A 144179-nucleotide genomic window follows, 5' to 3' on the forward strand; every position below is an offset into this window, starting at 1 on the left:
CCGACCTGATTGCAAAGCTGCTTTCTTAGCAAATGGAGAAAACCATGCTGCACTGCAGGTGGGCAGATGTAACATGTGCTTGTGTCTGTGTGGTGTTGTGTGTCCTACTGTATATGGCCTCCTCTGCTGATCTCTCTGCATTGGCCAGGTGGGGGGGGGGGATTAACCAGTACACAGAGTAGCTGAGTGTGGGGTAGAACAGCGAGGGTGTCTCTGCCTGCTGTTAGATTACAAAACATAATGGAGGAATAACCGAGCTACAACTGGGAGCGGAGGACATGTCAGGTTGCTGCACAGTTACCGCCTGGACTCTCTATGCCACTGACTCCTTTCCTGCTATTTTATACATATGTTTGTAATATTCACTACACAAAACACAGCCTGTGGACATCCCCACCCTGACATTGCCTCTCTCTCTCTCTCTCTTCACATCTCTCTCCTACAGGTCCTGCTGAGCATCCCACTGTCGCATTTCGCCTCATCTCTCTCCATGTCACCAGCAGCCTCACTCCTAGCCCTGGGCAGCAGCGGTAAGTCCTCAGATATTAGATATTCAAGTTGGAATAAGCAGCCAAAATTACACCTCCAACCCCCCCCCCCCCCTGTTGCTTCTGCCCGCCTCCCCATCACCTCCGCTCTGTCAATCATGCGCCGGAGCTCCCCAGACCACGGGGATGTTCGGGGGGACTCTGGAGTGCTCAGGAGTTCAGGCTCTCGAGCCGCCACGAACATCCTCAAGTCTGCCGCCTGTGGTCACTGCTGTGACTGGCGGCGGTGGCAGGGGAGCTCATCCGGAGCGAAGGTGAGGCGGGGGCTCCTACGTTCTGTGGTAGATTTTACTGTGGCAGGACAAATTTGCCCTGGTAGGTTTGTCCTGCCACAGCATAACCCACCACTCAAGGGGTTAATGTCTCTTCTAATGGATTCTAATGACAATGTAATTGCACAATAGATATGTTTTTGTCCCCATTAATTATTTGTCTAAAATAATTAATTAACACTGCTCCTCAGTGTTGTGTGCACCCGTGGCCACTAGATGGCGCCCATCAGAACAAGTCCAGTGCTGCTCCGTTCGGTCATTTTGACGCACGCCGATAACTATTTACTAGTTTATAATCAGATCAAATGTCGTCAGTGAGCAATTATTTTAGAAATCTCACAATATATTATAGTAAGGTCATTATAAGGGGGGTATTCCATGTGTAGGTCATGACCCTGTCCCGTTCTCGGTCAGCTCGACTGAGAACATGCAGGTGGGATTCAATGGGGAGGGAGAAGGGGGCGTGGCCGGGAAGTGACGAGCTGCAGCCGACAGCTTGTGAAGTCGGGCTCGTTCTGCCGAGAAGCCCTGCTCAATGCTGTCTGGAAAGACAGCATTGAATAGGGCCCGGCGACCATCTCCCCCATGGGCGATTGAAGACCCCCCTAAGACTTAATACAGGTTGCAGCAGGATGTTACCTGGACATTGAGGCTAATTCAGTCCTGATCGCACGATAGTGAATTTGCAGAGGCCAGCGTTCAGTTACGCAGCTGCCCCTCTCGAGGGAAATCCCGACATGCAAATTAACCATGGAATGATTGTTACACTGGGCACCGTGGCTCAGAGTAGCCGGGGACTTACTCAGCGGCTGCGATGGAGAAAGGGATATCCGGCCTGGCGCTGGCGTCGCACACCCTCCCCTAGCCGGTTACCGCCCACAGACTCCTATTTCCTGTCAATCACCTTGCGAACGGCTTGCGAATATATAAATGAGCAGGATTTGATTGCAGCGCGGCCGCGGGCATGCGTACTACGGGCTGTACGTATGGGCAGTCTGTCACTGATTAGGTTCTTCAGGGGTTTATAAGCTGCTGTGTATTTGGGACGGGTGATGAAGGGGCGATACAGTCTGATGCTGCCTATAATTATACACGATTATCCTTATACGTCTAACATCAGCCAGCGCCATCACATAAGCCATTCAATGGATTACTTCCATTCTACACCTTTGGAGAGTGGTACCTTCATTTATAGTAAGGAAATTATCCAGGACATTCACCATCTACTAATAATTGCAAATTACAATTGATTAATAAAGTGGCTCCAAAAAAGTGGCTCACCTTTCCCGTTTCGTGCTCAAAATCCCCTAGTGTGTATGGGCGGGCTATGAGCTGTGAGACTGATAATCGCTGAAAATCCCCCCTGAAAATCGATGGTCTTGTGTGAAAATCACTCAATGTGTATGCACGAAGTGTTTTATTGGCCAAAAACTTTCATGGGCAAAAACGCCCAGTGTGTGTACGCACCTTCATGATGACATCACCCAGTGTGTGTGTACGCACCTTCAGGATGACATCACCCAGTGTGTGTGTACGCACCTTCAGGATGACATCACCCAGTGTGTGTGCGCACCTTCATGATGACATCACCCAGTGTGTGTACGCACCTTCAGGATGACATCACCCAGTGTGTGTGCGCACCTTCAGGATGACATCACCCAGTGTGTGTGCGCACCTTCAGGATGACATCACCCAGTGTGTGTGCGCACCTTCAGGATGACATCACCCAGTGTGTGTGCGCACCTTCAGGATGACATCACCCAGTGTGTGTACGCACCTTCAGGATGACATCACCCAGTGTGTGTGTACGCACCTTCAGGATGACATCACCCAGTGTGTGTGTGTACGCACCTTCAGGATGACATCACCCAGTGTGTGTACGCACCTTCAGGATGACATCACCCAATGTGTGTACGAACCTTCAGGATGACGTCACCCAGTGTGTGTACGCACCTTCAGGATGACATCACCCAGTGTGTGTGTGCGCACCTTCAGGATGACATCACCCAGTGTGTGTGTACGCACCTTCAGGATGACATCACCCAGTGTGTATACGCACCTTCAGGATGACATCACCCAGTGTGTGTGTGCGCACCTTCAGGATGACATCACCCAGTATCTGTACGCACCTTCAGGATGACCTCATCCAGTGTGTGTGTACGCACCTTCAGGATGACATCACCCAGTGTGTGTACGCACCTTCAGGATGACATCACCCAGTGTGTGTGTGTACGCACCTTCAGGATGACATCACCCAGTGTGTGTGTGTACGCACCTTCAGGATGACATCACCCAGTGTGTGTGTGTACGCACCTTCAGGATGACATCACCCAGTGTGTGTGTGTACGCACCTTCAGGATGACATCACCCAGTGTGTGTGTGTGTATACGCACCTTCAGGATGACATCACCCAGTGTGTGTGTGTGTGTGTGTACGCACCTTCAGGATGACATCACCCAGTGTGTGTGTGTGTACGCACCTTCAGGATGACATCACCCAGTGTGTGTGTGTACGCACCTTCAGGATGACTTCACCCAGTGTGTGTGTACGCACCTTCAGGATGACATCACCCAGTGTGTGTGTGTACGCACCTTCAGGATGACATTACCCAGTGTGTGTGTGTGTATGCACCTTCAGGATGACATCACCCAGTGTGTGTACGCACCTTCAGGATGACATCACCCAGTGTGTGTGTGCGCACCTTCAGGATGACATCACCCAGTGTGTGTGTGCGCACCTTCAGGATGACATCACCCAGTGTGTGTGTGCGCACCTTCAGGATGACATCACCCAGTATGTATACGCACCTTCAGGATGACCTCATACAGTATGTGTGCACGAACCTTCAGGATGACATCACCCAGTGTGTGTGTACGCACCTTCAGGATGACATCACCCAGTGTGTGTGTACGCACCTTCAGGATGACATCACCCAGTGTGTGTGTGTACGCACCTTCAGGATGACATCACCCAGTGTGTGTGTGTACGCACCTTCAGGATGACATCACCCAGTGTGTGTGTGTACGCACCTTCAGGATGACATCACCCAGTGTGTGTGTGTACGCACCTTCAGGATGACATCACCCAGTGTGTGTGTGTACGCACCTTCAGGATGACATCACCCAGTGTGTGTGTGTACGCACCTTCAGGATGACATCACCCAGTGTGTGTGTGTGTGTGTATACGCACCTTCAGGATGACATCACCCAGTGTGTGTGTGTGTACGCACCTTCAGGATGACATCACCCAGTGTGTGTGTGTGTACGCACCTTTAGGATGACATCACCCAGTGTGTGTGTGTACGCACCTTCAGGATGACTTCACCCAGTGTGTGTGTACGCACCTTCAGGATGACATCACCCAGTGTGTGTGTGTACGCACCTTCAGGATGACATTACCCAGTGTGTGTGTGTATGCACCTTCAGGATGACATCACCCAGTGTGTGTGTGCGCACCTTCAGGATGACATCACCCAGTGTGTGTGTGCGCACCTTCAGGATGACATCACCCAGTGTGTGTGTGCGCACCTTCAGGATGACATCACCCAGTATGTATACGCACCTTCAGGATGACCTCATACAGTATGTGTGCACGCACCTTCAGGATGACATCACCCAGTGTGTGTGTACGCACCTTCAGGATGACATCACCCAGTGTGTGTGTACGCACCTTCAGGATGACATCACCCAGTGTGTGTGTGTACGCACCTTCAGGATGACATCACCCAGTGTGTGTGTACGCACCTTTAGGATGACATCACCCAGTGTGTGTGTACGCACCTTCAGGATGACATCACCCAGTGTGTGTGTGTGTACGCACCTTCAGGATGACATCACCCAGTGTGTGTGTGTACGCACCTTCAGGATGACATCACCCAGTGTGTGTGTGTGTACGCACCTTCAGGATGACATCACCCAGTGTGTGTGTGTACGCACCTTCAGGATGACATCACCCAGTGTGTGTGTGTACGCACCTTCAGGATGACATCACCCAGTGTGTGTACGCACCTTCAGGATGACATATAAACACAATTTACTCCATTTAATATTTTGTTTCTAAATTTCTCAATTACAAAATTCTGGGAACCACTGGATTAAAATGTGCATATAACCTAAATGTTGTATTGTGTAAATCCTAATTTCTAGCAAATTTTTTTTATAAGAATCCATCTAATTAAAACGATTTATTTATTAATGTACTATAGGAATACGGTTTCTTTAATTTGTTTACACAATATTTCGCTTTTTATGCTCCTTGGTTTCCCCGCCATGGTAACCTGCGTTACTTCTCCACAGAGCGACTCCTGCGCGTCATTGACTCGTCCACGGGCACACAACAAGACTTTTCAGCTCACGACGACTGCGTACATCTCTGCCGAGTATCTCCTTCAGGCAACCTTCTCTTCACCGCGTCCTATAACCAAGTGCTTGTCTGGGACATACAGAATTCATAATGCACCGTGTAACTCTGGGGGTCCTGTAGCTAATCCCACCACTGTCCGGACAGTCGCCCCAATTACTGCTCTCCAATACTAGGAGCTAGATAAGAAAGTGCCTTTTGTATATACACCGTGTAAATATTTGTTACCTTTGCCATAATGTAAGTTTTTATTAGAATTTTTTAATTTAAATAAAAAAACTAAAACGGTATAACGCAGGGGGGTTATGGGTCGACATTGTGAAGGTCTACATACATTAAATCGACAATGGGAAAGTAGACAAAGAATATCGACATGACGCCATATCAATGTACCTCGTCCCCTGGCATGAGTCACTGCCCTCGCCATGCTTCGGGCGCGGTGACTCGTTTCTCTGGGCACACTATTATATTCTCCCTCTATGCCCTAGTGGGTGTAGGGTATGAAATAGCTCAAATAAACTTGAAAAACCTCATGTTGACCTTTTGACTGCCGACCTTCCCATTGTTGACCTAATGCTTGTGTTGACCTTTAGTTGTCGACATAATGTATGTCGACCTAGCAATTGTATTCCCGCAGGAGCTACTGGAAGCTGCTTTTATGTTTTGTACATTTTTTTTTTTATTTTGTTTAGTGATGTTTTTATTGCATTTTTGATAAATATTTGAACAGATGGATTTTTCACGTTTTTCTTCTCAGTAAGTTTTGGCGTTTGCGCGCTGTGCGTTACTATTGTGTGTAAGACGCCGATCGCTACTGGCGTTCCAGGTTTGTGTGAAGGTTCCAGGTTTGTGTGAAGGTTCATATAGTGATAAAGGGGTTAGACAAATGCTTAGAAGAACAAGTATCCAGGGATATAACCATTAATTATAATGCACAGATGGAGCTCATCTCAGTATTTCTGGGAATCGCCGGCGGAGAGACGCTCAATCCGACAGGGACGCGTGAGCGTCTCACACGTACGCGCGTCCCCTGCATTTGGTGGTGGGCGGCAGAATCCCAGCCCGTCTCCGCTTCAGAGAGACAGGCAGGGTTAGGGGGAGCTGGGGGCAGCTGAAGTGGGCGTCGGAGGGCTCCGTCGGAATGGGGTCTCGTGCGCACCCCCCCCCCCCCCCCTTTCCGGTGGATGGCGGGGGCTGGCATTTGGCAAGTGAGAAGTGCTCTATCTGTTCTTATTCCTTTCTGGTCTAATATACAATTTTGGGTATCGGTATATAGATAGTGAATTCATTTGGGTCTATTTTAAAATTCTATTCAACATTAAATCTAATCTGTGCAGAGCAGTAATTCAAGAATAGGTTGAATTTGATGGACTAATGTATTTTTTCAACCTCATCAACCATGTTTCTAGTCCAAAGGTGTCTTAATAATAATTAATAATAATTTCTGTACAGATGGAGCCACTCTCAGCCAGCCCACCATATTGTAGTTTCTCGCTCGCTCATCCCATTGCTATGTGGCGGGGTGTACCCCGGAGCAGGCTTCGTGTAGGATGCTGGTGCAGAGCGCTGGTAATCGGCCCGCTGAATGGTCGCGAAAGATGCGCGCTCGCATGTCCTATACCTGGCGGACGGTGCACCTGGTGCATAGCAATTGTCACTCCAGGTTCGCGTCTAAACCTTCGTGAGTGCGAATCATCACGGTATTGGGCGCACTTTACGGCGGGCTGAATTTTTTTAAAAGCGCTCGCACCTCCATGGGGGTGCATGCAATTTTAAGAAAATTTGGCCCAGCGAAGGGTGCCAGATCGGCATAATTCGGGTGCCGTTTTTAGCGTTTAAACGGCACCTCGCACCCTTCGGACCTAATAGGATCGACCCCATAATCTTGTAGTGTGTATGAGCCTTTAGACGCCTTATCAGTCCATGTTTTCAGGATATGCATGCTTAAGCACAGGTGACTTCATTAGTACCCCAACCAGTTTGATTATACCATCTGTGTACAAGCCTTAAGAATCAAGATTGGGAAACCCTGGTTAAAGAGGGTGTGGTATGTTTCACCGACAGTTGGGATCCCGACAGTCATTATCCCGGGATCCCGACTGGCCAGTCTCAGACAGCGGGCACGGGCTATGCTTGCCACCTATTCTATTCTCTCTCTATGGGGGTCGTGGACCCCCACGAGGGAAAATAGCCGACGGCCGTCTGTGTTTTAACAGTCGGGATCCCGACGTCGGGTTAATGACTGTCTGGACCCCGTCCAGCACCCGGTTAAAGAAAGGATCTGGCTTCCTCCGCATCACCGCACCTATGCCCAGGCCCGTAGAACGCCCCCTCGCTGGATGTGGATCACTCCTTTAGATATACAGTACGTGTCCATGACACAAGCATTGCATTGGAAGTTTTGTTAATTCTTTTTAATGCACTTAAGAAGCCTTCAGTCTCCACCTTGCTTCAGAATGCTATACCAGTCCTGTCTATGGAAAACGCAGGCGTGCCCAGGCATTGGAAGGGAAAACGCAGGCGTGCCCAGGCATTGGAAGGGAAAACGCAGGCGTGCCCAGGCATTGGGAGGGAAAACGCAGGCGTGCCCAGGCATTGGGAGGGAAAACGCAGGCGTGCCCTGGCATTGGAAGGGAAAACGCAGGCGTGCCCAGGCATTGGAAGGGAAAATGCAGGCGTGCCCAGGCATTGGAAGGGAAAACGCAGGCGTGCCCAGGCATTGGAAGGGAAGTCATGTGACATCAGCTCCGGCCCTGTTCAGCCTGATTCTATCGCAGTCACCAAGTAACTCCTGGGCTACACACAGAAAACAACAAATGAACACTGCGTCTTGGGAATAAATACAGATAAATCTGTAATTAATGCAAAATTTGGTACTTGTTTAGTTTCACGGCGGCCGATATATCAGATGCGATCCGATGCAATTTTTTTGCCTGTTCATAACTCCACTATCCACTATGCATGGAGTTGATTTTATATAGTGTGGCGAGCGCAGTAATCCGCGGGGCTCGGTGGCTTGCTGCGCTCGCCACACTATATAATATCAACTCCTTGCGTAGTGGATAACAGGAATTTTGGTCTTACCTGTTAATTCTGTTTTTCTGAAGCCATGGTGAATCACTGGTACCATGGGATATTGTAGGTCCTCCAGACCGGGCACCAAGGAGTTAAACTTCTGAGAGTGCAGCTGGGATGATCTCCTTAATACCCTGCCCTGCCCCCAGGCTAATCAGTTTACTTACTACCAAAGCCCAAGGAACAGGAAAAGGCGAAGCCGACCCACACACACATACACACACACCCCAATACCAGAGTCTTGAAGAAACAAGACCAAGATACACTCAAACACAGCAGATAAGAGCGAAGGGTGGGTGCCCAGTTATCCACCATGACTTCAGAAAAACAGAATTAACAGGTAAGACAAAAATTCCTGTTTTTTCCTTCAGCCTATGGTGGACCACTGGTACCATGGGACGTACTAAAGCAGTCCCTCAAGGGTGGGAACGTTCCCTAACTGCACTGAGGACTCCTCTACCAAATGCTGCATCAGCAGTGGCGAAGGAGTCAAACCTGTAAAAACGGATAAACGTATGTAGAGAAGACCCGGTAGCTGCACTGCAAATCTGCTCAGCAGAAGCACCCTGGCCCGCCGCCCAGGACGCTGCTACTCAGCGAGTAGAATGGGATCTAACAGAGACCGGAACTGGCTTACCCGAGAAAAGATAGGCTTGATGAATGGGCGTTCTGATCCATCGTGGAATGGACTGTTTAGAGCCTTGGTTCTCCGAACATAAAGGCGTAATGCACACACAACATCTAAAGTAACAACATCCAAATCATCGGTAGAAGAACCAGAATGAAAAAAAGCCGGGACAACAATCTCCTGATTCAAATGAAAACTGGATACTACTTTAGGAAGATAGTCCAAACGAGTACGGAGTACCGCCGGGTCTTCGTGGAAAACTGCAAAAGGTGTCTTAACTGATAAAGCACCTATGTCCGAAACCCTCCGAGCCGAAGCCATGGCCAGGAGAAAAACCGTCTTCCACGTCAACCAAAGCAAAAGCGGCCTCCGCCAAAGGCTCAAACGGAGCCTTCTGTAAAGCCTTGAGAACAATAATCAAATCTCAAGGGTGAACTGGAGGAAACATAAGGAGGCTGCAAGTGTAAAACACCCTGCAGGAAAGTCTTAAGAAGACTGAGTAATCCTCTTTTGAAATAAAACAGACAAGGCGGATACCTGGACCTTTAAGGATGCCAGACGCAATCCTGTATCCAGTCCCTCTTGTAAAAAGTCAATAACCTTGACAAAAAATATTGCCTAGGCAAATGACGCGTTAAACACCACGCAAAATAAGTCCGCCACACCCTGTGGTAAACGCTAACTGTAGACGGTTTACAAGCAGAAATCATAGTATAAATAATTTGGTCTGAAAAACCTCTACCCTTTATGACCGACCGCTCAACCGCCATGCCATCAAATTCAGACGGGAAAGGTCTGGGTGAAGACAAAGACCTTGCTGTAGAGGTAGACGCCACGGGGGTGCACTGGAGAGATCCTTGAGATCTGCGAACCACGCTCGCTTCGGCCAGTTGGGTGCAACCAGAATGGCTATTACCCTTTCCACCTGAATCTTTTGAAGAACCCACTGAAGCAGGGCAATCGGAGGAAAGAGATACACTGTTTGAAATGGCCACGGAACCGCCAGTGCGCCTATTAGAAATGCATCGGGTCTCTTGTGGATGCTCCGTAACAAAGAACCTTGTGGTTTAGCTGTGAGGCAAACAGGTCGATCTGAGGCCAAACCCACCGCACCACCAACTGGTGAAATACCTCTGAATGGAGGGAAGGCACATGCAAGGTGAATGGAGACGGTCCTTAGATATAGGAACATCCGCACTAAGTCCTGAACAGACTCTCTGTTGTCCTGGGGAGGAAAACCTGTTGCGACGAGGTATCCAGAAGGGTACCCAGGATAATCATGTGCTGGGAGGGAATCATGCTGGACTTACGCCAGTTGATGAACCATCCGTATCCCTGTAAAATTGTTACTGTCAGATTGACATGTTCCTGAAGACTGGCCTGAGAGTTTGCCATTTGAGAATATCGTCTAGTTACTGTACGTCAGGATTCAAATCCCTTGCAGTAGCAAGTGGGCTGTTATCACTGCCATCTCCCTTGTGATCACACAAATTGCAATGAAGTGACCAAAAAGGCAAGACTCGGAACTGGAAGAGATTTCTCTGAACAGTGCATCTGAGAAATTTGTCAATCGAGTGACTGTGGACCTATACATTGTCTATCTGTTATACCGTAGCCCTTGCTGTTGTCATAGTGGGAGGAGTTTCAGAGTCCCCCTGTGATTAGTGTCCACCAGCCTCTGCAGTGACGCTCTCTCTGTAGCTGGATATATGGTCCTCTCACCCAGTCTTCAGAGGACGGTGACCATACGGCACTGTCACACTATCCAATTACAACTGTTGCCCTGAGCCAAAGGGATCTGGATTATAAATCGATGCTGTATAGGTCGAATTGACAAAAGGTGGACGTGCACGCGGTCAACTTTGACAATTGTTTTCTAATTTTTCATACGTTTCCATCTACGTGGACTTGGAAAGGTAAAGAGTTCTGGACACTACTCTAAAAAGGGGGGCCGCATGTTCACTTGACATTGGCCCCAAACAAACCCAAACCTTTTCCACGTCGTTCTTTTTGTCAAATTTGACAGGAAGCAGGTAAGTTGTTACTTCGGTGATCATTAGCGTTTGTGTATTTCACAACTTGGCTTAAGTACAAATCTAAGCTTTTTGTGTTGGTGTAGGAGAATGGGTGTTACCGGGGCCTGAGGAAGGTAGACGTGTAGGAGAATGGGTGTTACTGGTGCCTGAGGAAGGTAGACATGTTGGAGAATGGGTGTTACCGGTGCCTGAGGAAGGTAGACGTGTAGGAGAATGGGTGTTACCAGGGCCTGAGGAAGGTAGACGTGTAGGAGAATAGGTGTTACTGGTGGCTGAGGAAGGTAGACGTGTAGGAAAATGGGTGTTACCGGTGCCTGAGGAAGGTAGACGTGTAGGAGAATGGGTGTTACCGGTGGCCGAGGAAGGTAGACGTGTAGGAGAATGGGTGTTACCGGTGGCCGAGGAAGGTAGACGTGTAGGAGAATGGGTGTTACCGGTGGCTGAGGAAGGTAGATGTTTAGGAGAATGGGTGTTACCGGTGCCTATGGAAGGTAGACGTGTAGGAGAATGGGTGTTACTGGTGCCTGAGGAAGGTAGACGTGTAGGAGAATGGGTGTTACCGGTTACCGAGAAAGGTAGACGTAAAGGATAATGGGTGTTACCGGTGCCTGAGGAAGGTAGACATGTAGGAGAATGGGTGTTACCGGTGCCTGAGGAAGGTAGACGTGTAGGAGAATGGGTGTTACCGGTGCCTGAGGAAGGTAGATGTGTAGGGGAATGGATGCTATCGGTGCCTGGGGAAGGTAGACGTGTAGGAGAATGGGTGTTACCGGTGCCTGAGGAAGGTAGATGTGTAGGAGAATGGGTGTTACCGGTGGCTGAGGAAGGTAGACGTGTAGGAGAATGGGTGTAACCGGTGCCTGAGGAAGGTAGATGTGTAGGAGAATGGGTGTTACAGGTGCCTGAGGAAGGTAGATGTGTAGAAGAATGGGTGTAACCGGTGCCTGAGGAAGGTAGATGTGTAGGAGAATGGGTGTTACCGGTGCCTGAGGAAGGTAGATGTGTAGGAGAATGGGTGTTACCGGTGCCTGAGGAAGGTAGACGTGTAGGAGAATGGGTGTTACCGGTGCCTGAGGAAGGTAGACGTGTAGGAGAATGGGTGTTACTGGTGCCTGAGGAAGGTAGACGTGTAGGAGAATGGGTGTAACCGGTGCCTTAGGAAGGTAGATGTGTAGGAGAATGGGTGTTACCGATGCCTGAGGAAGGTAAACATGTAGGAGAATGGGTGTTACCGGTGCCTGAGGAAGGTAGACGTGTAGGAGAATGGGTGTTACCGGTGCCTGAGGAAGGTAGATGTGTAGGAGAATGGGTGTTACCGGTGGCTGAGGAAGGTAGACGTGTAGGAGAATGGGTGTAACCGGTGCCTGAGGAAGGTAGATGTGTAGGAGAATGGGTGTTACTGGTGCCTGAGGAAGGTAGATGTGTAGGAGAATGGGTGTAACCGGTGCCTTAGGAAGGTAGACGTGTAGGAGAATGGGTGTTACCGATGCCTGAGGAAGGTAAACATGTAGGAGAATGGGTGTTACCGGTGCCTGAGGAAGGTAGACGTGTAGGAGAATGGGTGTAACCGGTGCCTGAGGAAGGTAGATGTGTAGGAGAATGGGTGTTACCGTGGCTGAGGAAGGTAGATGTGTAGGAGAATGGGTGTTACCGGTGCCTGAGGAAGGTAGATGTGTAGGAGAATGGGTGTTACCGGTGCCTGAGGAAGGTAGATGTGTAGGAGAATGGGTGTTACTGGTGCCTGAGGAAGGTAGACGTGTAGGAGAATGGGTGTAACCGGTGCCTGAGGAAGGTAGACGTGTAGGAGAATAGGTGTTACCGGTGCCTGAGGAAGGTAGATGTGTAGGAGAATGGGTGTTACCGGTGCCTGAGGAAGGTAGATGTGTGGGAGAATGGGTGTTACCGGTGGCTGAGGAAGGTAGATGTGTGGGAGAATGGGTGTTACCGGTGCCTGAGGAAGGTAGACGTGTAGGAGAATGGGTGTAACCGGTGCCTGAGGAAGGTAGACGTGTAGGAGAATAGGTGTTACCGGTGCCTGGGGAAGGTAGACGTGTAGGAGAATGGGTGTTACCGGTGCCTGAGGAAGGTAGACGTGTAGGAGAATGGGTGTAACCGGTGCCTGAGGAAGGTAGATGTGTAGGAGAATGGATGTTACCGGCGCCTGAGGAAGGTAGATGTGTAGGAGAATGGGTGTTACCGGTGCCTGAGGAAGGTAGATGTGTAGGAGAATGGGTGTTACCGGTGGCTGAGGAAGCTAGATGTGTAGTAAAATGGGTGTTACCGGTGCCTGAGGAAGGTAGACGTGTAGGAGAATGGGTGTAACCGGTGCCTGAGGAAGGTAGATGTGTAGGAGAATGGGTGTTACCGGTGCCTGAGGAAGGTAAACATGTAGGAGAATGGGTGTTACTGGTGCCTGAGGAAGGTAGATGTGTAGGAGAATGGGTGTTACTGGTGGCTGAGGAAGGTAGACCTGATAAGTGTGTAACAGTCTTTGCTCTTCCACTGCAGAACACGAGGGTCCGGTGAGCTGCGTGTGCATCAGTCCAGAAGGTCTGCGCGTCCTATCCTGCACTAGAAGCGGAGAGCTGGGGGTTCTGGATGTGCCCTCCCGGGGTTACCAGACTCTAATGCGCTCACATACAGACTCTCTTCTAGCCTTCTCCACCCACCCATCTCAGCCTCAGCTGGCCACTGTGTCCAAGGACAACACGATCCGAATCTGGGACCTATGTTCTCTGCAGCAGGTAATGTGGCACCACGCACAGGTCTCTTATGTTGTGTCGCAGGCTTCTGTATAAACATTGACTCTTAGCAAGAAGTGTACCCGATCGGCTAACAGGCCTGTGCAACAATGATGCCAATCTCACCAACTTGTACCCTTGTGGTGAGGTTATATGTAACTTCTGAAGCTGACATCATTGCTGTGTAACGTGATCCCTGTGATCTCACAGCCAGCAGAGGTTCTCATTGCTGAGCTCCCCATGTGTAATAATGTGACATCCCTATAAATCAGCATCTAGTGTCCATAACCTGCGTGACAATGGCTCACAAAATATTAAACCGTCTGCAGCATGATTCAGTGCTCATTGGTGGGTCCCATCCCACAGTCCAGCAGCAGCGGTGGGTGCACCGTTGCGTTCTGCAGCGCAGGCTGAGCAGTACCAGGCAGGAGCTGTCCTGTCCCCTATTGCAGGTGTTAGCAGGGCTCCTGGGACAGAGCTGAGTAACTGTGCAGCAGCAGAGGGTGCGTTACAAAGCTCCATTGGAAGAGCAGGGATCCCACTGTGAACCAGCAGGTGCCCCTCTAGGAGCCCGGAGGCAGGAGTCTCCATTCCCTCTGGGAGTTACACCCCTGGTGTGACTTCTGAAGCTTGGTTAATGGGCCAGGGATGTGGCTGGGCCTTAAGGCTGAGCTTACAGTAAATCTGTTTGGGACTCTGCTGCTGTAATATCTGGTTGCTAGATCTACAGTGTCTAGATAGACAGTCAATAGGTCTACCATAAAAGGTCGACATGAATTAAAAATCCCTGTCGGCATAGGAGGAGAATAGTATAGCGAGCCCAGTGAGCATACGCATTACGCTACGTGGGGTCCATGCCGACATTCACAACAATTAAAAAAAAAACCAACTCATGTCGATCTTTTTATGTGTCTACTTTTTTCATGTTGACCTATTGAATGTCAACCTTTTGAGGTCGACCTATTCTCTGTCTATCTAGACACTGTCTGTAGTGATCCCTGCAGGATTACAGGTGTTGCACTCCCTGACGCTCGGCGGCCGGGGGGGGTGCACAGCAGGTGCACACGGCGCCTCCGCCCGGCTCAGCCGAGCATCCGGCGCTCACTTCTGCCCGGCGTGGGCGCAGCACTGACGTCCCTGACGCTCGGCGGCCGGGGGCGGGTGCACAGGAGATGCACACGCCCACTTCTGCCCGGCGGGGTGACGTCACCTCCGCCCGGCGCGGGCGTCAATCTATCAGCTCCCGGCGTTCCCCTGCAGCCACCCAGCGGTTGCCTGGTAACAGGGGACGCCGGGAGTCTCGCGCTTGGCCTCCTGAGTAATTAGAAGCCGGGGGCTGGTCCCAGCAGGGACATCCCATTGGCGGCAGTATCCCTTTTAAGGGCTGCCCACAGGCAAGATGGCGCCGGTTATAGCTTTCTCACTGCTATCCTGGTCGCTTCGCCTGCTTCCTACCCAGTGTCTGGTTGGTCTCAGTCCTGGTGCATCCCTGCCACTGTTCGCCCAGCTACCCCTCCTGGGGTCACGTGAGTGCTCCCATTGGAGCATTATTCTTTATCTTTTTCATTGTGGGCAGATTGCCTATTGTCTTTCAGTTTAATTCTCTGGCTGCACAGCCATTTCCTTATTTAGGATTAGGTCCACATGTTCTTGGACCACCCTTGCTGGTCTTCGTTAGCAGCGGGGCTCATTCTATATTCGCTTCTTTTTTTTCTGTTATTAGGCAGGGCTGTTTTCCTGCTATTTTCCTCTGACGTTTTGGGGAACCCTTTTTGGGTATTGTTTTGCATGGTGGTGATTCCCCGGGTATCTCCCTTGTGTCTGCGACTGGGTCGCGTCCCCGTCCTTGGCCAGGTGCCGGCAGTCAGGATGTGTTTTGTCAGTTAGGCCCTGTAGTTAGAGGTACCTTTTGCGTTACCTCTGACGATCGCTGGCCACTTGTCCCAACATAAGACCTGGCTGCAGCGGGCATAACTCGCTCCTTCGGACGCGGCGGCCACAGGTGAACACTAGCTCTCGCAGTGGCCAGTCATCTGCCAGAGGAACCCAACAGAGAGTGTAGGGTTCGCTGTGGCCGTCCTGACCGGCGGTCCCGGCTACGGGCTCACGCCTGACGTTCTACACCCAGCCTTCCAGTTTAACAACAGGTGGGCACGGCGCTGGGGGATAGGGGGCCCCGGGCTGGGCCCAATGACATCACTAATGTGGGCAGGCCCTCCTGCTAACTTCTCTATTGGGGCATTCCTCGCCAACACGGCCTCACCCTGCCAACACGGCCTCACCCTGCTAACACCGCCTCACCCTGCCAACACAGCCTCACCCTGCCAACACCGCCTCACCCTGCCAACACCGCCTCACCCTGCCAACACCGCCTCACCCTGCCAACACAGCCGAGATTGAACACTATTGCATACCCTTCCCCATAGTTGTTGTTCTAGCTATCCACTCATTTAATAATAGGCAAAACCGGTGTTAGTGGCTGCCAATCAGTGTGACCATAAATCATTTGTTTTGGTCATTGCCATGTGCCTGGAGGCACCCCAGGGTGCCTAGGAACAGATTGGGTACAACTGCACTAAGTGACACACCAAGCACAGGCATGCAATGGCTACGTATAGGGCAGGCAGGATAGGTACCGAGACCTGGGGTGGCGTGAATGTATTTTCCTGCAGAAACACTGTCTGGATGTTGTCAAATCCTGTTTTAGTGCATTGTTCAATGTTAGTGGAGATAAGTGTCATTGTTTTGTTGTATGTAGAGACCTTGTGCTTGTAATAGTGGAGCGGATTATGGGCCTGATTCAGCTTCATTTGTACTTTTGGGGTGCCCTCCCCACAATGCAATAGCAGAAATGTAGCAAATACATCGCTATAATGCGAGTGCTGTGCCAGGTAGCGAAGCACTTGCATAATACCTGTAGCCCCAAATAGCGATTTAAAAATAAAATGTTTGCACATCTGCGCTCACTACTGATCTAGGTCCTATATGAGAGGGCACAGCCACACTATTGGTTATATAATCCAGCCCTAATAAATAGGCCAAACTTTTACCTCCATCTATTTTACTTTCCTAAAGCTAGAATTGCAATCCCATTCCTGTTCTCCTGTGTGTGACTGGGCTTGTTGCATTGTCTGACTTCCCTTCTGCATCTCCGTTTGCCTGATCTCCTGCACCACTGCTCAGCCATGAAGGTTGCAGTATGCAGCGGGCTACAGTACATTTTCTTATAGAAGCCGTATTAGATCAGCTTGCACAATGCAGGGGAAAGTAGAATACGCTTTTCATGTTGCTCTTTGAGTGTCGTGCACTTACCTTTAATTTTAGAGTTTCCCAATAAAGCGATCTTCTTCCCGCTAATTGTGTTTGTGTATTATATACCGGGACTTCCATCAATTACATGTAGGTAGAAGCCAATTCGTAAAGTATGCGGTCATCAGTTTGTGGTGTTGTTGTTAACGACCCGCATGTATTACTTGGTGTGTATGCTGCCTATTGTCTAGTGTGTACGCACTATATTGTTAATGGTGCGCGCTCCCGCAGGTTGTTAGTGACCCCAATGTCCTCTATCCATGCAGCTCAATCCTGGCTCTATGGCAGGAATGGCCAAACTATGGCCTCCAGCTGTAGTGAAACTACACATACCAGCATGCCTTGCCATAGTTGTAGCGGTCCCTAATAGCAAAGCTATGGAGGGACTTGTAGTTTCACAACAGCTGGAGGGCCATAGTTTGGACATGCCTGCTCTATGGTCAGTAACCGTATACTCCTGGATGTGGCCACTGAAGTTACCTTAGAAGATTTAATTTTTTGTTTCTCCAAGATATCGTTTGTCAGTGAGTTCATGGGAATCATGAGCGACACTATCGCTGGAATATTGTCTAGTGTGTACCCAGCATTAGACTTCTTAAAAAAAATATTGCGTTGGTCCATGGTGGCTGTGCCACTACCAATTCTTACAGAACTGGTAACCCCATCGCCAAGGGGCCACGCCCGATAGCCATGCAATAACAGCCACGGGTGGGGAGGGGGAAAGGGGAAGGGGAGGGGAGGGGTGTGGGTGTCTTTGTCTCAGGTTCCCAAGCCTGTATGTGGGTCTCTTTGTCTTCGGTTCCCAAGCCTGTATGTGGGTCTCTTTGTCTTCGGTTCCCAAGCCTGTATTTGGGTCTCTTTTTGGTTCCCAAGCCTGTATGTGGGTCTCTTTGTCTTTGGTTCCCAAGCCTGTATGTGGGTCTCTTTGTCTTCGGTTCCCAAGCCTGTGTGTGGGTCTCTTTGTCTTCGGTTCCCAAGCCTGTATGTGGGTCTCTTTGTCTTCGGTTCCCAAGCCTGTATGTGGGTCTCTTTGTCTTCGGTTCCCAAGCCTGTATGTGGGTCTCTTTGTCTTTGGTTCCCAAGCCTGTATGTGGGTCTCTTTGTCTTCGGTTCCCAAGCCTGTATGTGGGTCTCTTTTTGGTTCCCAAGCCATTATGTGGGTCTCCTGGTCTTTGGTTGCCAAGCCTGTATGTGGGTCTCTTTGTCTTCGGTTCCCAAGCCTGTATGTGGGTCTCTTTGTCTTCGGTTCCCAAGCCTGTATGTGGGTCTCTTTTTGGTTCCCAAGCCTGTATGTGGGTCTCTTTTTGGTTCCCAAGCCATTATGTGGGTCTCCTGGTCTTTGGTTGCCAAGCCTGTATGTGGGTCTCTTTGTCTTCGGTTCCTAAGCCTGTATGTGGGTCTCTTTGTCTTCGGTTCCCAAGCCTGTATGTGGGTCTCTTTTTGGTTCCCAAGCCTGTATGTGGGTCTCTTTGTCTTCGGTTCCCAAGCCTGTATGTGGGTCTCTTTGTCTTCGGTTCCCAAGCCTGTATGTGGGTCTCTTTGTCTTTGGTTCCCAAGCCTGTATGTGGGTCTCTTTTTGGTTCCCAAGCCAGAGCTGTACTGTCTTAAACTGATTGTATAAGCAGCTCTCCACCTTCAGCTTTAAGATCCTCCAAGATCTGGATGAAATATTTTGGATCCATATGGAAGCGGAGCATTTTTGCACTCATTAGGTTGAGAATAGAGAGGACACGGTTCCAGAAGGCTTCCCTCGAGCTGTCAATTACGAAATTGCTCATTGGGCAGTTTAGTTCACTGCCCATGTATGAATATGAGATGTACAGACAGGTTGACAGTGTTTCCATTAGTTCCCGCTTGGTGTCCAGCTCTGATGCAATCACTTCACGGCAGAGCATGTACAGAAACATTAAATTGGCCGGTGTGAGGAAGCCAAAGGGCTGCCAGGTTCCAGTGAGAGATTTGTCTACAGACACCATCCATTCAGCAATGCGTATTGGTGACACCCGCTGCTTGCACCTGCGACAGAGGAACACCGAAAGACAGGCCAGCAGCTCGCCGGTAGATGCCTGCACCTTCTTGCATTCTGGTGGTGATAACTCTTGCTTTTCTTCAGCAGGCTCACAGTCAGGCTTCTTGCATTCTGGTGGTGATAACTCTTGCTTTTCTTCAGCAGGCTCACAGTCAGGCTTCTTGCATTCTGGTGGTGATAACTCTTGCTTTTCTTCTGCAGGCTCACAGACAGGCTTCTTGGCAATAGTATCTTGTGAGTCCTGTGTGTAGATTGATAAGTCAACACAGGAGATGGAATTCTTTAGGCTCTCATTGACAAGATGGGTAACATCAACCTGGCCATTTATGCGCAGCCTTCTTTTAGTCATAAATCGCCTCATTCGGCCGAAGAGCGGCTGTCTCTTGGCAGATCTTCCTATCTCACTGTTCTCGATAGCCGTGGGCTTGGCCCCACTTGATGTGTCTTCACCAGGGGTGCTTGCCTTGCGGCAGCATGGGAATGTCAAGCAATTCCACATTCTTATTCAGTGTGCTGTTCTTTATAGCACTGATTGTGGTCTGTGGTGGCTCTGATTGCTGAATATACTCCAATAATAAGGGTCTGTTTCCAGCACGTTGTATATGATGCTTCCTGGTTCAGTCCAAGGCAGCAAATGAGTCCAGCGGATTGTAGCCAGAGGTGTTCTCTGCTTACACTGGGCATTGTGACATCACATGCTGATTGTGACATCACAGGCTGATTGTTATGTGTTATTTATGCCACTGATGATATCTAGGTAATTTCAAACAGTGATTAAAATTGGTGCAATATAGAATGTATTATCACCCTATTTAGAGCCCTATAAGGAAGATAATCCTTTTAAATGATAGAAAATTAGATTGGACATTTGAATAATCTGAGATATAATTAGTTGAAATTCACCAAATAAAAAAAACTATTTCCCGTCAGCATACCTTCCAACATGACCCATTTCAGGAGGGACAAAATGCTCTTTTCCTGGACTTCCTTGCCAGCTGCAGATGTGCAGCTGCAGCACGGTCCAAAATTCTATAGGGGAGCTAGATCAACTGTCACTCCAAACACTGACTACAGCCAGGGACTCACTGACAGTTGGTGTGCCACCCCTCTTGGCACTTTGGGCTGTGCTGTGGCTGCAACTGTCGCTGGCTAGGAAGTCTAGATACAGAGCATTTTGTACCTCCTGGAATGGGTCATTTTGGGAGGTATGCGTCAGTAATGGACCCAGCCTTCTCCTCCTATTTATTTAGAATTGTTTCCCCTTTTATTATGAGATAGCAGCAGATCATTCATGTCTGTGGATGAAACGCTGAGATAATAGCGACTCAATGGCTATTTCCACTGGCATTGTAGTAACAGAAACTGAAGGTGCACTGACTGAGTATTGGGTGTTTGGCGGACACATGTGTGCTTATGGACAGCGCCTGTGTGCTTATAGACAGCGCCCGTGTGCTTATGGACAGCGCCCGTGTGCTTATGGACAGCGCCCGTGTGCTTATGGACAGCGCCTGTGTGCTTATGGACAGCGCCTGTGTGCTTATGGACAGCGCCCGTGTGCTTATGGACAGCGCCCGTGTGCTTATGGACAGCGCCCGTGTGCTTATGGACAGCGCCCGTGTGCTTATGGGCAGCGCCCGTGTGCTTATGGACAGCGCCTGTGTGCTTATGGACAGCGCCCGTGTGCTTATGGGCAGCGCCCGTGTGCTTATGGGCAGCGCCCGTGTGCTTATGGGCAGCGCCTGTGTGCTTATAGACAGCGCCTGTGTGCTTATGGACAGCGCCCGTGTGCTTATGGGCAGCGCCCGTGTGCTTATGGACAGCGCCTGTGTGCTTATGGACAGCGCCCGTGTGCTTATGGGCAGCGCCCGTGTGCTTATGGGCAGCGCCCGTGTGCTTATGGGCCGCGCCCGTGTGCTTATGGGCCGCGCCTGTTTTCTCATATAATATAGTATTAGTAATAACTGACTGTAGGTAATTGTACAGTGGGTCACATGACTGTATCTTTCTAATGCCAAATACACCAATTCAGTTGCTACAGTGCCTTGCAAAAGTGTTCACGCCCCTGGAATTTTTTTTTTATATTTTTGTTGCTTCACAACCTGGAATTAAAATTGATTGTGTGACGGTTTGTATCATTGCGCTCACAGAACAAGCCGGCAACTTTGTAGATGGTATTTGTGAAAAGCCCATGTGGTCCTAGACACTGCCCATCTTATGCTTGTGTCAACCTTCCATCCATGACCTTTAGTGGTGGACCCAATGTATGTTGCCCTAATATTGTGGTGCTAGTAAAATGTGCTGTTACACTGAAAGAAAGCAGGTTCTCCACCCAAATAGCACAATCCTATTGGTTATAGTGACAATGCCCTGGAGAAAGCGTTCTACCCCTTGGTCCATTGTCTCTGATAAAAGGTTTCTCTTATGTATCCGCAAAGTGTACAATTTATTCTCTGCTCTTGTGTGTGTTTGCAGCTGTATGACTTCACAGCCAATGAGGAGACTCCGTGCACTGTGACCTTTCACCCTGCCCGGCAGGCCCTGGCCTGCGGCTTCAGCAGCGGGGTGGTGAGATACTTTGATGTGACGACTACCACTATGCAGCAGGAACACAAGTAAGTGCGGCTTTCTCACTCCTAGCCGGTTTTCTGGCCGGGGTGTAGCTGTGCTGGATGGAAGAGACAACGGGGTGGATGTAAGAAGGCTCGTTATGGGGGGGGAAGCGGTATCCGCACCATTATGTGCACTGATACTGCTTCTATCCCATGTATGAAGAAGTGTGGCCCCCTGGTACAATGGGCCCCATTCAGGTTGGCTTGGTAAGCTGCAAACTTGCGAGCTTGCATACAGCTCGGCGACTATGTAAGTCACCGAATCCATCCGCAAATGGGGCGGCACATGCGCATAATAGACCATGCACAAGCGCGGTCCCCAGAGCACCGGGACGGGGCCGAACTCGCACAATTGGGAGTAGACCAGAATCATCCCCAATATTTGTCCTATGTTTAATAGAAATGTACTTTCCCGAAAAGACCCCGTATTGTCACTGGTGCTCAGCGGGAGACCCTTCATTACATCCTGTAGCAGAGCAGATGACGGGCGGCTGTCAGTCACTCCCATCATGACAGTATTTTCTATTGATCTGTTTGTACACCAGGCAGCACCGAGGTGCCATTACTGGCCTTCTCTTCTCTCCTGATGGCGGGCTGATGTACAGTGCCTGCACTGCGGGATCTCTGGCTCTCTACAGCATCGGACACCAGGAACAGCATGTTCTGCGGGTGCTTGGTGAGTGATGACATCATACCTAGATGGATGCTCACATATTACACAGCGCAATACATGTGACCCGCCCCAGTGCTGTGAAGCCGGAATCCTTCTTGATCATCCAAATGCTTCTCTTCACCCCTCTCCTTCACGTACCCTATATCCCCTGTTCCCTTCTCTTCTGTCAGGCCGCAAAGGTCTAAACGCTGTCTAATGCGCAGGTAACGTGGTGTACAAGAACTCCGAGCAGGGGCCCCAGTCTCTGTCGCTGAGCATGGACGGATGTCTCCTGGCGTTCGTTGGACCTATCGAGTACACTGTGACTGTCATGCACGGCCGGTCATTAGATGAGGTACTTCTAGAACATTGGCCTTAAGCCCAGTTTAGTGTCTGCCCTCTGACCCCGGTACACCTCGTCCTCCTCTTCTGTAGCAGGAGCTCTCTTGGAAGAGCCGGTTCTCTCTGCCTCCTCGTCACGCGTTGTTCTTGTTCCTTCAGCTCCTGCGCATTGATGTCAGCATCCTGGATCTAGGCAGCACTAAGCTGGACTGTGCCCTGAGCCTTGCATTCAGCCCGCTTCGCCCCTATCACTTGCTGGTCTCCACTTCCGGCAACAAGATCTTGTGGCTGGATCCTAAGACCGGACGTCTCACCAGAGAGGTGAGGGTTCTAGACCATAAAACACCAGATTTAGCACTTTGGTCTACATAAACACTGCAGCAGGTTACGCGTTTCGCCAGGAGACCAATGGTAAATGATCGTAATAAATACACATTTACATTTTGGATATCTCAGAAGCAGCAGACTCAGGTGGTACATCTGTCTATCCGCATGTCAGTGTTGGGTAAATAAAGAACCAGATTTACAGGTGTTTGGTAAAACCGTTGTTGTTGTGGTGATGTCCCACATGTAGGTGACACCTCTGATCTTCCTGAGGTGACACAAGTACATAAACAGCACTGCTACACCCTGGCAGTGAGTGACGACAACCGCTTCCTGCTGACTGCTGGGGACCGAATTATCAAAGTCTGGAACTATAGTCTGGCTGGAATCACCCGCCCACAGGTAACGTGACCAAATAACGCTGTCTGGTTTCTCCTCTTTGTGGTGTCATTCTGTGGTTGCTATGGTTTATCGTCCTCCCATGATGCATCTGTGCATTCACGTCCCTGTATCTTGGCTTCTCCCCCCTTTCAGGTGTTCATCGGACACTCGGAACCTGTGCAGCAAGCGGACTTCTCCCCAGATCAGCAGAGTGTGATCACTGCTGGAGACGCCATTTTTATTTGGGACTTCGAAGCGGCCTCCGATGTTCCAGTTAGAAGGTAATATTTTTTTTATTTATGTGCTCCTTTTATTTTGTATGTGTGTTTTTGGTAACTTTTAATTGTTATTAGCCTGCTAGTTTTTCTTTACTTATATACTAAAAGACAATTTTTATTTTATTTGACTAGCTTCATCCCTGGTGGAGGTTCAACGTTTGCCCGCCAGTTGAGTGTAAATGGTCCTTTACCCTCTGCCATCCATTCCAGTACTGGTAAGTGGATCAGTAGAGTGGTCATTACTGGCTGCAGGTGATTTGGCCGCACCCCATGAACCTAATCTGGTTCTCCCTATCAATGTTGATATTTATATAGCCAAAGAACAATAAGTGAAATGTGCAGTTTACGTACTCATTCCGTAACTCTGCTTACCCTTTATTCCTAGCTACGTGCGAACAAAGCGTAGCGGACCTTTACCGTGTATTGTACACGCTAGAATCACTGCAGTAATAGGAGATCCCTTAGCAGCACTTAGTCTCTAATCTGCGAATACCTTTTAAGGACAATGTCCGTAATATACGCTATCGCTAGATGCGAATAATAGAAGAGACCACGATATAACAAATGCGGAGATAGATTCTCCAATATAGTGTATTTAGTCCCTAGCGGACAAAAGGGGGTTACAGAAAGAAGAAATACAGGATAACACGTGATACAATGTCCTTAACAATACTAATACAAGTCAAATACTACTAGGGGAAAGATGAACAATTACAGAATACAATCATAACCAGCCACGTTACACAGAAGAGGAATACAAATGTTACCGTCATGAAACTATGCGCAGCGCAGTCCCGTCGGAGCTCGCTATATTCAAATAGAACTATAGCCCGGGTTAATGGTGAGGGGATACTCAGCAGATTCCAAAGAGAGAGAGCGAGCCAGCTCAGGGATGGCTATCTTATAGGGTCCAGGAAGGGGGGGTCAAAGGCCCTTATGATTGGTCAAGGTATTACATCTGGCTTGGAAAAGTGCAGGGGGGGGGAGGGTACTTTGGTGTCCTTTTGTTTGCTGGCATTGTCGTCGGGGGTCGTAAACAGCAACAGGAACTTGTTACAAATGCATTCCTTTGTCTCACACAGGACACATGATAAAAGTACATATAATAGGTATTTTGTCCGTAATTATCAGACCATAGGACTTGCGAATATTTGGCTGCGACCGGAATGCTGCGCACGGGACACTGAACATAAAGATACCAAACATGTACAGAAACAATCGTGTATTTCTAATTAAACTATGTGTAGTGCACTAATCCTTTAATTAACTATATTTTATTTGGTGTAAGTATGGTATTATGAATTTATGTGTAATAGTATGGCTGCGCTTCTGGTCCACTTTGTCACACAGACTCGGGTATGTATACTTTATTTGCGCAACTCTGCGAACCAAAATGGCGGCCATACTATCCTAAAATGGCGTGTGTGCAACTCGACTTTAACAGTCCACCCTTTGACAGTAAATACAAAACTGTCACAGTACAAAAAAAATATTTCCTAAAACACAGAAATTCATAATCCTAACAATAATTTTGGGATCCTTGAATTTTACATAGAAGGGGAGTAAACCATCTGCGCCTGGCCAATCCAGGATTATGGATAAATGAGGGGCCACATTTATCGAACAATCTACTCAGGGTGACGAAGGATAATATACAATTTTTTTTTTTTATAAAAATAAAAACAGGGGAGGTTACACTATATACAATTGTTTTTCAGATATGGCATCCTTTGGTAGGCATTGTTTGTGACAACAGACCCTTGAATTCTTTGTTGTCTCTCTTTTTGGTATACTTTTAAGTATGCTGGTATTATTACTATCAAACATCCGGTCCTGGGTAACGTGTCAAGCTTAGAGATTCTATCTTGACCTAAACTGGGACGGGTAACACACTCTCAGAACTCTGTATCTTCTGCCCAATACCTGGCAGCAGTGCGAAAGCAGTATCCTTGACTTTGGGGATAAGAACGGATAGTGGGGAGAAAGACAAACATAGGACCCAAAATAATGGAGAAAAACTGAGAAAGGAAAAAAAAAACTTGTTAGTGATCCTTCCAACCTGTTACCAGTGGGGTGTGTCACAGTCCTTTTTGTAGCTTGTACAGGTTGCTTGACCTTAGCTGCTCTTAAGTCCTCCCGAAATGGTGCCTCTAGCAATTTCTTTCTTTCGCTCTTGAATGTAAGGACCTTCTGGGTTTCTGGTCTTCTGGCAGTAGGACGAACGTACCCGAATCTCTCTCTCTGCGACTTTGTTATTGAGGTAGTGCTGGTCAACAAGACTTGGGGTGGTTCCTTTCAAAGGTCTATCAAGCAACCTGTATATGGCAAAGCATGGGAAACAACAACATCTCCTGGTTCATGGTTATGACAGTTCACAACAGGTGTCAACATAGTCCTTTTGCTGCAGTTTTCCAGGTGTGGATACATCATTTGCATTATATTTGAAACATGGGTCAGTTCGTGGTGTGGTCTAGGATCTTCTTGTGGGATTACCATAACGTGCGGCTGCCCGCCAAGCAATGTTTCGATGGGGACAACTGAGGTGGAGTTCTGAGAGTGTTTCTACTACTACAAAAAGAGGTTGTGGGGTGTACCATCAGTCCCTAGAGGTTTACACATGACTTAAAACCTTTCATATACACTTGCGTACTCAGGGGTGCTTCTGGGCTACCATATCTATACACACAAACATCAACACATATATATAAAAAAAATATAAGTAAATAAAATAACTAAGACGCTTCTTGAGTGGACTGTACAAAGTCGATTTGTATTACCTGCAGAGGATCCTGCTGGAGGAGGGATGTGGAGATGGCTCTGTGGGAACAGCCGTTCCAGTATCTTTCCCCAGACAAGTAAGGCATGACCCTGTCGTCTTACCTGTCTGTGGGCACACCAGTAATTTCGGACTAATTCCACATACCTCCCCTGCCAAGGCAAGTCAGGCCATAGGCTATCTCTGCCCTGACAGTTTGGCATGTTCTCAGAGTCACTGGTGTTCCTTGTCCATCTTTCTATTCCTGTCCACATCCCTCCGGCTTCCAGACTGCTTTCTCCTGCAGGGGACACAAATCTTGCATTTCTATGTGAATACACTGACATTTACAGGGGGAACACAAACATTATCCGCAGAGCGCATGGCTCACCCAGCTGCCTTGCCAGCATGTTCATTATCAAGTGACACTGAATCCTTATCGAAGGTGTGGGCTTTACACTTGATAACAGCCACTCTGTCCGGCAGCTGTGTGGCTGTCAGGAATCTTTTGAACTTACAACGCTTGCGCCACTGGAGTGCCAGCTACTGAAACAAACATCTCTGAGGCGCCATAGGGCCCAAAATCTTCTGCATTACCCCAACAAACGTACTTGGAGTCGGCATAAATATTGGCTGTTTTTTTTTTCCTCTCAGCCCACAGCACTACTAATGAGGCTGCTGTTGCTGAGTGAGACGTCCAAGGGGTCCAGCCTCTACTATGCCTTCTCCATCTATTACGGTATAGCCAGTGTACAATTTTCCCAACTCAGTGTTGTGGAAAGAACGAGGGAGAAAAAAATAAAATAAAATGAATTTCCTCTTCCAATAGGTTGTTACCACCCTTTGGGGGCATGCTGCAAAGGTCTGATTCAAACATGTCATGCAATCATAATCGTCTCGGCTCCCACTAACTTCCACCAGTCCAGCAACCTCAGCATCAACCCCCTACCCTTTGTGCCTTGAAGGGCACACCTGGTAAGAGTGTTGCTGGGTTTACAATATTACCCATGTTACTGGTAACATTTATAAAATTCATCAATGCAAGTTCCCATTTAGTGAACTTTGCTGGTGAATATTTTTCTCATGTTTAGGCAGAATTTTAGGAGTGTCCAGACTATATGAGGAGCATAACCAGTTAAAACACACCCCAACACCACATTCTCAGTCTTGTTTACCGGTAGTGCTATGGCAACTACACTGTGTAGACAAGTAGGAAGTGTTCGAGTAACTGGGTTTAATTGTACACTGCAGTACGACATTGGTCAGGCTGGCATCACCAGGTTTCTTACGTCACTATATCTGTCGCACACTCAGCAGATGTCTAGTATTTCAAATCACATGGTCTCTTGTGTCAGTCATACCCAGGGCAAATGCTGTAATCAGACCTGTTTCTCATTCTTTACTATCCACATCTGTCTGTGAGGACATGGGTTTTGTGATTGCACCTATTCATATGTAAATGCGTTTTACAACCCTTTTCATTCTCTGTTGAAGGGGAATGCTTTGTGCACTTCTTGGACTGCTTTTCACAAGATGGTGGCTGTGGTTGCCCTGGGTAACGTAAGGAGAAATGCTTAAAGTTACTGGGACTTTGTTCAAAATTTACTGAAAAATATTGTGACTACTCTCTTGTCCACTCGTGTTGCTTTATGGGGTACTGCATATTCATAATAGGTATTTCTCTGCTGGGTGTGCGACAGATTTTTTTGAACTACATTGTACAGGCACCCTGATGGCTGATTACAATGTTAAATGCACCCACACACCCGATTTTTAATTGTACACCCACCCTGATTGGTAATTACATACCCTCCAGCATGGCCCATTCCATTAGGTACAAAATGCTCTGTTTCTGGACTTCCTTACCAGTGGCAGTTGCAAAGGTGGGGCTGCAACACAGTACAATATTCAAAAAGGGGAGCCACATTTAATGCCACTCCAAACATCACTTTCCTGAACTCACTGACAGTTGATGTGACCCCCTCTTTGAATTTTGTACTGTGCTGGAGTCCAACCTCTGTAACTGCCACTGGCAGGAAAGTCCAGGAACAGAGCATTTTGTACCTATTGGAATGCAGTGACGTGCGGTGAGGTTAGGGTCAGGTGAGGCAGGCGCTATTTGGGACATTGACCGTGGCAGAAAGGAAAGTAACATTGGGGGTTGGGGCCCGGGGAGAGTGACAGTGGGGGATGGGAGGGGATTGATACCGGGGAGAGTGATAGTGGGGGATGGGAGGAGTGACATTTGGGAAAGTGACAGCAGGGAATGGGGGAGAGTGGCAGTGGGGGGTGGGGGAGAGTGACAGCTGGGAGAATGACAGTGGGGGAGGGGGGAGAGTGACAGTTGGAAGAGTGACAGCTGGGGATGGGGGAGAATGACAGTGGGGAGAGTGACAGTGGGGGTCATAGGGCTGAAGCATTACTTTTGAAACAGTACTTTTGAAGGCTACCTGGGCTCCAGCAGCATTTGTGGAGGGAGGTCAGCCATGCCACCCGATGGAGGGGATACAGCCGGCCCAGGCTGCAGCGGCAGGAGGAGGGAGGGAAGCCAAGCCTCCCGGCGGGGTCCAGCGATACAGCCGCCGCACCATGAGAATGAAGAGTGCTGGCTGCGACGGCTGGAGGCGAGAGGCCCAGTGTTATAAGTGCCGCGGCTGCGGGAGGAGGAGGGACAGAAGCCAAGTCTCCCGGCGGGGTCCAGCGTTACAGCCGCCGCACCATGAGCATGAAGAGTGCTGGCTGCGGCGGCTGGAGGAGAGAGGCCCAGGACACGCGGCTACCGCCGCAGTGTGATGAGAGCCGCGGCTGCGGGAGGAGGAGGGAGGTGAACCAGGTCACCCCTACATACCCGCTCCTCCTGCTCTCAGCGACACTGCAGGCAACACAGCTCCTCCTGGAGCGTGTCCTGCAGAAGTTCCCTGGCCGTCCTCAGCTCCCAGCACTGCGGGCATTGGTGAGCGTCCAGGCTCTGCTGCTTCTGCCCCAGCAGCAACTCGCTCTCCTGGGCTAGCTTGGACTGCCATTAGTGGGTCCAGCAGCCTCTGTCCCTGTCCCGTGTGACAGTGGATCAGTCTGTCAGTGTGTGACAGACTGATCCGCTGTCCTATCACATCTGTCTCAGTGACAGGGGCGTGCTTTGATGTGGGTTGAAGGCACGTCCCTGTCCCTGTCCCTGATGCAGATGTGTAGGTGCCGCTTCCCTGTTGATTTTTAATGGGCTTTTCAGCCTCTTCTGGTGCCCACAACTTATACCCGCCCCCCGCTGCTGACAGTTTTCAACTGTCAGTGAGAGGCACAGCTCCCGCTTCCTCTCACACCAGAAATTATATTAAAAAAAATATGAAGAAGATATTTCTAACACAGTATGTGTGTTATATATATCATCTATGTATTCATTTATTTTTTGTGATTTATGACAGGTCAGGCTCTGCCTCCCCTGCCTCCCCTGACTGCACGTCCCTGATGGAATGGGTCATGGAGGGTATGTAATTATTATGTCAAATGGCCCCCATTGTTAACGCCACCCCACTATCAACGCCAACCCGAAGCATGGCAAGCGCAGCGGTACGTGTTCTCTGACCTTTTCATACCCCCACTATCCACATCAGCGTGGAGTTAATTTTAGATAGTGTGGCGAGCGCATGCAGAATACATGTAAAATAATCCGCGTGCGCTCGCCACTCTTTGAGCTCTATATAAAATCAACTCCACGCCGAAGTGGATAGTGGGGGTATAAAAAAGTCGGAAGACGCGTAGCGCGGCCCCACGCAGGCTCACTGCGCTCGCCACGCTTCGGGTTGGCGTTGATACTGGGGTGGCGTTAACAATGGGGGGGCATTTCACATAGTAATTACCCATCAGGGTGGGTGTACAATTAAAATCAGGTCTGGTGGGGCATTTAGCATAGTAATCAGCCATCAGGGTGGCTGTACAATGGGAAATCGGGTGTAATCAGGTCGCATCGCACCGATTTCATAGACCCGATGCCATAAGATTAAATAGGTGGCGCCGTGCTAGGAAACAAGTACCTTGTTTTTTTTTTAATACATATTTTTAAACCTCAAAACCTAAATTTAACGATGCGCTGTTACTTATGGGCCAGTGCTCTGGACAGGGGCTGGCTCCTATTTTCTCCCATTATAGTCAATTGGCATTCTTTTTCAGCAGACCAGAGTCATGTCATTCCACTGTCATTCCTTTTAGTATGTCCCATCAGCGGGCACATGATACCCCTTCTCCCCCTCATAACGACTCGTCATACATCTGCCCCCATGAGGCGAAGCAGGAAGTATTATAGCGGCGCGATAAGCGCTGCTATAATACATCTGCCCCACGCTGTGCAACTGTGCTGTGCATGCAATGCATGCCATCCATGCTGCTGTACACCAGGTCCAGGTACTACCACCTAACCAGCTCCGCCCCTCCCTGCCGTCGCTATGGTAACCTCAAGCTTATCGCAGAGCGGAAGGGACGTGAGGTTGGCTGAGAGAACGCCGGAAGCGGAAGGAGCTGTCGCTGGCGGCTCCTGCAGCTACACACGGAAGTCGGTGTTGGCGGCACCAGCGCCAAGAAGTAGGACGTGAGGAATCTGATCCTCCTCCTGGGGGAGGGTGAGAGGGGTCGAAGGGGGAGGTGGGGGCGGCATGTCACTGGCATTTTTTCTTACAGTGCAGGTTATGAGAATCATCCTGCCTGCCTGCAGGAAAATATGGGGGGTCTCCCTGCCTGTAGGACAGTATGGGAATCACTTGGCGATGCCTGCTTGTGGGGCAATATATGTCACATGTATTGTAAGAGGTGGTCACTGCCAGCAGAATCTTGCCCTGTACCTGTGTGGCACAGGGTGTCACACCCTTCCAGGGTGATCTACCACTTTACATGTCCTGATTAATGACACCAAAATGTATATGTACAGTACAATGTCACAAGCCTTTAGTTGTACCATACAGGTGTGTTGCACAACTGATATATCGGTTTGTGTCTATATGAAAATAACACAAATGTACCGTTTGGCGTTTACAATGTGATCTCTGCTCAGGGTTATTATTAGAGATAAATATTGCTGCGCGAGGACATCTCTGTTATGCCATTAGCAGCCAATAACGTGTAACTGGAATGAGAACCAAATGTGATTGGTTGCTCTGTCTTAAGGCCTCCATACACTTATCCGATTTGGGCTGATTTTGCCCGATTCCGACAGATCAGGCCGAGAAATCGGCCCAAATGGGATGTGTTTGACACCTCATCTGACCCGATGTGCGGTCCTGTGCGCATTGGGTCGGACCCTACAGATTGAACCTGCTGCAGGTTCAATCTATCGCATGGGACCCATCAGTGGCACATCGCGGCTGCTTTTTAGCACCCGCGATGTATGTGGCCCGATTCTGAGGTACCGCTGGCACACAACTTTCAGCGTGTCCTACCTCTGCAGCGTGTGGTGGGTGCTGAGCTGCAGTGGCCGGTGAGGAGCAATGGGGCGGGCAGTGGCACGTATTCAATTTTTTTTTTAAAGTGTCAAATGACTAGCCATCCTCTGATTGGCTGAGAGCTCTCAGCCAATCGGAGGCCGGACAGTCATTTGACACTTTTTAAAACTAATACCCGCCGCTGCCTGGCGTGCCTGTCTTGCTGACCACCGCCGTCCCCACTGTCCTCACCGCAAGCTGCAGCTCCTCACCCGCCACTTGCTCCACACCGCCCGCTGCAGCTCCCCGGTTACAAGTGATAAATCACACGCGATTTATCACATGTAAAAAATTGCACATCAAGTGCCAAATCGTATGTGAGCCTTCCGGGGAGCTGTCGGGCGGCTCGCAGGAGAATTGGGTCCGACTTGTCCAGCCTAATGTATGGGGGCCCTTAGAATGCTGCATTTTTCCTGTTCATAAATAATAAAAACCTAAATGTGTGTTTATTACACAGAGACATGAGAGAGCACAGGCAAGGCATTGTGGGTCGTGCACAGATAAGTTGATGCATAGACCTACAGTACAGTATATATTAGAGCAGGCCTGCTCAACCTGTGGCTTTCCAGCTCTTATGAAATGTCATATCCCAGCATGCATTGCCAAAGGTTTAGCATTCCATAATAGCAAAACTGTTGCAAGGCATGCTTGAACTTGTAGTTTCACAACATCTGGATAGCCAGAGGTTGGCCAAGCATGCGTTAGAGTATAATCTCCAGTTATGACAATTAGGAATTAAAGGGCATCTCACGTAGCCACAGGACAGTGGAAGACACTGCTTTACAGAGATAGACATGCATATAAATATACTTATCCAGACATCACTAGATGCATATGAGTGAGTATTTGTCTTTAGTTGTATGCACACAACCTGGGCGCACAAACACACTATTCCCAGCAATTAATCTCTACATCAGGCCCATAGTGAGATACTCAGGTCGGAAGGGGACGATACTGTCATCATGTCGACATGCTAAAGTTCCAAATACATAGTAATAGTAAATATCTTAATGCCATCACAATTAAAATATTGGCACCCTCACATACACACGTCTCCTTTGTAATGTCACATACCAATCCCGTCATCTTTTCTGTTGCAGAACTCCATTATTAATAATGTGATCTCACTTTCTTCTTGCAGCCCAAGTAGGGAAGACCTCTCTTATAATGGCTCAGGTGGGAGAGGAGTTCGCAGATGAGGTATGTGGACGGGGTGTATGGGATAAAACCTTGGCTTTCGCAGAGGATTCTGGGAAATGCCGAGCAGTCTCAGACATCTTTTCTATAGCAGACCAACACTTTTTTACTGTACACGTTTACCCTGTACCAGACCGTGCATCTCCTGTAACCCGCTTGTTCTGTACATGGTTACCCTGTACCAGACCGTGCATCTCCTGTAAGCCGCTTGTTCTGTACACGGTGACCCTGTACCAGACCGTGTATCTCCTGTAAGCCGCTTGTTCTGTACACGGTGACCCTGTACCAGACCGTGTATCTCCTGTAAGCCGCTTGTTCTGTACATGGTTACCCTGTACCAGACCGTGTATCTCCTGTAAGCCGCTTGTTCTGTACATGGTTACCCTGTACCAGACCGTGCATCTCCTGTAAGCCGCTTGTTCTGTACACGGTGACCCTGTACCAGACCGTGCATCTCCTCTAAGCTGCTTGTTCTGTACACGGTGACCCTGTACTAGACCGTGTATCTCCTGTAACCTGCTTGTTCTGTACACGGTGACCCTGTACCAGACCGTGCATCTCCTGTAAGCCGCTTGTTCTGTACACGGTGACCCTGTACCAGACCGTGCATCTCCTGTAAGGTGCTTGTTCTGTACACATTGACCCTGTACCAGACCGTGCATCACCTGTAAGCTACTTGTTCTGTACAATGTTACCCTGTACCAGACTGTGCATCTCCTGTAAGCTGCTTGTTCTGTACACGGTGACCCTGTACCAGACCGTGCATCTTCTGTAAGCCGCTTGTTCTGTACACTGTGACCCTGTACCAGACGGTGCATCTCCTGTAAGCCGCTTGTTCTGTACACGGTGACCCTGTACCAGACCGTGCATCTCCTGTAAGCCGCTTGTTCTGTACACGGTGACCCTGTACCAGACCGTGCATCTCCTGTATGCCGCTTGTTCTGTACACGGTGACCCTGTACCAGACCGTGCATCTCCTGTAACCCGCTTGTTCTGTACATGGTTACCCTGTACCAGACCGTGCATCTCCTGTAAGCCGCTTGTTCTGTACACGGTGACCCTGTACCAGACCGTGCATCTCCTGTAACCCGCTTGTTCTGTACATGGTTACCCTGTACCAGACCGTGTATCTCCTGTAAGCCGCTTGTTCTGTACATGGTTACCCTGTACCAGACCATGTATCTCCTGTAAGCCGCTTGTTCTGTACACAGTGACCCTGTACCGGACCACGCATCTCCTGTAAGCTGCTTGTTCTGTACACAGTGACCCTGTACCGGACCGCGCATCTCCTGTAAGCCGCTTGTTCTGTACACGGTGACCCTGTACCAGACCGTGCATCTCCTGTAAGCCGCTTGTACATTTATTTCCCCACATCCTGTTAGTCACACTGTACTTTGCAGGGACGCACTGATGCCATTGAGCTCAGTAAATAGCTGATTCTACTTTGGCTTGCGCTAAGTGTTGTATTTTCAAATCAAACTTATATCGGCCTGCAGTTTTGCCATGCGGCCTGCGTTTCATAAATGTTTCTCTCACATTTCCTAGGTAACAGCCAGTGTGGCGCAGATCACTATACCCACCGACGTGACACTAGAACGAGTGCCCACCCACACAGTGGACTTTTCAGGTTGTTACCTTTTTTTTTTTTCTTTGTTTAGAAAGATGATAACCAGTACACCACTGTACAACTAGTAATGCAGCTGCTTGCAGAACATGGCCATCGATGGCGATTCTGCACCCAGCCACCAATAGTCATAAACTATGTGATGGATAACCATCAATCGTTTTAGCTATCGAGGGTTATCCATTATCTTTGACTGAATGGCCCGAGGGCCAATCAAAATTTTGGGGCGGGGCTTCAGGGTATCGGTGGGAAGAGCTATGCTCAGTGTCCCGACAATTTGAAGAAAAAAAAACCCATCTGGTTCTCCCACATCAATGGCAAAAGTATTCAACATCGGCCATAAACCATTGATGATTTCAAATCATCAATGGTCGATGGCCATCCCTAACCAGGACCATTCTTACACGCACTAATAGCTACCTCCCAGTCACTGCCCAGGAAAGCCCATCAGCCGCCTTTACAAAACTGTCTGTATCGATCGCAGCAGCGTCTCGGTGCAAGCACCATGCAACTCATGCACCGCAGTGTTTTTCTGACCTTTCCCGCATGCACGGCTCAGCTGCATGAACATGGGAATTGCGTGTGGATGGAGGGCTACACTATATCTGTGCGGGTAGGTGATCGGTGCCTTTCACGTGTTTACGGCAGAGTTTGCATTTTATATCTGAATTGAAAAGGCTTAAAACCGATTTCTTTAGATATTCATCTATATACAAACCTCAGTGGATTATCCCAGAAGGGAACTTGGACACACCTGCCTGCGTCATTGGGAGTGGGAACGAGCACTGGTGCCGGTGAGAGACGCTTCCACTATACGCACACCATCCCGATCAGAGACTTCCAAATGCCAGCCAGAGTTCGGAGCGGGTGAGAGACGCCACAGCCTTCCCAATTTCCATCATATCCGGACCTGCGACAATCCCTGGCAAGCTCCAGCCGGAGCTGGGAGCACGTCGCGGGTGAGAGACATGACAGCCCCCGTACTTACCGTCCATCCCCGAGTCTCCAGGGAGGCGGCTTTTATACAGGATTCCCCAGTCTGACACCGCCAGTAGAGTGAGCTCTGAATTTTCACTCCATACAAATTACTATCACGGCAAGGGTCCATGTATATATTTTCCTTCAACTGGGAACAACTCAAATATTCTTAAAAAAGTCATAAAAAAGTAGACTGGTTTTATTGCCGTTTATGTGATTTAATTAACGGCAGTACATTATTATTTTTATTATTTTTTGATAATTGTATATTATATGCATTTGTTATTATGTGCAATTTATTCTAATTAAGGTGGCCACCTATTTTACTGTTATTTGACCGTTGAAATAACATTTTGTTATATATAAAAAATATAAGTTTGGTGATTGTGAATTCAGCCTTAAGGTGTGTACACACGGGGCGATATGATTGCTGGCGATATATTGATATATCGCCAGCAATCATATTGCTCAGTGTCTCCTTTTCATCAGCGATGAAAAGGAGACACTGCTACAGTCACGGGGTGGGAGAGAGAGAGACCTGCTGTCACTTGGAAGGGAGGAGAGAGCCCTTCTGCTGCTGATCTCCCTGGCGCAGGAGCATTAGGGAGTTCACACGGAAGCGCGCAGCTGGCGATTTATCGCCAGCAGCTCTCTGTATCACTGGCAATATGGTCGCTCAGCGACCATATTGCCAGCGATTTCATCCAATATCACCCCCATGTGTACACACCTTAAGGTACATTGAGACAATTAGCGCAGTGTTTCCTAAAAAATTCTCTACATTTGTCTGTGATTTTGAGTGACTAATTGTGAAGCAAATTTAGACTAATTAGATGTGTATACACTGAAACATCATAGAAACCTGCAGCTCCCTCTCTATTTTTGAATTATTTAAAAAAAACTATACATAAAGCTATAGTGTGTGTGTGTGTGTATGTGGGGGCGGGGGGTCCGCAAATCACGGGTGGCTGCGAATCGCAGGAGGGTGCTGGGGTTTGCAAATCGCGGGAGGGGGGGTGGGGGGCGTGAATCGCGGGAGGGGGGGGAATCGCGGGAGGGGGGTGGGGGGCGTGAATCGCGGGGGGGTGCCCGCAAATCGCGGGGGGGGGGGGGTCCGCAGGGGTGCCTGTCAATTAACATACAACTAGGGGCTGGTGGCCAAAGATGGAGATGAGTATGCGGACAATGATGGTCACTGAGTATGGGAGAGCTGTGAGTGACATGTGAAGAGAAGAGGGCATTGACAACAGGAGGGAGGGAAGAGGGCCCTGCTCGGAGGAGCTTACAATCTAGTAGTGACTCAGACTTACAGTAATTACATATAAGCATATTTATTCCAGTATGAATTTCTCAGTGTTGCTTACACCATCCATGGTACTTCTCTTCCCTGTGTTATATCCATTTAAAGCCATGTGTTGCACCTGCTACTCGGCTCCAGGCTTAATTATATGAAGTCTTTGATGCAAACAGGAGTAAATCCACTAGCAGGTGCTACAGTATTTTAGCATACAGTAGATTCACTCTACAGCTACTATGTAGTATTCAAAATGAATACAATTATATATAATATAGTGTGTGTGTGTGCGCGCGTGCAGCATCCTGTATATTTGTGGTGACAGTAATTGTCTGTGATAGATGCTTTCCCTTGCGTATTATGTTACCTGGAGTCATGTTCTCTCTTTCTATAGAAGTGGAACAGACGGGGGATGAGCTCAGGGACCAGATTGCAAAGGTGAGTTTAGGTGACTGAGCCCCCCCAACCCCCTCCCCCCCCCCCCCCCCCCCCCCCTGCAGTGGGGCAGTACCGCCCACACATGACCAAGCTGTGCCCTGGGCCAGAGCACCCTGCAGTGTAAGTGGCCGCATTGGGTGATATCCGGGCACAGGCAGCATGGTAGGATCTCCGGTCTCACTGGTCGGGAGAAGAAATCACACAGGTTGATTTACTAACATTTTTGACTAATATACATTGAATTTTATTACAATAATGTTTCAGTATCGGGTTGATGTTTTGGCTGTAAGCTACAATATGGGACCGGTCTTGTGTCATAGTGGTAACTACCAGCAGCCCATCTAATACAGTCTGGTTGGACCTCGGTTTAGCATCAGGGTTATTACAGTAACTTCTCTTTCTTTCCCCAGGCGAATGTGGCCTGTATTGTGTACAACGTCTCAGATTTGTCTACTATAGAGAAGGTGAGATGCGCCTATATGGAGCTGCTCAAGTCCGTGTTGTGTATGCTAGCGCCTGGCCGCTGTGTCTAGGATGGAGGCGTAGTGCCTGGCCGCTGTGCCTGGGATGGGCGCATAGTCCATGTCCGCTATGCCTGGGATGGGCGCGTAGCGCTGGCCACTGTGCCTGGGATGGACGTGTAGCGCTGGCCGCTGTGCCTGGGATGGACGTGTAGCGCTGGCCGCTGTGCCTGGGATGGACGTGTAGCGCTGGCCGCTGTGCCTGGGGTGGACGTGTAGCGCTGGCCGCTGTGCCTGGGGTGGACGTGTAGCGCTGGCCGCTGTGCCTGGGATGGACGTGTAGCGCTGGCTGCTGTGCCTGGGATGGACGTGTAGCGCTGGCCGCTGTGCCTGGGATGGACGTGTAGTGCCGGCCGCTGTGCCTGGGATGGACGTGTAGTGCCGGCCGCTGTGCCTGGGATGGACGTGTAGTGCTGGCCGCTGTGCCTGGGATGGACGTGTAGTGCTGGCCGCTGTGCCTGGGATGGACGTGTAGTGCTGGCCGCTGTGCCTGGGATGGACGTGTAGTGCTGCCCGCTGTGCCTGGGATGGACGTGTAGCGCTGGCCGCTGTGCCTGGGATGGACGTGTAGCGCCGGCCGCTGTGCCTGGGATGGACGTGTAGCGCTGGCCGCTGTGCCTGGGATGGACGTGTAGCGCTGGCCGCTGTGCCTGGGATGGACGTGTAGTGCTGGCCGCTGTGCCTGGGATGGACGTGTAGTGCTGGCCGCTGTGCCTGGGATGGACGTGTAGTGCCGGCCGCTGTGCCTGGGATGGACGTGTAGTGCCGGCCGCTGTGCCTGGGATGGACGTGTAGTGCCGGCCGCTGTGCCTGGGATGGACGTGTAGTGCCGGCCGCTGTGCCTGGGATGGACGTGTAGTGCCGGCCGCTGTGCCTGGGATGGACGTGTAGTGCTGCCCGCTGTGCCTGGGATGGACGTGTAGTGCCGGCCGCTGTGCCTGGGATGGACGTGTAGTGCCGGCCGCTGTGCCTGGGATGGACGTGTAGTGCCGGCCGCTGTGCCTGGGATGGACGTGTAGTGCCGGCCGCTGTGCCTGGGATGGACGCGTAGCTCCTGGCCGCTGTGCCTGGGATGGACGTGTAGTGCTGTGCCTGGGATGGACGTGTAGTGCCGGCCGCTGTGCCTGGGATGGACGTGTAGTGCCGGCCGCTGTGCCTGGGATGTAATTTATTTAAACTGGATGAACATCTTTATCGAACCTTACCTTCTATGTTACTACAGTATGTAAGGCGGTCACCTGCAGCATTACAGGATTCCCAGGAATAAGAACCAAAGGGGATTTAGAGGGGAGTTACTGGATGCAGAATAGGAATTGCCCATTTATTTATTCATTGCTTGAGCCTTGATACTAATAAATAATCTGTTCTCTTTCTGGATCGCCACAAAGTGGATTCCCCTGGTGAACGGCCATGTGGAGCAAAACTCTAGGTAAAGCCTGTTCCTTAATCCAGGTAATATGTGATACAGAGTGCAGACTGTAGTCCTAATGTGGGTTATACCCCCTGCTCAGGCTTCCCATAATCCTGGTGGGGAACAAGTCAGACCTGCAGTGTGGCAGCTCCATGGAATCTATTCTTCCCATTATGAACCAGTTCCCTGAGATCGAGACCTCCGTAGAGGTTAGTAATGTCCTTGTCATCGTGACCAAATCCATGGATTGATATAAGGGGGTGACCCCTATCCCTGCGTCATAGTTGTCCTTTTCAGACCATACCGTTAGGATCAATGTTTCAGAACTTACTGTGAGAGTCACATAGGGAATTGCATTAAGAATATATCATTAAAGCTTTTTTTCCTGAATACAATTATATGATCCGCAGGGTTTACCTATATTGCAGTGTGGGATTTGGGGCGTAACGTAGGTACTGTATATAACGGTACCTTTCATGTATATGATCTTTCATGTATGCAGGAAAAGGACAGTTTCAGATTGTAAAGTATTATACATGTTTGTATGGGATTTGCAAACTAAATAAATTAGAATAGTGAATAGCCACAAATTCTATCATATTTGATGTTTTTTTCCATGTACCCAACCCCTGGGATATGATACGTTCTCTCCCCTCTCACCTTATTGTTCTCCCTAAGCCTCCCACACCTGCTAATCTCCTTCTCGCACACCCCATAGACCACGTTTCTAAAGAATCCAACAAAACTCCTTAATTTATTCTTCGGGACACGTCGGAGGCCACAGGGCTAACGCTGGGTAGTGGAGTGGGAGAGAAAGAGAGCATTCCAGCACCCAAGTGGTTAAACTTCTTCTGCCGTCAGGCAGACCGGGCTCCTAGACCCTGCCACCAGGCCAAGCAATTCAGTTTTTTTTGGTGCTGGCAGTGACAGGTCAGCAGCGCAGGGGGTCTATTAGACACCAGCGCTGCTGCTCCAACACCCAGGCCCGGAGGCTGTAGAACCATGCATCAGTGTGTGACTGCAGCCATCCCTAGGCACTCGGGAGACGAACAGCAGCAGCCGGGCACTGGGACACCGATAACAAGGTAACGCACTCCCCGCTGAAAGCGCGCGCCCGCAAGGGACTAGTTGTGCAGCCCAACGTTGGGGACCACCGGGCTGCGCTAACAAGCGGTTGGTTGGTCTGCCCCTCCGCTCCTGCTGGAACACCAGGGAGAAAGTGTGTGGGCAGCAGCGCCGGTAGCGGGGCCGCCTGGCGCTCATCGGATCCCCGCCATTTTACTGGCGCTGCATGACGCACTTCCCTGGCGGCCATTTGTTAGCAGGAGGAGTGGGCTCTCCTTACACAGCCACTCCCCCGGGGACAGTAGGCAGCACATCCTTACGCTGATTCTCGCCACTGATGCTTCCTGCCCTCAGCACATGCAGCAAAACCCAAGGGTAAGCGTCCCTGGGCCACCAGGCACCCTGACTCTAAGCCAGAGGACAGACCCTCTGCATGACAGGGCGGGCCTCTACCTGTGGGATCCCTGTTGGAGTTTTCAGACATCTGGCTGGAATCCACTACAGAAGCATGGGTTTGGGATGTTGTCATCCACCAAACTCATTCTTTCCCAGTTCTCCAAATGACCTAGAAAAGTTCAAGGCTCTGGAGCAATCCATACAAAAGCTCCGGCAATCCGGAGTCATAACACCGGTCCCTGGGTCTCAATGAGGCTTGGGATTTTACGCCAGCCTTTTTCTAGTCCGGAAACCTTACGGGTCATAACGTCCCATTCTCAACTTAAAACGACTCAGCAAGTTTGTTCGAGTCCTGAATGGAAACATTGCAGTCCATAGTCTTGGCCTTACAACCAGGAGACTACATGGCATCCCTGGACATCCAGGATGCATATCTGCATATCCCCATCAGGCCGGAACATCAACGGTTTCTGTGATTTGCACTACAGACCAGTCACTTTTAGTTTCTGCCGTTCGTACTGTCTACAGCCACTCAGGTGTTTACGAAGGTCATGGCAGTGATGGGCAGCAGACCTCGCAACTAGGGAGTTCGGATACTTCAGTATCTGGGTGTCCTGTTGATTCTGGCACAATCTACAGAGATTCTTAAGGACCACCTTACCACAGTGGTGACGATCCTAGAACGTCATGGCTGGATCAAAAATTGGCCCAAGTCATTCATGATTACCGCCCAGTCGGATATGGAACGTCAAAGGATCTTCCTGCCAGATGAACATCGCCGGACACTGCAGTCCGCATACAAGGTCTCCTCTCCCTCAGACTGGTGTCATTTAATGTCTGCATGAGGGTCTTAGGTTCGATGGTATCGACCTTCGACATGGCAGATTATACCAAATTACACTCCCGTCCACTACAACGGGAGATCCTCACCAAGTGGTCGGGATCTTACACCAACATCCGTTCACAGCTGATAGCCTTGTCACCGGCCTTACGTCTCTCACTCTCCTGGTGGCTTCTAGACCAGAACCTCACAGCGGGGAGACCATTTTGGATCAACCAGTGTACTCCCCTCACCACGGATGCCTGCCTCTGTGTGTGGGTGGCAGTAACTTGACAAAGATTGTTCCAGGGACTTTGGAACGCACAAGAAGCTCAACTATCGACCAATAGTCCACGAACTGAGGGCAGTCTCCCGGGCCCTTTGTTTGGTGGAACCCTGGCTATGGGGTCTCCCTGTGCAGGTCCAATTGGACAATGCGACGATGGTGGCTTTTATCTACCACCAGGGCGGCACTTGCAGTCGGGCAGCCATGGAGGAGACCTGCTCTCTCATGATCTTTATCCCGGAATTCGGGATTGAAAAATGCCCAATCCTTGGCTTCTCTAATGAATAAACCCACCCCAGCCTCCCAGCATATTTACTTACATGTGCGGGGTGGGCAGGCGGGAGCGATGGAGCCAGGGTGGGTGGGCTGATGGAGATGAGAGGGCAGTATGCCCAGGATGAGGCAGGCTGTGCGGCCTGCACAGCATGACCTCTGAACTTGTCACACTGCGCAAAGCCATACTGCCGGGGACGTGAGAAGTTAGGCAGCATCTGAGCACCAGTTTAGATGCTGCCTGCCATTTTGGGGGCCAAATCCTGGGATCCCGCCGATCCCTATCCCGGGATTGGCCACCCTAGTAGCAACCCTGCTGAGCATTCTGAGCGCTCAGCAAGATCGCTCGGCACACAGCTTTGTGCCAACACTGTGTGCTGAGCGATCTGTCTCCGCTGAAAACACTGGCCCTGACCCCGCGTGGGGCATGGGCATCGATATGTTCTCATAAATCATCTTAGTTTCACAAATAACTGTTGTGCTTGATGATGGGGCTAGTTCTAGTAGAATGCGTTACAACAGGCCTGGCCAACCTGTGGCTCTCCAGATGTTGTGAATCTACAAATCCCAGCATGCCGTGCCATAGTTTTAACACTACATTATAGAAAAACTGTGGCAAGGCATGATGGGATTTGTAGTTTCACAACATCTGGCGAGCCACAGGTTGGCCAGGCCTGCATTACAAGGTGGGTTACTGTGGGTGATACAAAGCCAGCTGATTGCCTATATATATGGTTTATTCCAGCAGATGGGTTACTGTGGGTGATATACAGCAGCTGATGGCCCTTGTATGGTCTATTCCAGCAGATGGGTTACTGTGTGTGATACACAGCAGCTGATGGCCCATGTGTGGTCTATTCCAGCAGATGGGTTACTGTGGGTGATATACAGCAGCTGATGGCCCATGTATGGTCTATTCCAGCAGATGGGTTACTGTGGGTAATATACAGCAGCTGATGGCCCATGTATGGTCTATTCCAGCAGATGGGTTACTGTGGGTGTCACACGCCAGCTGATGGCCCATGTGTAGTCTATTCCAGGAGATGGGTTACTGTGTGTGATACACAGCAGCTGATGGCCCATGTGTGGTCTATTCCAGCAGATGGGTTACTGTGGGTAATATACAGCAGCTGATGGCCCATGTATGGTCTATTCCAGGAGATGGGTTACTGTGTGTGATACACAGCAGCTGATGGCCCATGTGTGGTCTATTCCAGCAGATGGGTTACTGTGGGTGATATACCGCAGCTGATGGCCCATGTATGGTCTATTCCAGCAGATGGGTTACTGTGGGTGATATACCGCAGCTGATGGCCCATGTATGGTCTATTCCAGCAGATGGGTTACTGTGTGTGATACACAGCAGCTGATGGCCCATGTATGGTCTATTCCAGGAGATGGGTTACTGTGGGTAATATACAGAAGCTGATGGTCCATGTATGGTCTATTCCAGGAGATGGGTTACTGTGGGTTATATACAGCAGCTGGTGGTCCATGTATGGTCTATTCCAGGAGATGGGTTACTGTGGGTAATATACAGAAGCTGATGGTCCATGTATGGTCTATTCCAGGAGATGGGTTACTGTGGGTTATATACAGCAGCTGATGGCCCATGTATGGTCTATTCCAGGAGATGGGTTACTGTGAGTTATATACAGAAGCTGATGGTCCATGTATGGTCTATTCCAGGAGATGGGTTACTGTGGGTTATATACAGCAGCTGATGGCCCATGTATGGTCTATTCCAGGAGATGGGTTACTGTGGGTTATATACAGCAGCTGGTGGTCCATGTATGGTCTATTCCAGGAGATGGGTTACTGTGGGTAATATACAGAAGCTGATGGTCCATGTATGGTCTATTCCAGGAGATGGGTTACTGTGAGTTATATACAGCAGCTGGTGGTCCATGTATGGTCTATTTCAGGATAGAGATGGGTCGTTTGTGAGTGAACTGGTTCTTTTGAAAGCGCGAGATAGCTGTTGCTCACTAAAAAGTGAAGCGTAGTTATTCAGTTCTTCTTGGAGGCCTATTGTTAATATGTGGCAGCTGAGAATATTGCATTGGAGCTGCTGAATAACAGTGCTGCTGCAGAACTTGAAGCACCTACACAGGTCCCAGCAGAGGATTTGGTGCTTTATTCTGGTTGCTTCGTTCGCACGCAGCCAAGCGAACGGAACTCACAGGGGAAGCAAAGGCACGCCTATAAGACATGCAAACCCGTTTGTTCGCCTCTAAAAAAAGGTGAGTCACATGCCACTACACGTATGCTCAAGTGTTCGCACGTAACTCAGCCTGTTTGCTCGGACATCCAGTAGTTGTCCGAGCAAACAGGCTCTGGGTGTTTCACATGCCACAGCACGAATTCGCTCGCAAGTCATTTTCAACCAATTACCCTCATTTCATGAGAGTTGACACATGTCGACTTGTAATTGTGTGTACTATTTGCCCAACATGACAGGCACACGTGTGTGTTAAGGTTGGAGATTTTAAAATGGCACATAATAGCAGTTGTGGGTAGAAAACAATGAAATATATAAGAGAGATGAATGCAGGGAAGTGTAAATGTTTAAACTGCAAAAACTGTGTAGTTAGTTAATTGGTTAATGAGAGAAATTAGTATGCTGCATGTGTGACTATTGTGTGCGGGTGCATGTATTTTAGCTATTGTGCGTGTTGATTGCCTGTATGAACGTGGGGCTGCTAAACGTCTGGCCTGCGAGGCGTGAGACTTGCTTTTAACAGTCCGAGCGCCGCCTGGCACTTGTAGTCACCACCCTTGTATACGCCCCGGTTTCCACCCAGTTTTGTGGCCGCGCCCATCCACACGCCCACATTACACCTACTTTGCAAGAGCTCGTTCGCTGGCGTATTTCTATTCGTCAGGTTGCAAGCTTACACGGTTGTCTAAACCTGCACATGCGCTTTGCGAACGGTGCGCATGCCTAGTAGGCTAAGATACGTGCTCCGAACGACTTCGCATCCCAGCGAGTCAATCAGAATAAGGCCCTTGGTAGAGCTGTATGCTGCTCAGGACCCAGTACCAGAAGCAGCAGCAAGGGCTTGGACATCTTCTGGACTAATAGCATAGTGTCACATTCACACTCTCAGATACACAGACTTTTTTTTATCTTTTTATTTATTAGATCTGTGTTTGCTGGGCTATGTAGTACTTGTAACTTTCATTTTACAGCACCAGATTGATGAAGTAAACATCCAGTGAGGTGGGTTCCATCTGTCTGTGTCTCCACTTGCTTTACATCCTGGTGTAGGACACATCCATCACAGCAGTGACCATTAACAGCCGAGTTGGGATCATTTGGTTTACAGCATGATGGTTGACAGTCATTCGGTCGCGTGGGAAAAGGTCGACATTTGGAAAATGTCGACATGGTTCTAGGTCGAAAGGTGAAAAAACCCATGTCGACCTTTTGACTGTCTAACGACCTATCGAACTAATGACCTATCAACCTTTTCCTATGTTGACCTAGACCCATGTCAACCTTTTCACATGTCGACCTAATGACTGTCTACCATAATGCTGTAGACCATATGACCGCATCCCTAACAGCCGTGTGCTACATCATTGTATGGTGTCATGTTGGGCTTCATTTACACACTTGTGTGTGTGGTGTTGAACACATTGAGGCCTGACGCTGTGGAGATAATCATTTTAGCGGACAAGTGGGTCCGGCAGCGTATGGGAACTTATCAGTGTTCTGCTGAATTGAAATATTCGTCTTACCAAACTAACATATTGGGGGAAATTTACTAAGATGAAAGTTGTATTTCAAATGGGATGTTGCCATGGGCAACCAATCAGATACTCTCTATTATCTTCTAGAAGGTGCTAAATAAGAAGTAGATTCTGATTGGTTGCCCATAGAAACATCCCATATGAAATCCAACTCCCATTTTAGTAAATTTCTACCATTGACTTTACATCAGCTGGATTATATAAAGTGGAATCTGTCTGTTCAAATATTATTAACAGATTCATTGGTCCTCTGAATGACGATTTGTGTTTTATACAGAGGTAAAAAAAAATTCTTCTTCCCCAAAGGGGTAATAGAGTGTCTGTTCCTTGTCTGTTACAGGGCCGTAAAATGAGCAAGATTACTAGTGATGTTTGGTATCATTTCCATAAGAAGGACAAGAAAGGGATATGCAACTATTGCAATGCGTCTCTTTCTATACCGTCAGCAGGATCAACAGGCAATTTGCTGAGACATATGAAGTCAAAGCACCCATTGATACCATTACAACGTGAGGGAACTCGGCAGCGTTCGTGTTCACCTTCAGCAGATGACTCCAGAGAAAGAACTCATCAAAGTGTACGAAATTCCCTTTACATTACTAGAATCAGTTGAAATGTATATAAAGCGAGCAGATACTACACTTACTACACTCTAACCGTAAATGACCATTCTTTTTATCTAAAGTCAGCCAGTTTTTGGTCACTGAGCGGTTAATTGATCACCGCTTTCTTTAGTGAGTCACTTTGCCCATCTCTAGCAGATGGTTTACTGTGGGTGATACACAGCAGCTGATGGCCCATGTACAGTCTATTCCAGGAGATGGTTAATGTGGGTGATACACGCCAGCTGATGGCCCATGTACAGTCTATTCCAGGAGATGGGTTACTGTGGGTGATACACACCAGCTGATGGCCCATGTGCGGTCTATTCCAGGAGATGGGTTACTGTGGGTGATACACAGCAGCTGATGGCCCATATGCGGTCTATTCCAGGAGATGGTTAATGTGGGTGATACACGCTAGCTGATGGCCCATGTACAGTCTATTCCAGGAGATGGGTTACTGTGGGTGATACACAGCAGCTGATGGCCCATGTGCGGTCTATTCCAGCAGATGGTTAATGTGGGTGATACACGCCAGCTGATGGCCCATGTACAGTCTATTCCAGGAGATGGGTTACTGTGGGTGATACACACCAGTTGATGGCCCATGTGCGGTCTATTCCAGGAGATGGGTTACTGTGGGTGATACACAGCAGCTGATGGCCCATATGCGGTCTATTCCAGGAGATGGTTAATGTGGGTGATACACGCTAGCTGATGGCCCATGTACAGTCTATTCCAGGAGATGGGTTACTGTGGGTGATACACGGCAGCTGATGGCCCATGTACAGTCTATTCCAGGAGATGGGTTACTGTGGGTGATACACACCAGTTGATGGCCCATGTACAGTCTATTCCAGGAGATGGGTTACTGTGGGTGATACACACCAGTTGATGGCCCATGTACAGTCTATTCCAGGAGATGGGTTACTGTGGGTGATACACGGCAGCTGATGGCCCATATGCGGTCTATTCCAGGAGATGGTTAATGTGGGTGATACACGCTAGCTGATGGCCCATGTACAGTCTATTCCAGGAGATGGGTTACTGTGGGTGATACACGGCAGCTGATGGCCCATGTACAGTCTATTCCAGCAGATGGTTAATGTGGGTGATACACGCCAGCTGATGGCCCATGTACAGTCTATTCCAGGAGATGGGTTACTGTGGGTGATACACGCCAGCTGATGGCCCATGTACAGTCTATTCCAGGAGATGGGTTACTGTGGGTGATACACGGCAGCTGATGGCCCATGTACAGTCTATTCCAGGAGATGGGTTACTGTGGGTGATACACGGCAGCTGATGGCCCATGTACAGTCTATTCCAGGAGATGGGTTACTGTGGGTGATACACAGCAGCTGATGGCCCATATGCGGTCTATTCCAGGAGATGGTTAATGTGGGTGATACACGCTAGCTGATGGCCCATGTACAGTCTATTCCAGGAGATGGGTTACTGTGGGTGATACACGGCAGCTGATGGCCCATGTACAGTCTATTCCAGGAGATGGGTTACTGTGGGTGATACACACCAGCTGATGGCCCATGTACAGATGGAGTCTGTTTCATCTTTGCAGGGGCTGGCAATTTTATATAGTGTGGCGAGCGGACGCGGATTAGTTTACATGTACTCCACGTCCCCTCGTGCACTCGCCATGCTTCGGGCTCGGTGGCTCGCCACACTATATAAAATCAACTCCACGCCGACGTGGATAGTGGGGGTATGAAAAGGTCGGGAGGATGCGTTCCGCCACCCCTCGTGGGGCTTGCTGCGCTCGCCACGCTTCGGGGTGGCGGGGATACTGGGTGTGTTTTAGGAACAGATTCTACTCTCCCTGTATAGGAGTCATGGAATCCCAAGAGGGAGAGTAGCCCCTGTAAGTTGGGATCCTGGCTGTCAGGCAGTTTAACAGTCAGGATTCCGACGTCGGAGTACTGACCGTCGGAATCCCGACTGACAGCAGGTCATCCAGCACCCGAGGGAAGAATTTTCAGAATTCTATACATTTCAAATTAAAACAACAGTCAACATCAAAATAAAAGAAACAACACATTTTTAAATTTCAAATTTTTACTTAAATTTTTTTTTTTTAGGTCTAGTTTTAACAAAATATACAAGGAAAACAACTGCCTCTGGGGAAGGGACTATTACAAGTCAAATTGGAATCAGGCATACAGCAATTGATTATTACAGTAGAGCTTCGGAAACAGCGCTGCAAACTTTCCATGGGTTCGGAAGAAGATGCAAAAATGTCGAACAGTGGTTTGTGAAGGAGAACAGCAAGTACGGACATCACAACGTTCAGAAGTACCGTACTGTGAGCTTTACAAACCGAAATTGTGGTAAAATGAGCAAAGAAATTTATCGTTGAACAAACAAATCAAGGAGAAGATCAAGAGCATTTTTTAAGCAATTAAATTAAAAAGGGAATCCAAATTGAAATTTTTTTTTTTTTTATAAAAAAACCCCCATCATCCTCTGGTGTAGAGGATTGTGTACTTAGGTAGTTGGGCGGTGGGGGCAATGGCCTGTGGCGTATAGGAACTGGCGTTATGTCACACTCATCAGTCTAATTCTTGTCTGCTGTGTGTGACATACCGCAATGCACTATACGCTGTTCTGGATCCATCGCCCGCATCTCACAGGCAATGTGATTAGCAAAGTTTTGCAAAGAATCTGGGGGATTTTTTAGAGCTTCCTCCGCATGCTTGCAAAAATGCTCTTGGCCGACTGGAGCACAGCTGGTCGTCTTGGAGGGAGGGTTGCTTTCTTCTTTGGTGGAGGTTCGGAAACCGTCTCCTCAGGAGGTCCCTCTGTTTCCATGACAGGACCATGGACCATGACAGGACCTCTGTTTCCATGACAGGACCAGTCTCTGCTTTCGGCTCAGGGGTAAAAAAAAAAAAAGTTAATATTATTTAATTCAACAGTTTCTTACATACAAAACATGTCATCAAAAACTTACTATGTCCACACTCTCCAGATCTTCTAGTGCATTGATTCCCAACCATGGTCCTCAAGTACCCCCAACAGTGCATGTTTTCCAGGTCACCCGGCAGGTGCACTCATTATTCAGACACATTTTAAAAGATCTACAGGTGGAGCTAATTTGCCTGTGATTCTCTGTGGAGACCTGGAAAATGTGCACTGATGGGGGTACTTGAGAACCAGGGTTGGGAACCACTGTTCTAGTTAATCACTTTCCGGAGAGCCTTCATCTATAAAAGTACCCTCTGATCTTCTCCTTGGTGCTTGTTCAACAATAAATTTCATTTGCTCGTATTACCACAATTTCGGCTTGTAAGTCCCGGCTCCTGAACGTTGAAATTCCCGGACTTGATTGTTCTCCTTCACCACCACTGTTGGCATATTTGCGATCTTCTTCCGAACCCACTGTCAGCACTGTCATGGGCTCTACTGTAATTAACCAATTTCTCGTATGCCTGATTCCTTTTGACCTTATTATGATAGTCCCTGTGATCGGTCCTCCAGAGGCAGTCGTTTTCCTTATATATTTCAATAAAACAAGACCAAAATTTGTGGCCCATTGCTCCTGGCATTTCTGAAAAATATAATGAATGTTTTATTTATTTTTTAAACTGGAAGGCTATTACTCCCTGGAAAATACGATGCACTGGAAAGGTAAATATGACGAACAATGTCCAATATTACCAATAAAAAAATACCTTTATCAGAATGATGAAGAATTGACAAAATAGTTAAGGGGGTGGCCCTTGGCAATTGGCTCACTGCTAACACCAACTAGAAAAGAAAGATAAAAAAAGCATTATTATATGCTAGTACAATATTAATTACACTGCACCACATGCTACTCCACCAGTACAATAACATGACAACGCAATCTGCACCGCCATTACATTAATAACAGCATACCACAGTGTACTCCGCCATAACATTAGTAACAATATGACACCACAGTCTGCTCCGCCAGTACAATAATAATATGACACCAGAGTCTGCTCCGCCAGTACAATAACATGACACAGCAACCTGCACTGCCATTACATTAATAACAACATGACACCGCAATCTGCTACACCTGTATAATAGTATTAACATGACACAACAGGCTAGTCACCCTGCATAACAACTTGAAACGACCGGCTACTCTCCTTGTATCATATCACCCCCCACTGCACATCATCACCCCCCACCACTGAACATGAATGCACATGATCACCCCCCCTGCACATCACCCCCCACCCCTGCACATGATCCATCACCCACCACCACTGAACATGCCTGCACATGATCACCCTCCCTCTACACATCATTACCCCCTCTGCACATGATCCCCCCTGGTGCCTGCTCCAAGCACCTGCAAAGCAAAAAAAGACATTAAAAGTACTTACAAAACAGTAGGGACACGATGCTCCGGATCTCCACACTGCTCCTCGTCACATGCAGCTTCTGTCTTGGTAGCCTCTGGAGTTTTGACTGACAGGGGGGGCATGAAGTTGTATCGCATTGCAAAAACGTACCATGCAATGCGATTTCACTACGCCTACGTACGTATGCTAAATATATACTCTTTCATCCATCCTGGTGACATGGCTAACCTTGGGATGTAGGAGGGTCCGCAGGAGCCAAGGCACCTATGCTAACATTTTTGGACGCAGGCTCCTCCCTTCTGCATCCCATCATGCTTCAGTTTGTTTTAGGTGCCCACAGGAGTGGGCACTATGCTGATCCGCTGCTCTGCCATTTTCCTTTGGAGTTTTAACAGATTAGTTAGGTTTTTATTAACTGATTTAGTTAGTGCATGTTTTCCCAGTGTGATACTTCTGACAGAAGTTACACACACTAAGAGCGCAGCAGAGGCTGACGAAGAGCGTCCTGTCAGCTCTCTGTGTGCAGGGGGACGCTGTCTGCTCTCCCTGCACAGAGCTTAACCTCTTAGCAGAAGAGGTTAGCCTGGGCCCTGGGGGTGTGCTAAACCGGCTCCTTACTTAGAAGGGGATCATGGGGGACGGACCTCCCGCGATGGCAGCCACCATCTTGGAAGGGTTTATAGACTGAAATCCCATTAGGGAGGTGAAGTCTATTACAGGTGTCCAGCGCGGTGGTCCCGGAGAAAAGGGGAGGCACTGGAGGTGAGGAGAAACAGTTGTGGGAGCGGCTTAAGGGGGAAAGGCGCCAAAAAGGCTACCCTACCCCGCTGAAGCAGAGACTTGGTCTCTTCCTGCTCTGTTTGCGGGCGCCATTGTCTCCATATGCAGAGCTGAAACAAGATCTCATACAGTGACAGTGCAGTTTATCCTGGACAGCGCTTCCCCCGCCGATCGCTGAGATCTCTCGCAGCAGAAAGCAGACAGATAAGTACACGGTTACATACTCTGTGCTTTGCCTAACATTGTGCACCGTGTGTTAATCATGACTGAGGGATGTAATGATGCTGCCATGGAGTGCGGGCCATGTTGCTTGACTGCAGATTTTGCAGGGTTTAATTAACATGTGAACAGATGGATCAAGGGTATTTGTGCCCTTCATGTGAGTCTGTGCCCAATGGAGCGCAAGCCTAGAGGTCTGAGCAATCTGAACCTGCGTGGGCTGCTGCGTTAGGGAGGTCTATGAATGTCTTGGTGGAGGCTTTGATCAGGCAGAGGGATAACTTTGTGAAGTCTCCTGACCATATTTAGGGTGGGGCAGCCTTTAAGGACCCCATGGACAAAAAAGTGGAGGGATGCCTTAAAGAAGTTTTTGAAGGATTGGGTTTTACACTCCCACCCAAAACTCAGATGTGCAGCTGAGTACGTTACTGAGGCCGGGGAAGAGGGCACAAAAATGGCGTCAAAGGTATCCGCCACATGAGTGTCTGCAAGGAGAGCTCTTTGGCTAAAGGCTTGGGAAGCAGACAGTGAATCAAAAAAGATGCTTAAGTCTTTGGCCCTTAAAGGAGAGTTGCTTTTTGGGTCAGAGCTTGAGTCCATTATAAAGCAAGCTATAGGGGGAAGGGGGAAGTATTTTCCTTCCCACTTCATCTAAAGCTTCAGGTTCAAAGTTTGGAGTTTCTGAGCCTTCTTTTCGCTCGTACTTTTGGGGTGGAGTGTCCTATAGAGGACAGGCAGGAAGAGGTAGATTTCCAAATTTAGGTTTGGAGCCTTTAACAAGAAGAAGGTGTCTAAAGGAGAGGATAAATCCTCTGCATGACGGGGCAGAGACTCCCCGTTCTGGCTCAGGGTGGGGGGTCGCCTCCTTCAGTTTCGGGACAGGTAGAAAAATGTCACCATGGACCCTTGGGTATATTCCATTGTTTCCAAGGAATATTAGATACATTTCAGGGACTTTCCCCCAAGAAGATTTCTTCCTACTCCTTTACCAAGGGAAGCCCGTATGCGGACTGCCCTCTTCGGGTCAGCATTGTCTCTCAGAGAGAAAGGAGTTGTGGTCCCGGTTCCTCAGGAGAAACAAAAGAAAGGATTTTATTCAATTATTTTCTTGGTCCCCAAACCAGACTGGTCCTTCAGGCCCATTCTAAATTTGAAATCTTTAAATCAACATCTCTGGGTGGATCATTTCCGCATGGAATCCCTGCGCTCAGTGTTATGCAGCATAGAGCAGGGAGAATATCTAGCATCAGTAGATATTCAGGATGCTTATCTGCATTTACCCATATGCAAAGAGCATCAGTCTTTACTTCGCTTTGCAATAGGGGAGACTCATTTGCAGTTTCAAGCCCTACCCTTTGGTCTGGCTATGGCCCCAAGGGTCTTTACAAAGGTGATGGCGGTCATGGCAGTGTCCCTCAGACTGAGAGGCATAGTAATTATCCCCTACCTAGACGACCTGTTGTTCAAGGTGGAGTCGGAGAACAAGCTTCAGGAACACCAGAACATAGCGACACAGTTTTTACAGGACATGGGGTAGGTTCTAAATCTGCCCAAGTCTCATTTGTTTCCCACGCAGAGACTTCAGTTTCTGGAGGTGATTTTGGACACCCACCTTCACCGGGTGTTTCTGCCAGAGTCCAAGGCATGGGGCATCAGTCAGCTGGTGTTGATGATCTTACAAGTCCCAAGTCCAACCGTTTGGCAGGGAGTGAAGCTTCTCTGCAAAATGGTGGCAACTTTCGAGACGATCCTGTTTGCCAGGTTTCATTCGAGGATTTTTCAATGGAACATCCTGTCATGTTGGTCAGGGAATGCGAAGACTATGAAACAGGAATGCTTGTCTCTGTCTCAAGAGACAAAAGAATCCTTGATCTGGTGGACGGACACAGAGACGTTGTAGTTGGGGCATTCCCTTCGCTCCTGGGAGTGGTTGGTGATCACGACCAATGCCAGCCTTAGGGGCTGGGAGGCGGTGGTTCTTCATCGTCAACTGCAGGGCCTGTGGTCCAGTCACAAATCCAAACTGGCGATAAATCTTTTGGAGCTTCGGGCGGTTTGGAAGACCCTTCAGCATGCGGAGGATCTTTTCAAAGGATCGCCTGTGCGGGTACAGTCGGACAATGCCACGGCTTTGGCTTACCTGAATCAGGGCAGGACTCGCAGCAGGATGGCGATGCAAGAAGTCTGCTGGACGGGGAATGGCCTTTACACCAGGAGATTATCCTGGAGATTGTGTGTCGTTGGGGGCTCCCAGAAGTGGATTTAATGGCATCCAGGAACAACTGTCAGGTTCCGAGGTTTTGTTCTTGGAATGTCGAAATACCACGACCTCCTGGGCCAGACCAGTGCAATCAGAATGGCTTGCACCTGCTGAGAATACACTCTTTAAAGTACCCGTGGTATCATAGGAATCGGGAGAAATATGTAGACCAGGTGGAAGTGCCATGGAACCATCATGGCATTCACCACCCAAGCGAATGGGTCCCTGGTTTTGTTCTCGGACCAGGGACCCATTCGCTTGGGCGGTGGATGCCATGATGGTTCTGTGGCACTTCCACCTGGTCTACATATTTCCCCCCGATTCCTATGATACCCACGGGTGCTGAAAAGAGTATTCTCAGCAGGTGCAAGCCATTCTGATTGCACTGGACTGGCCCAGGAGGTCATGGTATTCCGACATTCTGAGATGGTCGATAGACTCTTGTCGCCTTCCTCTTCGGCAGGATCTTCTAAGGCAAGGGTCTTTTCTACACCTGGACATAGCTCACCTCCTAATTGAAGAAAAAGGGGTTCTCTGATGCAGTTATCCAGACTATGCTTAGGGCTCGAAAACTGGTGTCTGCTGCAAATTATCATCGGGTCTGGAAAATTTACATCAGGTGGTGTGAGCGTCAGAAGGTACACACTTATAGGTTCAAGGTGTCTAGATTATTGGATTTCCTTCAGGATGGATTTTCAACCGGACTGGGGTTGCAGTCCTTAAAAGTGCAACTTTTGGCTCTATTAATTTTCTTTCAGAAAAGGATAGCCTTGTTACCTGAGGTTCAAACCTTTTTACAGGGCACAACCAGACTTAAACCTCCATATAGGCAGCGGGTGGCGCATTGGGATTTGTTGTTGGTTCTCTCAGTATTGCAGAATCCTCCTCTTGAGCCGTTAAGATCGGCTGACCTTAAATTTGTTTCTTGGAAACTGACTTTTTTGTTAGCCATTGCTTCGGCTAAGCGAGTATCGGAGCTAGAAGCCTTATCCTGCAAATCTCCACATTTAATTTTTCATGAAGATAGGGCTGTGCTGCAAACAGTTCTTAAATTTCTAGCTAAGGTAGTCTCTTCCTTTCATTTAAACCAGGAGATTGTGCTTCCGGTGTTTTCCCCACCTGACGGGGTTAAGAAAAGGGACAAATTAAGGAAATTGGATGTTCGCGCCTTGCGAATATATACGTGGAAAGGGTAAAGGACATTTGCAAAACAGATTTGCTTTTGGTGTTGTATGATGTGCATAAGAGAGGATGGCCTGCATCTAAGCAGACTATCACCAGATAGTTGAGGTCAGTGATTTCCTTTGCTTACACCAAGGTAGGTAGACCTTCGGATAAATGCACATACCACCAGGTCAGTTGCTTCCTCTTGGGCTGTGCGTCAAGAGGCTACAGCAGAACAGTTGTGCAGGGCTGCCACTTGGTCCTCTGTTCATAACTTTACCAAATTTTACAGGTTCCATGAGTTCGCGTCAGAGGACGCTTCATTTGGACGGGCAGTGATGAGAACTGTCAGTCTGATCGTACTCTCCCAAAGGTCCGGCTCGTGAACGTCCCAAGGTTAGCTGTGTCACCAGGATGGACGAAAGAGAAAAGGGTATTTTTACCGTTCAAACCTCTTTCTCCGAGTCCATCCTGGTGACACAGCGATCCCTCCCTTACGCTCAGTAAGTCCTACAGTTCATGTGTGTCATGATATGATTGTGCATATAGGATGTTGGGCATTGTACTGAGTTATGTATCCTAGTGTGCTTTAGAAGTTGAACTGAAGCATGATGGGATGCAGAAGGGAGGAGCCTGGGTCCTAAGACTTCAGCATAGGTGCCTGGGCTCCTGCGGACCCTCCTACATCCCAAGGTTAGCTGTGTCACCAGGATGGACTCAGAGAAAGGGGTTCGAAATAAATAAATAAATAAATATATATATATATATATATATATATATATATCTGGGTTGCGGCCCGGCACTCACCCCTCCTGTTTAACTGCCCGGGTGCCTGTACAGGTGGATCGACGATAGATGAAAGAAAGGACTGGCACTCCTGGGTCTTGTGAGAAAACGTATATTCAGCAAATAACAACCAACGTTTCGGGGCAGATGCCCCTTTGTCAAGGTGTAGGTGATAACATCAGAATAAACAAAGTGAATACCTTAAATAGGGAGGGTGAAGTCGGATGTCAGCACGATGCAGAACGCCCCGTTTGGATGCCGGAAGATGCCGGGATGCGTGAACACGGAAGTGACGTCACTATCAACTTCCGGTGAATGGAGCGCTAGTTGCCGGGTATGTGGAACGCATGCTAGCTGGTTGCCCGGGTGATCCGTTCTATGATCACTACAGTGGCACCTTACATTATGCGTGCAGGCTAAAGGGTGTAATGAGGGACACTGCGTTGTGCTGACCAGCCGACCTATCAAGGAGAATAATAAACAGTGAAAGCAATGTGTTAATACAGCATAAATATAATACAAATATCACATAAAAGTCGTGCATCATTACTGCTTTGTGAGCATATGAAGTGCTACGTGTAAGAGGTTGACACAATGTCGACCTTGTTAATACATGTGGGTAATACGGCAAAGAGCTGCTAGGATGGGGGTACGTGTGTGTGTCAGTGGGAGTATCAAGCCCTGTTATGTGGGCTGGGATATACATTGGACTATAGAAGGCTCCGTGGAGCACTACAATCTATAGAAAGGCATAGGACTATGGATGGCTTAATGGATCAATGTACAGTATGAAAGGTCCAACTGTAATTATGAATGTATAGTAACATGGTTAGGAAAGATTAAAGGGATAGCGAGAATATTAGACGGAGAAGAAGAAAAGCACACATGGGGCATGTTATAATGTCCCTAATGGAATGTGACATGTTCTATGTCGCTTGGTGAATCTCCTGTTAAGGAATCACTGCTGGCAACTGGTCAATAAATATTAGAAAGAGAAAGGGATAGCAAGAATGAAAGACGGAGATGAAAAAAAGCACACATGGGGCATATACTGATGTCCCTGATTTAGAGTATTGTAATTTACACAGTACTCTGTAGTGTGTATTGTGCGGTGGCGCTTAAAAACAGGAAGAAAAAAGGGATAGCGAGGATAATAGCCGGAGAAGAAAAAAAGCACACATAGGGCATTTCATGCCCGCCCATGTGGGGGGAGAGAGAGTACTTGTCCCTCCATGGGTGATACGGTGAACACCTGCTTTACTAGGGGGTGTCCTGCATAGTCAGGCTATATGTCTAAGCGCTATATGGAAAAAAAAAAGGGATAGTAAGAGGTTGAGCCGAAGATGAAAAATAAAGCACACAAGATATGGACTGTTGAGGATCCTCAGTTTTAAATGAACAAGTTATATGGTATCCTATCATTGAGTCCCACAGGTTTGATAGAGTTCAATTTGTGGATCCATCTTGTTTCCAGGCGTAGAAGTGAGTTCCCTCTGTCACCACCTCTGAGGCTCTCCGGAACATGATCTATGATCATGTGTTGTAAGTCCGATAGTTTATGTCCCTCTTGCTTAAAATGCTTGGCCACGGGCTGGTCATTTCCTTTGCCTCTCAGGGCTTGGCTGATCGCGGATCTGTCCTGATGGTTTTGCCCACGTATAAGGATTTGCACGGGCATGTGATTACATACACCACGTGTGTTGTGGTGCATGATAGCACATGTCTGATGGGATATTTTTCTTCAGTTCTTGGATGTATGAACTGAGGTCCCGTTAGCATGTGTGAACAGGTCGTGCACTTATAGCATCCTGGGGCTTTACTGAGGAAATGTCTATCAGACCGGCCTTCAGACTGGAAATCGGTTACGTCGTTATGTACGATGATGTCTCTTATACTCCGACCCTTAGTGAAGCATAGCATAGGTCTTTTTTGATGGAGTCCTGGTAGCCCTCTGTCTGTTTTGACAATGGGCCACAGTGCTCTCGACGCTCTAGGTAGAATTGCACTAGCAGTGTTGAATCTGGTGACAAACGGTAGTACATCTTTTTTGGGGCATACAGTATGGTCTTTGGTTTCAGTAGGTCTGTCCTGTTAAGGGATAGAATTTCCTGCTTCTGTTGGGACAGCGTTTGTTTGTCATATCCCCTGCTTGCAAATCTGGACACAAAATCATCTAGAACTGATGGGAGCTGGGTGTCATCACTGGTGATTCTGGCGGCCCTAATTAACTGTGATTTGGGCAAGGCAGTTTTTAGTGACCTTGGATGGAAGCTGTTAGCCCTCAATAGTGTATTTCTATCGGTGGGCTTCCGATACACCTCTGTACTGAGGGTGTTGTCTTTAATCTTAACCAGGACGTCCAAATAATTGATCTCTGTGGTCGATGAGTTGTGTGTGACCTTTATGGGGGAGGCTGCGCCGTTGATCCTTTGTACTAGTTCTTCCAGACTTCCTTGATCACCTGTCCATATCATGAACAGGTCGTCAATGAATCGGGTGTACATGATAATATGTTGTTTTGCGATGGAGTCATTCAGGATTAGATTCTGTTCTTGCTCGAACATGTAGATGTTCGCGAATGACGGTGAAACGCAGCTGCCCATGGCGCACCCTGACTTTTGGCGATAGAACTTGCCGTTAAAAAGGAAATAATTCCTGGTTAGGGTCAATTGTAATAGTCATGAAGAGCTCTAGATTTAATGAGTCCATGGTATTTGTAATCAGGAACCTACGAGTGGCTTCCAGTCCTTCAATTTGCGGAATGCAGGTATATAGACTGGTGACATCCATTGTCACCAGTAAGGCTCCAGTCGGTATCTGCCGGATTTCACCAAGTCGATTAAGGAAGTCTGTAGTGTCCTTAATGTGCGAAGGTTGCTTAACTATAAGGGGCTGGACTATGCTGTCCAACAGTCGGGAGATGGGTTGAAAGATGGAATTGGCGGCACTAATTATGGGCCTCCCTGGTGGTCTCTGGATTAACTTGTGGATTTTTGGTACCGTAAAGAACACTGGTACCACTGGATGTTCCTGGGTCAGAGTGTTCTTTAGTTTTTCCGAGATTTGTCCGGCTGTTGATGCTTGACACAGTATCATATCCACCTCTTGTTTGTATATGGTCGTTGGATCTCTGGGTAACAACTCATATACCCCCTGGTCAGACAGTTGGCGGATAGCCTCCTCTATGTAGTCTGAAGTGTTCTGGACTACTACCCCACCCCCTTTGTCTGCTGGTCTGAAGACCACGTCCCTATAGCTTCCCAGGTTTTTTAGTGCACTAAGTTCTTCTCTGCTCATGTTGTTATGAGTCGGTATAATGGGTGCATTGTACCTGTTGACTGATTCCTCTAAAAGACGTAGATATGAGGCAATCGATGGATTTGAAGACGGGGGGTCGAAGGTAGATTTACTATGTTTCATGATGAATGAGGCATGGGGATCCGTATTGGAACTGGGTGGAGTGTGCTGGAAATGCTCCTGAAGTCGTAGTTTCCTGCCAAAGCGATAAAGGTCACACTTCCATGTAAAATCATCGTAGTGGGTAGTGGGTACGTGGGATAGGCCCATATTGAGGACCTTCAGCTCAACATCACTAAAATGTCTTTGTGACAGATTGTAGATTAGCGATTCTTCGTTTCTTTTATTCTTGGAGATTCTCGTATTTTGCCTGCCCCTGCGGGTGGTTTTCCTCCTTTTCTGTCCTTGGTGGCGGCGGCAGCCGCCGTTGCCCCTAAAGGGGTTGCTACATCAGGGGTATCGGTATCCCATCAGACATGTGCTATCATGCACCACAACACACGTGGTGTATGTAATCACATGCCCGTGCAAATCCTTATACGTGGGCAAAACCATCAGCCAAGCCCTGAGAGGCAAAGGAAATGACCAGCCCGTGGCCAAGCATTTTAAGCAAGAGGGACATAAACTATCGGACTTACAACACATGATCATAGATCATGTTCCGGAGAGCCTCAGAGGTGGTGACAGAGGGAACTCACTTCTACGCCTGGAAACAAGATGGATCCACAAATTGAACTCTATCAAACCTGTGGGACTCAATGATAGGATACCATATAACTTGTTCATTTAAAACTGAGGATCCTCAACAGTCCATATCTTGTGTGCTTTATTTTTCATCTTCGGCTCAACCTCTTACTATCCCTTTTTTTTTTTTTTCCATATAGCGCTTAGACATATAGCCTGACTATGCAGGACACCCCCTAGTAAAGCAGGTGTTCACCGTATCACCCATGGAGGGACAAGTACTCTCTCTCCCCCCACATGGGCGGGCATGAAATGCCCTATGTGTGCTTTTTTTCTTCTCTGGCTATTATCCTCGCTATCCCTTTTTTCTTCCTGTTTTTAAGCGCCACCGCACAATACACACTACAGAGTACTGTGTAAATTACAATACTCTAAATCAGGGACATCAGTATATGCCCCATGTGTGCTTTTTTTCATCTCCGTCTTTCATTCTTGCTATCCCTTTCTCTTTCTAATATTTATTGACCAGTTGCCAGCAGTGATTCCTTAACAGGAGATTCACCAAGCGACATAGAACATGTCACATTCCATTAGGGACATTATAACATGCCCCATGTGTGCTTTTCTTCTTCTCCGTCTAATATTCTCGCTATCCCTTTAATCTTTCCTAACCATGTTACTATACATTCATAATTACAGTTGGACCTTTCATACTGTACATTGATCCATTAAGCCATCCATAGTCCTATGCCTTTCTATAGATTGTAGTGCTCCACGGAGCCTTCTATAGTCCAATGTATATCCCAGCCCACATAACAGGGCTTGATACTCCCACTGACACACACACGTACCCCCATCCTAGCAGCTCTTTGCCGTATTACCCACATGTATTAACAAGGTCGACATTGCGTCAACCTCTTACACGTAGCACTTCATATGCTCACAAAGCAGTAATGATGCACGACTTTTATGTGATATTTGTATTATATTTATGCTGTATTAACACATTGCTTTCACTGTTTATTATTCTCCTTGATAGGTCGGCTGGTCAGCACAACGCAGTGTCCCTCATTACACCCTTTAGCCTGCACGCATAATGTAAGGTGCCACTGTAGTGATCATAGAACGGATCACCCGGGCAACCAGCTAGCATGCGTTCCACATACCCGGCAACTAGCGCTCCATTCACCGGAAGTTGATAGTGACGTCACTTCCGTGTTCACGCATCCCGGCATCTTCCGGCATCCAAACGGGGCGTTCTGCATCGTGCTGACATCCGACTTCACCCTCCCTATTTAAGGTATTCACTTTGTTTATTCTGATGTTATCACCTACACCTTGACAAAGGGGCATCTGCCCCGAAACGTTGATATATATATATATATATATATATATATATATATATATATATATATATATATATATATATATATATATATATATATATATATATATATATATATATATATGAGATGAACCAGGGGCTTGTGGTGGGGCTCCCAGAAATAAGGCGGCACTCACGGAATTTGGTAAATCAGATCAATGTATTAGAAGTGACACAACCGTGTCATTCGTCTTGTCGACGTTTCAAGGTCACGCAGGACCTTTTCATCAGGACGTGCAGGGGTGCATAAAGTGCTGTGCACCCCTGCACGTCCTGATGAAAAGGTCCTGCGTGACCTTGAAACGTCGACAAGACGAATGACACGGTTGTGTCACTTCTAATACATTGATCTGATTTACCAAATTCCGTGAGTGCCGCCTTATTTCTGGGAGCCCCACCACAAGCCCCTGGTTCATCTCTTCTATATTGATTGCGGAGGAAGGCACCGCGGTGCAATACTCGTTTGTCCGGAGTGCCGAACAAACCCTCGACATATATATATGCAAAATGGCACTCAAGGAGAGAGCAATTACGTGGTGCAGGATCCAGAAAATTGTAGTATATAGCACTTGCCTAACCTGAGGATCAGGACAGGAACAGACCAGCACTCACAAGGTTAATTGAAGACGAAAAAGTGTATTGAAAAATGAAAGCAAAATCAGTCTGCTTAAATGTACTAGTAAAGTGCGCCAGCCCCGCCTGCGGCCGTTTGGCTGGGAGCTGTCAGTCAGGACCTTTCAAACTAGCGCTTCTTTGCCGAGGGTGTCTGGGGGGGCACGTCAACAGGGAATCCCTGTGACGTGGACTGTGATTTACTGTGCTGCCGGGAGCACTTCTCTGCTTCAATCAGTGGCTGCTGGAATGTGCAGTGAGAGGGACAAGTGTTTGATAGAGAAAAGCGGACAACAGAGGAATGTAGTGTGGATAGATGGCAGTGCAGGCGCTGTTGGCAAATAAGACAGTGCATGGTACAATCATATACAGTTCATGCTATAAATATTTCAACACACGGCGGTGTCCAACATAATCAATTTACATGTACACTGAGTCTTGTAGAGATTTACGTCCAGTAGTCTCATAAGTAAATAATAAGCACTATATGGTGCCTAGGGCAATCTTCACACAGGCAGGACCAATCCAATAAATATTTACAATTTCATCTGCTGCACTAGCGTACACATGGCGGCGTACACTAATTGAGTCCAATAAATACAAACAATTTCATCAGTGGTATCTGTGTACACAGGAATATATATTACAGAAATTTGGAGCAGTCTCATCACCGTTGGATCAATGATCTCCAATCCCAAATTTCACATGTAAAATACAAGGCGGTCCGATATGGTGTAGTGCATTTTAATAAAAACAATATAAAACATTCACAGAGTAGAAAGAAGTGCGGCAAAGTGGACTCTCACCCAGCATGTGGTCCACAAAAAATATTGCAGACAAATGAGCAGATGTAAACAGCAATCACAGACGTCCTTGGTTAGGGTTCAAGTCACACGATATCCACACTCCTTCCTCCAAGCCAACGCGTTTCGAACCCAAAGTTTCTTCCTCGAGTCATGCTGACTGTTGGTTACTAGCTGGATTGAAATATTCGGCTTACCAAATTAACATATTGGGGGAAAGTTGTATTTCAGATGGGATGTTGTTATTGGCAGCCAATCAGATACTTTCTATTATCTTCTAGAAGGTGCTAAGTAAATAAGAAGTATATTCTGATTGGTTGCACATAGCAACATCCCATCTGAAATACAACTGGTCCTCTGAATGATGTGAGAAATCTACTGACTACTGTTAAAGTAATATAGAGAGGAAACTAAAAATCCTTTCAAAAAGTGTCTCCTTAGCTGGAACTGCTTACTAGCTGCGAGCTGAATAACATTGCTCCTGGACGCACTCATTTGTGTTTATACAGAGGTAAAAAAAAGTCTTCTTCCCCAAAGGGGTAATAGAGTGTCTGTTCCTTGTCTGTTACAGGTCCGGAAAATGAGCAGGATTACTAGTGATGTTTGGGATCATTTCCATAAGAAGGACAAGAAAGGGATATGCAACTATTGCAAGGCGTCTCTCTCTGTAATATCAGGATCGACAGGCAATTTGAGGAGACACATGAGGTTAAAGCACAAATTGATACCATTACATCGTAAGGGAAATCTGCAGCGTTCGCGTTTACCATCAGTGGATGACCCCAGAGAAAGAACTTCTCATCAAAGTGATTCTACTCCACTCCCAAGTCCTTCTCATGCCAACGTCTCTTCCTTTCCTCCTGAAGAGTGCAACATGGACAACGCCACGTCTCCACTGGCACCGCAGTCTCCTCAGTCATCGATGGATAGATGCGTTGATGCCATTCGACCACTTTCAAAAACTAAGAAACGATCTGTAGATATTCAGGTACTAAAAATGATGTGTCAAGAATATCATCTCTTCTCTCTCGTTGAGAACAAGGAATTTAAGGAATTGTTAATGTTAAATCCAGGTTACAAGCTGCCAAGTAGGAAAATGCTGGCAAACCGTTTACTTCCATCAGTGTATAATGATATATTAGATAAAGTTAAAGTGGCTGCAAATGCTGCTCAAGCTCTTTGTGTTACTTGCGATGGTTGGACGAACATAAATAACGTAAGTTATTATGGTCTTACTGCGCATTATATAGACAGCCAGACTTGTCGTATGCAGTCATGCCTGCTTGGATGTTCAGAGTTTCCTGAGCGGCACACTAGTGCCAATATCGCTACGTGGATGGGCGAAGCGCTAGAGAAATTTTCCATTCGGAACAAGGTGTGCGCTGTTACAGGCAATGACGACAACATTACGGCCGCGGTCACAGAGTTAAATCTTAGACATATTACTTGTTATGCTCATTCTTTAAATTTAGTTGTTCAAGGCGCTATTTCTGGATCAATTAACAATGTTGTGAGTTCAGCAAAAAGAGCTTGTGCGGTTCTTTAAGAAAAGTAGTTTTGCTTTAGCAAAATTAAGAGAGATGCAGATTTCCTTAAATAAAGAGCCGCTAAAGCTGAAAGAAGATGTTCCAACAAGGTGGAACTCAACCTATGATATGTTAGAGAGGGTAGTAAAAATAAGGAACCAATTGTGTCTACAGTTGCGCTGTTAGAAAATAGTAATACTCAAAATACTGATGTACCACGCAATTTCGCTCAAGAGTGGGACATTATGACCCACGCTGTTAAATTGCTAGCGGTTTTTAATGACATTACCAAGGAACAGCAGTGGCTATGAACCGATTGTTTATTCCTGCTACCAGCGTGCCCTGTGAGAGATTTTTTTCTAAAGCAGGGCAGATATGTGCAGAAAAGAAAAGTAGGCTTCTTGGCGAGAAAATAAGCCAAATTTTATTTGTAAACAACAACTTGCATCTGATTTAGAACGAGAAGGTTTTGTAAATGTGATTTTTACTGTGTGTTTTTTTTGTTTATGGCAATAAATGATTGTAAAACTAATTATACGGAATCTGCTGCGCTATATAAGAAACTGTGAAGAAATGTTTATATGCTTCATTATTATCAAATTACCCTCTCATCAATTCCCAGCAACCTGAACAGTATTGATGGCATGAAATGCCTTTTTCTGTGTGAAAATAATGTTGTAGTATTTAAAAAAAAAAAAAAAAGGTGTCAGGGATAAATAGAAAAATAAGTGAAAATATTTGCACTCCTTCCTCCAAGCCAACGTGTTTAGAAACTGAAGTTTCTTCCTCGAGGCATGCTGACTGTTGGTTACTAGCTGAATTGAAACTTTCGGCTTACAAAATTAACACATTGAGGAAATTTACTACGATGAAAGTTGTATTTCAAATGGGATGTTATGGGCAACCAATCAGATACTCTCATCTTCTAGAAAGTGCTAAGTAAATAAGTAGATTCTGATTGGTTGCCAATTGCAACATCCCATATGAAATACGACTGGTCCTCTGAATGACGTGAGAAATCTACTGACTACTGTTAAATTAATATAGAGAGGAAACTAAAAATCCTTAAACAAGTGTCTCCTTAACTGGAACTGCTTACTAGATGCAAGCTGAATAACATTGCTCCTGGATGCAGTCATTTGTGTTCATACAGATGTTAAAAAAAAAAAAATGTCTTCTTCCCCAAAGGGTTAATAGAGTGTCTGTTCCTTGTCTGTTACAGGGCCAGAAAATGAAAAGGCTTTCAAGTGATGTTTGGTATCATTTCCATAAGAACGAGGACAAGAAAGGGATATGCAACTATTGCAAGGCGTCTCTCGCTATAGTGTCAGGATCGACAGGCAATTTGAGGAGACACATGAAGTTAAAGCACAAATTATTGATACCATTACAACGTAAGGGAAATCGGCAGCGTTCGCGTTTACCTTCAGTGGATGACTCCAGACAAAGAACTTCTCATAAAAGCGTCTCTTCGTTTCCTCCTGACGAGTGCAGCGTGGACACCACGTCTCCACTGGCATCATTCTCGACGCCGCAGTCTCCTCAGTCAACGATGGATAGATTTGTTGATGTCAATCGACCACTTTCAGTAACTAAGAAACGGTCTTTAGATATTCAGGTACTAAAAATGATGTGTCAAGAATATCAACCCTTCTCTCTTGTCGAGAACGAGGAATTTAAGAAATTGTTAACGATGTTAAATCCAGGTTACAAGCTGCCAAGTAGGAACATGCTGGAAAACAGTTTGCTTCCATCAGTGTATAATGATATATTAGATAAAGTTAAAGTGGCTGTAAAGTCTGCTCAAGCTCTTTGTGTTACTTGCGATGGTTGGACGAACATAAATAATGTAAGTTATTATAGTCTTACTGCGCATTATATAGACAGCCAGACTTGTCGTACGCAGTCATGCCTGCTTGGATGTTCAGAGTTTCCTGAACAGCACACTAGTGCCAATATCGCTACGTGGATAGGTGAAGCACTAGAGAAATTTTCCATTCGGAACAAGGTGTGTGCTGTAGTTACAGGCAATGACGCCAACATTACGGCTGCAGTCACAGAGTTAAATCTTAGACATATTTCTTGTTATGCTCATTCTTTAAATTTAGTCGTTCAAGGCGCTATTTCTGGATCAATTAACAATGTTGTGAGTTCAGCAAAAGAGCTTGTGCGGTTCTTTAAGAAAAGTAGTTCGGCTTTAGCAAAATTAAGAGAGATGCAGATTTCCTTAAATAAAGACCCGCTAAAGCTGAAAGAAGATGTTCCAACAAGGTGGAACTCAACCTATGATATGTTAGAGAGGGTAGTAAAAAATAAAGAACCAATTGTGTCTACGCTTGCGCTTTTAGAAAATAGTAATACTGAAAATACTGATGTACCACGCAATTTTACTCAGCAAGAGTGGGACGTTATGACCCACGCCGTTAAATTGCTAGCAGTTTTTAATGACATTACCAAGGAAATATCAGCTGAAAGTAATGTTTCATTGTCAAAGACGACAGTGCTGTCTAGAATCATGACCAGAAAGGTTCAAGCGTATATGGACAGCAACCCTGATGTTCCTGAAAGCGTTGTTATGTTAAGCAAGCTTCTTTTAGATGGCTTAATTATGCAGTTTAGCCACAGAGAATCGGTTGAGTTAATTTCACAAACGGTTATTTTAGATCCAAGGTTTAAAAGAGAGGGATTTGGAGATGAACAGAAGTACAAAGCTGCATATAAGTCTCTTATTGGGAGGGTTGAAGCGGCAGTTAAAAACAGTGGCGCAACACCGAGTCTTCAGCCAGCACCACAAGCTAGCACTTCTTCGATTTGGGAAGAATTTGATGAGGCTCTTAGCCATCTGTCTACAAGGCAAGACCCCACAGCAGAAGCTACTGCCGAATTGGACAAATACTTAAATGAACCGTATTTGCCGCGCACAAGTGACCCTTTGCAATGGTGGGAGACAAGGAAATTGACTTATCCGAATGTGTATGCTGTGGCTATGAACCGATTGTTTATTCCTGCTACCAGCGTGCCCTGTGAGAGATTGTTTTTTAAAGCAGGGCAGATATGTACAGAAAAGAGAAGTAGGCTTCCTAGCGAGAAAATAAGCCAAATTTTATTTGTAAACAACAACTTGCATCTGATTTAGAACAAGAAGGTTTTGTAAAATGATTTTTTACTTTTGTGTTTGTTTATGGCAATAAATGATTGTAAAACTAATTATGCTTCATTATAATCAAATTACCCTCTCAAGAATTCCCAGCAACTTGAACAGTATTGACGCCATGAAATGCCCTTTTCTGTGTTAAAATAATTCAACAGTATTTTGTAAAAAGCCATTTTCGTCCGCATATTTATGTAAAGAGTGTACCGGAGCGAGTAGGCGTATTCTGTAAACGCAAAGGGCAGCCATACTAATACACACAGAATCATACTCCACAATCAAAAATAATAAAATATATTTATATGGTTAAATATCGCAACACATAGTATTAAGGATAATACACTTTTCCCCCTGGACATATTTAGTACCTATGTGACCAGTCTCTCACACGCAGTCCTCTGGTTTTTGTTTGAAATGCGCAGCCTATACCATTCATAAGTTATGGACTATATATATATACTACGGCATGTTGTGTATATAGGTTGCCGCGTTTTTTTTACCATTTATCCACTTTTACGTTCGTTATATTGATGACTTATTTTTGGTGTGGACTGGAGGAGTCGACTTGCTGACCGAGTTCATTGATGTACTAAATGCTTTACCTACCACCATCAGGTTGACTCTATCCTATAGTGAAACTACTATCAGTTATCTTGATGTCTGTGTTTTTAAGAAGATGCATAAACTGTCCACAAGGATTTACAGGAAGGACACGGATAAAAACACTTTATTAGTGGCAGACAGTTTCCATCCGTTACCCCTCAAACATGGACTACCGCTCTCACAACTCCTGAGAGTGGTTCGGATCACCTCAGAGGAGGAATTATTACCAGCCCTAAAGGAAATGGGATCGCGTTTTGTGCAAAGAGGATATAACCCTAAAGAAATTGATGAGGCAATTGAATACTGCAACAATCTGCCTAGGGAACAGTCTCTTGTCAAAAAGGACAGAAATGTGACAGCTGAAAGACTCATTTTTTCCTCTACTTTTTCCATCGCCTCTAAACTCATATGTAATACCATCCTTAATATTCTGCCACAGATGCACGTGAAGGAAGTCTCTGATAGTTGTGAGTGGCAACCCTTATGCAAACAGTGGAAGATAGTGAACTCGCTATGTTAAATTCCCCTAGCACACCAGTTGCATGTAAGGATCCAGTGAGGAGGATACAATGGTAATGCTTTAGGTATTTTATTGCTGTACCTTGAGATGATGCACAGATATACCTTGAGGGATGATACATAGAGGTCAAAGCAAAATCCTTTCTGCAGCTCAGGAAAACATGTCTGCTACACATGAGGCTGACACAGGAACTGGAAGTGAGCTTACAGAACAGGAGTAGTCACATGACACATACATATGCTAATTACATTAACTTATAGAGGTAAATATAACATTGGCCAGTAGATGGCAGCAAAGGATAACAAATACATAAGAACTCAATAAATCATATAGCATCCATACAAAATGGTGGATTCAACTTGAGAAACCCTAACTAGGGCAGCACACTCCCCGTCTGAAATCCTAGGATTTCACTTTACCATTTGACATTATGGATTAATGTCCATGATATAATCAACGATGGTTCTGACCTGAAAGACAAAATACACAAATACAAAACACAACAATACTGGAATGTGTATATGGAGTAGTCCAATGGACAAGTCTCTCAAGCATGTATCAAGTGATGAAACAAATTAAACAAAGTTCTTGAAGATTCTTTTAAGCTTGACAGCAAATTACTTGTCAACAGGTAAAAGCAAGACAACCTCAGATATAGGCCTGATGAAAGATTTGCAGTCACCTTGCCTTGAAATGGTCACTCCCACCTTACGAACCTTGCCGTCCTCGCTGGGAAAGACTTTAGAGATGAGTCCCATAGGCCAAGCATTTCTTTCTACTTTCTGGTCCTTCATGAGAACAAGATCTCCTACTTGTAGGTTCGGCTTTACCTGCTGCCATTTTCTTCGTCCTTGAAGAAGAGTAAGGTATTCCCTTTTCCATCTGTTCCAGAAACAGTTGGCGAGATGTTGAACATGTTTCCATTTCTTCTGATATAGGTTACCAGATGTAAGGTTTTCAGGTGGACTAGGAACAGCTCCAAGTTTTTGAGTGAGAAGAGTTGCTGGAGTAAGAATAACAGGGGTCTCTGGATCCGTGGATACAGGAACAAGAGGTCTTGAATTGACAATAGCAGTCACTTCAGCCAAAAATGTGGTTAGAGTCTCATGGGTAAGTCTAGAGAAGTTGGAATTCATAAGCATAGAGTCTAGGATCTTACGAGAGACGCCTATCATCCTTTCCCATGAACCGCCCATATGAGATGCATGAGGAGGGTTGAAGATCCATCTGCAACCATTGTCAGCCAAGTAGTCTTGAACTGGTTTAGAGTTAATTTGTAATTCTCGACAGGCACCTGTGAAGTTGGTTCCACAGTCAGATCTCAACTGCTTAACTGGTCCTCTGATGGCAAGAAATCGTCTTAAAGCATTGATGAAGCTAGAAACGTCCATGGATTCTATTACTTCTATGTGTATAGCACGTACGCTCATGCAAGTAAATAACACTGCCCATCGTTTGCTATCTACATGACCACCTCTGGTCCTACGTGCACTGACCGTCCATGGTCCAAAGACATCCAGACGAACATAGGTAAATGGTGGTTCGGTACTTGTCCTATCAGCTGGCAAATCAGACATCTGCTGTTGTTGCAAATTACCTCTTAATTTGCGACACTGAATACAATTATGAATTATGTGGGCAATCAGTCTTTTTGCTCCTACTATCCAAAGGCCTGCAGCCCTTAAAGCACCTTCAGTGAAATGTCTGCCTTGGTGCTTTACCTTTTCGTGATAATGCCGTATCAGCAGGGTGGTGACATGGTGATGGCCAGGAATAATGAGAGGATTAATTTCTGACATCTCCAACTTGGCCCTGGTTAAACGACCACCTACCCTCAGCATACCCTGATCGTCAATTACTGGTTTCAAATTGACTATACGGCTGTTCTTAGGAATGTCTCTGTTGTCACGAATACATTTCAGTTCCATATCAAAGGCACTCTGCTGTACATTTCGTATCACCATCAACTCACTTTCCTCTGCAGAGAGAGAGGCTTCTGACACACATGCCAACCATGACAATCAGCGTCAGTGTTCTTAACACAATAGCACCGTACAATGTGAACTAACCTTGTGATGGTGCGTACAAGATTTAGCCATCTGGAGAAGCGTTCAAATCGATGACAGCCCAAGCCAACCTTCTCTTTGGACATTGTGATAAGAGTACTTATTTCAGGACGAATCTCTGGGTAGATGTCAGGGTCTTGGAGACTGAAGACATCTTGTAGGGAAGTTTCTTCAGGCTGGTTCTGCAAGAACTCTGGGCCCGTCAACCAAGAAGAATTTTTAGAGGCACTATAAGACGCTGGTCTGGTGGCTTAATCTGCAGGATTGAGATGTGTTGGAACATAGTGCCATTGTTCAGGTTTAGAGGATTTTCTGATCCTTTCAATGCGGTTACTGACATAAACATAGAAGCGTTTCTTCTGGTTGCTTATATAACCCAGAACGACCTTGCTATCTGTGTAAAACTGAACATCATCTATGTGAATATCCAACTCTCGCTGTATAAAGTCTGCAATCTCTACAGCCAGTACAGTTGCACAAAGTTCGAGCCTAGGAATGGTATGTTCAGGCCTAGGAGCTAACTTAGCCTTTCCAAATAGAAATCCAACATGAGTTTCATTACAAGAGTCTATTACCTTCAAATAGGCGACAGCTGCTATGGCTTCAGTAGATGCATCTGAGAATATGTGGATTTCTTTTCTCTGACTTGTGGCAAGAGACGTTGGAGTGTAACATCGTTGTACATGAATCCCATCTAAGGCTTGTAGAGATTCCTTCCAAGACTCCCAGCTTCGCTGTTTGTCTGTAGGCAGTGGAGCATCCCAGTCCTCAATAGACTCTGAGAGCTGTCTTAACAGAAATTTGCCTTGTACAGTTAAGGGTGCTACAAATCCCAGTGGATCATATAGGCTGTTCACCACTGAGAGGACTCCCCGCTTGGTAAATGGCTTATCTGCACAACTTACTTGAAAGCCGAAGGAATCATGCAACAAGTCCCACTGCAAACCCAGACTTCTCTGTACTGGTGGATTGCCTTGGCCGAGATCCAAGTCTCTAAATTCTGTGGCATAATCGCTGGGTTGAAAAGCTTTCATGACAGCAGCACTATTGGAAGCAATTTTATGTAACCTTAGATGAGCCTTAGAAAGCATACCTTGTGTTCTTTTAAGCAGATCTATAGCTTCTTCTGCTGTAGGTAAAGATTTGAGTGCGTCGTCCACGTAGAAGTCTCTTTCAATGAAGTGTCGGGCATCTTTTCCAAACTCTGATTCGCCATCAGAGGCAGTCCTATGTAGACCATATGTAGCGACTGCGGGTGAAGGACTGTTGCCAAACACATGCACCTTCACGCGGTATTCAACCATTTCCTGGCTGGTATCATTGTCTCGGTGCCATAGAAACCTAAGGTAATTCCTGTGATCTTGTCGTACAATAAAACAATAGAACATTTGTTCAATGTCTGCAGTAATGGCAACTGGCTCTTTTCTGAATCTCATAAGCACTCCTACCAGATTGTTGGTTAGGTTCGGACCAGTGAGGAGAACGTCATTCAGAGATACGCCACAATACTTGGCACTTGAATCGAATACCACCCTGATTTGCTTGGGTTTACGTGGGTGATACACTCCGAATGAGGGAAGATACCAGCATTCTTCATGCTCTTGCAAGGGTGGAGCTAGCTCTGCATGGTCATTTTGAAGTATCTTATTCATAAAGGTCACAAAGTGATCTTTCATTTCAGGCTTGCATTTTAATGTACGTTGCAATGACATGAATCTGGATAAAGCCTGTTCTCGGTTGTTTGGCAGTCGTGTTCTAACATTCCGAAAAGGTAAAGGTGCAACCCAGTGGTTAGATTCATCCTTGCAGAATCCGCTGTCCATTATCTTAATAAACTCTTTGTCTTCTATGGACAAGGCTATTCTGTTGTCATCTTGCGTTGTGCAAAACACTGATCTTCCTAAGTCATCATAAGGTGTAGGAATTACTTCTGGCACCTGGATGAGGTCAGAGAACCTTTCTCTCACTTCATAGTGATGTGAGCATGGCTTGAAGTGAGTCGTGCGACCGTTTTTGAGCACATAAGTTTTAAAAGAGTTAACTTGAGAAGGTTTATGGCTCTTGCCCAGGCACACATCGCCCACAATTACCCAGCCTAAATCGAGTCTTTGTGCATATGGGGTGTCATCTGGACCATTGCAATATTGGCGTACCTTATGGGCTCTCAGAATGTCTCTTCCCAGTAGTAGTAGAATGTCAGCATTCATGTCCATCGGAGGAATTTCTTTAGCAAGGTGTTTTAGGTGAGGATGATGAAGTGCAGCTTCTGGAGTAGGAATTTCTTCTCTTTCATCAGGTATCTGGTCACATTCAATTAATGTTGGTAAGGGTATGTGGGTATTCCCCTTGATTGAGGAGATAACATAGCCAGTGGCCCTTCTGCCGAAAGTCTCTGTATGACCGGAGCAGGTGTCAATGGAATACGGCATTGCTTGTCCCTTTATACCAAAGATCTCAAAGAATTTAGGTTTTGCTAAAGACCTGTTGCTTTGTTCATCTATAATGGCGTACATTCTGGTGGCTTTCTCAGATTGCCCTTCTGGGTAGACCTTGACCAGACAAACCTTAGCACAGCATTTGGGATTGTTCTCTTCCCCACATACTTCCATGCATGATGAGGAAACTGTGGGTGTAGCTGAGTCTTGAGGTTGTAGCTCCCCGCCATGTTTTGCAACGGGGTGAGGCGCTGTTGAAAGTTGTGTGTTCTCTGGAGGTAGAGTGGGATGCATGGCTGTAACATGTCTATCGCTATTGCATTCGGTGCACTTGACGGTAGCTTTACAGTCTTTTGCAATGTGGTCTGAAGAGGCACAACACTTGTAACACACTCCAAGCTCTCTTAAAGTATCTCTGCGCTCTTGCAAAGTCTTAGCCCTAAGCCCACGACATTCCTTTAGTGGATGAGGCCTTTTGTGGATAGGGCACACACGACTGGAGTCCCTTTGTTTAAGAGCAGGAGCATCTTGCTTGGTGTATGAGGGCGCAGTAAGTGGGACGTTAGTCTTTCTGACAGATACTGTTCTCCTTAAATCTCTATGTTTGGTAGCAGTGTTATCATACCTTGAGGATGACGGTGAAGCTGCTAGAATAGGTTCAGTGAAGTCAAAGCTGGGATCATTCTTCTTCTGAGCTTGGTCACTGATGAATCTGGAAAAGTAAGAGAAAGGGGGAAAGGACACTTTGTGTTCTCTTTTGTACCTGGAACCCTGGTCTGCCCATTTTTCCTGCATGCCGTAAGGTAGTTTGGACACCACTGGATTCACGCCATGAGCAGTGTCAAGGTAACTCAGTCCTGTCAGACGAGGATCTAACTTGGCTAGTTATAATTCTTTTAATAGGTCGCTTAGATCCTGGAGCTTGTGGTTGTCTTTGCTAGTTATCTTTGGGAAGGCTTGAAGTCTTTTGAATAAGGCACTTTCTATAGCTTCAGAACTGCCATAAGTCTGTTCAAGTCTTTCCCATGCTGCAGCAAGACCTTCCTCTGAGTGGCCGGTATGAACTGTTCTTAATGTCTTGATGCGTTCTGTAGATTCTGGGCCTAACCAGTTGACAAGCAGGTCAAGTTCTTCCTTGGCGGTGAAGTTAAGATCATGGATTACAGCTTCAAAGGTCGATTTCCAAGCTCTATAGTTCTCAGCACAGTCATCAAACTTTGAGAGACTGGTGTTTATAAGCTCCCTGCGTATCATGTATCTGGCAAGGTCAGACATGTCGGTTCTCTCATTCCTTGTTGCTGGATGAACTTGTGGTGCCGCTGGGGTATGTAAGTTCTCTGGCGTATAAGGCTGAGATATGTCAGGCCAAAATGATGTAGCATAAGGATTAAGCTGTGGTTTAGTTACTGGGGAATCTGCTAGCTTGTAGCTGGAAATTACCTTGTCATTGGTAGGTGGCATCACCTGTTGCTGTGTCGGTATGTCTGCATTGAAGATTGGGGGTGGCATCGGTATGCACAACTTAGAAGCTTCTGTTTTGAGAGCTGAATCTTCATGGTAAGCAGGAGGTATAGGTGTTAGTTGCTTTAGCACATAATCAGCAGTGCGGTCTGCTGGGTTTTCTACTTCTCCTGGGATGTAGTGGTTCAGATCAGTACCTTGGCCTAATGCTTGTTCAAGGACTTTCAGTTTGGCTAAGGCAGCTGCTTCTTCCTTTTCCATTTGGAGGATCTTTGCCTCAGCCTTCATCCGTGCCATTTTTTCTCTTACCTCTGCTTCCTTCTTAGCAAAAGAACTTCTTACACTAGCTTCTTCTGCATCTGCACGGATTTCTATTAGCTTCTCATGTAAAGCTGACCTTCTGGAACGAGACGATCTGGCAGATGAGGATGTAAGCTTGGTTGAAGTTGATCGATGTGACCTAACTTCTTGTAAGTGTGCGATGCGGAATTCTGCTTTATTTTTGGCATCTTGAACTAAAGCATTATTTCTTTGGAGTAGAGTCTCTATCTCAGCCAGCTCTGCTGAGGCATCATCAAAATCTGAATTACCCAGAAATGTGATGTATTTTGCGGACAGTCTCTGGTAGCGATCATAGGCGGTAGATAAGCGATTCAAAACCACGGTTAACTCTGTTGCATCATTGTTAAAGCGTGGAAGAGCTGCTATGTGGTATTCCACTCTTTCCCATAAATCATCTAAATTGTCCTTAAATTCATCTCTGGTTGTCTCAAAAGTCTCTCTAATCTTTTGTGTAGGTTTGAACGCACGTTTAGGGCGTACATCTTGTTCTTCAGTAAGTTTGAACTCTGCTTCCCGTACATCTGAGTTATCAGAGGCATGATGGACTTGCTTTTGTGCAGCCACAGAGGAATTCACAGAACCTTTTGAGGACATGTTATAACTTGCTTAGAACTGCCTCTTGAAGGTAGAATTGTGTTTAACATACAGGTGGAGAGCTGAGTTAGGAAGCACTTGTGGCCATGTGTTCTCATAAGATGGTGGCCAGCTCTAAACTTGCTTGCAGACTATGTGTATACATGCAGATGCTGTAGACTTAGGTTTGCTTTGACTATTCTGCCACAGATGCACGTGAAGGAAGTCTCTGATAGTTGTGAGTGGCAACCCTTATGCAAACAGTGGAAGATAGTGAACTCGCTATGTTAAATTCCCCTAGCACACCAGTTGCATGTAAGGATCCAGTGAGGAGGATACAATGGTAATGCTTTAGGTATTTTATTGCTGTACCTTGAGATGATGCACAGATATACCTTGAGGGATGATACATAGAGGTCAAAGCAAAATCCTTTCTGCAGCTCAGGAAAAAATGTCTGCTACACATGAGGCTGACACAGGAACTGGAAGTGAGCTTACAGAACAGGAGTAGTCACATGACACATACATATGCTAATTACATTAACTTATAGAGGTAAATATAACATTGGCCAGTAGATGGCAGCAAAGGATAACAAATACATAAGAACTCAATAAATCATATAGCATCCATACAAAATGGTGGATTCAACTTGAGAAACCCTAACTAGGGCAGCACACTTAAGCATTGGCATATTGTGCAAAGTGATGAGAGAATTGGGCCCGCCTGTGCTAACACGCCTCTATTTTGCTACAAAAGGAGCAATAATTCGAGAGACCTATTGGCCAACTCCGATATAGGCGTCATTCAAAAACAAACCTGGTTATCTTCTAAACCGGGAGTTACCAAATGCCATGACTGTGTCAACTGCCAGTTCATATGCTCAGGCGACACGTTTACTGATCCTGCCACTGACAGAGGTTATAAGATACGATTCCACCTTACCTGTGAAACACGGTATGTCATCTACGTGATTATATGCCCATGTAAAATGATCTATGTTGGCATATAAACCAGCATAGATCTTCATTGAAGAAGGCATTAACTACAATTGACTGCAACACCCCCCCTGTGGCAAGGCATTTTTTTCACAAAAAACACAACATACCTGACTTCAAGTTTATGCCCGTAGACCATATCCCAACTCTAAGACGAGGAGGGGATAGAGATAAACTGCTCATGCAAAAAGAGAGCATGTGGATACATAAACTACATTCGATCGCTCCTCATGGCCTCAATACTACGGCATGTTGTGTATATAGGTTGCCGCGGTAACACTTCCGTTTTTTTGAGGAGCATTACATGGTCCGGCACTTCCGTAGTGCGGACATTGCCCTCCGGTGGAAGCAGAAGACGGTCACACTGCCAGATGTGCGTCACGGCGCTGGATGTGCATAGTGGCACTTCCGGCTTCCGGTCCGCTGTGCCGCGATGCACGCACGTGCATCATTGGAGCTACTTTGCACCCTCTGCCCGCAGTATAAATACGCTGACTTGTGCACTGGTCAATTAGCACATGACTAAGGTGCCTCATAGTACCGAAACAGGCTTGTCGTGCGAATGACCTTAATAGAGGAGGACCGGAGAATGTTCTGCTTTACCTGCTGCTAAGTATTTTTACTTCTTTGCACGGCCTCCTCTTTTTGTATTCTTGTCACTATGCACTTTAATATGCTAATGATATAAAAATATTTTTTTCATACCAAACCTGATGTTGCTGGCGTACAGTTCTGTCTCCTACATTACTCCATGTCTCTGGGCCAAGCACTCAGTTGTTGATTCAGTTTGTGTTGTGTGACTACCCCTCTGGAACTATATACTGTGTTTCCCCAGCTCTGAACCTCCTGAGGAAAAGTGACGGTTGTTTTACTATATCATGTGGTACTTAAGCCCACACTGTGGAATTGTGGGGTACGAGTACCTGTATATCTTTTTATCTTTTTTTGAAGTGGCATATTGCCTTTTAATAAAAACGTTATTGCACTAAGGAGCGCTTCCTTCTGCATTGTTCTTAGATTGTCTTAATCCCATTGGATCCAGGGATTCCCTATCAGTTGGAAGCAGCGGTCCTGGAGAAATAAGGATCTAGTGCACATTTTAGCAGACCCTGAGGGAGAACTGTGACTGTTCATTATCACCTTGATTCAGGTGTTGTGGTTTTTAAAAAAAACTTGCTAAGCTATATATATAGATTTTTTGAAAGGAGGGCACTCACCAATTCGCAGATAAAATTTTCTTTTTATTCAGTTCATTTAAAATATTGAACTCAAGTAGTTGTCATCAACGTTTCGGTCCGCATTTCAGACCTTCATCAGGACAGACATTAAGGCAACAAGAGATCTTACTCCAACAGAGACCTAATAGGAAATGGTCCCATGGTGAACCTATATACCCATCCATACAGGAAGTATCACCCAACAGCCAATGAGATTTAAGTCACTCCTAATCCACCTATTTGGGGATATAAATCAATTTTAGATACCATCAAGGTATATCCACCTCGTGTACAACAAGGTATTATTGCTCATACCACACAATTTACAAGAAAAAACGACAGTGATAGACACCGTCGATATCCAATCCGGCGTGCGTTCCATTTCAATGGAACGCACCGCCATCTTGTTTCCGTCACCAGCGTATAACAGTATTTAGAAAAGCAGCAGTGGTGGACATACTTCATATAACTTCATCGCCCCCTCACCTTGATTTCCACTGGTACAATATTACGTGTGGCTGCCGGACCGATCGTCCGTACAGCCGTATACACACCTTGAAGCTATTGCGTCCTCCCGGAAGTGACGCGTAAAGGGCATATCCGGTCACTTTGCGGTGCATAGCGCGATGTATGCGCTTCAGCACCTAGCAACCATGTGGGCTCTGGTGATTGGATGTGGGCACCTAATAGCTAATAACGAATACATTCTCCCGGATGTGACAAGTCTCAGACATATCCGGTCCCCTTGCGGTGCACAGCGCGATGTATGCGCTTCAGCACCTAGCAACCATATGGACTAAGATGATTGGATGTGGGCATCTGATGAATAATAATGAACACTATATGAGAATTACATAGTTTGTAAGGAAGGGTATTGAGTTCACCATAGGAACACCCATAACATATGTTGGACTAGTTCAATAAAGACAGACAAAATACATACATACACATAACAAAGAATCAACCCATAGGTATATTCACCCATAGGTAGTGTTATTGCTCCAGAGGGGAAAAAATATTTTCACCCTCCCTGCTCCACTGTACCTACCCAAAACGAAGGATAAAGATTGGACTGTATAGCCGTAAAGTCCTCCAAGTATAGAGATGATGTCCATATATATAAGTAACAACATTTAAAGAGGAAGTCCACCGTTATAGAAATACACCATATGGCAAATGTTCGTTCAAACCCTTTGGTGACCACGTATCGAGTTGCTGAATCCATTTCACTTCTCTTTGTTTCAAGAGCTTTTCACGATCACCCCCGCGTGTTGGAGCGGGTATATGATCAATGATCATACTTTTAAGGCTTGCGATGGAATGTCCCTTTAGAAGAAAATGGTGGGCGACCGGCTTATCCGAATTTTTCTTCTCCAGTGCCTCTCTTATTGAACGTCTGTGGTTCGCCATTCTTTCTCGAAACGTTCTGGTCATTAGGCCAACATAGTAAAAGCCACATGGGCATAATAGGAAATAGACAATAAAGATGGATTGACACGAGACTCTGTGTTGTATTGTGATCCTCTGGTTGGTGTGAGGATGGGCGAACGTTGGTCCCACCAACATTGATCTACATGTCGTGCAATCTGCACAGCGGTAGCAGCCTTTTCTACCCGTCTGAATCCAATTTTTGTCCTCACGGGTCGGCATCATTGTCGGCCTCATTAGCATTTGCTTGAGGTTAGGACCTCTTTTGAACGAGATCATGGGTGGTGTCTTGCTAATTGCCCCCAAGGAGGGATCCCTCGAGATAATAGGCCATGATTTTTTGATTGATTTTTGTAGCTTGTGAGACGCCGTATTGAATGTGGTTGAGTAGATCATCCTTTTGTCGTCAAAGGGAGCTTTTTTGGTCTTGTCCTGGAATCTTGATCTTGCTTTTTCAAGACATCGCATGACCACCTCACCTTTGTAACCACGAGCCAAGAATCTGCTGGTCATCTCAGCTATTTGTCCCTCAGCTGTCGCTGGGTCTGAGTTGTTACGAAGGACCCGTAGGTACTGCGAAATCGGCAGCCCCTCCTTTAATTTCTCCGCATTGTGGCTAGTAGTGTACAGAAGCCCATTGCGATCAGTCTCCTTCCGATAGAGTCTATAGCCCAGACCGCTCGTCTGTTTAAAGACCGTCACGTCAAGAAAATTCAATTCATCACTCTCCACATGCGAAGTGAATCTGATTGGGGAGTCCAGTAGGTTGAGATACCGGATCATCTCATTGAGCTCCACCAAAGTACCCACCCACACAATAAAAACATCGTCGATGTATCGCATATAACTTATTATGTGGGTACGATATCTAGAGAGAATGAATTCATGCTCGTAACAATGCATGTATAAATTGGCGTAAGCCGGCGCGAGGTTGGACCCCATGGCCGTGCCCCTGTTCTGGAAATAATAACCCCCGCTATAACTGAAATGGTTCTTAGTCAGAACTAGCATGGCGAGTTCCAGAAGGAATTCAACAGGGGGGCGGCCATGGGGTTCCTCACCCAATGCTTTTCTCATAGATAGCAAACCTCCCTCGTGAGGTATCACGGTGTATAATGACGATACATCAAGTGAGACCAAGAGGGCCTCCTGTGGTATCGGGCCCAATGTCCTAATCTTCTCAAGAAAATCTGGTGTGTCTTGTATGTAGCTCTCCATTTTCTTCACACAAGGCTGCAGGAACGTGTCTACAAATACTGCCAAAGGCTGTAGAACCGAACCGATGGCCGATATTATATACATGTTGTGTATATAGGTTGCCGCGGTAACACTTCCGTTTTTTTGAGGAGCATTACATGGTCCGGCACTTCCGTAGTGCGGACATTGCCCTCCGGTGGAAGCAGAAGACGGTCACACTGCCGGATGTGCGTCACGGCGCTGGATGTGCATAGTGGCACTTCCGGCTTCCGGTCCGCTGTGCCGCGATGCACGCACGTGTCCATCGGGGTGCCGGAGGGGGTCCCGACAATTGGGATCCCAACAGGTTTTTACCCGACGTCGGGATCCTGACTGTCAAAACACTCACAGCCGGGTTCCCGACGGTCGTCGGCTATTTTCCCTCATGGGGGTCCACGACCCCATAGAGGGAGAATAGAATAGGTGTCGAGCCAACCTGCCCGCAGCGTGGTGAGCGCAGCGATCTGGGAAGGGGCTTAGTTGTGCTCACCATGCTGTCTGGGTCCGGCCAGTCGGGATCCCGACGTCGGGCTAATGACTGTCAGGATCCCGACTGTCGGACCTCTGTACCACACCCGTCCATCGGTTTGGGAAATATTAGGATTTAACATGGGTGATACACGCCAGCTGATGGCCCATGTACGGTCTATTCCAGGAGATAGGTTACTGTGGGTAATATACAGCAGCTGATGGCCCATGTATGGTCTAATCCAGGAGATGGGTTACTGTGGGTAATACACAGCAGCTTATGGCCCACGTGTGGTCTATTTCAGCCAGTTTTTTAGTAATGTATTCTCTATACAGCTGAGACCCCAGTGTAGGAAAGCTCTTACCAGGATTTTCACCATCTCGGACCAGGACAACAATCAGATTCTCAGCGATGAAGAGTTGAACTATTTCCAGGTAGTTTCTGGAACACCTGTCATTGTCCCCTCTTCCTCCCTTCCCCTGTCTCCTGTGCATTCCTGGTGTTACTCATATTTGTCTGGTCTCCCCAAGTGCTCGCGCATTTCACTTTTCTACCTTCAGATCACTTTCACTTACTGGCTTGTGCGTGCATTTCTTTTATCTCCACTAAATGCATTTTTCAAATCTGTTAAATCAGTGTAACGTACAAATGATATTTGGATGCCGTACATATGTAAGTTCCCGGCTGTATAGCAGCGGGTTTAGGCGTTTGCGTTGTGCCTTGATCCCGTCACTAACAGTCAGTGAGACGAGAAGCAAGTGGCCCAACTGATAATTCAACACACAGTGCAAATGACATTTGAAAATGCTTAATGCATCTACATGCTCCACGCGGTCAGCTACTGCCAGACGGGATCGGTCACATTAGCTATGTGCACCGCATCCCCCTGGATAGCCTGACGTACGTTTGCAGTTACGCTTAATCATAGGTCCAATGGGAACCTATACCGCCGGGAACTTACATATGTACGACATCCAAATATCATTTGTACATTGTGCTGATTTAACAGTCGGACCACTCGCCTCACAGATTGGTAGTGACGGGATCTTGTGGCACAAATGCAAGCGCCCAAACCCGCTGTTATACCGCTGTGTATTTATATATGCACGGCGGGTGCAACAGCAGCTCAGTGCTTTATTATATTTGGATACAGTGGGCAAGTGTCCAGCGACTGCAGTCAATTGGAGGAGTCAATATATTTATGTGCACAATACACGCTTATTATATAGACATAGTACTGCAGTGGTTTGACTTTATGCCAACCAATACAGGCTGACAGCAAGTATTTCTCACCATTAACGCTGCAGTTTATCTGTGATGCTGTCTCAATGGTACTGACACGGGATCCCACAGGGGAACATTAATACATACGATTGTGAATCAGCAGGCATGACTATTGTGCAACAGATGTATCATTCACTAAACTCCCCTATCAAGCCGATTATTTATAAATAACCATTGGCAGCCACTACATAAGATCCCAATGGTCTAGTGAAACACAAGTGCATAGTGCAACAAAGTTGCAGGAGTCCGCTTCACATATTGTAGCTGCAACACTACACAAATGTAGCAATCTGCAAATCACAGTCTAGATCAGGGGTGTCCAACCTTTCACCTTCCCTGGGCCACATTAGAAGATGAAAATTTAGTTTGGGCCGCACATAAAATAACAGTAACGATACCTGATTATCCAAAAAAAACATAGACAACATAGTTAACATATTAAACTTAATTGGAAATGAAGTTAGTGAGATGTTTGACATTGTTTCTCACATTCTGACACAGAGAATAAGCCGAAATTCACATTCTGACACAGAGAATAAGCCAAAATTCAAAATTCACATTCTGACACAGAGAATAAGCCAAAATTCACAATGTGACACAGGGAATGAGTACAAATTCACATTCTGACACAGAGAATAAGCCGAAATTCACTTTCTGACACCGAGAATAAGCCGAAATTCACAATGTGACACAGGGAATGAGTAAAAATTCACATTGTGACACACAGAATAAGCCAAAATTCACATTGTGACACAGAAAATAAGCTGAAATACACATTCTGACACAGGGAATGAGTAAAAATTCACATTCTGACACAGGGTGCCAGATAACACATATGCCCCCACAGTGCCATATGACACATATGCCCCCACAGTGCCATATGACACATATGCCCCCACAGTGCCATATGACACATATGCCCCCACAGTGCCATATGACACATATGCCCCCACAGTGCCATATGCCCCCACAGTGCCAGGTGACACACATGCCCCCACAGTGCCAGGTGACACACATGCCCCACTATACATATGCCCCACATTAAGCTCCATTATACATATACCACACACACTGTCATGCACCATTATCTATATGTCCCACACCGTGATGCACCATTATACATATGCCACACCGTGATGCTCCATTATACATATGCCACACCGTGATGCTCCATTATACATATGCCCCACAATGTGAAGCTCCATTATACAAATGCCCCACAGCGTGAAGCTCCTTTATACATATGCCCCACACATTGATGCTCATTAAACATATGCCCCACACCTTGATGCTCATTAATTAATAATCATCAAGGTGTGTGGGGCATATTCACACTTATATTCATAATGCCCCCTGGTAATGCCACTTATATTCATAATGCCCCCTGGTAATGCCACTTATATTCATAATGCCCCCTGGTAATGCCACTTATATTCATAATGCCCCCTGGTTATGCCACTTATATTCATAATGCCCCCTGGTAATGCCACTTATATTCATAATGCCCCCTGGCATTACCAGGGGGCATTATGAATATAAGTGGCCTTACCAGGGGGCATTATGAATATGTGGCATTACCAGGGGGCATTATGAATATAATGCCCCCTGGTAATGCCACTTATATTCATAATGCCCCCTGTAGTGATTACTCACCACAGCTGATGGTAGTGGGGGTATGAGAAGTCACCGCTGGCCTGGCTGCCTGCTCCTGCCACCGCCGCCGCCACCCATCAGATCATCATCCAGCCCTGCGCGCTGCTGGGATGAATCACGTGGTGGAAGCGCCAGCACAGACGTCCTTCGGACCGCGGGAGCAGCTGAGTGCGCCTGCGCATGCACACCAGCACTCCCGCGGCCATTTTAAGTTTGGGAGAACTCTATGCTGGCCGCAGCCATCTTTACTTTGGGCACAGTGCCGCGGCCAGCACGGAGACGCTGCTGCGGGCGGAGTTGCCCTATAATTTATATTTAGAATTTCTATAAAATGCACTGGGCCGCATTACTACCCGACCTGGGCCGCATGCGGCACGCGAGCCGCGGGTTGGACAAGCCTGGTCTAGATGATCAGTGGCAGAATATACTACTGTAGGTAACTGGACACTTTGATACTATAATATCATCACACAGTCGCAGGGCAGTCACTGTTCTGTAATTGAATACACGCACACGACGGTCAGCTCCATTTTAATCATTTTTGTCACATTTTTCACAATGTTTTTAATATATTTCGCAGCTTTTTATAGATGCAATTAATAAAGGTTAAATTTTAATATACTTTTCTTGGGACACTGCATCACGGTATAAGATTGCTGTATTAACAAAATAAGTCAGCTCAGAGTGCCCCTTGTAGGAATTATTGTCTCTTTTTTTAGCAGTTTGCAAGGTTCCACTCCAGAACATTTAAATGGAACATTCTCTCATGTTGGTCAGGAAATCTAAAGACCATGAAACAGGAAAGGCGGTCACTGTCTCGAGAAACCAGGGAGTCCTTAATCTGATGAACAGATCTGGAGTCGCTGCAACTGGGGCATACCCTCCGTTCGTGGGATTGGTTGGTTGTCACGACCGATGCCAGTCTCGGGCTGGGGGGCGGTAGTTCTTCACTTGAGGTTGCAGGGTCTGTTGTCCAAGGAGGAATCCAGACTTCCGATCAACATCTTGGAGCTTCGAGCGGTTTGGAAAACCTTTCTACAGGCAGGGGATCTCCTGAAGGGATCACCTGTCCGCATACAGTCAGACAATGCCATGGCCTTGGCTTACCTGAATCATCAGGGTGGGACTCGCAGCAGTATGGCAATGGAGGAAGTCTCACAGATCTCCAGTGGGCAGAGGTGAACATTCCTGCTATGTCGGCTGTATTCATTCTGGGGATCCGGAACATCGAAGCGAATTTCCTCAGCACGGAACAGCTGCTGGAGGGAGAGTGGGCGCTTCATCGGGAAGTCTTTCAGGAGATAGTGGAGCTCTGGCTGCTCCCAGAGGTCGACTCGATGGCGTCCAGGAACAAATGTCAGGTTCCAAGGTTCTGCTCTCGGACCAGGGATCCGAAGGCGTGGGCAGTGGATGCCATGACTGTTCTATGACGTTTTCCCCCCTGTTCCCTATGATTCCGCGGGTCCTGAAGAGAGTGAGGATGCAGGAGGTACAAGTCATACTGATTGCACTGGACTGGCCCAGGAGATCGTGGTATTCAGACATACTGAGGTTGTCGACGAACTCTTGGCATCTACCTCTTCGGCCGAACTTGCTAAAACAAGGACCGTTTCTACACCTGGACCTAGCTCGTCTAAATTTGACGGCCTGGCTTTTGAAACCTCCCTACTAAGAAAGAAGAGGTTTTCGGAAGCGGTTATCCAGACCATGATGAGGGCTCGCAAGCCTGTTTCAGTTGCAAATTACCATCATGTCTGGAAGATCTATATCAGGCGGTGTGCGCATCAGAGGGTACACACCTCTAGGTTCAAATTATCTAGACTGTTAGAATTTCTCCAGGACAGATTCTCTGCAGGGCTTAGTCTGCAGGCTTTAAAGGTACAGTTGTTCCGGCATCTTATAGACCGATCTAATTGCTGAACCTGGACTATAAATTATTGACCAAAATTCTGTCCGAGAGGCTTAAGGGCCTGGTGCCGATATTGGTACATGAAGACCGGGGTTCGTTGCAGGCAGACACCCAGTAACAAATATAAGATGGGTGCTGGCGGTGGTGTGTGACTCCCAGTGCGCTATGTCGAACACCCCCAAAGCCATATTGTCTCTAGACGCGGAGAAAGCCTTCGACATGGTGCACTGGGACCACCTATTCCACGTTATTCAAAACTTTGGCTTCCCCCCTGTATTTGTCGCCTGGCTCAGAACTATCTACATGGGCTCCTCATCAAGGATCCTATGTAATGGTACTATATCAGATCCCTTCCCTATCCTACGTGGCACGAGACAGGGGTGCCCCATGTCCCCACTTCTTTTTGCCTTAGCACTAGAACCTTTGGCAGTAGCCCTGCAAGCTTCACCATTATATCAAGGTATCCTGGTGCAGGGTGTGGACATGAGGGTATCCCTGTTCGCTGATGAAATGTTGATGTTCGTCTTACATCCCGAACACTCTACCCCTGTGGCCATAGATATCATTAATAGATTCGGCAGTTTCTCTGGCTACAAAATAAATGTCAGTAAATTCGAACTTCTTATGTTATGTGGCCCTACGCCAGCTTTCTCATCTTCCCCTGATTTAAAATCCATCAAGATTAAATGTTCCCATATTAAGTACTTGGGGATCCAGATCCCCAACAGACCTAGCGCTCTCTATATGCTAAACTTTACCCCAGCCATTTCCAAAGTTAAACATTCTACAGAATCCTGGCTTGATCTACCTTTGTCTCTTTTGGGCAGAGTGAAAGTAATTCAAACCATTATCCTACTGAAGCTCACATACCTTATGCAATTACTCCCGATTAAATTGATGTCCACAGATATTAAGATGTTAATGCAATTATGCACAAAATTTATTTAGAAATTAGGCAAACCTTGTATTTCCCTTTCTAAACTACAGCTCCTGTAATTTGGCATTATATTCTAAAGCCCTACTTACTAGATATGCCATGGATTGGTTTTTGGAATCAGATAACTACACCACGTTTGAATTAGATTGTGCTCTATTACATCCTTACTCCCCGGGAGCCTTACTACATACGCCCAGTCACAAATTCCTAAACATATCTCATCCCATATTATTTTCAAAGATACTTATGAGGCATAGTGGACTACATGTAAGGCACTGGGTAGTTCTCTTCTACATACGGAATGGTTACCAATTTGGGGTAACCCAGCGTTCACGCCTGGCATCGAGAACCCCACCTCTCGACGTTTGTATACCAAAGGTCTTAAACTTATTTTGCATGTCTTTGACCCTGGGGGCCGTTTAATGACCTTCCGCCAATTGGACAGTACCTACCTATGCCACCTTTTACATACAAATTCTCCACTATGCAGCTTCCCTGCCTCCTAGTGCCCCTAGATCATCTAAGCAGGATAAATTGACATCAATAATCCAGAAATTCCAGAGCCAAAAATTTAAAACTAAATTAATATACTCAGAATTAATTTATCTCACCACTCAAAAACAACGGGACCAAGCTCATGCCCAATGGAAGAAAGACATCCCCTTGCTAAATGCTCCTATCACGCTATTTAAATACTACCACACCACATTGCGCATTCTGAGATCCTCCCTACTACAGGAAACGCATATCAATATCTTGCATCGAGCCTATATGTCCCAGGCCCAGAGACAGCATTTTATTCCGGAGGAAACGGGTCGTTGCCTGAAATGTAGCCATAGCCCGGCTACCCTGTTTCATAACTTATGGGCCTGCGGACATATAAAAAAATCCTGGCGTAAGATCGTCAACTATATTAACATCACTTGCATACCCTGCATACTTGCTGAGCCGTAGTCCCATGGCGCACCGCCCAAGAGGCAGCAACCGACCTGGTGGTATGAGCAGTAATCCTGGAAGGCACTGGTCAGGCAACTTTAGTATAGGCCCAAGCAATTACCGAACTCAAAGCAGGCCAGCCTTTCTTGTGTACATCATACAACACCAATAAGGAATCTGTCTTACGGATATCCTTTACTCTGTCCACATAAATGCGCAAAGCGCGAACAACATCCACATTTTTTAATTTGTCCCTCTTCCAGTTGAACACTGGAAGAACAATCTCTTGGTTCAAGTGATACGCAGAAACCACTTTAGGTAAAAACTTAGGCACTGTTCATAGCACAGCCCTATCATCATGAACTTGACATCTTAAATCTAGAAGTGTGGGATCCTTGACGCTCACACCAACAAATGTATGTTTTCCAAACTCTATAATAGTTTGCTAAAGAAACCGGCTTCCTCGCCTTAATCATGGTATTTATCACAGCATCTGACAACCCCTTCTTCTTTAAGATGGCGGTTTCAATAGCCAGGCCGTCAAAGTTAGTTGAACTAGGGCCTGGTGAAAAAACGGGCCCTGCCTTAACAGATCTGGCCGCAGAGGAAGACGCCACAACGCTATCGACAAACTCCGAATGCTGGAGTACCAAGATCTCCTTGGCCAATCCGGTGCTATCATTATGACACAAATCCCCTGAGATTTGACCTTCTTTAGTACCCGGGCAATCATAGGGAAAGGGAAGATGTAAGCTAACTTTACTGTCCAAGGCACCGTCATTGCATCCACTGCCCAAGCTAGTGGATCCCTGGTCCTGGAAAAGAACCTGGGTACCTGATGATTGAATCTGGACGCCATCAAGGCCACTTCCGGAAGGCCCCAAAGTGTCACAATTTCCTGGAACACCTGCAGATGTAATGCCCAATCCCCTTCCAGAAGCTCTTCCCTGCTCAGGAAATCTGCTTCCACATTTTTGACTCCTGGAATGAACACTGCAGACAGGGCCGGAACATTGCTTTCTGCCCATAGAAGGATCTGAGACACTTACACCATTGCCATCTTGCTTTGTATGCCCCCTTGATAGTTCAAATATGCCAAAGCCGTGGAATTGTCAGACTGAATTCGGATAGGCAAACCCTTTATCCTTTTCTCCGCCTGAGACAATGTCTTCCAGACCACCCGTAGTTCCAAAACTTTTATTGGCAGAACTGATTCTTCCCTGGACCATAGGCCTTGAAGTCTCAAATCCATCACTACAGCTCCCCAGCCCCTGAGACTGGCATCGGTGGTAACCAGTCCACATCCGTCCACCACCGCAAAGATGACCTTGTCTCTTTCTCTGTCTTCATGGTTTTGGGATTCCCCGACCAACATGCCAATATGTTCCATTGAAAGGCTCGAGAATGGAATCTGGCATATTGAAGCGTCTCAAATGTCGCCACCATCTTGCCTAGCAATTTCAGGCATTGCCAAACGGACGGTTTTGGGAACTCCAACACTGTCCAAACCAGTTGACAAATGTCCCTGGCCTTTGACTCTGGAAGGAACACTCAATGTAAGTGTGTGTCCAATATGACTCCCAGGAACTGTAGTCTCTGTGTGGGGCACAGGTGAGACTTTTGAAAATTTAGCACCCAGCTGTGATTCTACAAAAATCGAATAGCCTCTGCCAACTTCTGTTGTAACTTTTCTGCAGACTCCGCTTTGAACAAAATATTGTCCAAATAAGGAATAACCACTGACCTTGGTGTTGGTCCCTATGTGCACAAAAGGGTTTCTTTTATTGGCTCAAACTCATAGGGTCTTGTATACTTCTATTCAAAACACGGGGAGATCACAACTGACCTGATGTTAGGTCCCTATGTGCACATCACGGTTTCTTTAAGGAGTTCCAACTCTCTATGACACACATGTAATCTGCCGCAGATATTACTGACCTGATAGAAATACCCTATGTTCACATAGGGGTTTCTTTGATACGTCCCAGCCAGTATAATGGATCCCCCGAATCAAGAGGCGTGTTTTTCCAAAACAGGACGGTTTATTGTGAATAAAAAGTCACTCCAATACAAGTAAAAAGATTTAAAAAATGGGAAATAGGATAGGGGAACAGAGAACTCTGGATTACCACCACAAAAAAACCTCTCATCCGGATTGAGTGGGGAGCAGGTGGGACCGATGACCAGGGTCTATCCAGGAGTTGTCTGTCTCTCCTTCCATATACACCAACGCGTTTCGAATATTATCCTTCCTCAGGGTGTAATAATGGTGTCCCAGTGAAGGGTTTTTATACCCTAACCCTGATGCGGGGGGTGGGAACAATCCTGCCCCGGTCTAGGGAGAGTGCCAAAACCCGGGTTGAACATTAACAATAAAAATATAAATATATCATTTAAAAGATACTAAAAACCATTTCCATGAATCCAGCATTTCCGGAAACGGATTCACGCTGCCGCATCACTCACTCCTTCCGGCATCAGAGCGTGTCCGTATACACGTGGAGAAACAAACAGTAATGAAAACCTGAAACGGACTTCATTCATCCACGCTACATGTCTCCTGTATATATTTTGTACATTTTTATATGAAATCTTGTATTTATGTATGTTCGCTGGATTCATATTTATATTTTTATTGTTAATGTTCAACCCGGGTTTTGGCACTCTCCCTAGACCGGGGCAGGATTGTTCCCACCCCCCGCATCAGGGTTAGGGTATAAAAACCCTTCACTGGGACACCATTATTACACCCTGAGGAAGGATAATATTCGAAACGCGTTGGTGTATATGGAAGGAGAGACAGACAACTCCTGGATAGACCCTGGTCATCGGTCCCACCTGCTCCCCACTCAATCCGGATGAGAGGTTTTTTTGTGGTGGTAATCCAGAGTTCTCTGTTCCCCTATCCTATTTCCCATTTTTTAAATCTTTTTACTTGTATTGGAGTGACTTTTTATTCACAATAAACCGTCCTGTTTTGGAAAAACACGCCTCTTGATTCGGGGGATCCATTATACCGGCTGGGACGTATCAAAGAAACCCCTATGTGAACATAGGGTATTTCTATCAGGTCAGTAATATCTGCGGCAGATTACATGTGTGTCATAGAGAGTTGGAACTCCTTAAAGAAACCGTGATGTGCACATAGGGACCTAACATCAGGTCAGTTGTGATCTCCCCGTGTTTTGAATAGAAGTATACAAGACCCTATGAGTTTGAGCCAATAAAAGAAACCCTTTTGTGCACATAGGGACCAACACCAAGGTCAGTGTGGTCCTATAGGATATCCATTTGAGGATATCGGGCATCTTACAACTACTAGATTCAACCAGCGCTGGAAAGCTACCCTTTACTTTTGTTTTTGTATATGTGTTAAGGAGTGGTGCTCCTGGTTAGCATTCCAGCTGCGATTGATAGCGCTGGACAACTGAGAATCCATCTTGTTTTAAAGGAATAACCACTATTTATTTTAGTCTGAACTGCCACCATTACTGACATAATCTTTGTAAACACCCTCGGGGCCGTTGCCAGCCCAAAGGGTAACGATTGAAACTTGAGGTGTAAGACCCCTATTGCAAAACACAGCAAAGACTGATGCTCTGCGCAAATAGGCACGTGTAAATATGCGTCTTGAATATCCATAGACGCTAAGAACTCCCCTTGGTCCAGGCTCAGCAGAACCGACCTCTGAAATCATTCTGAAATGATCTTCCCATAGGTGGAGATTTAATGACTTCAGATTTAGAATTGGTCTGAATAACCCGTCTGGCTTGGGCACTAAGAAAAAAATGGAGTAGAACCCCGCCTTTCTCTTGAAGAGACTACGCCGCCCCCAAAAGGGCTGCTCTGAGGCATGTCTCTCTGGGCAATGGTGTAGGTAAAAACCTTCTTGATGGAACCCCCTTCAGGTTTATCCTGTAACCGTGAGACACCACATCCAGGACCCAAGGATCCTGGCCCAATAATGTCCAAGTGTCCCGGTACTGCAGGAGGCGACCCCCCACTCGGAGGACAGATAGGGGAGTCTCCTGGTTGTCATGCTGAGGGCTTCTCCTCACTCTTGGCGCCCTGTTTTTTATTGAAGGCACCAAAGCGGGATTTTGGTGTCTTTCCTTTTCCAACCTGAAACTTTCCTCTGCTGGACTGACCCTTAAAAGGACGCACCTCCTCTAGAGGAGGGACGAAAGGACGAACGAAAGGCAGAGAACCTAGAATTTTGTTTAGCGGCTGGTGTAGGTAGAAAAGTACTTTTCCCACCTGTAGCCTGTTTAATGATGGCTTCCAATTCCGATCCAAATAGTAAATCACCTTTAAAAGCCAAAGCCTCTGAAGACTTCTTGGACTCATTGTCCGCATCCCAAGCTTTGAGCCACAAATCTCTCCTTGCATTAACAGAGACTTCTGACACTCTGGACGCCATTTTAAGAGCCTCCTCTCCAGCCTCCAAATTATATTTCGCTGCCGCTTTCAACTTTTCAGCCAAAACTAAGGCCTCTGAATCTGGCTGTAGCAATGCACACATGGAATTTGCCCACACCATCATAGCTTTGGACACCCATGCAGAAGCAATAATAGGTCTAAGGGTAATCCCCACACCTTCAAAAACTGCTTTGAGACTACCTTCTAACTTCTTTTCAACCGGATCTTTGAAGGCAGCTCCTCCTTGCACAGGCAGCATGGTAGCCTTTGATAATCTAGCCACCGGTGCATCTACCAAAGGAACCTTTTCCCAAAGATTTACATGCTCTTCTGGCAAAGCATATAGGTTCAAAAACCTCTTTGGCATCTGGAGTCTCTTTGGCATCTGGAGTCTCTTATCGGGCGTTTTCCAAGCCCCATCCAACAGTTCTCTCAAACCTTTATCTGAAGGGAAAGTAACAGCCTCTCTGCGCTTCTTTAAAAAAAAAAAAAAAAAAAAAAACCTTTGCTGGGGTCTTACTGTCATCAGACACATTTAAAGCCTGTTTTACAGCTAAGATCAAATCTTCAACACCAGGGACAGAATTGTCCATTTCCTCCCCCTGCTCCCAGGACATTTCTGCCCCGCACTCTCCCTCCTCCTCTGAATCTTCTAAAACAGGAGGAGAAGAAAATGAATGTCTATATGTAACTTCAGGATCCTTCGCAAACTTATCCGTAAGTGCATTAAACCTGCTAATACCCTGAGCTGTGTCCTGCACCACCTGCAGAAAAGCTGGTTCCCCCTGTGTTAAGGGAAAAGAGCCAGAAGAGTGCTGAGAGGATGACAATGGTCTAGGAGACTTTACCAGCTCATCCCTCTGCCTATTCAACACCTGTACCAATGTGGTAACCGACCTGCCCAGGGCCGCAGCCCATGCTGGTTCTGGCTGTTCCACCCTCTGAGCTTGTGCTCCCTTGGGGACAGCTGCACATATAGGGCAAACATCCCCTTGAGTCATTTGTTCAGGGGTTAATTGCAATTCACAAACTCTGAATGTACTCAATGTGGTAAGGGCTCCCTCCCCCACAGCAGCAGACTGCCTTTCTGTCATGTTTAGACAACACAGTGCAAAATGTCAGGCGTATAGTACACAGCCAATATATGCCAGCACTAGGGAAGCCAATCCCGGGGCATTTTTTCAATCCCGGGATTGGCTTTCCGGTACTTGTGTATTATCTGGGCGCCCGATGTTAAAATCGCATGCCTTAATTTAAGGCGTGCGATCAGACCCGACCGACCCGATTTTCGGGTTTTTTCAGAGGTTCCCGTACAATTAAAAAATCAGTCGCATCACATGCCATTACAATGGCATGCGATGCGACGCGTCCGACCCGATTTTCACATTGGAACCAATGTTAAATTGTACCTGAGAACCGATTTTACATTGGATCCAATGTTAAATGCCCCCCAGACCTGATTTTTCATTGTATACCCAGCCTGATGGTTAATTATTAGGTCAAATGCCCCCCTATTGTTAACGCCACCCCACCATCAACGCCAACCCGAAGCGTGGCAAGCGGCGGCGGTACGTGTCCTCCGACCTTTTCATACCCGCACTATCCACGTCGGCGTGGAGTTGATTTTATATAGTAATTGGAAAAAGCACTTTGCGCTGCTAGGTGGATGATAGAAATTTGTGTGAATACTGCCAAGCAAAAGGAATACTGGACACACTTGAATAAATTTACACTTTATATAAAATCAAATAAGCACACATACAAACATGACATAGTACACAATGATAAAAATATATCAGAATATATTTGGCAAGCAAGGTGGCGTTGGTATGTTTTAGTAATCAGAAGCTGATATTAGTGTGGCCATTTCCGGATTAGTAGAATGGGTTAGTCAGGGGTTAATCAGGAGTTAATTCCTTGTGCTGGTAGGGTAATTTATGACAGACAGAGGATGTTGAATGGGTTAATGGAAGCACATGAAAGCCAGTTAGCGAGTAGATGGTAAACGCATAAAGTTCAGGCACATATGTGTCTCCTAGTTGTTAATGGCAATAATGTATCTCACCCTCTCCTCCTTGTAGCAATTTTTGAGGCAGACGGGGAGCCGGATATTTCCACGGCTCTACCCTGGGGTGACAGGTGATGATATCCTCCGGTTGAAAGTCTGTCCAGTCCCAGTATAACGGGGTAGCCAGCAGAATGAGTAATCGGTGCACTTAAAGATAATTTTGTGCAGTAGAGAGTGCAGGAGCGCGGCGTGACAGCAGTGAGGTGAAGCTCCGGGAATCAGCCAAGGCGGATATTAGGTCAACGCGTTTCGTCTCTATAGCAACTAAAGACTTTCTCGAGCGCGGCGTGACAGCAGTGAGGTGAAGCTTCGGGAATCAGCCAAGGCGGATATGATGTCAACACGTTTCGTAACTATAGCAACTAGAGACTTTCTCAAGACCCAAGTCTTGAGAAAGTCTCTAGTTGCTATAGAGACGAAACGCGTTGACGTCATATCCGCCTTGGCTAACCCATGCTACTAATCCGGAAATCGCCATACTAATATCAGCTTCTGATTACTAAAACATACCAACGCCACCTTGCTTGCCAAATATATTCTGATATATTTTATTTATTGTGTACTATGTCATGTTTGTATGTGTGCTTATTTGATTTTATATAAAGTGTAAAATTATTCAAGTGTGTCCAGTATTCCTTTTGCTTGGCAGAATTCACACAAATTTCTATCATCCACCTAGCAGCGCAAAGTGCTTTTTCCAATTATTTCTTTGTTTCTTAGTGAGTCCCTAGCAGGCTCATTAAACACCTGCAGCAGCTGTGGATCAATTTATTATAACGCAATATATATTTCACCCATTGTCTTTTTAACCAGCCCCGGGACTTGTGGCTATTGTAGGAGCCTATAACTCCACAACACCCACACACCACCCCCCTTTTTTCCTGATTTTATATAGTGTGGCGAGCGCAGCGGAATATGAGCCCGAAGCGTGACGAGCGCAGTGAGCCCCGCGAGGGGATGCGCATTACTTAACATGTATTCCGCGCCCCCTTGCGGGGCACGCTTCGGGCTCGTATTCCGCATCCCCTCGCCACGCTTCGGGCTCGGTGGCTCGCTGCGCTCACCAGACTGTTTAAAATCAACTCCACGCTGACGTGGATAGTGGGGGTATGAAAAGGTCGGAGGACTCGTACCGCCGCCGCTCGCCACGCTTCGGGGTGGCGTTAACAATGGAGGGGGGGGGCATTTGACATAATAATTACCCATCAGGGTGGGTATCCGATTAAAAATGGGGTCTAAGGGACCATTTAACATTGGATCCAATATAAAAATCGGGTCGAATCAGTCGCATCGCATGCGATTTGGTCGCATACAATGCGACCGATTTTTCCGACCCGATGTCAAAATCAGGCGCCCAGATAATACACAAGTACCGGCTTTCCTAATAGAAAAACACCCTGGCTGCCCTGCATTTACTTACATGCAGGTGTAGCTGGGTTGCCAGGTGCGTGGACAGATGGGTTGCCGGGTGGTCAGCTTCAGGAGCCGGGTTGGGGGATGGGTGGTTTATGCTGCAGCGGTGGCTGGCTGGTGTGCTGGCTAGTTGGGCGTGACCTGCCTGCGCAGCGTGACCTCTGATCTCGTCACGCTGCGCAGTGCTGCTCTGCCAGGTACCGGGAAAAGCCGGGCAGCGTCTGAGCGGGTGCTCAGACGCTGCCCGGCATTAGACTGCGCATGCGCAGTCTAAACCCGAAATCCCGGGATTGGAAACTCCAATCCCGGCCTTTTGGGGGCCAAATACCGGGATCCCGCCGATCCCAATCCCAGGATTGGCCACCCTAGCCAGCACTTATCTGTCTGCAGCTGTAAGACCCTGTCTGGTCAGCGGGGATGGCGATGCCCATTAGGAAGCAAACACTCTGTAGGATTCCCTTCAGCTCTGCAGTCAGGGTGGCCAAAGGCGCCAAAAAACTGAGTAAAAGGAAGAGACCAACACGTCCCTGCTACAGCGGGGTCTGTGGTTCACTGCGCCAACTACTTCCTGTAGCCGCTCCTATTATGCAGATTCTCCTCTTCCTAGTGCCTGCCCTCAAGCCGGGATCAATTGGAATCGCCCGCAGGCTCCTGTAACAAGCTGCTTTCTCTGCAGAGATTCAGCTTGCAAACCCCTTAGAAAATGGCGGCCGCCATCACGGGGCACCCATCCCCCATGATCCCCCCCTGCGGGGAATCATGGTGTGCCCTACGCACAGACTGCACACACTGGGGCAAACATACCTCCCAACATGACCCTCTCCAGGAGGGACACATTGCTCTGCTTCTGGACTTTCTCTTAATTGATGATTGCCATCACCTGTTTTAAACAGGTTCATTGATAAGAAAGGTGTTTCCACACAGGTGATGGTAATCATGCATTAAAAGAAAAGTTCAGGAGCAGAGCACTGTATCCCCCCTGGAGAGGCGAGGGTCATGTTGGGTGGTATGGGGAAATCAGAGATATGTAGTCATGTAAGACTGAGGTGGCCAGGTGTTTGGTAGTCAGGTGACCTAGTGGTGGCCAGGTCTGTGGTAGTCAGGTGACCTAGTAGAAGTTGTAGTCAGATGAGATAGTGGTGGCCAGGTGTGTGGGTGTCAGGTGAGATGGCGTCGGACCGACCACGTAACGTGTGTGGCTGTGCTGTGGGTTCACTCGCGGTGTATGCTGCTGCAGCTGTACAGTCAGTGTACACCAGGTACCAGCCCCGCCCCTCCCTGCCGTCGCTATGGTAACTTCAAGCTCATCGCAGAGCGGAAGTGATGTGAGGTTAGCTGAGGGGATACCGGAAGCGGAAGGAAATGTCACTGGTGGCCTCCTGCGGCTACACCGGGGCCAAGAAGTAGTACGTGAGGAATCAGATCGTCCTGCTGGGGGTGGGTGAGAAGGGTCACGGGGGGGCAGGCGGGGCGGCATGTCGCTGGCATTTTTCTTATAGTGCAGGTTATGAGAATCACCCTGCCTGCAGTACAGTGAGGGGGTAACGTCTCTGCCTGCATTACAAATATGGGGGTCTCCCTGCCTGCAGGACAGTATGGGGATCACCCTGCACAGGCAAGGCATCGTGGGTCTTGCACAGATAAGTTGATGCATAGACCTACAGTGTATATTAGAGCAGCATTAGCATTACCTAATAGCAAAGTTGTTGCAAGGCATGCTGTAACTTGTAGTTCCACAACATCTGGATAGCCAGAGGTTGGCCAGGCCTGCCTTAGAGTATCATCGCCGCTTATGACAATTAGGCATTACAGGGCATCTCACATAGCCAAAGGTCAGTGGAAGACACTGCTTTACAGTGATAGACATGCGTATAAATATACTTATCCAGACATCACTAGATGCATATGAGCGAGTTAATGTCTTTAGTTGTATGCACACATATTCCCAACAATCTGCATCAGACCCATAGTGAGATACTCCGGTCGGCGGGCGAAGATGCTGTCATCATGTTGACAGGTTAAAGTTCGAACTACAGAGTTATAGTAAATAAATTCCAACACAATTAAAATATTGGCACCCTCACATACACACGCTTCCTATGTAATGTCACATACCAAGCCTGTCATCTGTTCTGTTGCAGAACTCAATTATTAATAATGTGATCTCACTTTCTTCTTGCAGCCCAAGAAGGGAAGACCTCTCTTATAATGGCTCAGGTGGGAGAGGAGTTCGCAGATGAGGTATGTGGACGGGGTATATGGGATAAAACCTTGGCTTTTGCAGAGGATTCTGGTAAATGCAGAGCAGTGTCAGACATCTTTTCTGTAGCAGACCAACACTTGTTCTGTACACGGTGACCCTGTACCAGACCGTGCATCTCCTGTAACCCGCATGTTCTGTACACGGTGACCCTGTACCAGACCGTGCATCTCTTGTAACCTGCTTGTTCTGTACACGGGGACCCTGTACCAGACCGTGCATCTCCTGTAACCTGCTTGTTCTGTACACGGTGACCCTGTACCAGACCGTACATCTCCTGTAAGCCGCTTGTTGTGTACACGGTGACCCTGTACCAGACCGTGCATCTCTTGTAACCTGCTTGTTCTGTACACGGGGACCCTGTACCAGACCGTGAATCTCATGTAAGCCGCTTGTTGTGTACACGGTGACCCTGTACCAGACCGTGCATCTCCTGTAACCCGCTTGTTCTGTACACGGTGACCCTGTACCAGACCGTGCATCTCCTGTAACCTGCTTGTTGTGTACACGGTTACCCTGTACTAGACCGTGCATCTCCTGTAACCCGCTTGTTCTGTACATGGTGACCCTGTACCAGACCGTGCATCTCCTGTAACCTGCTTGTTGTGTACACGGTTACCCTGTACTAGACCGTGCATCTCCTGTAAGCCGCTTGTTCTGTACACGGTTACCCTGTACCAGACCGTGCATCTCCTGTAAGCTGCTTTTTCTGTACACGGTGACCCTGTACCAGACCGTGCATCTCCTGTAAGCCGCTTGTTCTGTACACAGTTACCCTGTACCAGACCGTGCATCTCCTGTAAGCCGCTTGTTCTGTACACGGTTACCCTGTACCAGACCGTGTATCTCCTGTAACCCGCTTGTTCTGTACACGGTTACCCTGTACCAGACCGCGCATCTCCTGTAACCTGCTTGTTCTGTACACGGTGACCCTGTACCAGACCGTGCATCTCCTGTAAGCCACTTGTTCTGTACACGGTTACCCTGTACCAGACCGTGCATCTCCTGTAACCTGCTTGTTCTGTACACGGTTACCCTGTACCAGACCGTGCATCTCCTGTAACCCGCTTGTTCTGTACACGGTTACCCTGTACCAGACCGTGCATCTCCTTTTAGCCGCTTGTTCTGTACACGGTGACCCTGTACCAGACCACGCATCTCCTGTAACCCGCTTGTTCTGTACATGGTTACCCTGTACCAGACCGTGCATCACCTGTAAGCTGCTTGTTCTGTACACGATTGCCCTGTACTAGACCGTGCATCTCTTGTAACCTGCTTGTTCTGTACACGGGGACCCTGTACCAGACCGTGCATCTCCTTTCAGCCGCTTGTTGTGTACACGGTTACCCTGTACCAGACCGTGCATCTCCTTTCAGCCGCTTGTTCTGTACACGGTTACCCTGTACCAGACCGTGCATCTCCTGTAAGCCGCTTGTTCTGTACACGATTGCCCTGTACCAGACCGTGCATCTCCTGTAACCTGCTTGTTCTGTACACGGTGACCCTGTTCCAGACCGTTCATCTCCTCTAAGCCGCTTGTTCTGTACACGGTTACCCTGTACCAGACCGTGCATCTGCTGTATCCTGCTTGTTCTGTACACGGTGACCCTGTACCAGACCGTGCATCTCCTGTAACCCGCTTGTTCTGTACACGGTGACCCTGTACCAGACCGTGCATCTCCTGTAAGCTGCTTGTTCTGTACACGGTGACCCTGTACCAGACCGTGCTTCTCCTGTAACCTGCTTCTCCTGTACACGGTTATTGATAACGGCACCCCCACTATCAACGCCAACCCGAAGCGTGGCGAGCGTAGCGGCGGTACGCGTCCTCCGACCTTTTCATACCCCCACTATCCACGTCGGAGTGAAGTTGATTTTAGATAGCGTGGCGAGCGCAGCGAGCCACCAAGCCCGAAGCGTGGCGAGCGCACGCGGAATACATGTAAAGTAATCCGCGTCCCCTCGCGGGGCACGCTACGCTCGCCACGCTTCGGGCTCGGTGGCTCGCTGCGCTCGCCACACTATCTGAAATTAACTCCACGCCGACGTGGATAGTGGGGGTATGAAAAGGTCTGAGGACGCGTACCGCCGCCCCTCGCGGGCTCGCTGTGCTCGCCACGCTTCGGGTTGGCGTTGATAGTGGGGGTTGCGTTAACAATGGGGGTGCATTTAACATTGCAAATCGCATCGCATGCCACTTGCTGGCATGCATTGCTATGCGATATTTAATTGTACAATCAGGGGCATTTTCCCGAAAATCACATCGCATACCATCGCATAGTACCTGGGGGTGTGCAAGGATGAAATAACATGCAAATCAGCAGGAAATGGCCGAAAATCTGCAAAAAATCGGACGCAAATCGGTCGCAAAATCGCATCGCAGATCAAATCGGCCAAAAATCGGCAGAGAATCGCCCGCAAATCGGCCAAAAAATCGGATGCGATATCGGATGCGATTTACATGAAATCGGGCGCCGTTGTAATACACAAGTACCAAAACTTCTTTGGGTTGGTTTTGCTTTCAGTGGCTATGCACTCTTCATATAATATTTTAGCTGCTTTGATTACCCCTTTACAAGTTTTGTTTGATTCTTTGTATTTTGCGAACGCCTCCTCATTCAAGTTATTTTTATAGAATTTAAAGGCTCTAGTTTTATTGTTGATAGCTGACCTTACTTCTTTGCCCAACCACGGTGGCTTTTTTTTTTGTTGAATTTACCTTTAGTTACTTTAGGAATGTGTTCAACAGTTAGTGAATCAAGCACCTTTTTTAGATTATCCCACATTTCCTCTGCATTTTTTCCCTCCATAACCGTTTCCAATTCCCACCCAATTCCTGTTAGGGCTTTCCTGAATAATTCAAAGTTCTGAAGTTTAGTATTTTTACAGATCCTTTTTGATGTACCAGACTGTGCATCTCCTGTAAGCCGCTTGTTCTGTACACGGTGACCCTGTACCAGACCGTGCATCTCCTGTAACCCGCTTGTTCTGTACACGGTGACCCTGTACCAGACCGTGCATCTCCTGTAAGCCGCTTGTTCTGTACACGGTTACCCTGTACCAGACCGTGCATCTCCTGTAACCCGCATGTTCTGTACACGGTGACCCTGTACCAGACCGTGCATCTCCTGTAAGCCGCTTGTTCTGTACACGGTTACCCTGTACCAGACCGTGCATCTCCTGTAACCTGCTTGTTCTGTACACGGTTACCCTGTACCAGACCGTGCATCTCCTGTAACCCGCATGTTCTGTACACGGTGACCCTGTACCAGACCGTGTATCTCCTGTAAGCCGCTTGTTCTGTACACGGTTACCCTGTACCAGACCGTGCATCTCCTGTAACCCGCATGTTCTGTACACGGTGACCCTGTACCAGACCGTGCATCTCCTGTAAGCCGCTTGTTCTGTACACGGTTACCCTGTACCAGACCGTGCATCTCCTGTAACCTGCTTGTTCTGTACACGGTTACCCTGTACCAGACCGTGCATCTCCTGTAACCCGCATGTTCTGTACACGGTGACCCTGTACCAGACCGTGTATCTCCTGTAAGCTGCATGTTCTGTACACGGTGACCCTGTACCAGACCGTGTATCTCCTGTAAGCTGCTTGTTCTGTACACGATGACCCTGTACCAGACCGTGCATCTCCTGTAAGCCGCTTGTTCTGTACACGGTGACCCTGTACCAGACCGTGCATCTTCTGTAACCCGCTTGTTATGTACACGGTGACCCTGTACCAGACCGTGCATCTTCTGTAACCCGCTTGTTATGTACACGGTGACTCTGTACCAGACCGTGTATCTCCTGTATGCTGCTTGTTCTGTACACGATGACCCTGTACCAGACCGTGCATCTCCTGTAAGCCGCTTGTTCTGTACACGGTGACCCTGTACCAGACCGTGCATCTCCTGTAACCCGCTTGTTATGTACACGGTGACCCTTTACCAGACAGTGCATCTTCTGTAACCCGCATGTTCTGTACACGATGACCCTGTACCAGACCGTGTATCTCCTGTAAGCCGCTTGTTCTGTACACGGTTACCCTGTACCAGACCGTGCATCTCCTGTAAGCCGCTTGTTCTGTACACGATGACCCTGTACCAGACCGTGCATCTCCTGTAACCTGCTTGTTCTGTACACGGTTACCCTGTACCAGACCGTGCATCTCCTGTAAGCCGCTTGTTCTGTACACGGTTACCCTGTACCAGACCGTGCATCTCCTGTAAGCCGCTTGTTCTGTACACGGTTACCCTGTACCAGACCGTGCATCTCCTGTAAGCCGCTTGTTCTGTACACGGTTACCCGGTACCAGACCGTGCATCTCCTGTAACCCGCATGTTCTGTACACGGTGACCCTGTACCAGACCGTGCATCTCCTGTAACCTGCTTGTTCTGTACACGGTGACCCTGTACCAGACGGTGCATCTCCTGTAACCTGCTTGTTCTGTACACGGTGACCCTGTACCAGACGGTGCATCTCCTGTAAGCCGCTTGTTCTGTACACGGTTACCCTGTACCAGACCGTGCATCACCTGTAAGCCGCTTGTTCTGTACACGGTGACCCTGTACCAGACCGTGTATCTCCTGTAAGCCGCTTGTTCTGTACTCGGTGACCCTGTACCAGACCGTGCATCTCCTGTAACCCGCATGTTCTGTACACGGTGACCCTGTACCAGACCGTGCATCTCCTGTAACCTGCTTGTTCTGTACATGGTGACCCTGTACCAGACTGTGCATCTCCTGTAAGCCGCTTGTTCTGTACACGGTTACCCTGTACCAGACTGTGCATCTCCTGTAAGCCGCTTGTTCTGTACACGGTGACCCTGTACCAGACCGTGCATCTCCTGTAAGCTGCTTGTTCTGTACACAGTGACCCTGTACCAGACCACGCATCACCTGTAAGCCGCTTGTTCTGTACACGGTGACCCTGTACCAGACCGTGCATCTCCTGTAAGCCGCTTGTTCTGTACACGGTTACCCTGTACCAGACCGTGCATCTCCTGTAAGCCGCTTGTTCTGTACACGGTTACCCGGTACCAGACCGTGCATCTCCTGTAAGCCGCTTGTTCTGTACATGGTTACCCTGTACCAGACCGTGCATCTCCTGTAACCCGCATGTTCTGTACACGGTGACCCTGTACCAGACCGTGCATCTCCTGTAACCTGCTTGTTCTGTACATGGTGACCCTGTACCAGACGGTGCATCTCCTGTAAGCCGCTTGTTCTGTACACGGTTACCCTGTACCAGACCGTGCATCTCCTGTAACCTGCTTGTTTTGTACACGGTTACCCTGTACCAGACCGTGCATCTCCTGTAACCTGCTTGTTTTGTACACGGTTACCCTGTACCGGACCGTGCATCTCCTGTAACCCGCTTGTTCTGTACACGGTTACCCTGTACCAGACCGTGCATCTCCTGTAACCCGCTTGTTCTGTACACGGTTACCCTGTACCAGACCACGCATCTCCTGCAAGGTGCTTGTTCTGTACACGGTTACCCTGTACCAGACCGTGCATCTCCTGTAACCTGCTTGTTCTGTACACGGTTACCCTGTACCGGACCGTGCATCTCCTGTAACCTGCTTGTTCTGTACACGGTTACCCTGTACCAGACCGTGCATCTCCTGTAACCCGCATGTTCTGTACACGGTTACCCTGTACCAGACCGTGCATCTCCTGTAACCTGCTTGTTCTGTACACGGTTACCCTGTACCGGACCGTGCATCTCCTGTAACCTGCTTGTTCTGTACACGGTTACCCTGTACCAGACCGTGCATCTCCTGTAAGCCGCTTGTTCTGTACACGGTTACCCTGTACCAGACCGTGCATCTCCTGTAACCTGCTTGTTCTGTACACGGTGACCCTGTACCAGACCGTGCATCTCCTGTAACCCGCTTGTTCTGTACATGGTTACCCTGTACCAGACCGTGCATCTCCTGTAAGCCGCTTGTTCTGTACATGGTGACCCTGTACCAGACCGTGCATCTCCTGTAAGCCGCTTGTACATTTATTTCCCCACATCCTGTTAGTGACACTGTACTTTGCGGGGACGCACTGATGCCATTGAGCTCAGTAAATAGCTGATTCTACTTTGGCTTGCGCTGTGTTGTATTTCTCCTTCGGGAGACATCAGGGGCCACAGCGTTACAGTGGGTAGTAAGGAGATGGGAGAGCACCAGCACCCTAGAGGTTAAACTTGAACTGCCTCCCAGGCAGCCGGGCTCCTCCCCTCCTCTACCCCGCCTCCAGGCCAGGAAGCTCAGTTTTTTCGGGTGCTGGCAGGAGCCAGATGCACCTAATAGAGGGGCTGCTATTTAGCAGCCTAACTTGATTTTTATATTTTATTTTTCATTTTTCTTTTACACTGACTTGTGTCAGTGACAGAGCAGCAGCACTGGGGGTCTGCACAGACACCTGCGCTGCTGCTCCATCACCCGGGTCCGGAGCTGCATCGCCACTCGAGGGTGGGGACCTGCAGCGGCCCCCGGGCACTGGGGAGCCACAGCCGCCACCGGACTCCGGGGACCTGACAAAGGTAACGCGCTCCCCGCTGGGAGCGCGCGCGATTGCGCTTGCTGGGCATTGCGGCTGCAGCAGTTCGGCGGGGGGGACCGCCGACTGCGCTGACAAGCGGACGGCTGGTTCGCCACCCGCTCCCGCTGGACCACCAGGGAAACGGTTTGTGGGCAGCGGCGCCAGGTATGCGGGGCCGCCCGGTAGCGCCGGACCCCTGCCATTTTTACCTGCGCCGCATGTGGACACCTCCCTGGGGGCCATTTGTCAGCAGGGGGAGAAGGCTCCCCCCACATCAGCCTCTCCACCCGGGGACAGTAGGCAGGGAACTGTGTTTATCACACAGAGAGTTCCCGCCACTGAGATCCCTTCCTGCCTGCCTGCGACATGTGAGGAGGGACACGGAGGAGCTCATAGCCACCCGGAGTTCCACTCCTTCACTGCCAGGTCATTTGGGCATGTCCCCCCTGTACCCCTCCTTCGGGATACTGTACAGTACTGTGCTCTGAAAGGAGCCTTGTGCCATTAATTGCATTGCCCTTGTATGCTGCATTGTTTGTTAACAGTTTAGCTGCCTGTCAGTTTAATCTGTGTTACACTGTACTATATGGCCATGTATTGCTGGTTAGGTCATGCTGACTTAACATGTGTGGAGGGACACAGAGAGCTTATCAAGCCAGTCTGGGGTTCCACTCCTTCACTGCCTGGGCTCCCCTGTAATAATCTCCTCCAGGAGTCAGGTTACAGAGCAGACAGAGTTCAAACTGTGGGCACAGCAGAGCCAAGTGCAACATTGTATCCTGTGAATTAACACCATCACTGCCTGTCGGAAGCATAAAGGACAGAGAGGATGGTGTAATGGTTAGCATTGCTGCATCACAGTGCAGAGGTCATGGGTTCGATTCCCAACATGACCCAAACTCTGCAGTTATCTGCCTGTCAGATACAAGCTGGCTGTCAGATGCAGACTGCGTTGTCTGTATCATATAGACTGCCAGTATATCCACTGCACCTGTGTATATATAACTGCACTGTATGTCTATATCACTGCTTTGTATGTCTATTACAAGCTGGCTCAGATGCATACTGCATTGTCTGTACCGTATAGACTGCCGGTCTATATCACGACAGCTGTCTATTGTTTATCACTGCACTGTCTATATCACTGCATTGTATGTATATCACAGGCTGGCTGTGCACTGTGTAACACTATCACTGCCTGTCAGAAAGGCTGCCTGCCAATGATTGCTATATGTGCCTAGTACTAGCTTACTGCGTACTGTGGGGGCAGCACAGCTCGGGTCGTGGGTTCAATTCCCACTATGACCCTAACTGTGCAGAGTTTGTACGTTCTCTCCGTGTTTTAGTGGGGTTACTCCGTGTACTCCGGTTTCTTCCCACAATGCAAAATTTAAAACAGAAGTATGCTGTGTTAGCCGTACAAATGGGCCAAATGTCTACGCCACCGCAAGGTATACGTAGTACCAGCTTACGGTGTATGGCTTGAACACTATCTCTGTTGGTCAGAGAATACTGTGTTAGCGGTACCATATAGGCTACCCGCCTATTCTATGGCATTGTATGCCTTCTATACTTGTAGTACATTGTCTTACCTGTGCTTTAGCAGCCGGTTCACAGTGCTATAATACTGCAACGTCTTCCAGGAGTACCAGTCCCAGTGACTCTGGGGCTCCGGCGCGGATGTCTTGTACATCCTGTAATGTTGGCCTATGCCCCCATTACTAGTACAGTACGGCTTATACGCAGGCTGCTACAATGCCTGGGCGATGCCCACAGGTACAGCCTCCTCTAGAAAACAGGAGCCTGCTTGGGCCACGTTCTTTACTCCGTTGCCGGTGCAGCTAGTAGCAGTAGCAGCCTCATCCCTTGGCTGAGTGCTTATCTGCCTCCAGACAAGGTCCCCAGAAATGCCGTCCCCATCCTTGGCGGGTGTAGCTCCCCGCACAGTGGAAGCGCTCTGTACCTGCAGGTAGACGCAGATACCCCCGTCATCCAGACTCCTCCGTCAGCAGACACAGAGAGGAGGACACCCGGGATTAGCATTGTCTAGAGGGGACCGTCGACGACGGTATGGAAGATGGGGGGCCTGTGATAAGGTGAATCCCCCCCACCTCGTCTTGAGGTGCCGACCTTGGTCTCAGCTGTCAAATAGGTCCTTACCTTAAACGACCCCGCTGAGCCGCCTACACCTTTGGGTGTCTCCCTAGGTGTTTTCTGGGTTTATTCTGTAAATCTGTGAACTCGACTAAGGTCATCAGTTGGGAGATTCCTAACAGGAAGTTTAGCTTGCCATCGGCGGTTCCCCTTCCTTTTACCCCCTTCCACAGGAGGACATAGTCCCCTGGGAGACTGTCCCTAAAGTGGACGCACTCCTGCCCCAGGCATCTGCTTGGGTGGCTAAGGCCTTAGTTGCGTGAGCAACTTCTCTCACAGCGGACGCTGCATAAGGGGTGTCGGAGGAAACCCTGCTGCCTTCTATTGAGTATCAGGTGACACTTTACCTGGGGGTGACGGCTCTGGAAATTACACCAATCGCCTCCAGAGGGTCACCCTCGGCCATAGCTGCACACACATACCAGTGTCTGTGCTCTTGGAAGGCCTGAACTCAAAGTCCCTTTTGAGGGTTCCTTTTTATTTGGGCCAGTGCCAAATATGGGGGCCGGTTTAGATACCATTCGGCAGAGGATATCCCTTCTGGGGGATTGCCATCTGGCTCTACAGTCCAGGATCAGACATCTCCTGTCCCCCTGGCAGGTGTCTGTGCATGCCTGCGTGGGGTCCCTGGGGTTGGTGGATCGGCCTTCGAATTGGCAGAATAGGCTCAGTTCCATACCAACCCTCTACAATACTGTCCAAGGAGCAGCACGGATAGTGTAGTGGTTAACATTACTGCTTCACTGCGCTGAGGTCATGGGTTCGATTCCCACCATGGCCCTAACTGTGCGGAGTTTGTATATTCTCCCCAGACTTGCATGGGTTTACTCCTGGTACTCCGGTTTCCTCCCACAATATCCATGCCCAGAAGTTCGCCTGGTCTCCAGCAGGGCCCCCCTTTCCTGGGGGCTTCTGGACGGGACCTCGCTACTGGAGCCATGCATGCTAGCCTCCCGTGTTTGGGGGGTGGTCACTTCTCAAAGGTCGTTCCAGGGTCTCTGGACCACTCTAGTGGCCCAGCCCTCCATCATCGTCCTCGAACTAAAGACAATCTTCCGGGCAGTCCGCTTGGCGGAACCCTAACTTAGGGGTTGGCCGGTGCAAGTCCAGTCGGACATTGCGACAAGGGTGGCATATGTTAACCACCAGGGTGGCACTAGTTGTCAGCCCACTATGACAGAAGCATCCGGCATCTTTCAGAGATGATCCCTGCTTTTTCAGAAATTTTTATCCTGGTAGTCCAGAATTGGGTGGCGGTCTTCCTCGGCCGTCAGACCTGTGATGCCGACGACTTGACCCTCCTTAGAGTGATGTTTCAGATGCTGGTACAACGGTGGGGCCCAACCGAGGTGGCCTTGACAGCCTCTCGCCATACCCTCAAACCACCACTGTGCGGGTCCTGGTCTTGCGACCCGGAGGGGGGGGCTTGCCTGGTAGACGCCCTGTCCGCTCCGTGGCCGTCCACACTGATGGCGCCTTTCCACCACTTTCCTCCTTTTGCGAATGTCTCGCAAGCTGAAGCCGGAGGGCGGCACATTGATTCTGGTTGCTCCACCTTGGCCCAGACGGATCTGGTTTTCGGATCTGCAGTCAGTAGCCCCTCCTATTCGCTTACCCCTGGACACAGGCATGCTCTCATGGTCCGCCTCTCTCTTTCGGCTTTGAGGCACTTGGCTTTGACGGGGTGGCTGTTGAGACCTCCCGGGTAAGACCCAGCGGGTTTCACTCCACCATGCTCAGGGCGAGGAAACCTCCCTAGATGGGGTGTACCATCGCATATGGAGGGCTTACTTTTCCTGCTGCGAACCCTACGCTTCAGATTCCGGGACTTACTACCTGGCTAGGGTTCTGTCCTACTTGCAGAAGGGTCTGGAGGCTGGGTTGCGTTGATCATCTTTAAAGGTTCGGATTTCAGCCTTGCACATCTTGTTCTGTCGACGGGTGGCCCTGTCGACGGATGTCTGTACATTCCTGCAGGATGTCTTGCATATCCAGCCTCCCTTAGTTACCCCAGTTGCCCCCTGGGATCTCTCTAATCCTGACTTCTTCAGGGCCCACCTTTTGTGCCCTTGCGGTCGGTGGACCTGTGTTGACTCGCCTGGAAGATTGTTTCCTTGTTGGCGATAGCTTTGGCCAGGGGAGTCTCTGACCTGTCAGCTCTGTCCTGTAAGTCCTTGGTTCTTGGTTATAACCGGGCGGTTTTTCCTACCGTCCCTTCTCAACTACCTTAAGTGGTGTCCGGCTTTCAGGTCAACCAGGACATTATTGTTCCGGCATTTAGACAGTCTGTTGTTACTACGGCTTGGTCCTCCTTGGACGTTGTCCGGCCGGGGCGTATTTATGTGCTATGTGCACCGTTCTAGGCTGTTGCACTAGTCAGACTCTCTCTCTCTCTTTGTACTATATGGTGTTCGGATGAGAGGGTGGCCCGCCTCTACGCAAACTACTGCCCGCTAGAGTCGCTCTGGCAGGCATATTTGGACACCTCCCTCCCGGTTCCGGCAGGGATTCAGGCACATTCCGTTAGGTCTGTGGAGGTGTCCTGGGCTGTAAGAGGCGGTGCTAAAGTTGAGCAAATTTGCAGGGCGGCGACTTGGTCGTCCGCCATTACTGTCTTGCGTTTTTACGCTTTTGACACGTTTGCCTCCCAGGACTCGGCCTTTGGCCAGAGTGTGTTGGCTGCGGCACAGGCGCGTCCCCACCCATAGGTGGCTGCTTTAGGACGTCCCACTGTAACGCTGTGGCCCCTGATGTCTCCCGAAGGAGAAAATGAGATTTATGTCTTACCTGGTAAATCTCTTTCTTCGAGGACATCAGGGGCCACAGGGATCCCTCCCTGCCGCGCCTGCTTTACTTCCGTTATGGTTAAGTTATGATTATGTTATATTATCCCTCGGTTGAGGGTACTAACATGTTCAGAATGTGTTTCTGTGCGGTGCTTCTCTTCCTTCTATCTTGTCTCCTGCCTTGGCTTGTTAAAAAAAAAACTGAGCTTCCTGGCCTGGAGGCGGGGTAGAGGAGGGGAGGAGCCCGGCTGCCTGGGAGGCAGTTCAAGTTTAACCTCTAGGGTGCTGGTGCTCTCCCATCTCCTTACTACCCACTGTAACGCTGTGGCCCCTGATGTCCTCGAAGAAAGAGATTTACCAGGTAAGACATAAATCTCATTTTTCAAATCAAACTTCTATCGGCCTGCAGTTTTGCCATGCGGACTGTGTTTCATAAATGTTTCTCTCACATTTCCTAGGTAACAACCAGTGTGGCGGAGATCACTATACCCGCCGACATGACGCCAGAACGAGTGCCCACCCACACAGTGGACTTTTCAGGTGGTTACCTTTTTTTTGGTTTAGAAAGATAACCAGTATACTACTGTGCAACTAGTTATGCAGCTGCGTGCAGAACATGCCCAGGACCAGGGATGGCCATCGATGGCGATTCTGCACCCAGCCATCAATAGTCATAAACTATGTGATTGATAACCATCAATAGTTTTAGCTATCAAGGGTTATCCATTATCTTTGACTAAATGGCCCGAGGGCCAATCAAAATGTGGGGGTGGTGCTTCCTGGTCTCGTGTCCGTGTCCCTACAAAATTGAAAAAAAAAACCTGTGTTTACAGCAGAGTTTGCATTTTGTATCTGAATTGAAAAGTCTTGAAACCGATTTCTTTTATCATTTCCCCTTGCTGGTAACACGGGGTATGGGCGGACTTGTCCATAGTCATTAGGTCAGTCACTATTGGTTGACATAACAAAGGTCGAAACACCAAAAAAAGGTCGACACATAAGGTTGAGTTTTGTTTAATTTTGTTTTGGGTACTTATGTATTATCTGGGCTCCCATGTTAAATGCACCCCATTTTTTCATACCCCTACTATCCAACTATGCATGGAGTTTATTTTATATAGTGTGGTGAGTGCAGCGAGCCACCGTGCCCGAAGCGTGGTGAGCGGACGCGGTCTCATAAGAAAAACGGGAGCCCAGATGTTACATAAGTACCTTGTTTTGTATCTGTCAGCAAATGTCGACATGGATAAGTGTACTACGTCCACTCACTGTGCTCGCCGTGCTTCGCGCACACGATTATATTCCCCCTCCATGTCAACTGGGATGGTAAAGAATGAAAAATCATGAAAAACTAATTTTTCATGTCTACATTTTCCATGTTGATATATAGCTTGTGTCGACCTTTGTGTATGTCAACCTTAAGCATGTCGACCTATTTAGTGCATTGACGTTTGGCCTGTTGACCATACGACCCCCTCCCGATTACATTGTAGTTGCTCCTACTGCAGCCGTGTGCTGTTTCAATCCGCATTCTACATTTTGGCCACTAGATGGTGCATTTCTGTGAGCTGTATAGCTGCTTCTCGTTATAGTACACAAGCAATATGGCAACTCAAATTTACAGTAATTACATATAAGCATATTTATTTATTTAGTATTTATTCCAGTATGAAGTTCTCCATATTGCTTACACCATCCATGGGACTTTTCTTCCCTGTGTTCTATCCATTTAAAGCCATGTGTTTCACCTGCTACTCTGCTCCAGGCTTAATTACATGAAGTCTTTGATTCATACAGGAGTAAATCCACTAGCAGGTGGTGCAGTATTTTAGCATACAGTAAATTCTAAGCGGTACTTGTTTAGTTTCACGGCGCCGCCGCCGCGCGCACAGTCTGTCTTATAAACTTGGCAGCTTGCCAGACGCTCTGTTTAACTGTGCGCGTGGCTGCTTTCCATATGTAAGCAACGTTATCAGCGTAGCGCCGGGCAGCAGCAGCGCGCTGCACAGGAGCTGACAGGTCACTGTGATACTTGTAATTCCACAGTGAAATAGGCAGTCCTGCGCACCGCTGACAATGGGGGAATGTAAAGTGGACACCCCGGCACACCGCTATCAAAGGGGGTGTCCCACATGTTGACGCTAAAGCATCTAAATCCAGACTCCCTGCAAGCCGCTAAGAAGGGGGCATCTAAATTTAGATGCTAAAGCGTCTGAATTTAGTTGGGTCTAGGGGTACACTATTAAACCTGTTCACAATGACACTAGTCGACGCAACAGCTGTCGACCTTGTACATTCCACTATCCACGCCAACCCGAAGCATGGCGAGGGGCGGTGGTACACGTCCTACGACCTTTTCATACCCCCACTATCCACGTCGGCGTGGAGTTGATTTTATATAGTGGGGCGAGCAGACGCAGATTACCTGTGAAGTAATCCGCATTCCCTCACGGGGCTCGCCGCGCTTCGGGCTCGGTGGCTCGCTGCGCTCGCCACACTGTATAAAATCAACTCCACGCCGACGTGGATATTGGGGGTATGAAAAGGTCGTAGGACGCGTACCGCTGCGCTCGCCACGCTTCGGGTTGTCGTGGATAGTGGTGCTGTTTCAGGAACTGGTTTTTAGTTAAATGTAACCGAGAATACTGAGGTAAAAATCATTCCAGAACAATAGATAATCAAATTAAAGAACAGTAAAATTTAGGGAAAAGTCATGATTCAGAACAGGAACAGGAAGCTGCTGCTGCGTCATCACCGCCACCACTTGCAGAGGAATCAGCTGCTGATGTGGATGCTGTCGGCTCTGCGTCGTCACCATCCTTCTCAAGTAGAGGAAGCAGGGTCAGTGCATACAGGATGCGCTTGAAGAGGTTCTGTGCGCCTAAACTCTACCTCCACATAAACTCCTGGAGGTACGAGTCCAGGTGATGGCGCGCGGTCCCCCTTTGGCACTTATTGCGCCACTTGCAACTGCCCCACAAACGTTCAATGTTCTGGGTGTGGACCCCAGTGTCAGGATCCACAAAGTGGTACTTATGATTCACCTTTGCATGCTGGTATCCGGCCTGCTCCAACTGCTGCATGTTATACGCCCTCCAGCAGTCGCTGTAGACCGTGGTACCCGGTTCCACGTGTGCCTCAATGGCAGCCACTTCAGTGATGAAACACTGGCCTGTCTCCCTCGAGATGCCCCCGAACACCCACTGCTGGGGCAGCATCCGTCCCACGTTACTTTTCCTCTTCACGTAGAGGCTTTCATCTACCTCCACGATAGTACCTGGCCCTCCAATGCGCTGCTGAGGCTGCGCTAGCAGGTCCACCGTGCAGGCCTCCCTCATCAGATTATTATAGAGGACTGCTGTCTTCTGCGAGATGTTTAGCTGGCGGGTGCAGAATTTTATGCTGGTCAGCTCTTCCGCCCAGCAGTAGACGAAGCGGATCAGGGTGACGAAGCTCAGATGAGACCCCCTGAACTACTGCGCTGACCTGACGCTCAATTTCTTGCGGCAGCTGCTAATGTGACAGCGCCACATGCGCTCCTTCACACTCAGCCTCATGGGGTGGCCATTGGGGCAGGTCTGGGTCTGTGGCAGGAATTGGTGGGCCTGCAGGAATGCCACCTCCTCCTCCTCTGTCTGCGGCAGACTGAACAGAGTCAGGTGCTCCATCGCCATAGTCAGGTTCGCCACTGCCATCATACACCTCCGTCTCTCACACAATGCTACTGCTGACTGACTGACCACGCTACCTGCGTACCACTCTGACTGACCACGTTACGCTATCCGCGCGGTACTAAACACAGTGCGAAGTGCAGGGAGTGTGAATTTAGATGCTAAAGCATCTAAAATGTTAGCGTTTACATTGGGGACACCCCCTTTGATAGCGGTGTGCCAGGTGTGTACTTTAGAAGCCCCGTTTGTGTCCTGTTTATAAGCTACATTACATTATAGCTAGAGTGGCACACGCAGCGCTACATTACATTATAGCTAGAGTGGCACGCGCAGCGCTACATTACATTATAGCTAGAGTGGCAATCGCAGCGCTACATTACATTATAGCTAGAGTGGCACACGCAGCGCTACATTACATTATAGCTAGAGTGGCACGCGCAGCGCTACATTACATTATAGCTAGAGTGGCAATCGCAGCGTCTGGCAAGCTGCCAAGTTTCTGTGCGTGCGGCGGCGCCGTGAAACTACACAAGTACCTTCTAAGCTACTATGTAGTATTCAAAAATAATACAATGATATATAATATAGTATATGTGTGTGTGTGTGTGTGTGTGCAGCATCCTGTATATTTGTGGTGACCATAAGTATCTGTGATAGATGCTTTCCCTTGCACATTATGTCACCTGATTAGATGGAGTCTGTTTTCTCTTTCTATAGAAGTGGAACAGACGGGGGATGAGCTCAGGGACCAGATTGCAAAGGTGAGTTTAGGTGACTGATAATGTGAAATCCCCCCCCCCCCCTGCAGTGTTGCAGTACCGCCCACACATGACCAAGCTGTGCCCTAGGCCAGAGCACCCTGCAGCGTAAGTGGCCATATTGGGTTATATCCGGGCACAGGTAGCATGGCTGGATCGCCAGTCTCACTGGTCGGGAGAAGACCTCACACAGGTTGATGTCTTCCTGACACATTTACTAACATTTCTGACTAATATACATTGAATTTTATTACAATAATGGTTTGGTATCGGGTTGATGTTTTGTCTGTAAGCTACAGTATGGGACCAGTCTTCTGTCATAGTGCAGCCCATCTAATACAGTCTGGTTGGACCTCGGTTTAGCATCAGGGTTAATAACTTCTCTTTCTCTCCCTAGGCGAATGTGGCCTGTATTGTGTACAACGTCTCAGATTTGTCTACTATAGAGAAGGTGAGATGCGCCTATATGGAGCTGCACAAGTCCTCCTTGTTGTGTAAGCTAGTGTGTTGTGTTCATGTAGTGCTGCCCGATGTATGTTTAGTGCTGGTGCCTGCCGCTGTGCCTGGGATGGACGTGTAGTGCTGGCCGCTGTGCCTGGGATGGACGTGTAGTGCTGGCCGCTGTGCCTGGGATGGACGTGTAGTGCTGGCCGCTGTGCCTGGGATGGATGTGTAGTGCTGGCCGCTGTGCCTGGGATGGACGTGTAGTGCTGTCCGCTGTGCCTGGGATGGACGTGTAGTGCTGGCCGCTGTGCCTGGGATGGATGTGTAGTGCTGGCCGCTGTGCCTGGGATAGTCGTGTAGTGCTGGCCGCTGTGCCTGGGATGGACGTGTAGTGCCGGCCGCTGTGCCTGGGATGGACGTGTAGTGCCGGCCGCTGTGCCTGGGATGGACGTGTAGTGCCGGCCGCTGTGCCTGGGATGGACGTGTAGTGCCGGCCGCTGTGCCTGGGTTGGTCGTGTAGTGCCGGCCGCTGTGCCTGGGATGGTCGTGTAGTGCCGGCCGCTGTGCCTGGGATGGACGTGTAGTGCTGGCCGCTGTGCCTGGGATGGACGTGTAGTGCTGGCCGCTGTGCCTGGGATGGACGTGTAGTGCTGGCCGCTGTGCCTGGGATGGACGTGTAGTGCTGGCCGCTGTGCCTGGGATGGACGTGTAGTGCTGGCCGCTGTGCCTGGGATGGACGTGTAGTGCTGGCCGCTGTGCCTGGGATGGACGTGTAGTGCTGGCCGCTGTGCCTGGGATGGACGTGTAGTGCTGGCCGCTGTGCCTGGGATGGACGTGTAGTGCTGGCCGCTGTGCCTGGGATGGACGTGTAGTGCTGGCCGCTGTGCCTGGGATGGACGTGTAGTGCTGGCCGCTGTGCCTGGGATGGACGTGTAGTGCTGGCCGCTGTGCCTGGGATGGACGTGTAGTGCTGGCCGCTGTGCCTGGGATGGACGTGTAGTGCTGGCCGCTGTGCCTGGGATGGACGTGTAGTGCTGGCCGCTGTGCCTGGGATGGACGTGTAGTGCTGGCCGCTGTGCCTGGGATGGACGTGTAGTGCTGGCCGCTGTGCCTGGGATGGACGTGTAGTGCTGGCCGCTGTGCCTGGGATGGACGTGTAGTGCTGGCCGCTGTGCCTGGGATGGACGTGTAGTGCTGGCCGCTGTGCCTGGGATGGACGTGTAGTGCTGGCCGCTGTGCCTGGGATGGACGTGCAGTGCTGGCCGCTGTGCCTGGGATGGACGTGCAGTGCTGGCCGCTGTGCCTGGATGGACGTGTAGTGCTGGCCGCTGTGCCTGGGATGGACGTGTAGTGCTGGCCGCTGTGCCTGGGATGGACGTGTAGTGCTGGCCGCTGTGCCTGGGATGGACGTGTAGTGCAGGCCGCTGTGCCTGGGATGGACGTGTAGTGCCGGCCGCTGTGCCTGGGATGGACGTGTAGTGCCGTCCGCTGTGCCTGGGATGGACGTGTAGTGCCGTCCGCTGTGCCTGGGATGGACGTGTAGTGCCGGCCGCTGTGCCTGGGATGGACGTGTAGTGCCGGCCGCTGTGCCTGAGATGGACGCGTAGCTCCTGGCCGCTGTGCCTGGGATGTAATTTATTTAAACTGGATGAACGTCTTTATCGAACCTTACTTTCTATGTTACCACAGTATGTAAGGCGGTCACCTGCAGCATTACAGAATTCCCAGGAATAAGAACCAAAGGGGAGTTAGAGGGGAGTTACTGGATGCAGAATAGGAATTGACCAATACAGCCGGCTTATTTATTCATTGCTTGAGCCTTGATACTAATAAATAATCTGTTCTCTTTCTGGATCGCCACAAAGTGGATTCCCCTGTTGAACGGCCACGTGGAGCAAAACTCTAGGTAAAGCCTGTTCCTTAATAAAGGTAATATGTGATACAGAGTGCATACTGTAGTCCTAATGTGGGTTGTATCCCCTGCTCAGGCTTCCCATAATCCTGGTGGGGAACAAGTCAGACCTGCAGTGTGACAGCTCCATGGAATCTGTTCTTCCCATTATGAACCAGTTCTCTGAGATCGAGACCTGCGTAGAGGTTAGTAATGTCCTTGTCATCGTGACCATATACATAGATCTATATTAGGGGGTAACGCACTAGGTTGATCAATCTGGTCCTATGACTAATGTGACTGTAACCCACCACTATCCGTGGTTGTTTCAATGTCAATGTTTCAGAACTTGGGGATTGATTTAAGAAAGTAATTTAAAGCTTTTTTTCCTGAATACAATTATGATCCGCAGGGTTTACCTATTTATTAATCGGGACACGTCAGTGGCCACAGGCTTTACAGTGGGTAGTGGAGTGGGAGAGAGCTTCCAGCACCCTAGAGGTTAAACTTGACTGCCCACCAGACAGCCAGGCTCCTCCCCTCCTCTACCCTGCCTCCAGGCCAAGGGACTCCGTTTTTCAACATGCAGCCGTGTTTCAAACTTTTTTTCTTTTTCTTTTTTATTTACACTGACTCTGTAAGTGACAGAGCATCAGCGCTAGGTGTCTATCAGACAGCCGCGCTGCTGCTCCATCACCCGAGTCCAGAGCTGCAGCGCCACTTGAGAGTGGGGACAGCAGTGGGCACTGGGAGCCACAGCCACCACTGGATGCCGGGGATCTCCATTGTAAGGTAAAGCGCTCCCCGCCGGGAGCTTGTGTGATCGCACCAGCGTACACATCGGCTCTAGCAGCTCGGCGGGGAAGGGACCGCTGGCTGCGGTAACAAGTGGACGGATGGTCCGCCACCTGCTCCCGCTGGACCACCAGGGTATTTGTTTCTGGGCAGCAGCGCCGGTAAGCGGGGCCGCCCACCGGATCCCCACCATTTTTACCAATGATGCATGTGGACATTTCCCTGGTGGCCATTTGTTAGCAGGGGAAGGAGGCTCCCCCCACATCAGCTCCTCCCCCAGGGACAGGAGGCATGGAACTGTGCACAGTACAGAGAGTTCCCGCCACTGACATCCCTTCCAGTGTGCCTGGCTGGACATGAGAAGGGACACGGAGAAGCTCTCAGCCACCCGGGGTTCTACTCCTTCACTGCTAGGACGCTTGGGCAAGTCCCCCTGTACCTCTCCTGCGGGATACAGGGTACAGGCTCCTGCAGCAGCCATAGCTCCTGCAGCAGCCCAGTGCCATTATTCCTTGCATTGTATGCCTTTGTATACTTGCCTGTATAGTGTGTACCATATTAACACTTTAGCTGCCTGTCAGTTTACTCTGTGTTAATCTGTACCATATAGCCCGCCTGTATTTCTCTGATTATGCTTAACAGAGGCAAGTCCAACAGAGCTGGGGCCCCAGCATTGCTGTCATGCACGGCCTGTAATGTGGGCCTATCCCCCCAGGACTATGTTCAGGATGGCGCTGCCCACGCCTTCGGCCTCCTCACAGGAACCTGCTTGGGCCACATCACTTACAAAGATGATGGCGCAGCTAGTTCATAAAGTCTCAGCTACGCTGCCCCAGCAGCCCGTGATGCTGGCACTGGATACCCCCTGGGCACATTCAGTGCCTGCAGATAGACACAGGGCTTTAGTCAGGAACCCCCCATCGTCCGGCCACCTCTGTCAGCATGACACTGACACAGAGGAGGAGGACCACCAGGATGAGGATTGTTTGGAGGAAGCCGTCGATGACGAAATTGACGAAGGGGAGGCCTGCGATAGAGAGGATCCCCCATCTTGTCTTGATGTGCCGGCCTTGGTTACAGCTGTGAAAGAGGTCCTTAAGTTAGACGACCCCGCAGAACTGCCTGCACCTATATACACCCTAAGCATAATCTGGTTTTATTTTCTAAATCTGAAGTCAACAGGGAGTCTTGGGAGGTCCATAATAGGAAGTTTAGCTTGCATAAGCGGTTTTCCTCCCTCTTCCCCTGGGAAACGGTCCATAAAGTAGACTCACATGTGGCAAAGTTAGTAAAATCCTCTACGCTGCCCAAGTTGGAGAACTTCCTAAAACTCATTTACACCACTGCTGGGGCAGTGGGTCGGCCTGCTTTAGCATCTGCCTGGGTGGCTAACGTTTTTTTTATCAGTGGACAACTACTCGTGGCGGAGGTTGCCTGCAGAAACCCTGATGCCTACTATTGATTTGGTGCATCAGGCTGCACGTTATCTGGGAGAAGCGGCTCTTGATTACGACACTCACCTCCAGAGCATCAGCTTCGGCTGTGGCTGCACGCAGATCCCTATGGCTGCTCTCTTGGAAGGCGGACTCGGACTCTATAAAAACTTTAGAAGCTCTTCCCTTTTGAGGGTTCCCTTTTATTTGGACCAGAGCTGGATAAAATGGTACACAATTGGAGAAGAGAAAAAGTACTCTTTTTGTCGGAGGCACTCTTTTACGTAGTCAGAAAGAAGAAATTATTTACAGTAAGATATAACTTTTATATAAAATAAAGCGTCCCTGGGCCGCCAGACGTCCCTATCCTAAGCCAGCGGACAAACCCTCTGCATGACGGGGAGGGCCCCCTCTTGGGGGATCCCAAGGTGGGCAGATGTCTGTTGGAGTTCTCTGCCATCTGGCTAGAATCAACAACAGCCACTTGGGTTCGGAACATGGTGTCTCGAGGCTTCTCCTTAACTTTTTGGCATTGCCCACCAAATTCATTATTTTCAGCTGCTCCTGTCAGGAGTCATTGTACACGTCCCCTCCTCTCAAAGGGGTTCCGGGTTCTACACCAGCCTTTTTTTTGGTCAAAAAACCCAACGGATCCTACCGGCCCATCCTCAACTTTAAATGGCTCAACAGGTTTGCTTGTTAGCCTGTCTACTGCCCCTCGGGTGTTCACAAAGGTCATGGCCATGATGGGTAGCAGTCTCCGCAACCAAGGTTTCCGAATACTCCCGTATCTGGACGACCTGTTAATTCTGGTGCAATCCGCAGATGTTCTCCAATACCACCTGGCCATAGTGGTGCAGCTCCTGGAGCGTCGCGCCTGGGTCATAATTTGGCCCAAGTCTTCCCTGCTTCCGGCTCAGACTATGGTCCATCTGGGGGCCAGGTTAGATAGGTTCATCAGAGGATCTAGCTTGTGGGGGAACGCCGTCTGGCTCCGCAGTCCCGAATCCGGCATCTCCTCTCCTCCCGGTGGGTGTCTGTGCATGCCTGCCTGGGGGTCCTACAGCTGGAGATTCTCTCCAAGTGGTCATGATCCTACCACAACATCCGAGCCCAGACGTTAGCCCTGTACGGGTCCAGGTCTCACGACCCAAGGGCTTGCATGGCGGATGCCCTGTCAGCCCCGTTGCCGTTCCCACTGATGTACGCCTTTCTGCCAATTTCACTCCTCCTGTGAGTGATCCGCAAGCTTTGCGAAAAATAATAAATCAGCTAAACAGGACTGCCTGCGCACTGCTAGCCGGCACGCGCTTCGCAGTTAAGCTTCCTCAGGGCCCTGAGGAAGCTTAACTGCGAAGCGCGTGCCGGCTAGCGGTGCGCAGGCAGTCCTGTTTAGCTGATTTATTATTTTTCATATTAATGCATTTTGATTGATGTCTTAGCGGTGTGGTGACTCTATAGCCCTTATTAGGGCTCCTACCCACTGATGTGCTATTAGTAGAGACGCCTTACATTGGGTCTCTATTTCTTTATATAGAGAGGTATCTGTTTGGAGGCTTACATGCCCCCACAGCATATACTGGGTGTATAATTAACCCCAGTGATACCATCTTCTGTAATACCTGCTGATTCTACATTGTTTCACCGGTGTTGAGGTCTCTCCGACATTTATACGGAGTAGACACACTGGATGAATCTTTGATAATATAGCTGCAGCATTATCTGTGATCAGCATAAACACAGCATAGGCAGCAGGTCTATATTACATGAAGCACATCGTACTGTGTATAAAGTAGAGTGAGTCACCTATGAGAGAGGCACCTACCCAGACCCTGTCAGCGGAATAACACTCGTCTCCGCCTAACAGGGTTATAGTGGTCATATCGTGTTAGCCTTACACACTGCTATCTCACACAGCACTAATAAACGTGTACTATCAGCAAATACCTGCCTGCCACCCCAATTTTATATGTGTATGTATCCACCCTTGTCTGTTATATGGTTTTAAATTTTCGCAGCCTTTTACCAATGAACTATTAAAAGTTATATTTTAGAGTCTTATTCTTTGAGGTGCACCTAACAAAAGGACATTCTTCTCTTTCCTTACATGTGCTATAATGTGTACTGGGCATATCGGTGTGTGCTATAATGTGTACTGGGCATTACGGTGTGTGCTGTAATGTGTACTGGGCATATCGGTGTGTGCTGTAATGTGTACTGGGCATTACGGTGTGTGCTATAATGTGTACTAGGCATTACGGTGTGTGCTGTAATGTGTACTGGGCATATCGGTGTGTGCTGTAATGTGTACTGGGCATTACGGTGTGTGCTATAATGTGTACTAGGCATTACGGTGTGTGCTGTAATGTGTACTGGGCATTACGGTGTGTGCTGTAATGTGTACTGGGCATATTGGTGTGTGCTGTAATGTGTACTGGGCATTACGGTGTGTGCTGTAATGTGTACTGGGCATTACGGGTTGTGCTGTAATGTGTACTGGGCATTACGGGGTGTGCTGTAATGTGTACTGAGCATATCGGGGTGTGCTGTAATGTGTACTGGGCATTACGGTGTGTGCTGTAATGTGTACTGGGCATATCGGTGTGTGCTGTAATGTCTACTGGGCATTACGGTGTGTTGTAATGTGTACTGGGCATTACGGGGTGTGCTGTAATGTGTACTGGGCATTACGGGGTGTGCTGTAATGTGTACTGGGCATTACGGGGTGTGCTGTAATGTGTACTGGGCATTACGGGGTGTGCTGTAATGTGTACTGGGCATTACGGGGTGTGCTGTAATGTGTACTGGGCATTACGGGGTGTGCTGTAATGTGTACTACTATGTGACAACACCACTTCCCCCCCAAAAAAACATGCCATAAATTTTTAGCGCGCCCCTTCGGCGCGCACTGTCCCTGTTTTCAGGTTTAGTTAGTTTCTAGTATATATGTACCTTCATGCGAGTGAACCAATTGATACTCTCCCCCCCCCCCGGGCCCACTTGTGCCATGCTAGGGAGAAGGGGAGAGGAGGATTTATTCCGTTGGGACCCAGAAAAGTGAAGGGTCCCCGGGACCCACTTTTTTGGGTGGTTTTCGCGAACACTGATGGATACTGCTCACCACGGATGCCAGCCTTTGCGGTTGTGGAGCAGTCACCCTGGATCACCAGTTCCAGGGACGTTGGACTCCGCAGGAGGCTCTCCTCTCAATCAATATATTGGAGCTGAACGCAGTATATTATGCTCTCCTGCAGGTTAGTGATCTCCTTCAGGGTCAACCCATCAGGGTGCAGTCGGACAATTCCACGGCTATCGCCTACATCAACAAGCAGGGCGGCACTCGCAGTCGCGAAGGAAGTGAGTCGAATCCTCCTATGGGCTCAAGATCACGCGTTGGCCATCTTCATACCCGGCGTGGAAAATTGGGAGGCCGACTTCTTAAGTCGGCAACACGTACACCAGGGAGAATGGTGTCTCCACCCCCAGGTATTTCAACCCTTGGTTCACAGGTGGGGGTGTCCTCGGGCAGACTTCATGGCGTCTCGCTATAATTATCAGCTGCCCCAGTACTTCGCTCGGACGAAAGATCCACAGGCGGTGGGAGTGGATGCTCTAGTGCAGTGGTTCCCAACCCCTGGGGGTACTCTGCAGACCAGTTGGGAGTACTTGAAAATAATATTGGTAATGGCGGAAGATGAAAAAGTATTTTGTTGGCAGAAGAAAAAGACCCATTGCTATTGAGAAGAACCATGTTGTGTCACTTATGGTTCTGTCTTCAGCGTCATCAGCGTCTCCTTGTGCTTTTGCCTGACCAGTAATCCAATGCTGCCCTCAGACATCAGCGATCATCTGCCCTGCACTGACACGGGTGAAAGAAGCAGCGGCATTAATCCTACAGGTGTAAGTGGGAACCCTGGAGTCAATACACAACCAGCGGCCAGATAGGGAAGGGCACAATTCCTGTCCGCTACTCCTTAATATAAGGACATGGATAAGGATACGCATACCGCTCACTTCCATTCCACTCATAAGTGCTGTCTATATTTTAAATTGAGAGGAGGGGGTACTCATCAATGAAAAGCCTAATCAAGGGGTATGGGAGAGAAAAAAGGTTGGGAACCACTGCTCTAGTGGCACCTTGGCTGTTCCACTTTGTATACATCTTCCCTTTGTTTCCACTGTTACCTCGGGTGCTGCAGAGAATTCGGAGAGAGGAGGTCATGGTCCTTCTGATAGCTCCGGATTGGCCGTGCAGGTCGTGGTACACCAGCCTCACGTCTCTGCTAATCGAGGCACCATGGCCCCTGCCTCTTCCAAGAAGATCCACTCGGTCAAGGGCCTTTTGTATTTCCAGACTTAAGTCGGCTTCATTTGACGGCGTGGCTGCTGAAAGGTCCATCCTAAGGCAGGCAGGAATCCACGGGCTGTTATACCTACTATGATGAAGGCCAGGAAAGACGTTCCCTCCAAGCATTACCATCGCATCTGGCGAGCTTGCGTGTCTTGGTGTGAGGGACGCGGAGTTTCCATTACTCTTTTTAAGAAGGCTAGACTTCTTCTTTTTCTGCAGGCCGGCTTAGCTGCAGGGTTACGTCTGTCTACCCTGAAGGTGCAAGAGTGGGCTGTTAATTTGTCACAGGCCATACAAGATTTAACTGCACAACTAACGGCCCCTAGACTTGCAGGGCCCTGTTTTAGATACTCATAGACACATAGAATTTGATGGCAGATAAGAACCACTTGGCCCATCTAGTCTGACCCTTTTTTAAACATGTTACCTCAAACCATATTTGATCCTTATTTTTTTCTAAGGATATCAATATGCCTATCCCAAGCATGTTTAAATTTTACTACTGTATTTGCCTCTACCACCTTTGATGGGAGGCTATTCCACTCTTGTACCTCAGTCTGCCCCAGAGCCAGCTTGGGTGCAGGGTTTGGTGCAGGGTTTGGTGCAGGTCTCTTCAAATCTACAGCAGTCGGTTGTAGACAAGAGAAAGTCTTGGGGTCTTAGCTACGTCAGACGATACAGACTCTGAGGGTTCCTTATACCCAGGGCAGAAAAGATCCTCGGAAGAGGAAGAAAATGAGGCTGCGGAGCAGGCCAAACCTCATGAGGAGCATATGATGCTCGCTAGGGTGGAAGACTTGGTGAGGGCCGTTAGAGAGGTACTGCAGATAGCAGACTCAGACCCCACTCCGCCTTCAGGAATGACGGTATTTAAACGCAAGAAGAAGAATGTTAGTCTTCCGTTCATCTCCTTAATTGGAGGGACTGTTTAAAGAGGCGTGGAAACACCCTTAGGTCTGATTCTCAGGAACTCTCCCTGAGACCTTCAGCCAGAGGGGTGTGGTATATGGTCCCGACAGTCGGGATCCCGGCAGTCATTAGCCCCGACATCGGGATCCCGGCAGTCATTAGCCCCGACATCGGGATCCCGGCAGTCATTAGCCCCGACATCGGGATCCCGGCAGTCATTAGCCCCGACATCGGGATCCCGGCAGTCATTAGCCCCGACATCGGGATCCCGGCAGTCATTAGCCCCGACATCGGGATCCCGACTGGCCGGACTCAGACAGTGCAAGCGCAACAAAGCCCATTGCGGGCTCGCTGCACTCACCACCTATTCTATTCTCCCTCTATGGGGGTCGTGGGGATTGTTGCGCTTGCCCCGCAATGGGCTTTGTTGCACTTGCCCCGCTGTCTGAGTCCGGCCAGTCGGGATCCCAATGTTGGGCTAATGACTGTCGGGACCATATACAACACCCCCTCTGGCGAAAGGTCTCAGGGAGGGTTCCCGAGAACCGCGTACACTGAGGCCAGTGCGGTAACGCCGACACAGCATACTGGGCGCAAGCTCATGACAGTGAGAAGGTAACACCAGGGGATTCAGTCTATTCGCATCCACGAGTATCGGGACTGCTGGAGTGACAACTACCCAGCATTGAATACCAACAATACTGACGTGTCGACCCCGCGGGTGATAGTGCTGTATTCCACAGTACGGACGCCACCAACTAATATCGGGCATCCAACAGAGAGTGCTAAGCAAGTGGTCTACTTACCTTGGATTACAAACTGTTCAGTATTACATCTCTTGACACTAACATCTTGCACAGCCCTGGACCCTTGTTGGGATTATAATTACTGGCATCCACACCATCCAATCAGGACTCGGTAATTATCTGATGCAGACTTTTTACTTTATTTTTATTTAATTTTTTATTTTTTATCTCTTTTGCATGCATGCATAGGTACATGTTATGTGTTTGTGAATTGTGATACTTGTATGTTGATTGTTGATTAAAACATTTTTTAGTGTACAGAAGGCGCCTACTGGCTCTCTTTTCTTCGCTAAAGCTTTCTGTAAGGGCGGCAACCCTAAACCAGAGGGCAGCATTCTGTACATCACACAGCACACGTGCCCCTAGCGCTCAAAATCACCCTCCAGGGTTCCCGAGAATCAGACCTGATGGACTTGGTAGATAACATTCGGGAAGCAAACGCTTATCTGAGTGAGACTACATTAGATTTGTGTACCTTTGCATCTAGGATCTCGGCGGTCAGGCATGCTTTATGGATCTGCTTTTGGCATGCGGATAGTGAGTCCAAGAGGGCATTGGAGGCCCCTCTCATTATCTGGGGAAGTTTTGTTTGGTACCGAAGTAGACAAGATTGTAGCGACCATTGCTGCTTCAAAGACTGCTTTTTTGCCCTTGGCAGCACCAAAACCAAGAGTTTCGGGGTTTAATTTCTTTCGTCCCCAGGGGAAGGCAAGGGGCCTGTCCTCCTCACGCTTCCAGCCAGCCCAGTCAAAGCCGCAAAAGACTAAAGGCCGTCAGCCCTGGTTGGACCGTCGCTAAGCCCCCAAACAGATGTTTGGGGGATAACAACTTCCGACAAGTGGATTTGGGATATTATTTCAAAGGGGTAAGCCCTGTCTTTCAAAGGGGGTTTCCCACTCGGTTTTTCTCAACAGGGCGTCCTGCAGACACTGACATGGCTTTGGCCCTTCACAAAGCGGTTCTCTCTTTCCTTACTGCAGGAGTCATAGAACTGGTCCCGCCTCTACAGAGAGGAGTTTTTTTTTATTCAAACCTATTCCTTATTCCCAAGCTGGATGGTTCTTTCCGCCCCATCCTGAATCTGCGGACCCTAAATCAATTTATCCGGGTCCCCAGATTCAGGATGGAATCCCTACAGTCCAGTCTTCAGGCGCTCTGGAGGAACAACTTCCTTGCGTCACTGGATGTGCAGAATGCATACCTGCACATTCCGATTCGGGAGTACCATCAGCAGTTTCTCAGATTTGCGATTCAACAGGAACATTATCAATTCCGGGCATTGCCATTTGGCTTGTCGACCACTCAACGTGTTTTTACAAAGGTGATGGTGGTCATGATTGCTCATCTGAGACTACAGGGTATCAGAATCCTGGACTATCTGGACGACCTACTCCTGATGGCAGATTCACTAACAACGCTTCAAAGTCACATCCAGTTGACGTTGTCGGTGCTTCAGGATCACGGGTTGTTGATCAACTGGAAAAAGTCCAGTCTGGTCCCCACCCAACAGAGAATCCTCTCGGGAGCCTTGTTGGATATGCAGCTTCAGAAGGTCTTCCTCCCAGTCGACAAATGCAAGTCTCTTCAGGCATTGATCTGGGAGTTCTTAAGCCGCAGAACTGTGGGCCTTATTCTAGTTCACTCTTAGAGGCAAATTCCTTCTGAGCTGAACAAAACCATGTGCACTGCAGGTGGGGCAGATATAACATGTGCAGAGAGCATTAGATTTGGGTGGGGTTTTTCTTCAAAGTGAGATCTATATTGCAGTGTAAAAATAAAGCAGTCAGTATTTACCTTGCACAGAAACAAATAACTCACCCAAAGCTAAATCTCTCTGCACATGTTTCATCTGCCCACCCCCCCCCCCCCCCCTCTGCAGGTTTTGTCCAGCTAAGAAGGAAATTACCTCTAAGAGTGAACTAGAATAAGGCCCTGTGTCTGTTCATTTCCGCATGCGACTTCTAGGCAAGATGCTGGCCTGCTTCAAGATGGTGCAGTATGCCCAATGGCACTCTCGCCCATTACAATTGGAGCTCCTTCGTTGTTGGGGTCACTCTCCCCTATGCCTGAAGTTCCAGTTCCTGGTGATATCCAGAGACTTGAGGCAGGGGAGATCCTTTCTCGTCCTCAACTGGGTTATTCTCACGACTGACGCCAGCCTCAGGGGCTGGGGGGGCAGTGGGGGAGTGCCACTCTTTTCGGGGCCATTGGTTGGAGGCAGAAAAGAGACTGCCGATAAACATTCTCGAGTTACGAGCGATCTTTCTGGCACTTCAAGGGCACGGCCTCTTCTGTATCACCGTGCAGTAAAGGTGCAATCTGACAATGCCACGGCAGTGGCTTACATCAACCACCAGGGGAGCACCTGCAGTTGGGCAGCAATGCACGAGGTCCTTCACTGGGTGGAGAAGTTTCTTCTTGTGATCTCAGCTACATACATTCCAGGCCTTCTCAACTGGGAGGCTGATTTCTTGAGCAGGCTGGATGTCCACCTGCTACCATGCAGACTATTGCCAGACGATGGCTGTGGTTGGTTATCAAGCGGGCTTCCTTGGTCACCTCCCTCCCAGTTCTGGCGGGGTTCCGGGCTCATTCCACTTGGTCTGTGGGTGCGTCTTTGGCTGTTACTGGTGGTGCAACTGCAGAGCAACTTTGCAAGGCGGCGACTTGGTCGTCCGCCACTGCTTTTTTGCGCTTTTATGCTCTTGACACGTTTGCCTCCCAGGACTCGGTATGTGGCCAGAGTATACTGCCCGCAGCACAGGTGCGTCCCTACCCTTAGGTGGCTGCTTTAGGACACCCCGCTGTAATCCCTGTGGCCCCTGATGTCAGCCTGCAGAAGAAAACAAGATTTATGTCTTACCTGTTAAATCTCTTTCTTCGAGGATGTCAGGGGCCACAGGGATCCCTCCCTGCCGCACCTGCTTCATTTGTTTTGAAGTTCATAGTTCCTCTGTTGAGTGAACTTAGTTAATAGTTCCTCCATTGAGGGTACTTATACATGTTAGTTACGGTTTCTCTGTTGAGGAAACACATATACACACACACACATATATATAGTCGACATATCGTGGTGGCCCTCAGTTCCATAGAGTCAAACAACTGTCATAATGCGTCAACGTTTCGAGGCTTTTATTACGCCTCTTCGTCAGGACCATCATTTATTGGATATATATATATGCCCATGATGAAGGTGCATCTCTGAGCACCGAAACAGCTGTCGGCGGGACTGGATGCGGGACTTGATGGGTGGAATACTCTCACTTACCGATATGCTAAGTACACCCTCTCTCCTGCTTTTTTCATGACCGTTTTTTTTCATGACTTTGTCTGTTTTATGCACTTTATTATGCCAATAATAAAACTTTTTATATTTTTTCGAATATTGGATGTTGCTGGCGTCCTAATACTGCATATATATATACAGGTTGAGTATCCCGTATCCAAAATGCTCGGGACCAGGAGAATTTTGGATAACGGATTATTCCGTATTTCGGAATATTTTAATATTTCAATGATGTATTTTGAAGTATCTTGCATGTATACTGTATAAACACATAATATACACACAAATATATTTTATTACCACATAAAACACACACAAATATATTTTAATTGTTCAAAAAACAAGGTTTCAAAACGTGAAACAAAATGTGTGTACTATCTCAGCACTGAATTTGAATGCCAAGCAATCATTGTCTTGCACATATATAGTGCCAGTTACATATCATGTCCCCAGTGATGCTGTTACAAATGTCCCCAGTGAGTTTTTAGCAAAAAAAAATTTTTTTTTCACTTTCTGGAATGTCCGTATTTCGGAATAATTCGGATAACGGATACTCGGATACGGGATACTCGACCTGTATATATGTATATATATATATATATATATATATATATATATATATATATATATATATATATATATATATACTATATATACTATATATATGCGCCAGGGTGCTCACAGAAAACAGCATACAAGCAAACTCGAACACAGTGTGCACTCCCACGGACTTCCAAATAATGGACTCAGACACAAAAGCAACGGTGCTGACCAAGACTATATATATATATATATATATATATATATATATATATATATATATGTGTATATGTATATATATATATATATATATATATATATGTGTGTTTAAATGTGTTTCTGTATGGGTTTCTCTTCCTTCCATTTTGTCTCCTGCCTGGCTCAGTACAAACTGAAATTAGCTGGGCCTGGAGGTGGGGTAGAGGAGGGGAGGAGCTGGACTGTCCTAGGAACATCCAAGCAGTTTAACCTTTCTGGTGCTTGAATGGTTGATGACCCACTCTCTACCCACTGTAATCCCTGTGGCCCCTGACGTCCGTGAAGAAAGAGTTTTAACAGGTAAGACCGAAATCTCGTTTTCTCAATTCATGCTGACTGTTGGTCACTAGTTGAATTGAAATATTCGGCTTACCAAATTAACATATTGGGGGAAATTTACTAAGATGAACGATGGGCAACAAATCAGATACTCTCTATTATCTTTTAGAACTTGCTAAATAAAAAGAAGTAGATTCTGATTGGTTGCCCATAGCAACATCCCATATGAAATCCAACTCCCAATTTAGTAAATTTCTACCTTTTGACTTTACATCAGCTGGATTATATAAAGTGGAATCTGTCTGTTCAAATATTATTAACAGATTCATTGGTCCTCTGAATGACGTGAGAAATCTTAGTGTTCATTCTAGCACCCGCTAAATTTGAAAACCCATGCAGTTCCTCTTCCCTGCCTGGGGTGTCGCTGTCTGCTGTAGAGGTTCTAGCACAGTGTGGTCTGTATATCAGCACTGATATGCAAAACAGACCTGTGCTAGAAACACCACAGCAGACAGCGACACCCTAGGCAGGGAAGAGGAACTGCATGGGTTTTCAAATTTAGCTGGTGCTAGAATGAACACTAAATCTACTGACTACTGTTAAATTAATATAGAGAGGAAACTAAAAATCCTTTAAAAAAGTGTCTCCTTAACTGGAACCGCTAACTAGCTGCGAGCTGAATAACATTGCTCCTCGATGCACTAATTAGTGTTTATACAGAGGTAAAAGAAAAGTCTTCTTCCCCAAAGGGGTAATAGAGTGTCTGTTCCTTGTCTTTTACAGGGCCGGAAAATGAGAAGGATTACTAGTGATGTTTGGTATCATTTCCATAAGAACAAGGACAAGAAAGGGATATGCAACTATTGCAAGGCGTCTATCTCTATACCGTCAGGATCGACAGGCAATTTGATGAGACATATGAAGTCAAAGCACCCATTGATACCATTATATCATGCGGGAAGTTCTCATCAAAGTGTACGAAATTTTGTTTACATTACTAGAATCAGTTGAAATGTAGTTAAAGTGAACAGATACTACACTTACTACACTCAAACCGTAAATAGCCATTCTTTTTATCCAAAGTGAGCTGGTTCTTGTCAATAAGCGATCAATTGATCACCGCTGTCTTTAGTGAGTTGCTTTGCCCATCTCTAGCAGATTGGTTACTGTGGGTGATACACAGCAGCTGATAGCCCATGTGTGGTCTATTCCAGGAGATGGGTTACTGTGGGTGACACACAGCAGCTGATGGACCATGTACAGTCTATTCCAGCAGATGGTTAGTGTGGGTGATACATGCTAGCTGATGGCCCATGTACGGTCTATTCCAGGAGATGGGTTACTGTGGGTGAGACACAGCAGCTGATGGACCATGTGTGGTCTATTCCAGCAGATGGTTAGTGTAGGTGATACATGCTAGCTGATGGCCCATGTACGGTCTATTCCAGGAGATGGGTTACTGTGGGTGACACACAGCAGCTGATGGACCATGTGTGGTCTATTCCAGAAGATGGTTAGTGTGTGTGATACATGGGTGTTTCACAGCAGCTGGTGGCCCATGTACAGATGGAGCCTGTTTCACCTTTGCAGGGGCTGTCGACTCTATTGCCAGCCCCCGCGCATGAGACGCTCACAGACCCCATGGAGGGGGGGCGGTGTCTTTACCATTTGGATTAATGATGTCCAATCTGGAGTTTCACAGAAGGAGAAAAGAAAGTAACCGCAATAGTGTAATAAAGATTTTTTTGTATATACACATATATGTATACACCAGCAATTTATGAGATCTTGTTACCTCAGAGGAAGTTGATGCTGCTATAGTTTCCTTCCCTAATAAGAAAGCTCCAGGTGTAGATGTTGTACCCATTGAGGTCTATAAAAAACATTGAGGGGGGGCACGGCCTGGCTGGAGAACGCACAAGACATGCTTTTACATAGCTCATGCACTCAATCCCTTGCAGGAGATCTCTTGTCCCATATACAACATAGCTGACCCCCAGATATACACATTAGCTCTGTGGGAGAACAATGTTTATTGGGTGACAGGCGCTGCGGAGCCGGGGGGGAGAGAAATCTCTCCCTGCAGGTTGCGGCCTACACCCTCAGCACGCCAGCGGCCTAGGATATTACTGCACCTACCAGAGATACTGAGAGATTGGCCTGGAGACGGTTTGTAGATCCCTGTGTCGAACGGACGACTTATGAGCAAGATAGGAGCCCGTGCCTGCCTGACATTGCGCTGGTTCTCTGCCTCTGTACACCAGGCAGCCTAGACGCCAGAGACCTGACACAGCGGTGCGCCTCAGAGGAGCTGAACGGCAGCTGCTTCAAACACGCCCGCTCCCCCCTTCAGAAGTGAAGGGGAGATTTTGGATCGGTGCCCGCTCCCTGCGGCTGCTTGTCCGGGCGGTAGGGACACCTGCCGGGTTCCAGGTGAGAGAAGTGCGGGCGCCATCTTGGATAACCCTGCAGCGTCCTATCCTCTCCTGAGGCAGCTGGGAGTTGATCGCCAGTATCTGAGGTGAGCTACACGGGGAGAGCTGTCGCTGGCCTCATCCCTTACTCCACGGTGACTGATTTATAGGGGATGAACTAGGCACTGATTCCCCTGTTATCTTTCCCCCTACCTGTCTGGAGCGGCAGCCTCCCATAACATGGTGCCTGCCTGGGACACTGACTAAATAGCTTTGAGACTCCTCTATAGCCCCCTCTGCTCCCTTGTGCACTCACAGAACATATTGAGAGGCAGTAATTAGGTCTATACACTTTAGACTTCCTTTACCTTTTACACCTTTCAGCGGCCATCTTGGTTGAGGCACTGGCTGGGAGCTCTACACTGGTCATCTGATGCCCTGCTTAGATCCCCTAGTGCCTTAGATAAAGTGTGGGTAACTACTGAACGGCACCCACCCAATCCAGAAGAGATACCTACAAACCCTGGCTGTTAAGAGAGTGTACTGAGCCCTCAAAGAGTAAATTATCTTGTTCCAGCGGTTCGAAAGACCTTTGAAAATGTTTCTTCTTTACCACCTCCATCTTCAAGGAAGTGATATGATGATCGACTAATAATGACCGCTTTTATTTTTAACACAAGACCTGAAGAGTTGAGCTTTTTCTCGCCATCTGACCTTTAAGTCTCACACATACAAGTCTGTGCTCATGGTGAACATAAAGAAAAAATCTAAGACCAAGCCGGAGGGAACCCCTAAACCCTCTGATCGCCACACATCTGACCTACGTCAGTTTTTACTACCTTCTAATACAGATTCCTCGTGTACAACAGAAACATCTCCCTCGTCAGCTTCTCCCACTCTTTCAGACGAAATGTCTTCAATTGAAGGTACCCAATCTCAAGTTGCCTCGTCACTGACTATGGCGCATGTCAAATCCTTACCTACTAAGCAAGACTTCTCAAACCTAGAGTCTCGCCTACTTTCTACTATCAAACATGAGGTATCTGTCCTTCAGAAAGACATATCTTCACTTGAATCGAGAGTTGACCTATTGGAGCGACACGAATCACCGACCACAGATATCTCCCATCAAACGTCTCACAACATCTTCCTTAAAGCCCGCATAGAAGATATGGACAATCGGGGAAGAAGAAATAATATTAGGGTCAGACGCTTATCAGAAGACATACCTCAGTCCAATCTTATAGATGTCCTTACTAAAAATGTTGGGGAGATTCTTGGCTTGGAACCTGACGCTGCCATTATATTCGATAGAGCACACCGTGCCCTAAGGCCTAGAGGCCTTCCCTTGGACCGGCCACATGACGGGATTTGTAGACTGCACTACTACACCCAAAAAGAAGAAATACTGCAAAAGACACGTCAATTGGAAGGGATTGAGTTCCAAGGGGACAAGATTCAATTATTTCCTGACTTGACATGGTCGACCCTGCAGCAGCGCAGAGCCTTGAAACCACTTACTGACACCCTCAGGAAGCTAGGCCTGAAATACCAGTGGGGATTCCCCTTTTCTCTGCAAGTGACCCACAATGGCAAATCTACCTCTATTTCCAGACCATCTGATCTTCCAATCTTCTTCACTGTGCTTAGCATCCAGCCTGTGCCTCTTCTAATTTGGGACTCTTTCCACCAATATCCAGACCTCCCTACTATAGACACTCACTCACGATGATGCATGGCAGCAAGCCGGCTCCCCAAGGTGCAGGAGAAACTCTACGACTACTTTACATTCAATTAACCCACCATGAACAATTGTTCTCTCAAGACCAGTCATTTTTCTTGGTCTTCACTTTTTGGGTCACGCAAAGTTGTACCTTGCTTTTTTCCTTTTCGAATCTTATGCTTACTGTTGACTCAATGTTTATTATACTGATAGATATTTTCTGTTTCACTTTAATTAATGTATCTTCTCTAATCATTAAGAAGCGGTTGATTTTCTGTATTTGTGTTGATGCTCAACTCTTTAATGGTGTATCCAGTTAGACTACCTTTTTTCACTATGGGTCGGGAGGATGCAGGTCTCCCCCCTTGACCCATCTGCAGCTGCTCTTTCCCTACTCATTTTCACTTGTGTTAAATATTATCAATGCATTATGTTGCGTATCTTAAAATGCGGCAACTACTTTTTTTCCAGCCTGTTTTCTCACTTTTACTCTTATATCTATCTATAGGACCTTAAGATTTGTTCAACTGAAGCTTAATAAGATTTACCATGAACCAACCGGCAATGGGCATTAACAGCCTACATATAATTACCCTTAATGTTAAGGGTTTAAACGTTCCAGAGAAACGTTCTGGACTACTTAAATGGCTCAGAGATGAGAAAGTAGATATTGCACTTATTCAGGAAACACATTTTAAAATAGGTAGTGTTCCAGTGTCACTATTACCCCCATATTTTTACTGCAAATAATCCGTTAGGAAGATCACTAGGAGTGGGAATCTTGGTAGCTAGACATATACCTATCTTGAAAGTATCTTCTCATATTATCCTAGAGGGCAGAGCATTACTTGTCAAGTGCGACATTAACTCTCAACGTTTCTCGTGCCTAAATATTTATGCTCCCAATCTGAAACCACCACAATTTCTTTCGTCGGTCTTAGACAAAGCAGACCCTCTTCTCGAGGGAGTGACGGTAATGGAAGGAGATCTTAACTGGACTTTAGATCCCTTTCTTGATTCTCCTAAAGAAGTTCCCTATAGATCAGACCGAGAGTATAGGGGGGTGAGACACACCTTGCTAGACCACCAGCTGATTGGCACCTGGAGATTGACCCACCCCTCAGATTCGGATCTCATACTTTTCTCATCCCCATCAATCCTATTCTAGGTTAGACTATCTATTCCTCGGCCATCGTCATCTGCACCTGATTGCCAATACCTCAATAGGACAAATCATGTGCTCCGATCATGCCCCGGTTCATTTGACTCTACAATGACACACTCCTGCAAGATATAGCCTGCAAAGCTCAGTTAGATAAAGCCATAGATTCCTACCTCTCAGACAATGATAATACTCCAAGACCAAAATTTCTATTTGGGAGGCACATAAATGTGTGCTCCGTGGAGTGTGCATTCAGGTACGCACAATGTGGGGGGAAAAAATGTAAACAAAGGGATGACCTACTAACTCAAATTAAAATGTTAGAAACTCTTCATAAGAAACTCCAATCCCCCCAACACTATATAGATCTTGAACAAGCCCGTGCCTCCCTAAATAAATTACTTACTGACAACATAAAGTTCTCTTACCGCAAATGTCGTAGCCTTTTCTTACCGCAAATAAACCCGGCAAGCTACTAGCTAAAGCCCCCAGAGACTAACGAGCTCTCACCTTCATACATGCCATAAAAGATGATAGAGGTCACACACACACACATCATGAAACCTCACAGATAGCCAAAACCTTTCAAACATACTATTCGAATTTGTATAATCTCTCAGGGACAAAAGGGAGAACAGACCTAACCGCACATAGTTCCGCGGTTGCTGAGTATTTAAAATCGGTGAACTTTCCCACCTTACCCAAGAACGAGGCTGACTCCTTAGATGCTTCACTCTCGAGGAAGTAGAGAAATCCAGGGAGACGGGCAGGGTTAGGGGGGCTCGGGCGGTGAGGGTACCGACGGCGGGCGAGGCAGCGGGGACCGGAGGCAGGCTCCGTTGCCAGGGGGCGCGTGAGCCCACTGGCAGGGATGGCGGGGCTGGTCTTAGAAACGCCAGCCTTGCAAAGATGGGACAAGCCCCATCTGTATGTATAGAAGCATTAGCCAGAAGCATCAGAGTAAACCCAAACATCACAGGCCTCACTGTAAAAGGTAAAGAATACAAGCTAGCTATGTTTGCAGACGACTTACTTGCCCTCATCTCATATCCATCAACCTCTCTCCCAAACCAGATTTCAGAATTCAATAGATTTGGAGTCCTTTCGTATTTTAAAATAAATTATTCCAAATCTATCACAATCAACTTATCCACACATACCAACATACTTCTAAACTTGAAAAATAGTTTCCCATTTACCTGGCACGATCATAAAATAAAATATTTAGGTGTACAGATTCCGAACGACCTGTCTAAATTATTTACATTAAATTTTATTCCTCTGTTGAATGCATTACGTTCGGACTTACAGAAGTGGCGGAAAATACATCTGTCATGGTTCGGCAGAATAAATGTCGTTAAAATGAATGCTCTACCAAGAATTCTATTTTTCTTACAAACACTGCCAATACACATCCCTTCTACTTGGTTTCGCTCAATCCAGAGTCTAATCAAAGCCTTTGTCTGGGATCGCACCACCCCACGTTTCAAACCCGACCTCTTATTCATGAAAAAACACCAAGGAGGCCAACAACTCCCACATATCCCAAACTACTTTGATGCAATCATTTGAAAAGAATAATAGATTGGACACGTGCCAAAAGCGATAAACAATGGGTCCTTCTAGAGGAGGCTTGCTTCCAACAGCACATAGAAGTCGCCCCTTGGCTACTATCACTACCGAAAATTTCTCATCCTACGGTCACCCCTACACTTAAAAGATGGGATAAGCTCCGGGATAACACTCACATATCCTCTAGATTTCCCCCCCTTACTCCCTTTCTTTATAACCCAGAATTTACTTCTGGGCTTGACAGATTAGCTTTTGACCGATGGGCAGAATCCGGGATCTTCAGACTAGGCCAGCTGGTGAATTCTGGTGAGGTGCGGTCATTCTCTGATATTCAATCGCTCTGGAACATACAAATATCTCCAGGTGTGTCACTTCCTTGTTTCTTCCAGAAAGTTCTCCAATATTAGGAGAGACCTCACTCCCTTCGAGAAGATATGCATCTCCCCCCAGCCACCTACTCCTCCTGTCTCCAAGTATATGCGATCATTATGGAAAACCTTGCTACTAAAACTCCCTCATTTATGACTTCCTGGGAGAGAGATATGCAAAAACTAGCAATACAAATTAATTGGAATACGATTTTTAGTAATACACAGTACAATTCTCTATGCCTCCATACTTTAGAAAACCTTTATAAACTCTTATACAGATGGTATAGAACTCCATATATTCTTAATAACATGTTTCCCACGGTGTCTAACCTTTGTTGGAGATGTAAGTCGCCAATTGGTAACTTTGTACATATCTGGTGGGAGTGCCCCTGCATTTCTGCTTTATGTACTGAGGTAATTAAGTGCTCTGAACTAATACTAGGGGATACTGTGCCCAAGGACCCAGGATTTTGGTTATTAAACCTCATCCAGATAGACACATACACTTATAAACACTCACTACTTAGACATTTTAATTATGCAGAAAAAAGGCATTATACCAACCTTATGGAAGTCCCCAACATCTCCCTCGATGAAACAATGGCTAAAGAAAATTTACTACTTTTTAGACATGGAAGATCTGATTTCCTTCTCCTCAGGGCAGTCCATTATCCCAATGAAGACTTCTTGCCTATGGCATAATTTTAAACTTACCCCCACTTATAGGTCATATATGTCCACATAACCTTTACTCCTCACTTTCTTCTATTTCCTTTCTCTCCTCTTCTTTCCTATCCTTCTGTAGTTTATCTATTGACTTACTTGTGAAGTAGACATATTACTGATGACATTTTGTGGATTGAATATGTTATAATCATTAACTTTGTCTGCTGCTTCAATAAAAACAGTTTACGCCCCCAAAAAAAACATTGAGATTATGTCCCATATTTTTTAAACTCTTCAATGCTCTATGTCAGAAGCGATCATCACGGTAATACTGAAACCGGGCAAGGATCCTAAGTTACCAGGTTCTTACCGTCCGATTTCACGGTTATCCACTGATGTGAAAATATTGGCCAAGATACTTGCTATCAGACTCAATTGTGTTGTTGCTTCCATTATCCATGAAAACCAAACTGGGTTCATGCCCGGAAAATCGACACTCCAGAACCTAAGACGGTTAATTTGCCATTTACAGGGGGGGGGGGGGGGGGGACTGCTTAGAGTCGGAGGCAGTGGTGGTATCTCTAGATGCCGGCAAGGCCTTCGACTCGGTTGAGTGGGAGTATCTTTGGGAGATATTGCGGAAATTTGCTTTTGGCCCCAAATTCATTCGATGGATTTGACTGTTGTACTCTTCCCCATTGGCTCGAGTATCTGTCAATGGATTTATCACATCCCCTTTCTCGCTTGGAAGGGGTACTAGACAGGGCTGCCCTTTGTCCCCTGCCCTTTTTGCCTTAGCCATAGATCCACTGGCTATTCTTATAAGGGACTCTCCTGATATTGTTGTAGGTATTACCATTGATGGACATGAGAATGTGATCGCATTGTATGTGGATGATATGCTTCTGTTCCTTACTGATGCTTCTGCCTCGCTGATGTCTCTGTTGATTTGTTTGTATTTACTCTGGCCTATTAATTAATTCGAACAAATCCAGTATTCTCCCTTTATCTGGGGTTATTCCAAGGGTGCTCCCTAACACGGGCCTGTTACAGTGGGTGCTTCAATTCAGGTATCTTGGTGTTTGGATTTCCTCGAATACTAATACCTTTAGAGAATATAATCTAGATCCGGCCACGGAGGAGTTGAAGCGACGTATCCATGTTTGGAAGAAACTTTCACTTACTCTTATGGGTTGTATAAATCTCATCAAAATGGTGATTCTACCTAAATATTTAGATCTTTTACAACATTCACCTATTTATATCCCCAAGACCGTTTTAATAGTATAAATAGTATATTCTCTCCATTTATTTGGGGCAATCGGGCACCTAGGGTGGCTCTTAAAGCTTTGATGAAAGCCAAGGCTGATGGTGGATTGGGTTTACCTAACTTGCATACTTACTAATTAGCGGCCCAGCTTATGCACTTTTCTAGTTGGATTTTGAAGAGAGATGGCTCTACGTTGAGAGGTTCTATGTGGAGTCTGTGGGGCCCCGCTTTCTACTTTCTACACATTCTACTACTTCTCTTCCTCCTATATTACGGCAGTCATTGTTAATATGGCATAAGGTCCACTCATACTATGGGTGGAGTGACACCGATGGAGAAACGCCTCTATGGTTTATCTCAGCATATGGGGAACTCTTGCATTTAATACAAGACAATTTATGGCTTCGTGTTGGTATTACTTCAATTTCATAATTATTTGACAACTGTTTTTAAATCCTTTCAACAGCTGAGAGAGGAATATGATGTACCTAATAAGGCATTGTATCGCTATTTACAGCTAAATGTGAACTGTTGGTAGCTCTCGAGGGCTAGGGTTGGCTACCACTGGCTTAGAGCATATAGAACTCCAGTGTCTCTACACAGAGCTGGATTACGTCCTGATGATACCTGCCCACGATGTGCCACCCCTAATGCTGATTTTTGGCACTTGCTCTGGTCATGTCCACCAATACAGGCTTTTTGGGAGTCGATATGGACAGATATTTTGACAACCGAACCATCACTCCCTCCCTTTTCTTCTAAGTTATGTATATTTGCTCTAGATTTGGAAGAATTATACTCCCCGTCTCTATATAGATATGTCTTGTGTCTGACAACTCTAGCGAAAGTGATTGTATCCAGAAATTGTTTTGCTGCATCTTCTCCTAATATATTTAACTGGCGTGCCTTGGTTAATGAAGTATCTGGCCATGAAGGGTTCACATATAGATCTAGAGCAGCGGTTCTCAAACTGTGGGTCCCGACCTTCTCAGTATGGGGTCGCGACTCCAGGTTGTGACTTTCAGGCTGATGACTTCTAATCTCAGTCAGTGATTCAAGGAGTCTGAAAAATCTGTTGAATTGTCTGTTATTTTAGACTCCTCCCAGTAAATAAGTTGAACTAGTGGTGGCTGTAAACTGGTGTGGGCATCTCTAGCGTGCCATGGCATAGTGGTTGAAAAACACTGTTCTAGAAGGTGCTAATAAATAAGAAGTAGATTCTGATTGGTTGCCCATAGCAACATCTCATATGAAATCCAACTCCCATCTTAGTAAATTTCTAGCACTGACTTAACATCAGCTGGATTATATAAAGTGGAATCTGTCTGTTCAAATATTATTATTAACAGCTTTATTGGTCCTCTGAATGACGTGAGAAATCTACTGACTAGTGTTAAATTAATATAGAGCGGAAACTAAAAATCCTTAGAAAAAAAAGTGTCTGCTTAACTGGAACTGCTAACTAGATGCGAGCTGAATAACATTGTCACTGGACGCAGTCATTTGTATTTATACAGAGGTCTTCTTCCCCAAAGGGGTAACAGAGTGTCTGTTCCTTGTCTGTTACAGGGCCGGAAAATGAGAAGGATTACTAGTGATGTTTGGTATCATTTTCATAAGAACGAAAACAAAGGGATATGCAACTATTGTAAGGCGTCTATTTCTATAATGTCAGGAGCGACAGGCAATTTGGCGAGACACCTGAAGACAAAGCACAAATTGATACCATTACATGGTGCAGGAAATCTGCAGCGTTCGCCTTCAGTGGATGACCCCAGAGAAAGAACTTCTCATCAAAGTGATTCTACTCCACTCCCAAATCTTTCTCATGCCAACGTCTCTTCGTTTCCTCCTGAAGAGTGCAACGTGGACAACGCCACATCTCCAATGGCACCATTGTCGATGCAGCAGTCTCCTCAGTCAACGATGGATAGATGCGTTGATGTCATTCGACCACTTTCAAAAAACTAAGAAACGATCTTTAGATATTCAGGTACTAAAAATGATGTGTCAAGAATTACATCCCTTCTCTCTTTTTGAGAACGAGGAATTTAAGAAATTGTTAACAATGTTAAATCCAGGTTACAAGCTGCCAAGTAGGAAAATGCTGGCAAACAGTTTCCTTCCATCAGTGTATAATGATATTTTAGATAAAGTAAAGTGGCTGTAAAGTCTGCTCAAGCTCTTTGTGTTACTTGCGATGGTTGGAAGAACATAAATAACGTAAGTTTTATTATGGTCTTACTGTGCATTATATAGACAGCCAGACTTGTCGTACGCAGTCATGCCTGCTTGGATGTTCAGAGTTTCCTGAACAGCACACTAGTGCCCATATCGCTACGTGGATAGGTGAAGCACTAGAGAAATTTTCCATTCGGAACAAGGTGTGCGCTGTTACAGGCAATGCCGCTAAAATTACGGCCACAGTCACAGAGTTAAATCTTAGACATATTTCTTGTTATGCTCATTCTTTACCTTTAGTCGTTGAAGGCGCTATTTCTGGATCAATTAACAATGTTGTGAGTTCTGCAAAAGAGCTTGTGCGGTTCTTTAAGAAAAGCAGTTCGGCTTTAGCAAAATTAAGAGAAATACTTTTTAGGTATACAGTAATCGCATCTGGGGGAGACGGTGTAGTCACCGCTTGGATTAATGATGTCCAATCCAAAGTTTCACAAAAGTAGAAAAAGAAAGTAACCACAATAGTGTAATAAAGTTTTTTGTATATATACCAGCAGTTTATGAGATCTTGTTAAGACTTGTATCCTTTAATTTTGTATACTTTTCAAGCATACAAGTATCGCATCTAGGAGAGCGGTCTCATCACCATTGGATCAATGATCTCCAATCCCAAGTTTCACATGTAAAATACAAGGAGGTCCGATATGGTGTAGTACATTTTAATAAAAACAATATAAAACATTCACAGAGTAGAAAGAAGTGCGGCAAAGTGGACTCTCACCCAGCTTGTGGTCCACAAAAAATATTGCAGACAAACGAGCAGATGTAAACAGCAATCACAGACGTCCTTGGTTAGGGTTCAGGTCACACGATATCCACACTCCTTCCTCCAACCCAATGCGTTTCGAAACCAAAGTTTCTTCCTCGAGTCATGCTGACTGTTGGTTACTAGCTGGATTGAAATATTCAGCTTACCAAATTAACATATTGGGGGAAGTTTACTAAAATGAAATTTGTATTTCAAATGGGATGTTGTTATGGGCAACCAATCAGATACTCTCTTATCTTCTAGAAGGTGCTAATTAAATAAGAAGTAGATTGCAACATCCCATATGAAATACAACTGGTCCTCTGAATGACGTGAGACATCTACTGACTACTGTTAAATTAATAAAGAGAGGAAACTAAAAAGCCTTTAAAAAAGTGTCTCCTTAACTGGAACGGCTTCCTAGATGAGAGCTGAATAACATTGCTCCTCGATGCACTCATTAGTGTTTATACAGAGGTCAAAAAATGTCTTCTTCCCCAAAGGGGTAATAGAGTGTCTGTTCCTTCTCTGTTACAGGGCCGCAAAATGAGAAAGCTTTCTAGTGATGTTTGGTATCATTTCCATAAGAACGAGGACAAGAAAGGGATATGCAACTATTGCAAGGCGTCTATCTCTATACCGTCAGGATCGACAGGAAATTTGAAGAGACACATGAAGTTTAAGCACAAATTGGTACCATTACATCGTAAGGGAAATCTGCAGTGTTCGCATTCAGCTTCAGTGGATGCCCCCAGAGAAAGAACTTCTCATCAAAGTGATTCTACTCCACTCCCAAGTATTTCTCATGCCAGCGTCTCTTCGTTTCCTCCTGAAGAGTGCAACGTGGACAACGCCACGTCTCCACTGGCACCATTGTCGACGCCGCAGTCTCCTCAGTCATCGATGGATAGATGCGTTGATGTCATTCAACCACATTCAATAACTAAGAAACGGTCTTTAGATAATCAGGTACTAAAAATGATGTGTCAAGAATATCATCCCTTCTCTCTTGTCGAGAACGAGGAATTTAAGAAATTGTTAGCCATGTTAAATCCAGGTTACAAGCTGCCAAGTAGGAAAATGCTGGCAAACCGTTTGCTTCCATCAGTGTATAATGATATTTTAGATAACGTTAAAGTGGCTGTAAATGCTGCTCAAGCTCTTTGTGTTACTTGCGATGGTTGGAAGAACATAAATAACGTAAGTTTTATTATGGTCTTACTGTGCATTATATAGACAGCCAGACTTGTCGTACGCAGTCATGCCTGCTTGGATGTTCAGAGTTTCCTGAACAGCACACTAGTGCCCATATCGCTACGTGGATAGGTGAAGCACTAGAAAAATTTTCCATTCGGAACAAGGTGTGCGCTGTTACAGGCAATGCCGCTAAAATTACGGCCACAGTCACAGAGTTAAATCTTAGACCTATTTCTTGTTATGCTCATTCTTTACCTTTAGTCGTTGAAGGCGCTATTTCTGGATCAATTAACAATGTTGTGAGTTCAGCAAAAGAGCTTGTGCGGTTCTTTAAGAAAAGCAGTTCGGCTTTAGCAAAATTAAGAGAAATACTTTTTAGGTATACAGTAATCGCATCTGGGGGGGACGGTGTAGTCACCGCTTGGATTAATGATGTCCAATCCGAAGTTTCACAAAAGGTGAAAAAGAAAGTAACCACAATAGTGTAATAAAGCTTTTTGTATATACACATATATATACCAGCATTTTATGAGATCTTGTTAAGACTTGTATCCTTTAATTTTGTATACTTTTCAAGCATACAAGTATCGCATCTAGGAGAGCGGTCTCATCACCATTGGATCAATGATCTCCAATCCCAAGTTTCACATGTAAAATACAAGGAGGTCCGATATGGTGTAGTACATTTTAATAAAAACAATATAAAACATTCACAGAGTAGAAAGAAGTGCGGCAAAGTGGACTCTCACCCAGCTTGTGGTCCACAAAAAATATTGCAGACAAACGAGCAGATGTAAACAGCAATCACAGACGTCCTTGGTTAGGGTTCAGGTCACACGATATCCACACTCCTTCCTCCAACCCAATGCGTTTCGAAACCAAAGTTTCTTCCTCGAGTCATGCTGACTGTTGGTTACTAGCTGGATTGAAATATTCAGCTTACCAAATTAACATATTGGGGGAAGTTTACTAAAATGAAATTTGTATTTCAAATGGGATGTTGTTATGGGCAACCAATCAGATACTCTCTTATCTTCTAGAAGGTGCTAATTAAATAAGAAGTAGATTGCAACATCCCATATGAAATACAACTGGTCCTCTGAATGACGTGAGACATCTACTGACTACTGTTAAATTAATAATGAGAGGAAACTAAAAAGCCTTTAAAAAAGTGTCTCCTTAACTGGAACGGCTTCCTAGATGCGAGCTGAATAACATTGCTCCTCGATGCACTCATTTGTGTTTATACAGAGGTAAAAAAATGTCTTCTTCCCCAAAGGGGTAATAGAGTGTCTGTTCCTTCTCTGTTACAGGGCCGCAAAATGAGAAAGCTTTCTAGTGATGTTTGGTATCATTTCCATAAGAACGAGGACATGAAAGGGATATGCAACTATTGCAAGGCGTCTATCTCTATACCAAAAGGATCGACAGGCAATTTGAAGAGACACATGAAGTTTAAGCACAAATTGGTACCATTACATTGTGCAGGAAATCTGCAGTGTTCACCTTCAGTGGATGACCCCAGAGAAAGAACTTCTCATCAAAGTGATTCTACTCCACTCCCAAGTACTTCTCATGCCAGCGTCTCTTCGTTTCCTCCTGAAAAGTGCAACGTGGTCAACGCCACATCTCCACTGGCACCATTGTCGATGCAGCAGTCTCCTCAGTCATCGATGGATAGATGCATTGATGTCATTCAACCACATTCAATAACTAAGAAACGGTCTTTAGATAATCAGGTACTAAAAATGATGTGTCAAGAATATCACCCCTTCTCTCGTCGAGAACGAGGAATTTAAGAAATTGTTAACCATGTTAAATCCAGGTTACAAGCTGCCAAGTAGGAAAATGCTGGCAAACCGTTTGCTTCCATCAGTGTATAATGATATTTTAGATAACGTTAAAGTGGCTGTAAATGCTGCTCAAGCTCTTTGTGTTACTTGCGATGGTTGGATGAACATAAATAACGCAAGTTATTATGGTCCTACTGAGCATTATATAGACAGCCAGACTTGTCATACGCAGTCATGCCTGCTTGGATTTTCAGAGTTTCCTGAGCGGCACACTAGTGCCAATATCGCTATGTGGATAGGCGAAGCAGTAGAGAAATTGAGAAAGGTGTGCGCTGTAGTTACAGGCAATGCCGCCAACATTACGGCCGCAGTTACAGAGTTAAATCTTAGACATATTTCTTGTTATGCTCATTCTTTAAA

At 47.4% G+C, this 144179-nt stretch overlaps 4 protein-coding genes across 4 annotated transcripts; 3 read left to right on the forward strand and 1 right to left on the reverse strand.

Annotated features, from left to right (window-relative positions):
• Nucleotides 1-11726: 11726 nt before the first annotated feature.
• On the forward strand, nucleotides 11727-22637 carry LOC146021143 (WD repeat-containing protein 90-like). The gene is made up of 4 exons (XM_083154941.1): nucleotides 11727-13662; nucleotides 21470-21609; nucleotides 22152-22282; nucleotides 22483-22637. The coding sequence occupies exons 1-4, from the start codon at nucleotides 13546-13548 to the stop codon at nucleotides 22635-22637; spliced, it is 543 nt and encodes a 180-aa protein (XP_083011067.1). The 5' UTR covers nucleotides 11727-13545.
• LOC146020411 (cyclin-dependent kinase 5 activator 1-like) lies at nucleotides 18573-19496 on the reverse strand. Its single transcript, XM_083153517.1, has 2 exons — nucleotides 19209-19496; nucleotides 18573-19085 (listed from the first exon to the last, which is right to left on the reverse strand). The coding sequence occupies exons 1-2, from the start codon at nucleotides 19494-19496 to the stop codon at nucleotides 18573-18575; spliced, it is 801 nt and encodes a 266-aa protein (XP_083009643.1).
• An 8137-nt stretch (nucleotides 22638-30774) lies between the features above and the next one.
• On the forward strand, nucleotides 30775-67541 carry LOC146020004 (E3 SUMO-protein ligase ZBED1-like). The gene is made up of 10 exons (XM_083152740.1): nucleotides 30775-30910; nucleotides 32945-33003; nucleotides 34546-34627; nucleotides 37291-37334; nucleotides 37745-37798; nucleotides 39244-39284; nucleotides 39367-39475; nucleotides 46203-46439; nucleotides 63380-63796; nucleotides 65557-67541. Exons 1-10 carry the CDS (start codon nucleotides 30775-30777, stop codon nucleotides 67468-67470), a joined length of 3093 nt encoding a protein of 1030 aa, XP_083008866.1. The 3' UTR covers nucleotides 67471-67541.
• Nucleotides 67542-96739: 29198 nt separating this feature from the next.
• Nucleotides 96740-141445, forward strand: LOC146021144 (uncharacterized). Its single transcript, XM_083154942.1, has 10 exons — nucleotides 96740-96887; nucleotides 97633-97691; nucleotides 109643-109724; nucleotides 113573-113616; nucleotides 114011-114064; nucleotides 115923-115963; nucleotides 116046-116154; nucleotides 129389-129580; nucleotides 139353-139776; nucleotides 141307-141445. The coding sequence occupies exons 1-9, from the start codon at nucleotides 96740-96742 to the stop codon at nucleotides 139752-139754; spliced, it is 1131 nt and encodes a 376-aa protein (XP_083011068.1). The 3' UTR covers nucleotides 139755-139776; nucleotides 141307-141445.
• The last annotated feature ends 2734 nt before the right edge of the window (nucleotides 141446-144179 follow it).

The sequence above is a fragment of the Crinia signifera genome, chromosome 7, assembly GCF_055691185.1.
Source record: "Crinia signifera chromosome 7, ASM5569118v1, whole genome shotgun sequence".
Lineage (NCBI taxonomy): Eukaryota > Metazoa > Chordata > Amphibia > Anura > Myobatrachidae > Crinia > Crinia signifera.

What these genes read in the sequence shown, in the direction of transcription:
- LOC146020411 (XM_083153517.1), bottom strand. Translation starts at nt 19,496, where the DNA reads ATGTGGAATTGCTTGACATTCCCATGCTGCCGCAAGGCAAGCACCCCT. An exon ending in ATACTATTGCCAAGAAGCCT is followed by an intron (nt 19,086 to 19,208) that starts GTCTGTGAGCCT and finishes CCTGACTGTGAG; the next exon opens with CCTGCTGAAGAAAAGCAAGA.
- LOC146021144 (XM_083154942.1), top strand. Translation starts at nt 96,740, where the DNA reads ATGGTAACTTCAAGCTCATCGCAGAGCGGAAGTGATGTGAGGTTAGCT. An exon ending in GAGAGGAGTTCGCAGATGAG is followed by an intron (nt 97,692 to 109,642) that starts GTATGTGGACGG and finishes CACATTTCCTAG; the next exon opens with GTAACAACCAGTGTGGCGGA. An exon ending in AGATCGAGACCTGCGTAGAG is followed by an intron (nt 116,155 to 129,388) that starts GTTAGTAATGTC and finishes TGTCTTTTACAG; the next exon opens with GGCCGGAAAATGAGAAGGAT.
- LOC146020004 (XM_083152740.1), top strand. Translation starts at nt 30,775, where the DNA reads ATGGTAACCTCAAGCTTATCGCAGAGCGGAAGGGACGTGAGGTTGGCT. An exon ending in AGATCGAGACCTCCGTAGAG is followed by an intron (nt 39,476 to 46,202) that starts GTTAGTAATGTC and finishes TGTCTGTTACAG; the next exon opens with GGCCGTAAAATGAGCAAGAT. An exon ending in GAGAAAGAACTCATCAAAGT is followed by an intron (nt 46,440 to 63,379) that starts GTACGAAATTCC and finishes TGTCTGTTACAG; the next exon opens with GTCCGGAAAATGAGCAGGAT.
- LOC146021143 (XM_083154941.1), top strand. Translation starts at nt 13,546, where the DNA reads ATGCGCTCACATACAGACTCTCTTCTAGCCTTCTCCACCCACCCATCT. An exon ending in ACCTATGTTCTCTGCAGCAG is followed by an intron (nt 13,663 to 21,469) that starts GTAATGTGGCAC and finishes GTGTGTTTGCAG; the next exon opens with CTGTATGACTTCACAGCCAA. An exon ending in ACTATGCAGCAGGAACACAA is followed by an intron (nt 21,610 to 22,151) that starts GTAAGTGCGGCT and finishes TTTGTACACCAG; the next exon opens with GCAGCACCGAGGTGCCATTA.